The following is a 144,179-nucleotide window of genomic DNA, read 5'->3' as shown; positions in this document are numbered from 1 at the left end:
TTTTTCCTCGCTTACTGGAATTCATTGTGCAGAAAGGCAAGATAGAGGAAGAGAACGAAAGAGTGGAGGGGGGCTGAATGTGAAACAGCGGACGGAAAACTCACAGAAGCATGTGGTCATCCTTGAATTTACTGTTAACCGGTGGCGCGACCACATTTCCAAACTAGCCCTTCCTTCGGGTTTCTTTGGGAGGCACCTCCTTTCACCCTTCGTGTGCCCAATGCTGGCAGCTGGTGCATTGAAATCACCCAGCCATGCAGAGAATGGAACCGCTAAGCAATATCCGCACATGTAAGAATCAAGTGTGGCTGAAGCCTGAGCTGTAGAAGTGGTTGTGGGCTGTTGAGCACCGCCATCTTTGTGAAACAGCAGGCCCTTCAGGGATGTGGGAGTCTGTGAGGGGTGTCACAGGCAGTGCTGAGGGGGTGGAGGGGGATGGGTGGTGGGTTCATGCGGGAGCAGCAGGACCCGTTGAAACGGCCACTCATCTGAATGCCTGGGCACGGATAAGAGCAGCCCTTTTGGCAGACCTCTAGAAGGCACAGGAAATCAGTTGCACATTAGTCAAGAGAATTTATATTGTCCCCTTGAGGACGAGCCATTGGATTTTAACTCTTACACTTAGCAGCTTAGGGTGTTACACATGTACACCCGCATCAAGTGCAGGCACTCAAGATTACTACCTAGTATTTAATGGTACAAACATGAAGTATGGAACGTGCTGTGTTATATAATGTCTATGTGGATATAAAGATATTCAGGTCAGCTGGTGAACTGTTGGCTGAATGGTGAAACTGATTTTATTAGATTTTCTCATTGGTCTTTAAGCTCTGACTTCTTACCTTCATCCTGTTGCTTTTCAAATTCACAGTGTGTTCATGTAAAGAAATTCCAAATATGTTTTGCAAGATGTTACAATGTTGCAGATGGTGTAATGTTAGTTGCACAAACATGTTAAAAGAACTTGTGTCCAGTGACTGACAGAATAAACACAGACCACACTGCTGTCTGTGTTTTGCTTGGCAGCACTGAGATTGGTCATTACTGGGGGTATACTGACAAGTTACCGTTCTCAGTCCATCATGTACCACCTTGGGTATAATTCCAATTTTTGGGGGCTGCTGTTTTGCCGCTGACCTTTTGCATAAGTTCACTTTTTAAGTCAAGCGTCATGTGTCATCTGGGGAATCTGTTGCTATTTGTCCAGGTGACGCATTTCTCCATTTGACGAGGAAAGATACAATCAAATTCTCAAGCGCTTGACGTGTGAAGGCCACACGAACCACCGGAGCAATATTGTAAAGATCTTGAGCGTGAGGACAAATCAACCCGAGGCAGCGCTTGGTGTGCTGAGTACACCGTTCTCCAGAGCTTCTTTCTGGCACGTGACGAGCATGCTGACGCGTGATTGACAGGCTCCACCCTGACTCCAGGTGCCTTGGAGAAGTCTATTGAACGCAATTTTTTGAGTGCGTCATTTAGTCAATGACACATTGTAATGAAACTGACAAGACACCATTCAAAATGCAAATCTGTATAAACGACTAAAATTAGTGTCAAAAACTGCGCACAAAGGTTCGCACAAAGCGTATTGTTTTAAATATGAAGTCTCCGTTCGATCAAATCGAACTTCAAATACCTCTCTGTCTCTCTTTATTTAACATGTATCAAAACAAAGCAAACAATGTGCTCCATGACCTGAAGGATACACACTGCCAAACAGCTTTACAAGTTTTTAGCTGTCCCTTCGGGGCACGCAGAGTTCAGCCACCGGTTGAGGAGCAGGCATTACTCAGGATTCCCCTGGGGCGGAATTAACCCGTGGCCCTGTTTGGGCAGGCGAAGTGTGAGACGCGAAGCCAGGAGATTACCGTCGCTCCTCCGTCTCCTGTTAGTCTCACAATGCCAGGCCCTCACCTGTGTCAGCTGGCGGACTCAGTGAAGAATGCAGAAGGTATGCAATTAAAGCGTACTCCAGCACCTCTCGACTGCTCACACTGGGGGTGAGCGCACAAAGGGGGTCGCGGGGTCTTTTCTGAGAGAGGAGATCACTGCTCAAGGATTTATGTCAAATTAGCCCAACTTGGCGATATGAATTGGAGAGATCTACGGAGATTGCATCATCGTTACGTGGGCACCATCAAAGATCCAAAGCACCTGTTCCATGGCTCAGATTAAATGTAAATTTTCATTTATAACATTTTAAAAGGAACCCTGAAGTCTTCCAGCAGACCAAAGACAAATTAGCCCAACATCCATATTCTGTAAAACTGTTTTGTTATGTAATGATCCCATGTCACTCTTACACAGAGGTATGGAAATAGCAGCTGGAAAATGAGGTTCCTGTAAAGGAATATCCCCCCCCCCCCCGCCCCCAACACAAACACACACACACACACACACACAAGCACCCAGGCCGTTCCATGCATTAACCTCAACAGTTCATTCTGTTACAAGTTCTCGCCACTGGTTTATGTTCTGACTACCTGGAATAGCACACTTGGCTAAGCTGTTTTGTCAGATCCTGTCACGCCAGCCCACTCCTATTGGTTGAGATTTAACCTGAATTCTGTTGGCATCTGCCTGCCGGGCGTGGGAGAGCATAGAGCAGGGGAGGGCCTTCAGGGTTGCGTGCCATGAAATGCAAAGAAACGCTTCTCTTTCATTTCTCTGGTTAACAATTCCGGTGTTGAGGGAACGTATGTTAATGGACCTGTGCATGGAGCTTAATGCAAGCAACGACGGGCAGCTATTTCTAGCGCCAGCACTAGGCAGATGAGTGTTTGGGTTGTTTCCAGGTGCAATTAAACTGTCCATCTGAAAAGGCATAAGTCAATAGTTAAAGAAAAGCAGAAGACAGGTCATCCTTACATTGAATTTCACTTTTAAACCTATACATCGTCCTGTCCTGTTGGTTAGTGTTTCTGACCCTCTTTCTGTTCTTAGAGCTCATTTTCTTATTTATTACAAGTGTGTGTGCGTGTGTGTGTGTGTGTGTGTATGTGCGTATTTGTATAAGTGAGTTTGTGAGTGAGTGATTGAGTGTGGGTTTGTAAATATTCAAGCTGAAATCAAGCTGTTTCTCCCCTGGTCAAACTTTGGTTTTAAAGTGCCCCCCTTGTTAAGAATTCTATACATCTGTTAGATGCTTGGCCCTGAATCATGGTTCAAACAGATTCTTAAAATAATATTCCTTGTGAATAATTTAGCCCCTTCCCCTCTGAACATTTTACCCTGTTGCGTTGCAGGAAGTGGCTGGTGCTCCACTTGGTCTGCTCCCCAACTCACGCGAACAAGCTCCCACACAGCACATTCAACACAGCAAATTATTCAGAACATACATCAAATTACCATCCATAATTTATAGGTTTGATTTCGAGCAGTTGTGTTGCTAGGGGATGGGGAAGCGGTCTTGTCATGCCTCCTGTTCCCTGGAGTAGATAACTTCCAGGTAAACCCAAAACTTTTCAAAGATGCATACCTGATTTTTATGTTTTTCTTCATTTGGAGACTGGCAGGAAGGAAAAATCAATTTATAGAAACATATTTGTGTAATGACTTGGAGGAGCTGATAATTCAGATAAAAACTAATCAAAGTCAAAATATTATTTTTCTTTCCTGTAATGTGCAGAGGAGTGGTTAATTAGAATAATCATTGAACATTTTGCATAAGGTCACCTTGGATAAGGCTTTAATCAGTGTCTAATAGCCTACATAGGCATGAGAACATGAATAATTGTAACTTAAAACAAACTTTAAAACTGCAGATGAAAAGTAATGTAATTTTGAATATCAAGCATATTAAATATCAGAATGGGAGTTTATACTGATACTATATAGTCAGCTCCATAACATTTGCGGCAAAGACATATTTTTCCTTATTGTCTCTGTACATCAACATTTTACATGTGTAATCAAGCAATTCACATGTGGTTAAAGTGAATATTCTCAGCGTTTATAAAGGGTGTTTCTATACATTTTGGTTTCACCAGGTCGAACATTACAGCCCTTTTTATATAATACTCTCATTTCAGGGCACCATAATGTTTGGGACAAATGGCTTCACAAGTGTTTCTGATTTGTCAGGTGTGCTGAAATGCTTCCTTTGTGCATGTCAGGGTAGTGGGAGGTGGGACGCAATTGTGGACAGATGGGATCTAAAAGTTAACCCCGAGGGGTAACCACAATAATTCCAAGTGATTGAAATGGGCAGGGGAAACACCAAATAATAAAGAGCTCTAAATAGTCGCTCCCTCTACTCACTGAATCTTCTGTCAGTGGACTCAGAAAACTAAAAACTAAACACCACCGCAGCATAGCTACCTAGAAAGTAAAAACCCAATAGGAAAACAGAGTGTTGTAACCTACTAAAGAAAATGACACTCGCAGCCAGGCGGGTCGGAAAAGGTAAATTAAAGAGACGATGGCAAAATGTTCTCCACAGCGCTAAAAAAGAAAATCAGCTCAGAGAAGAAACTAAATGGTGGTCAAATCTCGCAGATAGGATCGATGCGGTAACTTCTGCGGATTCTTACACCCCTACACACCTAGGGCATGACACAGACCGATGTTCTCCCTACATCTAACAATGAGTCTGCGCTGAACCCCGGAAACCAGGGGCTACATATAGGACTCCCACACCTGACCCTCATCAGGGACAATTAACTCAAGGAGCCAATGCGTGTGAGGTGCCACCACCTCACAATAGGACTCACACACCTGCACCTCATCAGGGACAATTAACCCACAGAAACCAATGAGTGAGATGTGCTGTCACCTCACAGTGCAGGTTTTAGAGAGCTTTCAGTATCTAGTCTTGATTGTAGGCTTTTGATTGCAGTCAGTTATTGGTGTTTATTAACAGGAGCAGAAGATGGCTGTAGTACAGGCTTGGCAGGGCATCATCAGAGAAGATGTCCATTGGCCACAGATTTAAACCAGTCATTGCATGCAAAGGATATGCAACAAAGTACTAAACATGGCTACTTTCATTTCTATAACTTCAATTTGTCCAAAATTATGGTGCCCTTAAATATGGGGTTATGTATAATATGTGCTGTACATTTCTACATGGTGAAACTAAAGCGTATAAAATAACAAAAATAAAAAAGCTGAGAATGTGCAATTTACCCACATGTGAACTGTTTGATTGCAAATCTAAAATCATTGAGTAAATAGCCAAGTCATAAAAATATGTCATTATTGAGTTCACAGTATGTCCCTCAAATAGAGGCTAATTTGACGAGAGGCTCTGAAATGGTGGGTGGTGGGAATAAATAATCAATGAAATCTAATACATTTGATTTAAATTGTCCAGTGTAGTTTACCAAAGAAAAGTTAACGTGTCATGTCCAAAACTGGGCCACTGCATCTGCTTGTAATAGTTATCATTGGAAAGGAAATAGATTTCCCTCTAGAAAAGTTTTTCTGTTGCTGCCAAATTTGTAAATATTTCTGCCTCAGATACAACGTCCAGAGAGGCTTACGTACAGTCCTGTTTTGAGGAAGGTTTTGCAGAGCATCGATAATGCCCTTGAAGTGTGTGTAACAAAGCCAAATTAACACAATTAAAGGTCACCAGTGAAGGTTGTAGGAACTCAGCCACTCGTGGGCTCTTTGTTAGGGGGTCAGCGATGTAGCGTAAAAGCCATTGGCCTTTAACAGTGAGCAAACACATGGGTCACTTCTCCTGATATCTGCCGCACAGACTCAGTTAAGAAACTGAAAAGCCCGGTCTATTGGATAGCGGGGTGGAGGAAGGCTGGCTTTGAAGGAGTCATTTTCCACACAAAAGCATTGGCTTCTACACTTGCTGTAACAATATTTATTTGAAGTCTATGTAAGAAAAATTTTATTGATATTGCATTCTTGTATCTTCAGTTACGTCACAAGCCTATCTTAGGTTTTGACTTTAATCCATGTTTAGCTAAAATAAAGACTTGTTGTGTCTTGTTGTCTGCAATTAGTACTGTGGTAGCATTTTGCTAACTGGCAGAATGTGCATGACCAGCCTACTTGCATATTTTGAAGTCTGGAAAGGCATACAGGTAGAAAGTGCAATGAAGTATGCTCTGCTTTTGAGAAATCAACTTCTGGCTTAAATGTTTCAGGAAAACCACCTACACAAAAAAAAACAAAAAACTTTCCTGTCCCAGAAAGTTATCCGTAAACCGTTTATTTCTCATGCATATAAAGGGGAATGTAAAGTTATGATATCTGAATATGAAAATATTGCGAACATAAATAAAGTGTTATGCACTGGGAAAGTGGTCTTGTCTGTTTCTTTACTCTTATTAGATATAATATAGATGGAGGTTAAGGTATTCCCAGCCATAACCCACTGTTGTACATTATAAATGTGTTGGTGATGTGACAGTTCTACAGTGGTTTATTGGCCTAACCACGGTGTTCTTCTCTGTTGACAAGCTGTGGTAATATTAGGATTCATCCTTTATGACGCATCAATGTTTTTGTGAGGTACTAAGCACATATGTATTTATTTTGACAGTCCAGATTAGTGTACATTTGTCTCAAGGCATTCCAGGAATTTTCTCATTGTTCATAATCCCCTAACCAGTTTGATGTTGTTGGGCCCTATAGCTAAGCTTTTACTCTTCTGTCTACATTGTGGCATCGCTTAGAGTTCACTAACTTCCCTTTTAGCCTCTGAGACTCTAATAGCACTCATACGTCATAAAGAAGACTTTGTATTCTCCAATTAAAAGATTGTTCTGCTATAAAATCAAAGGACAACCTGGATAGTTTTATGTGACAAAACAATACATATGAGAAGAATCTTGTTGGATGCAGAAAATATGTCACTCTGCAAGAGCTGTCCAATGGTGTGAAAAAATATGTTGCACATAGACTTTCTCTACATACCAGCTTAGAACCTAAAAAACATATATATATATATATATATATATATATATATATATATATATATATATAAATATATATACACACACTGGGACAAAATTCTAGATCCACAGACAAAAGCAAACCATTGTGGTAACGGGGACCCCTTGTCATCGGTGGGGCCGGGCTAGAGGGTCTAAAGGTGGAATTTTGATCCAGCACAGAAAGTACTATGCCCTGAGGCTATTTGTGCTTGGCGTCTCCTGGCATCTGGGATAAAAATAACTTTCCCACCGCCATTTACCGTTTGAAGGGGGCTGATGGTAGCCCACTGAGGGGAAGGCAGGGGAGCTCTGTTTGTTTGGACTGCTTTTAAGCTGAAACTAGTGCAACAGAATGGAGGGTGTAAAGAGGCCAATGCCTTGGGCCCGACAGCAAACAGTAGTCCAACACAACACAAGTCAAATCTGTACATTCCAATAAAGCATTATTGAGGAATCAAATTTAATGCAGAAAAATACTGATGGTAACAATAAGCTGAAACATTTGCTGCTAACCTTTTTGTCACGCTTACTGTAAGCATGCTTGCTGTCAGATAAATAATTGATACTTGGGTCTTGGGGTGAGCAAAATAAGGATTGTATGTGGCCAGTTTTAGTCATGGAGCAATTTTCATGTGAATCATGAAGATAATCCTTTAGAGATTTCTGAAAAATTACTCTCATAATTGCTAACCCGGTTAACAAATGTTTTGAAAAGCCTTGATTAGCTGTAATGATACTCCAGGCAGCGGTGACAGGGTTTGTCACTATATTAAAGCAGAACTACAGTAAAACTGTAGAGTTTTTACCTTGTTGCTTTTGCTGTTGCCTACAGTTGCTCATTGCTAGCAATGTCATGACATAGGCTTGTGTGATAATTCTACTTAGAAATTCTGTGCTAATCATGGTTTCACAAACAGCTCTGTAGTAACCACAGTTTCAAGTAGCCTATCAATCAGTAAAATGTATACACTACTAAAAATGAATAGAATTAATCAGTATTAGCATGTGTGTATCATCACCATAGAAATCAAGTGCCTTAAAGTTTCCTGATTATCAAGATGCAAGTACCTCTGGGCATATTTGGAGTACATTAAAAATTAGCAAAAACGTTTCTTTATTTAATAATTATTCTTTCATAAAAAAAACCTGTGATAAACTTCTTATTTCACACACCCCTACTTGGGTAATTTTTTAGCTGGGTGCAGAATGCACCTTTTTCTGATATAATGTGAAATTGTCTTTTTAAAAGATATAATTAGTAGTAAGTACATTAGTACAGTGAAGTGTGTGTGTATGTGCATGTGTGTGCACGTGTGTGTGCGTGCATGCCAGTATTCCCCTAATGTTTCTCTGCATATGGATGCCACCCAGACCAGGCCTCTGTTGTTGGTGGAGATGTGCTGTACTTAAAGCTCACTGATGCTGAGTGCATTTTAAGCACTGGGTGAATTGCCTGGAAATAATTGTATCAAGGCACTGCTCACAGGCAGGAATAACACAGGAAAGGAGATACTGTACCTGACCTTTTCAGCCAATCAGCATTTTTAACAGTAAAGGGTTTCAAGGAATGAGAAAATAGATATGATCTATCTGCAGACACATTTAATGTTTTGTTGTTGCTCAACACTTTAATATTAAATACAGTATTTAAAGCTATTCCATAAAACAAATGGTATATTTTTCCCATGTATAATCCAAAATACATTAGTATTTATTTGTCTGCTTGACAGAATGTTTCTGGTAAATTCATTCGCTGATGTAGCCAGGAATTCATTTTGTTCAATTGGAATTCAATTGTGGTCAGCTGAGCACAATTATTTGTCACTATACATCATAAACTACAGTTGTTTTATCATGCTAGTAGTGAGTCCTGTTGTTATGTAGCAAGATTGCTAGCTTCAGTACTCTTGTGTCGGCAAGTAGCTATCTACCCGGCCATTTTAGCTGTTGTGTAGTTAGACAGTTAGTTTGTTTGTTACAACATTTGGAAAAAAATCTTCATTGCAGGCATTTAATACATCAATTGACATTTAAAACCCCAAAACCTCCCCCCTTTGCCACATCACTGCTTTCTGTGCATGTTCAAGCCCAACTGCACAGGTTGCAGTTAAAAATGCTCCATGAAGATGCACTTGAGCACAGATAACAAGTGTTGATGGGAAAAGAATTGACTTATTGGAGTGTATTTGCTAGAGAGAGGAAAAAGGAAAAGGACATATTGAATTTGTCAAAAAAGATTAACTCAAGAAGAAGAACTCAACGTTCTTTTTTGTGGGTATATTCATACTGGTGAAACAGTAGCCCAAAGCCTCATCAGAAACATGAACAAAAACAAAAAAGATGGCGAAATGCAGTTTTCCCAGGCTGCCTGTTGTGGCCTGTCTACGTAAATTAATTTGCCAGGAAATCAAACTTGAACCTACTGGTATGTTTTGAAAAAAATATTGACACTTCTGTCAGTTTTCCCCAGCAGCTTGCCAGTTTATTCATCAAGCTTTGCAGAAATTAATTTTACATTTCATTTTCTGAAGGGAGCTCTTGTTTGAATATCATGCTACTGTAATGCTTGAAAAAAAAAAAAAAAAACAGCTAAAAAACTAAATTATTTATTTTGATCCTGGCTTTTCATTTTTCATTTGGCAGTCATCCCTGGTGTCCTTTGTAATTGACCATTTATCATAATCTAATAGTATTGTGGTATAATTATTAAAGTAATAGGTAATAATATTATCATATTAAAGTACAAGTGGATTTATCGAAATTAATCATAATTTGTCAATTCTATATGCATAATACTATTGCTGTTTCACAATCTGCTTTCTGATTATCATTCTTGTTTTTGAATTCTTTCCAATATTCATTGGTCATTTTTTTTCCTGTTTATTGATGGTCCATGATATGATGCGGTTGGGGCTGAGATTCATCATCTAACAATGTGCATATAAGTGTCAGGTAAATTTTTTCATATTGTCAGATTTTTAATTGGTACACTCCTAACACTGGTCCTCCAATACATCTGTTTCAGTGTTGATTTGGATTTTGTTTAGAGCGGTTGATTTGCGTGAGACAATTATTGTCTTAAAACGCACACTTTTGAAATATTTGTCCATATATTGATTTATTAAAATACAGTGTATTTAAAAATATGCGCCTGCTTAAGGAAGGTTTCTCATGAAAGATGGATTAAGCCATTTATTGTTCATCAGTGATAAAATTAATATTTACAGTGTGCTGGCTTTTCAGCTGGGACCACATACTTTCAAACATTCCCTTTCTTCTGAGATGGTGTGGAAACCAGGCCCAAAACATGTAGAAACAGCATTTCACTACTTTTAATTTACAGCCAATATTAACTGAAAGTGCGATGATTTATAAAGTATGGTGTTCATAATGATGGGTAGGGGGAACCATCACTAATGCAAATCATTTATGCTCACTGTAAAAGCACATTTCTCATAACAGAAAAAATCAGCGCTAAGATCTGACATTTCCGTGTTTATAGTGTTCAAAATCCAACTGACTGAAATGCCATTGCATACAAGCCTGTCATTCGAAGCATGCGATTGGTCACTTCCCCTGACTTGATTCAACTCGCCTGGCTCTTTCACTGCGTACTTGACACTAATAGCCGCTGAGTTTTCTGTTAGTTTGCGTGCAAGATATCCCATGCAACGCTTTGGGGGCCCGCGATAAACTATCTATCATGATTGCATACAAGTAATCCGCCTCCACTGAAGCACTCTGGTGATAAAGATTGCCTGTGACACTTCCCCTCTCGCTGGCATGCCTGTTGTCCGTCGGGCTTCACTTTGTCCCCGGAAGCTCCTCCATATGTCGGGGAGGGGCAAAGGGCGGGGCCTGATGACAGAACCTCCGCCTCTTCCTTATCATCCCTTGTATTTTATTTTACTTCCTTTATTTTCTTCTCCTGCATTATTTGAGTGACACAATATCCCCTCATCTGTGAGCTTTTTGTCCAATAGACCCTTCGTGTTTGCTGGGGAGCCTGATTTGATTGGCTAATGTGCTAAAACACTGCTCGGCGACAGTTGTTAGACAGGGCCTTTAGTAGTGTAGCACATGTTCTTTTTCAGCGCCAGAACACAACCAGCTGTCCAGATCATATGCTGCCGGTTGTCGCCACGGTTACATTTTGGATGGATGGAAAGAGGGTTGTGCTTGACCCCTTTAAATGTCGTAAATATGGTTGCAGTCATTATTTCTAGGCTGACATTGTTATATTCGCTGTCTGCCCAGTGCAATGTGTTACATGTCATTCAAATGAATTGTTAATTATTGTTTGCAGTTCCGTAATTGTGACTTACAGCAGGAGAATATATGACTTTAATAATAATATACTATATATCTTTTTTGTTATCGTGCATTTTTCAGTTCAAAAGGTCGCCTTTTCAATTCTGTTATCTGAATATGTAAACCATTAGATATCTTTTCATATGTCCTAAAAGTTTTAAAACTAAATAAATAAAGTATTCCTTCAATGCCTTAAAATTGCCTTCTTAATTCAGTGAACTTTTTATTATATCCAGGAGAGAGAATAATCATAATCGTATCATGATATTTGGTGCTGTATCTATTTTTGAAGGCAAGCTGATGGGTTCAATTCCAAACTAAGATCTAATTGGTCTCTTCACTCAGCATTTCGTAATTATCCAGCATTTGTCTGTTGAATCGGGTTAATAACCTGTAAGTGAGGAATGGAGCCAATAATCTGGCCTTTGTATGCAACAGGATTTTTCCAAAGTCTCTTTAATCTGCTCGCAACAATGCGCTTCGGACGCGTTCGACGGCCCCGCGTCGTAATGCGACGCGATGCCCGCCGGTCTCGCGGGCGTCGCCCCCGCCATGCATTTTTTATCAAGCAACCAAATTTAAAAGGCTTCACGCACGCGGCCTATGGAAGCATGAGTAAATGATATATATGTTTAATATTGCGTGATATCATGCGTTCGTATTTCACACAATGAGCCCTCCACAACATTACATAATGCATGCTTTTACTTCTCGCATTATCGAGCGCGAGGCTGGGACTGTGAACGCCGTACCCCCCCCCCCCCCACCCCCCCCCCTCGTAGAGGTCGTCGCGTGCATTGTGGCCCGCTTTGACTTGTGAATAAATCTGTCCGGCGAGATTATACAGTCAGCAAATGACAAGGTTTGCGTGCTGTGGTTCGGTGGTAGACTAACTGCGCACAGCGTGTAGCGGTTAATATGAGAGCGTGTTCAAATGTGGAATTTACAATAAGCTTTTATTTTAACAGCCTTGCTCATACATCACTCATTGGGGAATTGGCCCCTCCCACACTCACACCTGACCCCACTGTTTACAGTGCGGCTTCTATACACTCCATGTCATAGGCCCTCTGACTCTAGCTCAAGCAGCTTCCAGGTTGCTCCCAGGCACATGTGGAGCTCATCCCCACTTTCTGGCACACCCCTCGCATCTGTCTCCCTCTCGCTCTCTTTCTATTCCCGTTACCCATCACTCTTTCTTTCCTTCGGTTAACCTCCAGCACCCTTCCACCTTCCCTCCTTTCCTCCATGCCTTCCTTTGTTCCACCCCCTCCACCTCCCACGGTGCTCTCTGGTCCCCGCTCCGAAGCTCCTCAGCTGAGTGGCAGTGGAAATCAGCCGCTAATTTACAAGCTATTTTGCTCATCCATATTTCTCCGTGATGCATTTTATCAGCTACTGTTGTAATTTCAGCTCAGGATAGGCTGCTTGTAGCCTCATTAATTACAATTAATTAAAGTTATTCTGTATTCATGTCATCTTTAAATGGATGCCGCTCCATTAGACTTTGGAATGGTCAAAATGTCTCTTCGCACAGCTAATATTTTAAGAATATATGACGTGTTTCTTGCGGTATTTGGCTGAATGTGTGTTTTCGGTTTCAATTGCAACATATATGCTACTTACAAGCCTTGTTCCTAGCCATATGTTCACATTCAGTGTGGCTGGATTCCTCCGTGTCAAAGCTGAAGTTGTGTCACGTGTGAGTGACTTTGTGTGACATGACAAGCAGGGCTGACTGAGCGGTCTGGCGCGGGCGGCCGGACAGGGTGATGTGTCAAACGGGGTAACCCTCGCCGTGGGAACTGGGGGGAGCGTCCCACGTTGTCCGCCCGCAGGCCCCGGTTCGGCCGGTGAAAGGCCCGCGGAGTTGTTTAAAAGCCTTCTGATTAATCACCCCGTGTGTGGGACGTTCCAGCGGGGAAGTCCCTCCCCCTGCATTGTCCCAGCCTTCCCCTTTGCTCCGTGGCACTTCCTGTTACCGTAGCTCTATGCTGGGCCCGGGATTCCACAAGTTGCCAGCCTGTGGGTGTATTGTCCCCGGCCATTGTGTCCTGTGCTCCCAGCTGTGCTCTCCAGACCTTGGGACACTCAGAGTCACGTCAGCCCTGTGGTGGGATAGCCTTCTAGTAGAGGTGAATGTGGGTATGTATGCATGCGTGTGTGGGGTGGAGGTCCTGAGGGATGTGGCCTTTAGTCCCCACCCACAAATGGTCCCATTCCTTCTGAGGAATTGGGTAACTAATGACCTATTATACCACAATTCTGGGTTTTTCTACCAATTGATTGAGTCAGAATTTTGACAGGCATTTAATAGAATCCATAGAACAGCTTTTAGCCATCCAGTGGTGAAAGAAATGTAATGCAATCACTCTGGGGGAGCTCCTCGCTCTAGTCAGCCAGGGAGGCTACTGTTTCAAGGTCTAAATAGCAGCAGGAAAAGAATGAGCTTTCTAGTTCCACAAGTTTTCAATCTCATCTGAAATCACAACCTAGATTTGGTACATCTAGGCCACATGCAAAATAGCTTGAAAAGTACTACTTTGGTTAATAATGCTTTTCCAAGTCGTCAGCCTACCTCATCGTCATCGTGAGAAGAAAAAACTGTGCAAACTGTGCAGGGACTGGACAAAGAGTGAGAATACCTGTGAGTATTAGGTCTTTTCCCTGCAAAGGACATCCGTTTCTCACCTCTCATCCACAGGAAGAGTCCACGGCACCTGCCATGTGAGGTGACTCCTAGCGAGTATCAAAACAGCAGGTACTTGCAACCCTGGGGTCACCTCAAGCAAAACCTTAAATCGTAGACAAGACTTTTGCATTTGCGTGAAAGTTTTTTTTCTTCCCTTTCCATGCAACCCAGCAGCACCTGTGAACGTACAAACAGCAGGGTGTAGCTGGGAGCAATTTGGCCCTTTTTGCACCTGCTGTCGCGGTAACCGGCCCTGAGGAGCCCGTTGCACCCCAAAAACCCAGTGGCGCCAACGGAGCTGAAACTGAGTGTCGCTGTAGCCTGCGGTGGCTCCTGGCGTTCCCGTAAAGAGTGCTCGGAAGCGTCGTCGGATGCGACGGTCCGAGAATGGAAAACACCGGAATGCGCTGCAGCATTCATCACAGAAGAATGTGCCGTCAGTAGACACTGCGGGCGCCATTCCTCTTCCTGCCACATTCATCGCCGCATATTCGGTCAATTAAATGCCTGGATTGTTTCAGAATTATACCTTTAATTGTATCCCCACTGGCACTGGGAATTGATGCTTGTTTTATGCTAGACGTCAAATCTCTTAGTGGACGCACTGTGAGGGAAATATGCCGTGTTTTAATTATCAGTAATGAAGCAGGAATAAGCTGCTCACTTAGATATAATATAGTAATGACCTTTTTGGCGGGGATAAGTGATAAAAGGTATTGGTTCTGTGAATTATGCCTCATTTAGCTTCTGGTCTTTGTGTTGGCTAATGATAGGAGGGTGAGTTTTAAAGTCGGGTATAAATGGTGTTAAGAGTATTAAACTGATTTACAGTTTCGGCTCCCGCTACATCATTTTGCTCCAGTAAATGAGTCCTTGCTCCCTGGTTATCTGTAGACTCTTATTAGGGAAGATAATGAGGGCGTGAGGTTATTCCCCAACCACGGGTTGTTTAATGACAGAGGCGAGGGCCGGGGTGGTGGGCGGCTAGCCCTGACAGGTCGTGTTCCTCCTCTTCCTCTTTCATTCCAGCTTCTCAGAGCTTCCTCCCCCCCCTTTCTCTCCCTTTTGTCTCCTTTCTTCAGAAGGACCGAGGTAGGCAGAAGATGCCTGAGCTGCCATTTGCATTCTCCGGCCACCTGACGCCCGCTGACACGTCAATGAAGCGGCCGGGCCTTTTCCCTTTTGTTTGGGCATCAGCCGCCATTGCCGAATCCTCATTCTGCTGCCATTTGCATTAGTTGACAGTAGTTTCTTAGCAGAGTCTGTCCTGGCTCCTTTGGGCTCCAGAGAGGGGGAAGAGTTCATGCTGTTGTTTTTTTTGTTTTGTTTTTTGAGGCGCTGTCCCGCCACCGCAGCGCACAGTGCGCCGGTCGGCCCTTCTCCCCGCCGCGGGCTACAGGCGGGAGACTCCAGGGAGGGTGGAGAAGGAGCCAAAATAAGCTTTTTTGACTGAGTGAGCCTGATGAAACGCGCCGCTAGCTCTATTCTCTCGACCCTCACCGCACGCAAAGGTGCAGCGGGAAGGGCCTGGCGTAGCCTGCCCGTAGCCGGAGGAGAGTCTCAGCACTCTAGGGGTGCAGAGGAAAAGCAGCATGGAAAATAAAAGCCATGCTTCATAACCCTGGTTTTAGGGCTGATTTAAGAACACAAGCAAGTCATAGCTTAATTCATTTAGAGGACGCTACAGAAGAAATGGACTTTGTTGTTAGATGTGCCAAGCACGTGCAAATACTCTTCTAAAAGCATCTACTACTACACGTGACACATGTTATGGAAGTCCAACACTTTACATTCCACCATGCAATTAAACTTCTTAATCTGTTCCTTTGTTCCAGAAAGGTGGATGTGTCTTTGTGTGCTTATGTAAATATAGATGCATAGTACACTATGATTCATATTACTGAGAAATTAGTGCTTTTATTTTTGTCAGAGAACTTATACATGGCTTGTCTTGTCTTGGGTGTAACTGGTCTGTTTGAACATAACCTACATTTCATTTAGGGCATTTTGCATGCTCTGTTTTTCAGACCTTCATATTTTGAAAATAAACTATAAATATAAAGATGTTGGTCTGCAGTCAACATTTGTCCTTAACTTTAAATCACAGCTAAATATTTCTGGTAGTATTGTCTTTCACAAACACAGTCTGGTGAGTTCAACAATCACCAAAACTAATTTGCCAAATTATTAAGAAATAAAAACATTTCACTTGCATTTACTTGTTAGTCACATTTAAGAACAAATTTTCATTGAATCCAGGTCATTATTATAGACCATTAAATGCAATATTCCTGCCCTCATCAGGTTTTCTGACCCAAGGTCCTGTGAGATATAAAGACTGTTTTTTTGTAGTTTCAGTAGCAAGATTCATCCCATTTTCTGTCTTTTTTTCTCTCTCAACCAGATCCATTTCTCTCTGGTCCTTTACCTCTGCAGTCTGCTTAAAAATCATCATTCTCCCTCTGAGAGAGTTCACCTTCACAATGTTTAGCTATGAATTTAAAATATTAGCCGATCGCATTCATCTGAGTCTTCCGTGGGCGCTATGGCGTTCTGCGAGCTCAATTTCCGGTTGAAAAAGCACAGCGGTACTTCACTTCATTACGGATGGAAAATGCTAACGGGACAATCAGGACCGTGGTGATTAAGATGTAAATTCTCTCTAATTAGAATGTAAATTCTTACATTTATATGAAGTCATCAGCTGTCACTTTGCCATATGATATCTTTTTTCCCCCGGTCCCCTGCCTCAATGAGGCCTTCGCCGTTCATTTGCGGCTTTCAAATGGCTTCGCCGGCCCCTTTGTTCTTCGATTCTTGTAATATTCTCCCTTCATGTTCCCTCTTCTTGTGACTTTTGTTTGTTTTTCTGTGCGCATCCAGTGTTGCCGTGCCTGGGGATTTTGAGGAAATTTGGAATGAAAATTGGGGCCATTTGGTGCCAGAATTTTCATGCGCATCAATTACTTCTGCTGAATTTTCCTCAATGCAAATAAGTCTAGGCTCATGAAAGGAGCGCATGTATTTGAAATAATTAATTTTCTCTTAAAAGCCAGAGGATGGGCAGACGACATTGGGCATTATTGCGAATATTAACAGTTTTAACCCCCGTCTGTGTGGTTGATTTGGGATGTGTGTTTTCTCCGTTTCAAAGAGAATTGACCCTAGTAGACTAGTAATCAGTTGAGACTGATGGCCAGATTTAACATGTGGAGAATGCTAATATCCTCTCATGTGGAGTGAAGACTTGCCTCTTTGCTTCATTCTGCTCTCATTATCTGCAGTGCAAGTGTTAGCAGAGATTGTTCCTTGTCGTTTTGTCTTTTCGAGAGACTGACAGCCAAAATGCAAAAGTTGTGTTTCCTTTTTCTCAGTGCACCAAAGTTTCCCTAAATTTAAGAGTACCTAATCCGGAGCACTATTCCACAAATAGACAAACTGCAATTCTTGAGAGCAGTCATTGAGGGATTACCATTTCTCTCTTTGAATCTTGTTTGGATAGTACCTTTTCAGTTTGGGCTATGTAGGTGCTAGCTCTCTCCATTGTGGGTATGATCACCAGTGTTGGAGCCATTTTGAGCATAATGTCCTGGGGATGTTGCTGATACTGACTTAGGGCTAACTGCAGATGGAGCTGGACTGCACTGGGCTGCCTACATCAGCCTTCATTTTAATGTTGTTCCAGCTGTAGGAAGACATTTTCATTTCTGTTATGGGGCACAATGTGTGTCTGGTTTGGACATACAGAATTATCTTGCATGTTGTAAATGCATTTCAATTATTATTAATCTTTCTCTGAATAATAGTAATGAAATATTTTATAATCTTTGATGTTCATTTTTTTTTAACATAACTTAAAAAAAAATAGAAATGCTTTGCTTTTTTACTGTAATATAAATTGCATTTAAAATTCAACGTAAAATAATTTTTAGTTAAGCGGTACATATTGATTCAAATATTATATTTATTATAATAATAATTATTATTATTATTATTATTGTTGTTCTTGTTGTTGTTGTTGATGATGGTGTTGTTGTATCTCTTGGATGCAACATTTTCTAAAAGACCTTGAATGCATTTGGATCATATTTGTTATTACTGTCCCACTACAATCTATGATGTATCCGACATGATTGGCCAGAACTCATAGGCGTAGCAGCCAATTCTCCCAATGCCGCCACGTGAAACTGACAGTGGATAGATAGTTGTGGTGAAAGGAAATTCAGCAGTTTCAGGCAAAGGAAGAAGTTGGTGCCAGAGGCACACAGTGGGGATTGGAAAGAGCAGAGCTGAAGTTGGGGCGAGTTAAGCAGTAATTGTTACACGGCCCACTATATGCACTTAGCTCTAGGCATTTCAGGGCCTAGATATTGCTGGGATTGGATTGGCTGCTTTGTCTGGTTGTAGAATTCAGCAGGCCTTTATATAAATATTAGCTGTACGTAGATCATAGGTCAGTGTGGAACAGCTTTATTATGGCAGGGAAGAATAAATGCAGCCTCTATTATGCCATGCGTTCTTGAGTGACATACTGTATCTAATGCTTCAGTCAGTTGGGCTTCAGCTAGTGGGATACGTTTTGTGTAATTGGGAATCTCCATGGCCATTGGGTGCAAGACGTTTTATGTTTAGTAGCGATGGGCTGTCAGCCTATTGCATAAATCACTAATAGACTATTTAAAATAGTGAAATAGAGCAGTGACTTTTCACTTTGCATCGCTGTTGTGAACTTACTATACAAGTGTGTTCCTGTAATGTTTGCATGTACTTTCTCATAGGCAAAGAAAGCAAATGTGCTTTTTTCAGTTCTGTGAAAATTACTATATGAGTTTTGATAAAGTATATATGATAATAACAAAAACATTGATGGGGGTTAGCATTATAGAAGTAATTTTAAATTGCACTACAAAAAGAATTAGAACCTTTTGCCCGTTTGAGTCCAAGGTCACTTCATCTTTCTGCTCACAGCAACAAATGTGATTCAAAAACCTATAGTCTACCATTTTAGATTTTTCACCATTTTCAATTAAACTTTCCAATGATATCTCTGAGACTGTTCGACATTTCAACATGAAACTGCATTTCATCAGGATCTCCTTTTAAAAATGTCTCTAAAGAAAGTTGCTGTGCATGGTTTTCCCAAAAATCCATATCATTCCCAATAAGTATAACATGATATAACATCACTCAATTCGTATTGACAGCCACATAATGAAAGTCCTACAGATATGGCCCAATCAAAACTCAAAGCGGTGTTGTAGAGTTATAAATATAAAATAAATATGTTCATATAAAATCACTTTTACATGTAAGAGATTTCAAAACATACAGCAGTGATCCATCACCTCATTAGAAATGTACCAATGTCATATAAGTCAGAACATTGTCTTACAACGTCTTCTAAAATTCTTACTGGTTTTCCACAAAATGACTCTGAATAAACATTCATGCTAAAAAGACAATTTGTCGGCTAAACAATGTAGCCACCAATCATCAATCAACATGCTGTAGTGATCTGAATTATCTAAGAGTCCTTACACATTGATCAATTATCATGAGGTTTCACATGCATGTACACATAGGCTCAGAGAAATTATGTTTAATGGGACACATAAAATGGCTATATGAGGCAATGCATGAAGAAAATTCTTATTGTGGCTGTTCAATACCTGGCCCCCGTAATTGCTGCTTGCAGCTATTTTTTTTTGTTTTGTTTTATTTTTGTTATATTGTTTCTTGCAATGCTCAGTCATTTATAGCTGAGTAATATGTATCAAACCATAATGCATGGCATATTCAGAGGCCTTCTTCCACATTTCTAAGACAAGGCACGACCAAGCATTGTATGTAATGGTAGAAATGCAATTTCATATGTCACTTTAATTACTTGGGGATCCAGAAAAGATAAAGTTATTTGTTCAATGTTATCACATGCTAAAGAAACTGTATTAACTTTGTAATTGTATACATCTTTATGCATTGTTAATCCAACATACCTGTGCTTACATTACATTTTGTGTCCCATTAGTCTTTCGTGCAGAACAATGTACTGAACTGCACTGAATTTCCCACCTACCAGAGGTACATTTGACCAGTATGTATTTACCATTTACTAAGTCTTTTGGAAAAAATTGGTGTGGTATTTAAATGACCCGTGTTTGAGGTGGAGTACATTTTTAGCACATTCACATTTTTAGAATCTCGTTCATTTTTCTCATGAATACCATGCAGGTGATCTCACAGTAGCAATGTTAAGCTGACGAAAATGTTTATTTGCAACTCTCCCGTGGGAGTTGGGTGTTCCGTTTCCCAGCGGGGCTGCTGGAATTCCGCTAATGTGTTGCACGTTTGTGACACCACCCCAAACTATGCGGAGCGTAATGGTTGCGGTGATTTCCAATTAAATCTCAATCGCCGAGGAATTCGTCAGCTGTCATATTAGTCAGCTTGTATCTGTCGCCTCAAGATCGACGGTCCGGAAAGGAACGCGTTCTGACATCCGCGGCCGTTTCACCGGGAGTGGAGCAGGCGTGTGCCCGCACGGAGGTGTTCTTGCACGGCACGCCTTGGCCGGCGAGCCTCTCCCTTGCCTGCAGTACACAGCTCCTTCCCAGCGATCAGCCGGATAGACCAGATCCTGGAAGAATTCATTGATCGGTGAGAGCCAAAAGCAGGTGAATTTATCACATTACCTAAGCACAATAAGTTCTTTTTTCAAGACTTGAATGTTCCCGTTGGATTACTGAAATGAAAAAAAGCCCTCGCCGAGTGTAGAAATTCTCAGGGCACAAGACAATGCTGCTATTTTTATGGAAACGCCCATGTAAATAAGAACACATTTCATATTTGACCTGGGATTGAATACAAAATGCTTGATATTTTGAATCAATAAAATATTCTAAAAATATTGCTTTAAAAAAATTTGCATAATTTTACACAAACTACCTCATTCTTTAGCCTGAAGTCCGTTTTTATTGAACTTTTATTTTTTTTTTCCATGTTAAACACCTAACAACAAATCTAGCGATGCTAATATATAAGCACAAAAAGGCACTCTGGCAGTTCTACTCAGGTTTCTTCTCTTTTTTTCTGCTTCTTGGAGCCGCTGAGAAAACCTAGGCTGCACGTTTTGTTCACGATTAAACAACGTTGCGACAAAATCAAGGGCTGCCTACCGTGTTTTATTTTATTTTTTTTAAGCCGTAGTTGGGCTCAGCCCCTTCAGCGCTGCTGCTGACTAACGCGTTGTGGCTCTTTCCCTCGCGGGCGGCGGTCGCGAGACGACTGCCGGAGACGAGAGAAGAGCGCTCATCTCGCGGGCCCTCGCGCGGCCACTCGAGCGGAAGGGGCCCCGGTCGAGGAGCGAGGGCCTGAGCTGTGTGCGCGCGCGATTCTCCTTTTTTTAATGAGGTTCCTCGCAAACACTCATGGCTCAGCCAGCTAAAGGGGGATTTGTCCTAATTAAGGAGGGTACGCCCGTGTCCGATAGCCCATGGTGTCCGCGTATCGCTTTTTGAAGACAAATCGCTTTTTTTTGAGAAGTTCAGAGCGAGTGGGCTGAAGAGGTGCAGAACTGAGGTGGCTCTCCTGATGCCCGGCTCATTGTCAGAGTGGACGGTATGGCCTGCGGTCATATTGGCACTCGTTTTCCCTGGGAGCACTTTGTGCCTAAATGTAAATATGCGATAGATCTAAATGTATTATGCTCAAAATGTTTCTTTTTGTGGGGTCTTGGGTTAAAGCAATTAAGCTTTGCTTTTTGAGAATCATTAATGAGTGCGTGAAGCCTCTGTGTTCCTTCCACCCATTTTTTTTTTCTAGTGAAATTGCAACTCTTGAAATTGTAACCCAAACTATAACACAAACAATGAAAAACAGAAACACATTACTAGGAGAAAATAAGCGTCTGCATTTAGTTCATAATATAGACAAACTTTTCATATAACAAATGTTTCACCTGCGTTGATACTGGCAAAGTCTTAACAGGCAACATGTTTCTCTCTGTTTTTGGTTTTTGTTTCAGTTTTATGTAGTGAATAGTCGACTGAGTGTTGACCTCCTTTCTGGTCTAATAAAGACCTCTTCTTTTTCCGGGGCACTGCTTGTTGAAAGTACAGCTACACTTTCTCACTCTCAGATAATTTATCAAGCAATGCTTACACAATCATACAAACGGTTTTAAAATGCTCCTTTCTTCACTTTTAAACAATATTTCATAGCCGTTGCCAGCGGGCTGCGTGTGTTTGTTTAGCCGTAATTGGTGAGGCAGACAAAGACGTAGTTAAGTGCTCTTCTCACATCCCCGTTCCCCTTTAGAAAGCGCCGACGCGTCCTGGTAGGTCGAACAGTATTCCCATGTCTGTTTTATCCCTAGGTGGACAAACACAATCAAGGGCCGGTTACCCATTGTCCCGGCGCCATTCGAAATGCTCCAGGAGCGGCTCGCTCGCTCGCCCCAGGCTCGCCGCCACGCACCCGAAAGGCAGCCTCCGAGAGTCCTCCCCTCCGAACCCCTGCGCAATCTAATGATTTCACTTACACCTCCCTTATTTAACACTGTCGTGGAAAGTAAGGAATCGGCCATTCATAATTTACATGTCATTTGCTGCTCCATATTGTGTGAAATTTAATTACACCGCTCAAATTGTAGCCAGCGCTCATTCGTCTCGGGGAGGGCTCACAATAAGGCATTGATGTGAGCCAGGGGCCCGCAGCCACGGCCCCTTTTTATCACATCACCTTCTGCTGCGGCCATCAAGCCGGCACTGTTGTTCTTTTCACTCCTTTGTGAGGAAAACGAGAGAAGTTGACCCCCATTTTCATTTAAAAAATCCGGGGCATCATATAAAAGATTCTGTGTGAAAAGATTTTATTCAGGGCTTTAATCACAATAGAATATACAGATATATATTATATATGTATTGTGGAAACTGATTGCTTTCCTGGCCAGTTCTTTAATACGTTTATGTGACTTGTACTGAGCTGTAAGAAACAGTGAAATGCGACAGCCTACAGGTGTTTGGTTTATAATTGCGCACGCTGTTAGTTTGTTCTTTCTCTTTATTTTCAGTCATTATTATTATGCGCTAGTCCTTTGCGGCAAATGCTTTGGTGTGCCTGAGTGGGGGAGGGTTGTGGGGGGCTCTTTTACGGTGGACATGGAATCACCAATGGTGTTTCATTCAGCGTCGTCGTCCGTTTTCTGAAACTTTTCCTTTAAATCAAACGCGCCGCCTCTCGGTAATTGCAGGCTGCTCGGCCTCCTGCGGCGAGCCTCATACAACTGTAATCCCCCTGACAACTCCGGCTCGGCTCCGACCTGGCAACCTTCCCGTCCGCCGGCAAAAACACCGAGTCTGAATTAAGAGGATGAAGAGGATAATTATTAGATTCAGAAACAGTTTCCCAGCAGAAAAATCTGTCGGCATTCAGGGCCGTGAAAAAGTGTTTACGGGTCCGAGAGCACCGGGCTCGGCCAATTGGCCGACGCGGTGCACGTCCGACACCCCCCCCCCCCCCCTCGTCACATGCCGCGAGATAAATAGATAAATTCAATAAGGGAACATCAGAGGGTGACATGGACTGGTGGAACTGACCTCTCGGATTCAAAGGAGCCATTTTGTTTCGCGGCGTGGAATGTTTTTGTTGTCGCTGGGACTTTTTTATTTTCCCTCAATGGAGTGGAGCAGAATTCCTGCACCCCGTCCATCCGTTTAGCTGGTGAACTTTTGATTATCGTTTTATCCTTTTAATTTTCTGTTTAGTTTTTTTTTTTTGTACTTTCATTATTTATTTCTCTCCACACCAGACCAAATATGAAGCAAACCTTAATGTCTGGCTTGTTGAAGGTTTGTGAAACACAAATGTAAACACAGCCTTAATGAATGGAGGTGGTGTAACGTGGGATTGTGAGCTGGTGGGATGGTTTTTCCACCATGGGCGTGAGGCTGATATGCTAAGCCCACTCCACCCAGGAGCGTGATGGGTGCGAAGCTGTGAGACTGAAGAGCTCAAGTGACACGATTGTCTCTGATTTTGAACCTGACCCTCACTGTTGCTTTCTGGGGCAGTTCAATCTACCCACCCACCTCCAACCCCCCTCCTTTCCTTGAACCCCTCCGTGGACCAGCCTGGACCCTCCTGGCCCGGCGGCAGATGGTTTTATTGAGAGGCCTGCAGGACGCTTTCAGAACAGTCGGCGGTACCCGCTAACCCCTCCTGGAGAACACCTGAATAGAGAGAAGAATCCTCACTTCAGTGTGTCGGAGAATCTCAAGTGTTCACAAACGCCGCCCGTTTCCGGCTGACTGATTCTAATGGCTCCAGTGTGCCTTGCTTCCAGAGAGGGCTTTTAATTCCATTATCACCCCAGATGGCAGCACGGCCAAAACACTGGCGTTTGTGTCTTGTTTGTAACATGAAAGGGGTTGTGCTTTCTGTTTTAATGCCACCACTCACATAGCTGCACTAGAGAGACAGAGAGACAGAGAAAGAGAGAGAGAGAGAGAGAGACTGAGAGACACACAGAGAGGGAGAGAGATACACAGTTGGTAAAGTGATACAGATGACATCATGGTTAAAATTAGACGTTGCAGCATCTGTTCTATCAGATCTGCTTGACTTCTGCCGTCCTCTCTAAGTGAAATCACCTCTGACAGTCTCTGGTTACCTTCAGAGAGTCTGGCCCTCTTTGCATTAAATGACTGATTTTTCCATGAGTGGGGTTGCAGGAATCACAACATGGTGTCACAGTCCATGACAATCTTAAAGTGCCCTTTTGAGATGTTTTACATGACAATGTTTCTGCCTGATATTATCCAAGAGATTTAAGTGATTTAGTCCATGTGCAAAGTCATATAAGGAACATATTATGAACACTCAACAGATTGTTGAGAATGTCACAGGCAAGGTTTCTAATGATAAGGCTGCCTATTACAATTTTTAGGGTATGGCTAAAGATCAGTAAACATTTTCCAGAGCTTTTTGCGTGATGTCGTAATATCTGTAATTGCAGTATGTATAATAATGAGCTCCCGTAGAAAAAAAAACAACAAAAAAAGGTTATAGGTTAAAAAAATAGCACGTAGACAACATAAAAGGCATTGGGGAGGTATAAAAAGTAAAGGCAGGTGAAGCTTTGACAAGATGGCTTTGATGCCTTGATACTCCCTAAACCCTACATGTAGCTGAGTCCACCTCAGCACTCACCGAGAACTGGATAAATATCTGAAGCTGCCTGGGAGGGACAGCTAAGCCGTGAAAAGCGCTGGAGGGGGAGAATGCGTGAATCACGATCCTCCAAAAAGGGAAAGACCTACAGAATGCAATCCTTTGACAAACCAACAGCATGAAGAACAACCTCATGGTACACAATTTCTAGGATGTTCCACTGGTTTCTTCTCAATTTTCTTTTTGATGTAGGACTTGCAGTTGACAGATTTCTTGAGTAATTCATGCAAAAGAGGGCAATGCTCTCTTCATTAACCCCCTTACTGGAAGTGGTGTTTGCTTACACTTAAGTAGGAATTACCATGAGCAGGAGTAATAAAGCTAATTAAGAGATGCTTTGGATAACGAGCCCTCCTTTGTACTCAGTAACTACTGGGAGTTTAAGAGGATTTTCAGTGCTGCAAAGGACTTCTCTAAATAATCTTATCAACAGTCCGCTAGGACTTGTGGAATCATGCAAATGTTTCATAAAAATTATTCCATTCATTGGAGGGCTGAAGACTCAGTGGAGACATAGTATTTAAGCTGAATTTGGACTTGGCTGATAGAGTATCTTTAAGACAGTTGAGGTCCTCTGCTATGTTTTGAATGTTATGGGAGATGATTGATTGAGTGAATGCAAGTGTGTGTGCATATGTGTGTGTGTGTGTGTGTACATGTGTGCGTGTGTGTGTACGTGTTTGTATGGGTGGAAAATCTCCAGTATTTGACCTGTAAACACACTTTTGTTTGAACTCTTCCTTACTGTTTACAAATATGTTCTTATGCTATACAACCCATCTGTCCTGAATGTCTCCATTTAGATCGAATGATATAAAACACTGTATCTGTGTACGCCTGGCTTGTCTGATGTTAAAAGATTCTAAGATGTGTAGACACACTCATTTGAGTGTTGCAACTGAGGATGATTTAATAAGGTAGTTTGATGGTAGCAGTGACCAACGGATGGCCAGGCTGGTTAAAGCCAGAAACAATGGATGGAAGAGCCCAGCATGCCTGCCAGGGTGAAGGGGTTACTATAGGCAACACCTTTTCAGGGGCCTCGCCTGAAGTCACCAGTATGGTGGTCTTTGTCCCCTTGAGTGCTCTCCTCTTGGCACAAGGTTTCCTTTGGTGGAGACCAGGACCTTGTGATGGATTACCCCCAATCCCACCCCGCCCCCTTCACCCTGCCTGATCCATGGCTCTTCCACATCACTGGCACAAAAAAGTGCAGACCAATTTTACAGCTGCCTCTGTCAGAAAAGAGTCTCACTTGTCCATCCCTTCCCCCGCCCCCTTTCTGCCGTCCTCCACGCCCACTCCCACCATAAAATGCACGTGTACACAAACAGAGATACACACACACACACACACACACACACACAGGCTTCCTCTTGCCCTTTTGTCTAAACAGCTGGAAATATCTGCTGGTCCACTACTGTATTACAGTAGCCTGTGGAGATGAGGTTCAGCTGAGAGACTGTCCAAGCCTTATGAACACATGGTACCTGCACACAGGGCAGCTCATTTGTGTCCATGTAACGTCACCCCCCCCCCCCCCTCTTTCCCACACACACATACACACACACACACACACACACACACACAAATGCAAACACGTGCATTTTCCATTGTTAAACATGGCAGCTTCCCACTCAAGCCTTTAGTCATCGACGTCCCGACTCAGAGAACTCACACCATCTTCCTGATGGATCAGCTCTTACTTGATCTGACATGGTAACCTCTGAACGACCTTTCAGCTTCAAAATGTGAAACGTTTAAACTGCACATGAACCTGGTTCAACTATTTAGAGATGTCTTGTCAGGGTAAGACACTAATATTACCATGTCACTCCTGGGTTCGTCTCCTAGGTTGAGGTAAGCACATAAATAAACCATTCCCCAAAGGCAGGGGATTAGGATTGACTGAAGGTCTGAAGAAAATGAAATCCTAGGTATTTGTTCTTGTGTCGTGTGAGGGCCAAAGCTCGACTCTTTCTCTGATAATGGTGTTGTTGTGGTTAAATTAGCATGTGCACTAATGTCTATGAAGCCAGAGATCGCATAGAAGGCTGTAACTCTGACCTCGGGTTAGGAAGGGAATGGACAGTGAGAAGGAGGGTGTTCTGGTACCGGGGAGGACAAACATGGGTCTGCCCAACATGACAGCCTAGTGGACAGACGTAGTTCCACTGTTTAGGTCAGCTTTCTGCTGCTCCCCTGTCATTATACCTCGCTGACCCCTTACTGACTAGCTCGCCATTGTCTAAAGCTTAATGCCCCTCTGAAGGTCTAGTAAATCTTTATTTCTGCTCATTTTCCAGCCAATTAACTCAGGACTTTCTTCTCCAGGCTATATGTATCCTGTAGCTGAGCTTGTGACACTTTGCATGGCCCTGCAAGCTTTGGACTATCAGAAGATCTCAGTATGCAGAGTTTTTTTTTTATTCTAAAGGAAAAATATTCATTAAACACAGCAGTCATGATAGGAATGTTAAATGTTTTGTGTGCTCTCTTTGATGTAGAGCTTTCCTTTGTATTTTTAGTCATTTTACCTCTCTTCGCAGTGTTGTTGAAGAACAATCCCCATTGATAAAGTTAATGAGGACAAAAAATAACAACATCATAATTTGGGAGACAAAATATTTAAGAAGACTGCTTCACCTGATCTCTGCTCAACATGACAGAATTAGTCTAAAAGCTTTTAATGTGATTTATGAGGGAACATGATGTTATAGAGGTTTATGGAAAAGTGTTGCTTAAACATGCCAGGTGACAAATACCTCAGCATTACGATAACCAAGCTAATCCTTTAAGGAAAACTCAAATTTCCCCTGTTAGATTTGCTGCAGATTTTTAAAAAATTATTATTTTAGTGTATTTTCAGCAATTAAAAGCACTTTTTTTTTTTTTTAAAGCATAGAGAGCCATCATGAAAATAATGAATTTAAATGCATTCAAAATAAAGGCATAAATGGCAAAGAGAAAAAGTGCAGAAAGATGTAATTGTCCTCCAGATACATTGTCATAATGCATGGGGCTGTAGCATCTCAGGCCAGTCTATTCAATGTGAAGGCAGCACTTACGCATATTTTTCCTCTGCGCCGCGCGCTGTCTGTAGGCCCCTCTCGGGCCCGAGGCGAGGCTTGCCGTGTTAAATATTTAGCACGAGCTGTCCAGCGAGGGCCCGCTTGCCCCCGCCGCACGCTGCCCAACGCCCACCGCCCAAATGCTCAGAAGCCAGGGTCAAAAAAGGCAAAATAAATGCAACAGTAACAATTGTCCCTAACCCCCTTCTCCCTTAAAGCACTTACCAATGGATCCTGGGATGATGATGATGATAATAATAATAATAATAATAATAATAATAATAATAATAATAATAACAACAACAACTATTCATGAAAATAAAAAACATCACATATATATGTAGAGAATGAACGCAAAGTTAATGACAGGCCGTTTTACAGATGTGACAGTTTGCAAAAGGAGACTGCCTGGGGCCCACAATAAATTTGCATCATTTGCATCATGGAAGTTTATAACTGATTCTTTAAAGAAATGTGTGGTGCTCTTCTATTTAGAGATAATTTAATTGCGACTCATCACATTTCCTGCTGAAACACATTTTATTTGATGGAATAATTGTGTGTTTAATTAAATTTCTGCTGGTACGAGACGGTTTGAGAGTAGCTATATATTTGCCAAATCCTTTGTCGTTCCCCTCTTTTCTGTCTTGCCTGTCAGTTGAATTATCCGTCAAGCATAAAAGATGTACGCTGTGCTGCCACGTATTTCAAAGGTTACTCTCGTTCAGCACAAGCACGCGGGTGACACAAATCGCAAGTGACCTTTTCCGATAGAAAAAGCCAATAGGATGGGGTTCCTTGTTACTACATTGGCCAGAAATGAGATCAGCCCAGAAACCTCTCTATCCTTAACTCCTGAAAATTAATCAGTGGATGTTTGCGAATGTGAAAGGCCCATGCACTCTGCTCTTCACTGTGAAGGAGGACAAAGATACAAACAGCGCAGTCACATGCTATAAGACTCATGTCACACCCCCATTTATTATAAACATCGACTGCACAGGACCACATACCCTGTCCCAGGATATATATGTACAATTTCAACTATGTAATGAAGGCATTGATTATATCTTGCACCAAAAACACAAAGACATGTTGCTTTTGATTTCTCTCTCTCTCCCACAGATAGAATGCTGTTACACCCCATAGACTAGGGCAGCTACTGTTAAATTCTCAGTTGTGAACTTAATTTCACATATTGCTGGCCATATCATAAATGTATTTTTTATTTCTGTGACATCACATTGATTTCCCTGACTTCACATACAAGACTTGCTGTCTACCTCTTCCCAGTTAGATGTAATTTTTAACAGATGTTAGTAGCCATCTGTTAAAAATCTGCTGTATCTGTTAAAAAACTACAAAAAATGAGTGTTGCTTGTCATCCATGTTGAGGATTCCAGAGCTCAATGGCCCTGCCATGCTATTATTATTATTAGCCTTTATTTATACAGGGTATGTTGACTACGCACGCATGCTCGTTTGCAGAAACGCCCTGTGATTGCTTTGTTGGGCGGATTTGGGGAAGTCTGTTTTAAAATTATCCTCGGAAATGCCTACTTCTGTTCTGTTTAGCATAACGGTAATACCTGTCCAGGAATATTACCTGTTTGCATTGAAACACACAATGGCATTATTGCAGCAAACTAAAAAAAACTTGCAACCTTCTCTATATACAAGAAATAGTGTTGGGATCTGTAGAACAATGCAAGGTAACCCTACACTGTCATGGGATTATGTGTTTGTTAGGTATGGGATTGCATTTCTTCTCAGTCATATATTCACCTGGATTTATCTTATCTTATACAGAAAGTATTGAAGAAATTTTGGCAAAACATTTTGCTGGTTTTGTCATCCATGCAAAAACTCAAACTTCATAGAAGCATGAGTCAATATTTACATAGAATTGACTGGTATTTTTATTCTTTTTATTTATTAATTTTTTTCAATGACTGCATCACGCATGTGTTGCTGAAGATGGGCATGGCCAGGTAACCTATCTGTCCATTGCAGAGGTTCACTACAATTTCCACCCACTAAAAATACAATAACTGAGGGCAGAAGAATTTGACCGTATTTATGCAACAAGTATACATTTCCATATTGAATACAGCACAGTAATGCTACTTACTGTAAAGAAGTATAAGATCCACAGAGATTTTGATTCAGAAAAAAAAATTTTTTATTGAGTTCTCTCTCATACTTAAACCTGACTTCCACTCCATTCTTCTACATGTCATTTTGTCCTCAGCTGTAACTACAAGTGCATTGGTCAGAGTTTTGGATATTTATTCGTGCTTAATCCTAGTTCCTGTTCCCTGTGTTTGAGTTCCTGTTTCATTGTATTGGTCTGTCCATTTCAAAGGATTCATTATTTAAATTTCTGTTCATAATATTCCGGTTATCAAATTACAAAATTACTGAGTTCATCATCTAAAACAGATTTTAAAGCATTTTTAAAAAGCATTTTTTCCACTTAGGTAACTTTCTTCAGACTGTTGCACCAAAATTATTTTAAATTCTTTGGGAAAAAAATCCCTGGAAAATTGTTATATTATTGCCAAGTACTTTGTCCTTTAACACTGAGTTGTGGTCATGAGTTGTGGAATGCCTTTGATGGTGTACTTATGGAGCAGTTCTTTTCTTAATCTGTTTTCAGGAAATAATGGTATTTAGGTCACAAATTATGTACAGGCAGAAGTGATATACATGTAGTTTAACATTAACTATTATGTCTTGAAAGTGTAACCATCTTGAATCCAAATTTTTTTTGCTGAGATGCAAATCACAATTCTTGCATCATCATAACTGTTTATGTGCTTTTACTGTTAAGGCTAGGATAGTGTATGCTCTAGCATTGTCAGATAAAAAAAGTAGCATCACAAACCGAATGAGTAGTAATTGGCCCACAACCACACAGTTGTGTGGACAGGTAAATATATAGGTCATATAAAAAAGAAGCAAGTTTATAAAGTGCTGAGTGTGCATGTTTGTGTATGAGTATGGAGTAAACACATTTTACTTTTTCTTTGTACACTTTGAGTAGCTTGTTCTCTGTCTCCCCCCTTGACACCACAGTCCACAGGTGGAGAGCAGAACAGAAGGAGCCTGTTTAGTGACTGTCCTCGTGAGCTCTTTGAGTCCCCCAGCTTGGCCCCCGGCTCCAGGGGGACGTGCAGTGCTGCCAAGCCCAGGAGAGAGGCCCTGGGTCTTGGACGCTCTCTGTCTGTCTTTCTGGGCGCCGAGTCAACAGCCCCAGTGCAGGGCCCGGCACGATGTGGCGACCTCCATGCGACCGCTCCCCTCCATCTGCTGCCAGTTGGGCCTCCCATCCCCCTCTCCCCCCTCCCCTGAGGTTTCCTGCCTCCCTCAGCTACTGCACTTGCCCAGCGCTCAGCTTTGCCAGCCAGCAGTCATCATCATGTTATGTTTTATCCCTTCAGTACGGCCAGTGGGGCCTAGAACACTACAAGTAGCAAGACTAAATATTAATTGAGAATTGTCTTTAGTTAAGTGCGCAAAACTGATATAAACGGCACTTTCTTAAAGCATCCATTTGCAGCCTCCTTAGCACAAACCCCTTCAAAGCATTCAGTGACCTTTGGCTGAGCAGGGGCCTTCACTATGCATGTCAACATTGGGCGCAACCCCCTGCCCCCATGTCATCAGTGATCGCACCGTGCAGCCCGCTGTCTTTCAGGAGAGAAGCTTCCGGGCTGCAGGCTACCCCCGACCACAGCTCCATCCCGCCTGCCCCCACATCACTCCTGGCTCCATGGCTCCTCCTCCCCCCATGCCACGCCCAATGACGTTCATCTGGCAGTGAAGAAAGCCTGGAGACTCTGGCATCAGAGGCAGCTGGATGACCTTGCTTACCTAGAGAAATTAATTGTTCTGAATGTGCAGCCAGAACACACTGCACAGATACTGTGGGTAAAGTTGGTCTACTATTTCAGAGTAAAACCCATTTTTCAGGCCAAAACACTGTTCTTATTCATACCTGGGGAAAGCTAGCCTCGGTGGACCTTGGAGATGTCTTGGGATGTACCCTGTGGAGTCCCAGCCCTGTGACCCAAGACATGAGAATTTTTCTTGCATTTGATGTTGTTCTCTTTCCCTATGCAGTATATTTATTGATCATTCTGAGGTTCTTAAGTTGAGGGGCCCTATGGCACCTTCACATGAGGGTGACCTTTCTGCTAACATTCTGAGCACGCTCCATTCGCGCCTCATGCCTTTCAATAAACTCGAGGTGCGTAACTACCTAACACTGGCGTGCTTTTTTTAATCTTCCACCGACATCTTGCATTGTATCGATTCTTTTTTTTTTTCAAACTTGCTGCTTGGATGCACTTCACCAATGGTGAAGCTCAATCAATTGTATTGTTTTTCTCTTTCTTAATTACACTTGAACGATCCGAGAACATGAAAGGTTTGTTGGTTGCATTAACATTAGCTGACTGGAAGGGGTGGCCTTAGAACCCTATGTGAGGGAAGGAGATGGTCTACAGCTGGTGAATTCTGAATGAGAAAGAGACGGAGAAGAGGGGATTATACAGACTGTAGACTGGGAAATCATATCAGTTTCATCCAAGCAGCCTCACAGGAACCAGTAATTTAAGAATATCAATTATTGGATACGTACTTGCACTCTAAGGGAGGATATGAGTGTTTGTTGTGAAATGCAGCTTACTGTATCGTGTGCATTATTGCATTTACCGCTTGAGCGTTTTAACTGTCAGATTTATTAGGATCTGCTGGACTCCAATAAATGGATGTAATTGTAACACAGCTCAGTGCATGTGCATTCCTGTTAATTATACTTCTGCTTTGGAAGAGGGAAGAATGCTCCTTTTACAGATCTGATGTCACCCACTCCCCTGAGTCTTTATAATGCGTCCTATACCTGTTTTCACTTTCCATCTTTACCACCTGTTCAGCATGCTCAGCATCTTTAACAGCCCAGCTGAAGAGCGTTAAGCAAACAGAGGCTGAGCCGCATGTGGAGTATGGTCCAAATCCAGCTGTTGAGCCAGCCACTCTCACAGAAGCCTGTGATACAGCCCAGCCCTTGGGAAAAGGGCTAAAGACTGGATTGATCTTCAAGCACCACTTGTTGTCACGGCATGGGCCTGTGCTTCTGTGAACACAGACTGTGGGGCCGTAGGAGGGGATGGGAGGGTAGAGGAGTTGGGGGTGGGGGGCAAGCACCTTTGAGGGGTGAGATAAGTGTGGACGTGTGGACAGAAGGGCTTCTCTTCCCTCCATTGGGGATGGTTGGGACTTAAGAGGTCCAGAGGCATTCACTGGCTCCATCTCCAAATTACAGGCCCTGAAGCAAACTCCAGGAAGGGCATTGTTTCTGAAGTGCCAAGGGCCACAAACCTGATCTGTGTTCAGAAATAACAGCCTCTTAACCTTGTTTAACACTTTCTACATTACCGTCGGTGGATTCACGTGAAGGGCACTCATTAAACGTTCTTTTGTCACAAGTGTTGGCACTCCTCGGCTCAGGGGAGATTAGTGCCGGCATGGAACAAGTTATCACGGTAAACCCCTTGATTTTAATGACTCTCGTATTAGACCAGTCCAGCGCTCTCCAAGCAACCAGAGCGCTAAGGTAATGCACGGTTTAGCGACATGCTAATAGGTTTTCACCACTTGTTCTTGAGAGCGGGTCCTTGAGCATGAAACGTGATTTGTGTCCACGCACTACGCATAAATAGCAGTGAGGGAAATGAGCCCAAGTTTCATTTTCAACATATTTACCTTTGCAGGATGAAGACACTTTTTTTTCCAGATACGTCTGTTTTCTTCATTGATGTCCCAATGTTTCTATAGCATTCATTCTTTTATGTGAGCCTTGGTTTTTCATTTTCCTATGGATTTATTCCATCAAGGGGCAGTGTGGGTCTTCTAACACTGCAAATTTTGCCACCACACTGGTAGCAGTGGAACCACACTGGTAGTGTTGAAGTTGAACTGATATCATGAGTCAAAAGAACCTAAATTTCAGTCTCCCATATTTCAAATGGTATGTAAATATGCCAGACTTACTATTGCCGATGAAATGGTGCTTTAAGTGCTTGCATGATAAATTGTGTGGTTTCATTGTGTGAATGCTTGTAATATCTTGGACACAGCTGCAGGACTAATATAGCAGCAGTTTGTCAGAAAGGCTCGGTGGGAAGGAGCAGTGTGGAATTACTGTCCCCAGATCCACTGAGCATCTGCACAGGCTGTTGTGCTGAGTGTAATTGTGTCCTGTCATATTTAAATACGCCTTAAAAACAAAAATTGTGACAATGTGTCTCTTTTCTCCCACCGTTCGTTACTTTCTTTGTTGCTTCATTTCCCTCCTTTTGCACTCTTCTCCCTCTCTCCCCATCTCCTTCTGTTTCTTTGTCTATTATGATCTCTTTCTTTATCACATTCTCTGACTCTCTCAGCTGTCCTGCCCTCCATACTCTCTGTATCTCTCTCCTTCTTCCATTCTTTTTCTTATTTCTTTTTCCCACTTTCGCCTCCACTGTCACCATCTTTCCCACTGCTCTCTCTCTCTCACTCTCTCTCTATCTCTCACTTTCTCTGTCTCTCTCTCGCTCTCTCTCTCTCTATCTATCTCTCTCTCGGTCTCTCTCTCTCTCTCTCTCTCACGCACACACACACACACACACACACACACTACCCTATGTTTGCACAGAAGCTTCACTTGCCTCCAGACTTGTCAGACACAGTGAGCCATTTGAGCAAACCGGATCTGGCAGAATCCGGCAAGCCGCTGAGGCCAGGGCAGCGGCGCTGCGGCCGCGGGCGACGAGCACCTGGGCTCGTAGCGCGCCCCATCCTTAACCGTTTCGCTCGCAATCTGCGTGACCTTCTAATTAGGGCCAGGCCTTCGTCCCCGCATCAGACTCGACATCTATTCTCGCTATTGTTTTGCCTGCGTTTGTCTCCGGGAAGTGTCTGTTGTTTTTTTCTAAATCAAAACAAAGAAGCCCGCTACCGCTTTGCTCCTCTCGCATCTTAAAATATTAAATTTTGCTGTCTGCGACAAGCTTTTTATGAAATCCCTTGTGAACTTGTTAGATCCTGTAACCTTTCCAAGGCAGAAAGCTGGCCAACTTTTTTTGTTGTGTTCTGAGGGCCTGTTACAATTTTATTATTTTTCAGAGTCACCCTGGTCAAGGGACTTTGGCCTGTACATTTTGTCGTCTAGGGTATATTCTTTCGGTTTCAAACATACAGTATTTTCGAATTGGAATTTACATGCTTGGCAGCTAGTGGGAGAGTATGATCTTTTAAAAATTTGACATTATTTGAGTAAAAAAAGAGGAGTGCTGTTTGTAAGTATATAGTAGCTGGTCTCCTATAAACAGACAAAGACACTCTCTGCAGCCCCTGGACACCTGAGCAGGCCCTATGACATGTGCCAAAAGTCAAAGAATGTTCACTACATCATCTTAACAATGGAAAGAACACATGTAATCAAATTCAGACAAGTATGTTCATGGGAGATGATGTTTTTGATAATATTTGGGGGTTTCGCTTATTTGGTTTGTGTTTTCCTCACTGCTCAGTGTTCAAAATTAACAAAAAGAAAATTTGTGCTGCATTGTGTTAAAGGTGAAGATGTTCAAAATCTGTACCTGACGCACTTTCATGCATGGCAAACCAGTGTACATCCCATTGTGTCTCATTGCATCCTTGAAATACTGGGTTGGTGAAGAGCCTCTCTGTCATGTCCTGTCTCTGGCTGTTACTCCTTGGGCTGGCTGCTTTGTGTTTCTCTCCCCCCAGCCTATCACATCAGACCAAGTTGTCACATGTTGCTTCACTCAAGGGCTCTGGGTTACCTGTGGTGTGCTCCAGTATTTCCGCTGCCCCAGCCCCATCCACATAAATCCACTTACCATGCAAAGGCCATTCGCATGGTAAGTGTTCACAGATGTTATAGCTGTCCTTCAAACAGTGGCATCATAAAATTAACTGTACAACAAACAGTGGGATGCAATCACGGTTTTCTCATCCATTTTGTTGGCAAGCACTTGAATGGTCATGCTCAGTCGTTGGTAAAATGTGCAATGGATGACAACGTTATCTGCTTTAGTATAGTTTTATTCACTGTATGTGTATCGATACATTTTATCGTAAAAGTGTATATTGTACAACTTCAGATAATTTATTTCCCTGCTCAAATAAACACCAGCCTTTTATTGATGTTGCAGTTTGATTTTTTTCATAAAAATGGAAATATTTTATTGTTTATCATGAAGCCAACATTCTGGGTATTTAGCTAGCTAGAGTTTGGGAGTAAGTTACTCGAAAGATAAACCCAGTATTTATATGAAGGCATCTGCTGCTATAAGCCATTCATTGACATTAATTCCTTACAAATGTATCTAATGGAATCTTCATCTGACTTGTTAAACTGCCGCTGTTCAGAGGAAATTATTGTATCTAGTCAACACATGTAGCATCTATGGTACAGCAAAACATTACTTTTTAGACATTACTGCCTTTGAATAAACAATGTATAATGACAATTTCAGAATGAACACGAAGGCGATTAATATCTCAACATAGTATCTGAACAAATTATATTTTACACAGACTTGAAATTCAGTGCTCATGTTTGCACTTACTGTACACCACACACGAGATGAACATTAGATAGGAACTGCATTTTGTTAACCTAACATTTTGTTTACCTAACATGAAACATAAAAAGTGTCTCTTTGTTGTTCACAGATGTTAATTTTTGGAGTGGGTGTCAATAAACAGTGTGGTGACTGGGCACTAATACAGTCAGTGTATAGGTGCTGTGTCAGATTACAGTTTGGGAAAACCTGGATGAAACCAGCTAAGAAATGATTTCAACATTGTGGAAAGCTAGGCCTAACAACAAAATTAGATTTGCAAAGTTCCAGTTAGAGATTCCACAGATCTTACAGGACTTTCTGAAATGTTGTTTTTCTAATAATCACAATGAAAGTGTGTGTGGCATAGCTGTCAGATCTATTGCTGCCAGTGGTACTTATGGCTAAACATGTTCCCTTTCTGTTTCTGTGAAATTTTGCTAAATGTCACATTTATCAAACAAGGTCCTCCACTGCTGCAATCAAAAACTGCTATTGTTTTAGCTCCGTTCTAAAGCATTTACTTCACTTCATCTGCTTCACAGAGCTAGACAAAAGATCAAAGTTGCTCATTCTAATTATAATTTCTTTTGTCCAACTCAGCAACCAGTCAATACATTTAACTACATTTATCTGATCTTGGTTTCTGTGATTGCTGCATTATGTTTCCATACCAGGATCCTGGCGTGCACGCAAATGATACGTTCTCTTTCTCTGTATTGTTTAGATCAGCATTCTAAAGATCAGCTAGCTAAACAACTATTCCTTTCACACAAAAAAAATGCAATGGGAAAATGGCTGCAGCGCAGTAAAACTGACTAAAATGAGTGGCAGTCTGACCATATTCAGATCTTCTGCATGTATGTTTTGTTGCGTAGTTTATGCAAACGAACAGCTGTTTAAATTAATTTGGTTACTTCAGACCAGTGGGTGAATTGCCATAGCGCTGTGCACGGGCAGTTGTGAGGACATTCACTCGGCCTGGTGTTCTGGGCGGAGCCCCGCTCGTTCCCGGCCCCCGATGCGCGCCCGGGAGCCGATGAGGATGATTGACAGTAATTCGACGTGGCCCCCAGAGCTGCAGCCGGCGGGCGGACCCCCTGCGCAGAGGTGTTCCGCCGCCGCGGGGATGGCGGTGCTTCCACGGACCGCCGGCCAAGGAAACGGGGTTGAATTCCCGGGCGAAGCGCGGCGGCGTCATTAAGGCCAGAGCTGACCCACTTTTCCCTCTCGTTTTTGAGAAGGGGTGCGGGAATGGCGCCGATGATTTTTCGGGGCACTTGCTAAACGCGCCCCCAGGGGTTCTCCTCCCTCGACCAGCGGTGCATGTCATCAGCAAGCATTCCATGGATGTGTTTCCAACGGTCTTTCTTTTTCTGGCACCCAGAACTTTCCAGAAATGATGATGGATCAGCACTTCTGTGTTCTCCAGGCATTCCCAGAGCAAAAATAAATATATAAAACATAGAATGTGCTGGATGTTCCCCTCCTCCTAGGTGTAAGATACCGGCCTTCAGTCCGAGGTGACGCTAACCTTGTCTAGAGTAATCTGGAATGCTACTTAAAATTAACCACTCCAGGCTCTGTGGTAGTGGTAACCAAATGATCTTATTTTTTCTGAAGCTAAGTGAGATGGGGATAGAGACAAGATTTGAGTAAAACAATTGATGTGAATGTAATCTGCTCTCACATGAGGGATCCATGTAAATGCATCCCTCATGTCTTTGTAAGTATTACACACACACATGCACACACGCAAACACACACACACACACACACACACTTATAAAAAAACTTGTGCATACATGCACATCTATTTTAAGCTGCATGTGTGCATACACCGTATGTTTTATATTATACATAACTTTAATGTAACCATTTTGTGTGTGAGAGAGTAAGAGAGGGAGACATGCTAATGTTCTGGAAATAAGGGGAAAGGTTTTTTTCAAGATCAGACACATTGGATTTGTCTCCAATGCAGATATACTTTTTGATATTTTAAGGCATTCAGCATTATAATCTTTCATTTATGATTTTTTTTTTGTTGAGAGGGGAGACTAAATAAAACATGACAGGTGTAAGTGTCCATCAAATAGATTTATGTTGCATCTGTCCATTTGAAATTTGTGAGTATCGTGTCTGGATATTATACTTAATTTTTAAAAGTAGCAATAGACTTCAGTATACACTTTTGAGTATACTGCCTTTCAATAAGCGCAAGTCCTTTACTTTAAATAGCATGTTTTGCACATTGTGGTTCTATACATAACCAGCTCACACTTGAAGTATTATGAAGAGAGTGGCCGACCGACTGCTTTTTTTACAGTGAAATTTACAATGAATGAAATACAGAAAGGGAGAGAGAGGGAGATAGAGAAGCAGAACAACTGTACACCCATAACTGACCGAGCTCTCTGTGGGGGACCTCTCTCTCTTCTCCACCCTGCTGAGCTAGTAAGTGGAGCAAAATAATTCCTTTAACTTAATTTGGATACAGTCTGACTTATCATTTATATGTTTTCTATTATTTTTAGCCATCAGGGCTACATAAGCAAACCCTTATTACAGTGAGTCTGTGCTACTGCAGTCTTTGTTGCATTTGGAAACGTATTTTCTTGTGATTCCTTTGACACAGAAATATGTTCTTTAGTCAGTCCATTGTTGTTTGCCTTTTATAATTATCATTTTTTTGTCACTAATCATAACCATATATAAGTATAACCATTTAAAATGCAACCAAGTACTTTTTAAGCCGCAATTGGAGACACAGTTTTTGAAAAAATAATTAGTGTGATAAAGCTCTCACTGACACACTAGTGTACTGTACAAAATGATTTTTTTTATAGTTTTCACAAAATACATTTAGAAAGCTCCATTTTAAATAAAATTAAATTGAAATATTTCAGAGACAGTAGCATAGACTTTTCATCTTCAACGCAATGCACTGACGCAGAACCCCTTTTTATGCCATGGTGTCAGTACACACCATAATATGGTCCACAGCATGGCCTACCATGCTAAAAACATATGTGGTTCTTACTCATAAATAAACAACCGCTCAATTACCCTTGTAGTTGAACATACTTGAAGCCATTGTAAAAGAACTGAAAAGGTTTACAAAATTAGCAACACAAGTCTAATAATAAAAAAGAAAAATGTGTAATAAATGAAATACAAGGCTTTGGTCTGTTCTTACAATCAACAATGGCAATTCTGATATGTAGTTGTAAACAACTTCCAAACGCTTATATATAAAATTCTGGCAAGCAATTTTTTTTAACTTAATTATAGGAATGAAATATCTCTAGTCGCACAAAAATGATCTGACTGAAAAACACTACAGTACAACTATATCTAAGAACAACAAGTTTTTACCTGACCTAAAGAAATGTTTTTATGACGCATGAAAATGTGCATGAAAAATCTATAGAATATTCTGGGAAACGTAAATGAAATTAACTTTATTATAGAAATTGTTTTGGGAGATTTCTAGGGAAGACAAATACATATTGACAAAAACAAACTGAATTATATCGAAGACACAATCTACTGTTCAGCTATCGAATGTTTGTTTGGCTTCCTATTCAGCAGGTAGAGCTCCCTCATACGTTTTCTCTGCCAACAAACTTTTGGGGGAAAAAACAAATAAAGGGGCTTACAAACAGCTAGCATCTTTCTTCCAGCTCAGCAGTGGAATGATACGAGCTTGTATTGACAGAGTCCGCAATCTGCACAAAGACTGGTAGAAGTACTTGATATAAGAAAAAACTATTAATAGCAGATTATCTTGCCCCCAGATTCTCCTTTTCAGGCGGATGAAAGAATGACTGAGTCTCATAGTCCATCCATGGTTGTTCTTGTGTTTGTCATAACGTACAAATGGCCATATACAAAAACACAAAAAAATGACGCAAGTCCAAAACCGAAAACGAAGAGTTTTGTTCCATTTAGGATATAACACCGGGCACTTTACAAAAGTCAATCTTTTCAAGTCTTCTTGTCCCAAGACTCATAGCATAGGGTACAATCCCAGTCCAAAAAAAAATCTCTTTCAGAGTCTTTCTTCTCTCTCTGTTCTTGATAGAATACTGCTGGACAGACAAGCCTCAGTGAAAAGTCACAAAGTGAAGTAGTTCTTCTCTTTACTGTAGTCTTGGCCAGTATTGAGACATGTCAGGTTCGCTGCCTGGAACTTGGACTGGGACAGATACTCCAGGGGAGATGAGACCTTAAGAAAAAACAGAAAAAGTAATGTGTCAAACAAACTGCTAAATAGGTTAATCACATAAAACAGCGCATTCATACTACAGACCATCATTTTTCAGGGATTGATTATCCCTCTTATTTATAATCTTTTAGAATTTTTTGAATAACGTTGTCACACATTTGAATTAAAAGACAAATGTATTCTGACCACATCATACTTGATTAATAATTTATACCAGAAGAAAATTTGGAGATGTATATGCAGTTTAGGTTGTATCTGCGTGGGTGAGGTGTAATTCCAAGATGCCAATATTTACTGTGTATGTGCATTATATAATACACATAATATACATTGTATAACACACACACACACACACACACACACATATATATATATATATATGCAATGGGAAGAAAGTAAGACACCAGCACTCCCTATATTTGGCTAAGGTGGAAAATTGCGAAATGATTGTATTTTTTTCCAAAGTTAGTGTTAAAGTCACCAAGCACATAAAAATTCATATTCTGCATACCTGTTGAGGTTGTACCAGAAGTGGCCATTGATTGGCTGTTCATATGTGCCTGCATATGAGGGGGCGTGTATGTTTCATAGCTCCGCCCATTCACTGAAGGACTGGTGGGCAGCATGCAGGAATAGGAGGATGTCTGGCTGGGTACAGGGGGCTAGAAAAAGAATATAAATTAGCCTTGCCAATATGTAATCCTGACATTATCATTACACTGATGTATGTGGCACTGAAGAGCATGACAGAGTTTTCAAAAAGAAGGAAAAATGATAAACACGGACAGTTTCACAACAGAGATTTAGTGCATTGTTTTTTATGTTAAATAGGCTTGGTGATGCTAAATATTTTATTCGTTATAAAATATTTCCTGTTAATAATATTTTTGGCCTATTTTTGTGGTTATTTTTGATACATTGTACAGTTGAAACAACCACCAACAGAATTATGTTTCCTGTTTGGTTTCTTTTCTGTCACTGGTATGAGTGTCTTACTTGCATAGGCAGGTTGTTGGCCATAGTGAAGCTTGGCATGGGTGGCAGGGCGCTGTATGTGTTTGTCAGAGCTGTATCTGACCTTCCCAACATTGACCCTGATGTGAAGGACACTGTAGAGAGAAGGAGAGGACATAGGACATCAGAAATGGACTACAGCATTTTGCAAATAATCAGATATTGATATTTTCCTTCCGTTCCCCTTCAGCTTTATGCCTGACTTCCCCCATCACCTCATATTAGTATCATTGTGTGTGTGGGTGTGCGCGCGTGTGAAAGCTATATATATAAAACATAACACCTCGGATATGTACGTTATTCTATATGGTTTTTATTGTTCAACAATAGTAGTAGTGTGTGGGTTTTTTACCGGGCGTCGTGGGCTGCGGAATAGGCTGATAGACGCTCGTACTGAAGCTACTGCTAATGGGAATGTGACTTGAAGAATTGCTTGCTTGTCTTCGCTGATTTCGGAGTTTTTCTTCTCTCCTCCATTTCGCTCTTCTGTTAGAAAACCACACCTGCAAACGTAGGAGGGCCCCTGACCGTTATTCAATGCTTACTATTTATGCCATTTTTAGATATGTAGGCTAGAATACAATTAACGCCTCGATAATTCCACGTGCACTTCTCTAACTCAGCAGCGAACACGTTCACTCACCTGTATTCTGGCTTCTGGGAGGTCTATTTTGGCTGCTAGTCTCTCCCTTGCGAAAACGTCTGGATAGTGAGTTCTTTCAAACTCTTAAAAATGAAATATAGATATTGAAGGAATGGTTATTCATGTAGGCTACTGTAAACATTTCAAATGCAATATTTAAATTGAATGGCTTCTTTACGCTAATCGTGGATTTTGAAATATCATTAAACAGAACAACAAGAGTAGGCCTACGATCATTAAAAATAACGGTTGTTTTTGGATGCTGTGTAACTCATTAGCATATATATATACTATTCCGTGAAAAACAGCTGTGTGTAGGTAGTAACTTACCTTTTTCCAGGGCTTCTATTTGCTCTTGCGTAAACGATGTTCGATTTCTTTGCAACTTTCTCTTCAGCTGAAGCCTCATTTGTGTCTCATCTGAATCCTCTCCGTTCGAACTGATTGAATTTGTGTTTTCACCTCCATCCTGCTGCTGACAACCATCTGGAAAACAATCATTTTTGCTATATTAATACAAATTCAATGCCAAGCTGTTTCCAAACTCAACGTGGCCTACGTCTGTTCATATAAACGTAGGCTTGAAACACGGCAAATTTTGGTCAAAAAAAAAATTCACCTAGGAGTTAGAATCAATTAAATTTGAGTGTAGGCTGCATGCGTGACAAATATATATATTCCGATATATTCTAGCCTAACACTTTTCTGGAAGTTTATATTTTACTCTCTCAAAGAGTTGGAACTGGAACTATTGTGGGAGTTAAAACATTTCCATACAGACCGGCCACACCCTCTGATTGGCGTCTCCAATTAGCTTAACTTGCGTGCCATTGGACTGGGGGAGGAAACCCACGTGGGAACAGGGAGAACATGCAAACTCCACATACATAGGCCCTGGTCGGGATTCTAGACCTTCGTGCAGTGAGGCGACAGTGCTATCCACTGCACCACCGTGCCGTTAAGCATGCTGTCCCCTTGACTCGTCGTTGGTCGCAAGTCAATAACGGTAGCCTATCCTCCTCCCAAAGTAATTCACCGGAAAGGATGCAGCCAGAACACAAGCTGGAGTCCAGGTCTGAAAATGAACTCAAGATTTCTAACACTTTTTTGTCTAACTCCAGACTCCTAAAACTTCGCTGTGAATACAGCAACGGCTGTAATCGTGTCTGAGCGTGTAGTTTAACTAGTAAATCGTGTATTTTAAATTTTAATAGGTAGGCCTACAGTTGTTTAAGACGTTGTCAAATATTTTCACGTCTTCGTTTTAATTAAATGTAGGTTCGGTTATGGCTATACGATTTGTGTTAGGAAATACGTTGAGTGAGGTAACAAATATTTCACATTTGGTAAACGATAATTATTTCGCCTGAAAAACGTGCGTAATGTGACACTCATTGCCTTACATTTTGTGATACACCCACTTGCTAAGGGGACCATAGTTGTGTCCACATTTGTATTTTAGTAGCTTATGTTTTGCTTTTCCTGCTTTAATGCGTTTATTTATATTTAAGAGATGCTTAGATGAGCGATATCCAGGCTGCAGCCTAATTGTACGAGGGTCTGTCCATTTGCGTGCACGGAAGGTAGCCTACATATAGGCTATGGCAGGCGTTATGGTTTGTATCAATAAATTCCTTGTTATACATACGCATCAGGCCAACAGCCTACTTTTTTCTAGCGACAGCAACAAATCCATCATGAGCTAGCTGTGAAATATTATGAGAAATATTCTCATTAGTTTTCTCCCTCAACTCCCATCTTTTATCACTAGGTTTAACAATAGCCGCTGCGCTGAAAGGGTGTCGAGAAATGTGACAAAATGCGGTTTTAAAAAAGCCTTTCAGGTCCTCTGAAATGTTTCAAAACCAAGAGTTTCTCTTCCTTTTAAATTCCGCGGAGCTTCAATGGCATAGTCACCATATGGGCGTTTGTAGACCTATTGAGATGACCACCAACACTTGAATAGAAAGAGCAGCTTTTCACAATGGCACAATGCGGGTAGAGTAAGGGAAACTATTAAACTCTTGGGGCTGGGAGGGTTGGCAAATTTTCGTGGGCAGAATTTTGAGAACACAATTGAAGGAGTCAACAAAAGGATTCTCTCGAGGCCCGCAGCGCTCTGCATTGTAGCACAAGGATTCCAGTCAACAGACTTTTCAGTGTAGTATGTTAACCTTTATGCCCCACTATCATTAATCACCGTCCCCTGGGTTTGCCCGTTCAACGCCCGTTAGGATTTATACCCTCTATAGGCAATGGGAGAAAAAAACTTCCCGAACACCGTGAATAGGGCATCGAGCTCGGTCCTTGCGAGCGAAGTGCGAGGCGACCGTGAAAATGACTCGTGTGCGTAAATAAGTTTAGATGTAGCACAATAATACAGCGATGCCAACTTCCTACAAAGTAAATTAAGCAAAGGCTTTGAAACATCACATGCCAGCACTGTTATAAATATGTGATGCGTGGCGCGCAAAACTAATTGCAACCTTTGATTCGTCATAGGTGCGAGTAGGATATGTGTTATTTCATTGTTGAATTACAGGAACGGATAAGAGTATTTGCATACAAGGTGCGGTTAATATGTTAATACCCCACATGTTAACGAGTACTGGAGTGGGCCTACTGCAAGCATTTGAAGTGACGTGTCATTTTCCCCATTATCATTGTCTTCACCGTGCTCGACTTTACTGCTTACCGAACCGTATGCCAGTTGTATGTTCAAACACATTTAATCGGATCGTTGCTTCCTCTGGTCATATTTTATACGGAATCAAACATTTATTTTAGAGATATTCATATTCTGAGATATTCATATATATTTAGGAAATAAAAAGACCAACGAGTTAAATGTTTAAATGTTCAAATTCACAAACCCTTTTATATTTTCCGCGTCTCATATTAGCTACTTATTTTGGTGTTATCCGTAAGTGAATAAGCATTATATTAGCCCACAGCGACACTGGCTCACACTAGACTAGGAGATGTTTTCTTTTCGAAAAAAAGGACAATGGAAATAGAATAATTCCTTAGTATAATCGGTCAGGCAGAAAACTAGCAAAAAAAAGATAGCGTCCCTAGTGCTGCACCTTTCAGCCATAGAGGACTTAGCAAAAAATTATATAGCCCTCAGAAGGAAAATGTATCTAAATTTAATAGATGGCTTCAGTCCTGTATAAAATATATGGGGATGAAAACACAGTTGCTTTGATCCTTATACCGCACTAAACGGTATAGTTTTATTTCCTTAACTGAGTGTCCTATTTTGGGTCTTGTCACTCCCCTTATTTTATTCACGGTTGTTTGGCGTTTATCAGATTGCGACCGTATTTGCCACCCTCTGAGACATAACCCCACATAATGCTTTTGTTGTAATGGATGATTAAAGTCTTCTAATTGCACTTCATGCTAAGGGGGGAAATTACAACCCCAAAGGTAACGATGCCTGTGATGGTAACAATATAAAAAAACAGCAATATAGATAAAAAAAACAATTATAATAATAATGATATCAATAATATTGCGTCATCATTAACAACAACAGCAATAATAATAATAATTATTATTATTATTATAATTATAATAATAGATTATTATTATTATTATTGTTGTTGTTGTTGTTGTTGTTATTTGATGAATATATCATATCTGTCAGTTATTGACAAAATATTTGACTCCGTGCTTGAATCTTAAAGGAGTTTCTCCACTTTTAGTAAAAATAGAAACTGTATATTAGACCTATTTTTATTTTCAATTTTAATCAACAACTCCACACAGGAAATGTAAGGCACCTGTTGTACCCAAATACGTCTAACAGCGCATTAGCTCGTGGCAAACGAATAGGCTAATGGAGCCTATTTTACTAACCTTAATCGGAGTAATGGTAAATTGAAACCATATAGTTTAGTGTGAACATGTTCGAAGACTTATTGTGGCTAATGAACCCGCAAGGCCTGAACGGACAGATTAAATAAGGTCTACTTTTATATGTAACCTCATCTTAATTAACATCACATATATTGTAAATGTTTGGACATTTGCATTAAATTCCTATTATTACAATATTCTTGAACTTTTTGGGTACTTGTGAGTTTGCATTCTTGGAGTCATTATTAACGATGAAATCTTAAACTGCTTCCATTGTGGAAGTACCGTAATCCTTTTGGTTTTCACACTTCCCCTGCTTAATCACTGTATAGCACAGTCAACGCACATTCATGTACGTGAGCTTAACATCTTTTTAATCATTGTCCAAAATCAGAAACTATTCTGAGTATTTTTACCTAGTCTATAACGTTTATTGTTTTGTGCTTTTAAAATTGACAGGTCTAATTGGCAGATTGTGCCATATCGTGTTCAGGGGTCTCCTGTGGAACATTTCTACAGCCGTCTCTTCCAACGAGGCGTTTATTCATGTTCTCTTAATGAGAAACAAAACGTTCTCTAATGAGCAATTACATAGCGACAGAATTGTTCCCATAACAAATTCTTTCGTGTGACCGCAACATCCTTTGTACAGATATCCCACACACTGTTTCTGATTTGTTTCTTCCAAGGTTGGGGGGCGGGGGAGGGACGGGGTCGCGGATAGTTGGACGGACACCTCCACTGAAAAAGACATATCCCAGTCACGCAGAGTTTTCGCCCAGACAAATGACGTATCGAAGTTACGGAAGCGTGGTGTAGATCAACCCCGTTAATGTGTCCTGGATAACTCTCACTTGATGACGCAAACCATTAGCAAACTGCAGATGTATCAAAGTGTGTTAAGGGTATACCTTCAGTCTAAATGAAAACTTTTTAAACGCAGCATTTTGACACGTGTGGCCTATATGTAACAGAACTGTTAACAATCAGAAGGTTTGTTTATGTTACGGAAATCTACTTAATTTTTAGTTGTACTACAGATGTACTGTATTTTTATATGAATAACAATAATAATAGGCTAATAATAATGGAAAGAACTGAGAAATTATTCTAGTTAATATCAGTGTTACGTGAAAACGCTATTTAAATTACGATTGATTGAACAAATGTAATAATAATAATAATAATAATAATAATAATAATAATAATAATAATAATTTCAATAATCGTTTCGTTAAATGAGAGCACGACATTTATTGAGCTATTTCAATTGTAATTCATAATAATCAGTGATCCGTTTACCTTGGTTTGGTTGCCCTGGTACCGAGGTTCCGGGGTACCAGCCCGGACGTGTCCCCCAAGTTCCAGTTTGACCGTTCAGCATTCTTAATTTATCATACATGCCATCTGCACCCATCTGTTGCTTTTCGCTAGCCAGGTTGCGAAGGACTCTGTTTATTGATGACACCTGAAAGACAAAACCAGAATGTCTGACGTTAATCAAAAGACCTCCCCGTGTTGCGGTTAGACACTTTCATTCAAGTGATCTGTTTTTGCTAAGCATGCATACACGGGCATAAAACTGATGCAGAATTGAATTGTATCGAAATGTTTCGAAAACGTTAAAATAAAGTGTTCGTGTGTGCGCGCGCGTGTCTGTTCATAATATATAATTAATTTGTTCAGACATTGTATGTAATGCAAATTTAAGAAGTAAAGGAAAAAACAAGTGATCTAATTAACTTACACTCAATGAACTTACACTGGGTATATTATCGTTGGTGCAGACCCCCTCTGATAGAAGTCTGTCTCGGATTTCCCAGGCGAAGATAGAAGGGCACTCCCTCTTGTATTGCGCAATTTTCCCGACCACTTCAGGAGTCGCTACTCTTGGTTTGCTACCCCCGATTGCCCTGGGTCTGATTGAGCCAGTTTCATAGTATCTGCCCAGGATTTTACTCACGCACCCGTTTGATACCTGAATAGAAAACAATAGACACAAATCACACACATTATTTAAGACTAGTATACAATGTGTAAGTATACTTCAAACAATGATAAGCTTACGTTTTCATTGTCCAGCACTTGGACTTTTGCATCAGCATGGGTCTATAACACAAAAAATATATACCTTAAATGGTACGAGAACTTATGCACTTTGTAAAATGCACCCATTCGTCCTAAACGGAATTTTGGTAATCGAATTAGAAATGGGCAAAATTGGGGTAATGCAATTACTTGTAAAAAACAATGCACTTCACCTTAAACATTGAAAATATAAAATGTATTTAAATATAAAATGTAAGCGTTCATCCTTCACGACGAATTTGCAGTTGACATGGATATATCAACATGGCAATGCAGGTGCTGACATGAAGAACCTCATTTAACGGTTTCAGAGGCAAATGAGCCGGCGAAGAGGCAATAATAAATAGACAGCAATGCTGCTTAACAGAATAGTAGGGTTAAGCATCTTGATTCTCGTTTGCATTTGTATTCTTTCTGAAAACATGAAACACTTAAGGTTTGCATTTTCGGTTTTTAAACGCCCAAATCAGTCTAATCACCTGCAGTATCCTGGAGATGTCGCACGGTCGCGCGCCACTGTGTGCAAGCTCAACTATTTTCTGCCTTGTTGAGTCAGGCAGTGGTCTACCGTTGACAAATACACCGCCAAGCTGATTCACACCACTGTGACCTGGGCAGAGACAGGAAGGCTAATGTTTATTCCATGCATCACCAGACAATCGTTTATTAATGACATTTCACTGGCACACTGGCACACTCGTGTGCCCAGTACTGAACTTCCACAAGTAAAATGCGTTCAGCATGAAAGAGATATTTACACGTCTAACATTCAATATGAACACATAACGAAAAATAAACTTTCAATGATATTTTAGTTATTGCTACCGTTCAAGTGTTTAAAAAAGTGATACTGCAACCCAGACATTGTGACCAGACACTATCTCTATTATTATCTCCTAATAGACCCAGAGTTAATTTACACGTTAACAGAACATTGATTTAGCATTAGCTTCAAAACATTTGGACCAAATCGCCATTGCACTAAACCAAGATTAACGCAAACACATTCCAACAAACGACATTCTAACCAAGGACGTTGACATTTACACACAGCTTTATGAGCATACAATGAAATATAATAGTTGTATCAGGTAGAGGCTAATGTGGTGAAGCGCATTAATGCATTATATTGAGGTCCACATGTGAACTCATTTAAAATAAACTACACCGGCCCTAAATATTTAAAACACATATGAAAACTATGTAACCCAAAGCTTAAAAGTCTAAAAGTAGAAGAAATCCCAAGATTACTACAGTGCTGCGCCAAACCTGAAGCCAAATCGTAAAGAATCCTCCCCGTAGTCGCTTTGTACTAGTTCTCCGCTCCCTTCCCTTCGCAGCCTCCCGTTAAATTGACTCCAAGAGCGCGAGCTCCTTAGTAATAAATAAGCTCCAAATATAGAAGACGAGGAAATATGATGAGCCTGGCTGACATTTGTCTTTAAAATAAAGCTAGCTGCACGTCAAGTTTGAGCTTAATTTCTGGAAATAGGCGGAAGTCGCCCCGGATCATGCATGGAAGGCTAATTGAAAAGATCAGTTGGAGCACTTGTGGCAGGCATGTCACTTTATGACACTGCTCTGCTTTTGAAAATCGCATCGTCACGACAAATAGTAGCATGATAAAACGACCCTTTCTGTCTGCATTTGGATATCACTCAGACTAAATTGGACCCTACTCAGATACCCTTCAAGGGTAGCTTCATTTTAAGGTAGCCAAGGGCTATGCGCGGGCACGACAATGGGGGCGCGCTTCGCCCTCAATATATTAAAAGTGACATTCCGTTTTTTTCTTGTAAGTATTAAGCAACAACCCCACACAGCCATTATTTACACCCTTATTGTGTGTCTTCAGTAGGATATCACTCTCTGTATCATGCAGCAAATGTCTCTAATAAATTCAGGAATTATGTTTTCTAATTAAGTTGCATGCATTTGGCATGCATGTGACACATTCATATAGGTCAAATTCGTCACAACAAAAATGGCAGTTTAAATCGCCACAAACATGTCGTGTTATGTCTAATAATCTCTCCCCAGGCTGGGCCAGAATAATGAAATATCCATGACCATCACTGTGTCATAGTTTCAGGATTTAATGGGGTTTTTCTTGTCCTTTTATTGATATCTATCAGAGAAAAGTATGCTGATATGTAGACATTGACCCTCGTTCTTTATGGTTGTAAAATAAATCAATTTGACCGATTAAACAGCCAGATAAGAATATTAAATCAAACTTTCACTCTAAAGGTTAAGTCTTAATCATTATACAATTCCCCACAGAGAACCGCGTCGATCTTGGCCAGTGGAAACGATTAGGCTATGCGCCTTGCATTCTATTACTTGTCAACTAATAGGAAAACATATGGTGTCAGTTTGGCTGTTCTGTACCGTATACACCAAGGAGTTATTAGCACAAAGCCTGGAGAGCCAGTCGCGACCTTTAAACAAAATAAAGGCTTAAACCGAATCATATCTGTTCAGTAATTCGCACTAGAGATCACGCTCCATAACATCGCGTCGTCCCATTAACACCCAAATGAGGAGCAAAGATTTTACACTTCTTTGATTAGGGCATGCTAACTGACAGGATCTTACATTCGAAATGAAAACAAATCAGTAAACAAACAGTTGCATCATAAGGTAAATGTGCCGTTTTTCATAAAGTTATGGAACTGCTTTTGTCCCTCAGGATATTCGAGTTATTGTACGTAATGGTATATAGGACTTCAGTTGAATATCCAGTTATCTTGAAAACGATGCCTTACTTTTGAAGACCAACATATAAGCTTTGTTGGTAAGTAGCCTATTTCATGCGCGGGCCACATGTTTTAACCTTCCTCCGACCGTGATAAGTTATACATTTCTTTAGAATGTCACTAACGTGTGTGTTCAGTAGTAACATACAGAATAAAAATTACAGCACAGTTATGTCAATGAGATGAAGAGAGTCAGAGGAAATCATTCCACAGACCTTCGTTACAGATGTCATACACCTCTTGTCCAGCAGTAAGAAAGAAAATACGTTTAACTTTAGTCATTATTTTGTTAAAAACTAAAGACAATTATAATAACCTGAACTACTGCGAAAATCCCCCGCGTAAACAATTCGTTATGCAAGATATACTGTTTATTTATGAAGTAATGCGTTTTGTTGCCTCATATATCAATTAGGCAGCATAACGTTGGTCAGATTTATCCCTGAAGCAGGTATGGCCTGGTTTATCAAAGTATAGTGTATATATTCGACATCTACACTGTGCGGAAGGCTGAAATCTACATTAAACTTTCCTATTCCTATACTGTCCATTTCCGCACAGCTACTAGCGTATGCGACTTGGCAGCCAGACCTAATATTAATTCAAACGGTTCCACAATTATTTCATATCAAGTCAAGCAGAACAGAAATCACCTCTCTCTCTCTCTCTCTCTCTCTCTCTCTCTCTCTCTCTCTCATATGAGTATGCTGCTTTTCAGTGCGTAGGCTACTCTTCATCGGGTGTTTCTATTCGAAGTAAAATGTAAAACCTGTTGTAGGCTACTTTATTTTGTAAATGTCTTCATGTAAAATGGCAAAGTATTAAATGGAATATTTTGGGCCTACACATAAATAGTCACCTGCCTTGATTCATTCATTTGATAATACATACTACCATGAGCCAAAGACCACACGCACTATGAAGTTTCAACTTCAAGATTTGCTCATTTCAGTGTAAATAATAATAGTAATAATAATAATAACCTCAAATATCATTGTCAGACAGTGGCTCAGCCAGCAAAACCAAAACACACAAACATCAAAATATTATCAAACTTTACGTTTAGCAGAAAAAAATTACTTACTGTTCTGCATCATGGAGGCTACGCCCGACTCCCACGTGGCTCGGTTATAGTATTCTATTAGTCATAAAAAAAACAATAATTTTGATCAGACTGACAATTCAGCACATTAACGACAATGTTAAGGATGAACATTTACACAACTTTTTAGCACGTGTTTCTCAAAAATATCCTATTAATCAATAATCATTCTGATTAGGATTTAATATTTCGTTTTATTTGGAACCATGTGCTTGAAAAGTTTTTTTTTCTTTTTCCCCAATATAAAACTTGCCTGGAAAACGAGTTGTTTGTCCGCTTAAAACAATTTAAAGAGCCTCATCTGCCGCTCACTAGTTATTGTATTCCTAGGACAAAGCAAAACAGTATATTAGTACACCTTTTGGTGAAAATATGTGTCTGTCTTATAAACAATATAATTATTCCATTATACGAATGAATAGCTTGCTATGTTTGTTAATGTGCTATTCCATAGACTTCACTGAAAACATACAAACAAGATACGGGTTGGATTTTCTACCTTTAAAAGTACAGCAATTGAAAGGCCTCTGTTATGTAGTCGACATCCTTTAAAAGTACTTGGTGATTTTGTTATTTTTTGAAACTCGCTCGCCCTTTCACGACAGTGTTTACCATTGTCATTACTCGTCTGTGTCTAATTCTTAGGCCGCTCTGTGATATAAACTTTTACTGCTCGGTCAAAGTCATTGTAACTGCATCCCTAGGAGAAACCTATTTAAAGCGCCCGCCTTCGCAAATAGTTTTTTTATGTATAAAAAGTGTTGCCTATTCTCAAAAGTTAAAAACATCAAATAATTTTATTTACTAGTCCTGCTCTCTTTATATCTCCCGTCTAAATTGTACAGTGACACACGCTGTCTATCTCGCCTCACTGCTCTGGAAAGTGAAGACCGGGAGGGGGTGAAGGCACTCCAACAATGCCTACTGAATTTAAACAATAGCTTCCTTTCTGTTTCTATACCGAAATCCAGAGAGCAACACGGAGGCTCCCTAACTAGCAACACAGCTTCCAACTAAACGTACCAACAACTCACTAGAATACAAAGAGCTGAAGGGACACACCACCCCCAACACACACACGCACACGCAGGCTCACACACACACACGCACACGCACACACACACCTGCTTCACTGGTGTCTGCCATGACCCCTTGCTAGTACCCCACTTACTTTTGTTTGTCTCGTTTTGGGAAGTAGAAAAGTAATTTATTGGTATAAATATCTGGAAGTAACTGTGTTACTGGTGTGAGTTGTTAGGGGTTATAAAAAAGATACAACAGCTCAGTAGGGTCCCAATTGGAAAAAGACAATCGCAATAAAAGACCCATTCAATAGCTTTGCAAAAAGAAAGGACGGAGAAGAAATAGCCCAAGCTTTCATTTTTTTCGTTTTAAGAAAAACCAGCATTACAATGTGCGCGTATACGTGTGGCCCCTACAAATAAACATAAGCACATGATACCGATTTTCACATTTGTCGTTTAATATAAACTAAAAATAAAAAATGAAAAAAGGCATTTAACATGCGCCGTAAATTCTAGGTAACTTTAAAACATATTTGTTGAAGCGCTCGAAAATATTTTTGCTTCCTAAACTGCAGAGAAACATACCGATAGATATAGGTCAATGCGATTCTTTACATTTGCAACAACAAAAACGTATTCATATAGCTGATAAGTCACATAGGCTACAGCAAGTCATCAAACTCGCATTACAACCCTGCATAGCTTGTATTTTTCGCCTGTCAGAATAACAAATTCAATTACATTTCGGTGTTCCTGTTACATTTGTCATAAACAAATAAATACATTAATAAAATTAGGCTACTTAATGCGTAATGCCCTCCTTGCTTTTGTCGTACTATGTACACAACAACGAACACAATTCTAATGATAAGGCCAATAGTTTAGCAAAAGCACATTGCAACCCATAAACACCACCCGGAAGAAACACCTAATATTATAAAATCACCATGTCTCCAGCTCGAGGCCTGCATTTGAACTGAATATACACATTGTGTGATCAGCCTACGATGTTGTTATCCATATAAAAGTTAATTATTTATTTAAAGTTGAAAACGCAGTCCTTCAATGATGAGGTCAATTTAGGCCTAATCTACATCTCTTTCCCCCTGCTAATCTGTAACTAAAATCGCCTTAATTAAATATGCTTATTCCTGGGCTGAGTAACCTATCCTGTACTTTCGACATTCACGTGTAGGAATATAAAAAATATCTACATAAGGGAATAACAGCATGAAATGGACCAATTATTATATTGTTTGTCTTCTTATATAATTGATTGTTTAATATATAAACGGGCTTGCTATGTGTTTTCGAGATGGTCACATATGTGCAACTGCAGTAATTTCTACTTTTTTAAAATAATTGAATGGGTGTTGCATTAGAACTTTCAAAATGTATGACATGTCGCTTTTGAATTATTCCGCTCCCGATAAATAGGCCATGTGTGTAGTTACAATGCATATGTGTGTTGGTCCTGTTTGTAAGTGCCGTTTTGCATTCTTTTTTAATAGGCAACAATTATTATTCAGTTAGTTAAAAATGGGTGTATGGCTGTGATATAAAAACAGCCAAATACACGAAATTATGTTAGTCTTAATTTTACAACATATAATGACAGCACCTAACGTTTCGTTGCAACTGAAATTTTTGTTATTTAAATATTGATGGGAAAAATATTTTGCCAATCGTTTTGAAAGCTCATAAATAAGCTCAAAAATTATATTTTTGTCTAGGAGCTTGGCTGAGTAGTCTGCCCGTATGATCCAACCAGACGTCGTTCCTCACCGGGTCATTCGCCTCTATTCATTCTACTGATCTCTCTCTCTTGGCCCAGTGTGACTTTCTACTCTTTCCTACCATAAATAACAACAAAATCGTCCGCAAGCATCGACAATTTCGGTCTACAAAAGCATATGGATGAGCAAGGAAACTGACACAAACGCTGTTCCAACGGATCACTCCAGTAAAACTCTAGTCTGCTCCTAGGACGAGACAGTTCCTTATATGTGCCACATGCGATGTACTTTTAAAACGTTTAATCTCGCGTGTTTCCCATTCTTTTGTAACTTTTTTTAGAAGCAATTCTATTTCAGTTGATTTTGCTTGTCTTTCATATTTAATTTCTGCTTTTATTTTAAAGTAGGCAGGTTTGAACCATTGTGTGTAGGACTAGATGGGTAGACTCCGCATTATATTCCTTAAATGCAAAACGCGTTGAAGATCACGAACTCACCTTTCTGTGGCATCCTGCGCCGACGTCAAAGTCCTTGTCAGTACGATTTTTCAATCTGAACCGGATTAAAATGCTGGCGAATATCTTGAAAGAGTTCAGCAGCAGAATAGTTTCCCAGTGATCTTGAGTACAATTGGAAATCCCTGCGAAGGAGACAGAGATTGACAATGTTGGATGTCAGACCTGCGGAGAGACTGTAAATGTGCGGTCGCGTGTGTGTATGTGGGTGAGTGAGTGAGTGAGTGAGTGAGAGAGAAGTAGGGAAAGAGAGCACACCTATGCTGATTGGTGATGGCACGAGTATTCTAATGTGTGTTCCTGCCTGGTCTGTGTCTCGCGTCTACTGCTCTTCACTGGCCCATTAGCAGAGCCTGACCTCTGTCATCATCTTCCAGCAAAACACTTCCTCCTGCGCCTTTGCCAGAGCGGGAAACGGGGCTGAGCCAGAGCTCTCTTTTCAAACCCACTAATCATTCCACACATGCAAATGCTCTTCTCTCACTCACACACTAAATATTGCCTTATGCAAAGCAATTGGATTGTCTGAAAGCCGCCTATTGGACGGCCAGGCCGTTCTCATCAGTTCAATTGGCTCCATGGTTGGAATACTGAAATGCTGTACTGCTAGTAAAGCTGAAGTTACACATGGGAGCGAACACAAGTTGTGCACCAATTCAAGCAGCCAACGTGAGCGAATTTTACCGTTTACATTCTGCCAATGTTTAATCTATTGCAAAACTTGAGATCATTTTCGAAAATAACGTACGTGCACATGTTTTGTTTAGGGTGGAATTATAGTCCGTACTCTATATCTGAATACGCGAGGTAATAATCAATTAATTATTTGTCAGCATAGTAGGAGAATGCTACAAGTCAGTATGCACAGACTATTTGTTACTAAAGTCTTTTTTTAAGTGGAAGTGCTTTGAGTTCACCTCTGGGTGAGCTGTCGACATAAACACAGAGGAAAGCATGGCATTGAAAGCTGTAGCACAAGTAGAAAGAATCATATTTACTTTGTGCATTAAGTGCAGCTGTAAATAGCTTATAAGTGCAGCTAGTGCAGCCTTTATAAAACAGCCACAAACTTCCTCCACGTGCCTTTGTTGACTCTGTTCAATACAAGATACATTGAGCTTATTCACCGTTTCAACCGAATGTCACGCGGTACACGGCAGAGCTCTGGACAAACACTCGATGGCTTGCTTAAAGCAAACTCTGTTAATTTCGATTTTGTAATTTCCAATAAGCATCACAACTTTCGGTGCTTCCGAAAAATAAGACAGAGAGTAAATAAATCAAAATAAACGAAATCATGCATACTCTCCAGCCATGATCGCGCACCAGAACCGCATTTGTTGATTGTCTGACCATTATGCAGCTCAGTACACTCCAAAGCAAGTCCACATTGCCTGCATTTTGAGGATACACTCAAAGCACCAGTTTGTACACGGGAGTCCTCCAATCACGTATTCCAATGGAGGATAGCGGGTCGGATGGAATGTGAATCGCTTGGGGGAAAAGTTTAGCAAAAAAGGGTGGGTGTTTTTTTTTTTTTTTGGGGGGGGGGGGGTGTCTGAACGCGCAGAGCATAAAATGAAGCCGTGGATGCATACACTTGACTTCTTTTGACATGAGAAAAGTGCTAAAAGTCAGAGCTCATCAATAAACTATCTTGAAAGTGAATAAGAGTCCTGACAACCATTGCATTCCTAACTAAAGTACAATGAGGAGACAAACGACACTGCCAAAGAGTTTGCATCTGAGTGAAAGACCGCCTGAATAGGAGCGGGATAATGAGCTGCCTGGACCGTCATGCACTGTCATTTTGAGTCCTGCAGCGAAGCTGCCACTTCGTCTAATATTTAAAAAAATAAAAAAATAAAAAAAAAAAAGCTCGCATAGATATTTTGTTCAGTCTCGCTTGTGCCATTTGCCCCCGATGCTGATTCGCTTTTGAACACTGCTTTGCGAGATGTGGGCTTTTAGAAGTGACCAAAATAAGCGAGTGTTTTCCTCTTCTTCTAGTTACTTGCACAGGAGTCTGCAGTCTGGGGTGCTTGGCAATGTGTACACTTTCATGGGAACTTGCCGCTGAGAGTCTACTAAAAAGAATGGATCAGAGCATTGGAATCTCGCTTCTTATTTTAATTCTCGTAGCCTATTATTTCATACGGGGAATGTGCACGTGGGAATAGCTAATAGCATCTAACTCCTAAAGGAAGAACGCTTTTATTTAAAGTTCTTAAATCCGTGATAATAGGGCTACACTGTGTGAGTATGTGTTTATGTGTAGGCAGTCCATGCTATAGCCAATAGGATTAATTATGTAGGCACATGTATTTTATAATTTAATACATGGCGATTCTACATATTTTGTCAGTTAAACAGAGAAGAGAAAAAAAATAGTTTTGATGATTAACAGCCTTCTCATTTCTCAATATAACCCAATTTAATATGTAAATAGGCGTTATGTAGCCTAGCTTATATATATATATATATATATATATATATACATATACACCTACTAAATTTAATTAAGCTACATATAGTGGGAAAAGGGTTATTAAATCCATATAACTATAATTTAATAGGCTATAATTTAGCCTATAGTGCTAATCTTTGTTCTAGACAGCAGCATTTCGGTCTTGTGCAAGTGAATACATTTTAAATCATATAGAATAATAAAAACGAATATTATGAATATAAATATATTTTTATTGTCAAGCTATTCTCAGGCTGTTGGAAAAGCCTGCAGTCACGCGTTTTAATGAGTAATTCAGATTTCACCACATTTCACGTAGTTAACGATTAGACACAAACTGGGCTAAATATTTTTTTATTATTAAGTAGGCTACAAACCGTTTCCTCGTTCGTCACCTCACTGAAAGCGGTCCAAGTTGAGCATGTAGTGAAGTTTTGAAGGAAGCAATAGCTAAAATTGATTAATTTATAAAGTTGTACATCCGACCATTTGGCTTCCGTTAGGTTGAAGATTTTTTGTAGGCTAAGTACATTTCTATGCAAATCGAAGACCGAAGAGTGGCATAAAAGCCATCTACTAAACAGGCTTGATTGAAGAGAAACTTTCTAAACGACTTTTCAACAATTAAACGTTTCTTAGTCCAATTTCGGGAAAAAAACTTCGGAAGCTTCTGCGGGTTACGTCTACGATGTAAGATTATCAATTAGTCCCATTCGGATTAGTAGCAGCTAATGTCAGGCTTTAAAAAAGAAATTGTAATCTTGTCGCTATTTTTGCTGCAGGCAGAGTGGTCTTTGTGTCCTGTCTAAAAAAGTTTTTAACAACAAAAAATCATTCGGGGAGGGAGATGGTGGTGAATACGGCTGACGTCATTCTTGGAGAGGGAAAGCTCTATTAGAAAACGTCAACAAAGGGGACTGGGTGCGTTGGCTGCCATTGATTTATCTGGATTTGAGAGGAAAGGAGGACCCAGGAACCAATGAGAGACTCCAGAGAGACCTTTATCATCTCAATAATTCTCTAATTGTAGGGCGGGCTGGTGAGTCTTGGATGGCGATGGGGGAGGGGTATCATTGTACTACTAAAATGATTTTTGTCTTGCCTGCAGACTTCACATTCACTACAGCCTACAGCCTAAACTTTGACCTATAGGTTTATTTCAGACACTCCTGTTAGAAATACTAAAGTAATGAAAAGATAAGAGCACCTGTTTCCAAATGGAGAGGGGGAATGTTGAAACTTTTCTGTTCTAGAAGTTCATATGGAGGCGCCATTTTGGCCCAACGGTACTTTCATTGGATATCGGTTTTGATGTCGGAAATTCCTATTGCTTTGCTGTTGTTTTCCTTGTAAAATTGTTCAGTGTTGTATGCAGTTATATTAATTGTTTTGCCTTATAACTGTACATTGTTGCCAAGCTTACAATTTTAGCCTACTTAGATTAACTAGCCATACAACACAGTACAGAAAGTGCATTAAAAACTTATTCATTGGAAGATTTAAGTTTTGTAACAGCACAAACAAATTCGTATATGAAGCATAAAACATTTTAGATAAATTGTGCCGGCTTTGGAGTATTTATTTAATGGGCTGTGTAAAACAGGAAGATTATTTAAAGTGTATAAAAACAGAAATTTCTGCAAAACAAACTGGGCCTAATTTGTAGCCTAATTGAAATAGGATTGGGCCTGCATGTCCTATTGGCTAACCGCATCGTGCTATGCTTGGTGTATTTGCATTTTGTTCTGTAATGTAGGCTAATGTACGGTATTCTGAAAATAAACAAGTAGACAAAACGTTGTTTTTGCTGTTTATCGCAAAATTCTTACGTGATATCTATTTTAAATTATGTTAGACTCAAGTCAGTTCCAAGACTGCACTCGTTTAATAAGCGTGAAGTACAAAATGGCATACAGGGTGTAGGCTACTTTTGAGGTCTCTTCCGGCTTACGACACACGTCTACGGATCTGCAACACTTGTCATAAAGTGATATAACTTGCTATTGTTATACCTCAGCTTCAATTTAAGCGTTTTCACAGTAACGTATTTAGGGAAAAGTTTATACCTCAACTTACGTTAACTAGTTTGGGCTAAAATGACGTGGAATGCGTGATTCTGGCGTGTTAACTTCATGACCCTCGTTGATTCGGGAAAGCGGTTTTATTTTATTTTAATTTTTTTCGGACGAAATGTCTTTTAATCTCCAAGCATAAATAACTACAAACCACATGCCTTTTGATATAGCTTAACGTACACTACATCTTTTCTATAAATATGTATTTTCTTAATATATATTCCTCCTGGCATTTGGATCTCATGGGAGGCTAATGGTTCAGAATTAAAGGGGATTTTACATTCTTATTCAAGGATAAACTTGAAGATGCTTGTTGACAATTTGATGCTTTGTATTAATTCTCGATCCCATGAATAATTTTCACATAGACTATGAAGTGCTAGGTTGACATGTGTTAGACAAAGTTTGTCTCCAGGATTGATTCAATCTAACCGCAAAGAATGAGTAAACTGTTCTGCAAGAGCTACGGTTTTTGTTTCTTACAGAAGCCTAGATTAGTTTGCAGATTGCTGAAATTAACAACAAAACCTGTATGCCTATGGCCGAAAAAAATAAATGCACTATTCAAAGTTCAAAGGCCAAAACGATTGAATGAGGTTCTTAACTCCAGCATAGTAAATTATAGTACATGTCTATTTCATAGCAGGCATATCCTGGCAAAAGGCTGTCTCATCGGAGGTAATCGTGTCACAGCTTTTTCCCCCCCGCGTGACAGCTGGATAAACACAATCTCCAATAAACATCTCTAATTAAGGAGGTGGACCTCAAAGCAGGGTGCACGATTTATTACCGCTATGTATTGTTCACTGTCTGGTTTGTCACATTGCACTTCATTTTTCAAAAGCTACTTTTGGGATTATGGTACTACTAGTAAAGGTGAGAATTGTGATTTCTACATTTATGTAATTTCTGAATACATTTTAGTTTGGGTCTGATTCCAAGTCCAGGCTTTTTTTGAAGGATTACTGTGTTCTAGTTTACTGCTGCTATAATAATAATAATAATAATAATAATAATAATAATAATAATAATAATAGTAATTTATTATTTTATAGACGATTTAAATATCATACAAACATATAAATAAGGATGTTAAATTGTTCGTTGAGTTGTATCTTGTGCTCTAGTTTGCACTGAATATTTTAACGTTTGCTTTTATCAAAAGTAAATGGAAATGAAGTTTGTAGAAGTGGCATTTCTTAGCTAACATAATGGCGCTACAGATGGGCCATTCATTTAGTGCTTCAACCCCGTATCTCGCCTGTAGAAAATGACATATAACCTACCGATGTGTCCCGACACGACATTTTGCGTTAAACGTGTTGATGTACATAACATAAAACCCTGGACATAACGAGCGACACATTTCTGCAGTGTGAGTTTCGAGCTGTACCTGTGGAAACATAGTTTCATTACTTGCTTCTCCAGTTTTGCACTGGGGTGTAAAACTACTGACACAATACGAGGCTTGAATTACTTTCACTCCAGGCTTGACGAAGGCCACGCCGAACAAATGTTTACATCTCCGCTTCTGATTTTTAGTGCAATACATTTGGTTTGGCTGTAGGCTAGCAGTTATACTTAATGCAATTACCGTACATTTAATTATATGTATTTAATTATTCCCTATCAAGTGAATCGCTATTCGAAATGTAAAGACCATTACAAAACCATAAACATGGTAATAGGTAGTGTAACTAATGAAAACACACTCGTCCAAGAGTTGAATGCGCAAAACTATGGCAAAGTCGACTTCCATAACTTCAGAAACTAAGCAGCTATGCCATTTTATATGTAAGATCAAAGAGTTTCAAACCTACCTGAAATTGCGGACGGGCGCTTTAGTGGTCCCGATACTTGTGTTATACCAGCCCAAAAGTTCCTAGAGCAAATAATGCTGAGGTTTATTGTCCAGTTTTATTCACATTTGGATGTGCCAAAGAGTTTAAATGTCAATGAGAATAAAAAATACGCTCCCTTCCTTAACAGACAACTTTGCCTATATCAGCCTCAACTTGATAGTGATTGGCTAGAGCTATGACGCCACGTCACCTTGGACAATACCTATCGTTCCCCTATCAGGGAAGTTGTGGGCAGACACATTCAGACTTTCAATAATACTATTAAAGGCATGAAAAATATAATGGGCTCAACTTAAATGCACATTTACTTGTAAATTGTTTCAGTAACGCACAAGAAAATATGTTCCAATCTACTTTGCAGCTCACCTAATCATCTAACATGGCGGAGTTATCCATAAACCAGTTTTGTGCAATACCACACCTAACTATGTTCATTATAATATTGTAATACTGATGGAAAATAATGTAAAAACAGCCATATCAGATTTTAAATATCAAATGTGTGTGTGTGTATATATATATATATATATATATATATATATCGACTGTGTGTGTGTGTGTGTGTGTGTGTGTGTGTTGATGTAAATAGACCGAAATATTTTATTTAATAATTACGACCATGGAAATTCAGAAGAACTGTGCATTGAACATAGCGTAGGCCAGCGTTTCTGAAGATAGACGTGTAGCCCTACGCGAACATGCATCAATACTGTACTGGGTAACACTAATTAATGTCTATTTGCCAGCTGTTATTGAATATGTTCGATTCCAACGTGATCATTTACAAGCTCTTGTCAGTTTTAAATATTTAACGGGAAAGACAAGCTTATACAGATCATTGTGGTAGGAACCTTAAAAAACCCTTACTGAGCGCATTCACATTGCAGTTTAGTAAGGTTTTTTCATATTTAAAAATGCTTTCTTTCTTTTTTTGACGGCGAGTAAATAAATATAAGTTTTCCAAACATACCTGGTAGACTATTTGCTATAGTAGAATGTTTTTGAATATTACGTCGACCTAATAGGCTGTTATGGGTTTGAATCTATAAGACATGTTGAACATCTACAAAACGACCCAATGTTAATGTCAATTTGCACAAGTCAAAAGGTAAATGTACAACCGCACTGCATAGGTTTCTCAGGAAGTGTGTGGTCGGCTTGTGGTTTTTAAAAGCCGAGGTAGATATAGAGCTGTCAGAGAATTGTTTGGCTCGTCGTTATTTGGAGTAACTACCATTAAGGAACCGTGAAACCGTGCAACGCAGCAGGGTTCTCGAAAACAACGCTGGAAACCTCACGGCTTCGGCCCGCTTATCAGGCTGTCAATAAAATGAGATGGGATGCTAAAGCTTGGCCAGGTGCTGTCTTTCCCTCTCCGCACCGCTCCGCTCTCCAAAACCTGATCAGGCGTGAACTGAAATCTGTATAGCCAGCCTTCCCACTGCTGCCTCTCTGCTTCCAAATGCATGTTTGCGTGTGTGTGTGTGTGTGTGTGTGTGTGTGAGAGAGAGAGAGAGAGAGAGAGAGAGTAGTAGTAGTAGTAGCAGTAGTAGTAGTAGTAAGCTATAAATTTAGCCAACGTCTATTAAGGAGAGCGAGGGGGTCTTTTAAAAGTGCTTTTATTATATTTTGTCCATTCAGAAATATTATTTTTTCCGTTACCGCAGTCTCCCTCTTTTTAAGTTTGTAGTTGTTTTGTTAACAATGATTTTACTCACATTAAAGTAGATAAAATATAGATAGGCCTCTTACTATCGGTGAATGTAATAAGTATTGGGATTCATATTTTTAAATAGTAATTTCAACGTTGAAAACGTATGGACATAGTTTACGTAAAATAAGTAAACTACATTATTAATAATAATAATAATAATAATAATAATAATAATAATAATAATAAGAAGAAGAACAATAATAGTTCTTATTATTATTATTAGTATTACTATTATTATTATTATTATTGTTGTTGTTAATGTGTTGTTATTGTTAATAATGATAATTTATTTTGTTACAATTATTGTTGTGGTGGTTGTTATTCTTTGTAGATTAGTCGGAGCAACCTACGGCTAATTAGTAGGCTATTATTTTTACTGTTGAAACGATATGGGTTAAATTTACCCAATAAAGGAAATATTAACACATTTTATCACATTTTGATGAGCTTTTGTATCATCACTTGTATCACTTTTCTTAAAATAAAATCTAAATATTATATTGGAGTCTTAAGCAGCCAGAAGCCTGCATAAGGTGGAAAACCCGGATTGTCTTCTGGTAGCCCTATCTCGTGTGCATTCAGACTGATAAAATTGAAAACAAATATTGTAATGATTAGCCTGATTCTCTAGCCACGCAAAACCACAAATGCACTACGAGAAACAGATTGCAAAGTCCAGGGACCGAACCGGTTATCAAATAACTGGCCAGGAAGAAGAAAGGTGCTACTATAATTGGTAGAGAATTTTTTTTAAATGAGCCGGTTGTGGATAGAACTTTATCATCCTAATCAGGAATGGGTGCAAAGAGGATAAGGTAAGCAACTGTAGGCTACGTGTGAGCACAACCGATTTCATGTAACAGCTTTGAAGAAACGATTAGTGTGTCCTGTAGGATGCTTTTTGAAAATAATGTTGAAGGCTTTTGCTTAATCCAAAGAACTAAGTTCCTGGACGTAAATGTAGAAGTAGCCTATGTTTTCCTAATATGCCGAATTATGTAAATAGCAGATTTTTCTCATAGGCCAACACATTATTGTCTATGTGAAACGCAGGACTGTTTTTAATCTGAGGAACTATTAAATAATACAGCGGTTATATTGTGTATTGTGTTTGAATGTAGGTGAGACATTTCTTGGATAAATATCTGAACCTGTTTTTATGATCAAACAACACTGTTATTCCATTTCTTCTGCAACGTTTGTTGTCGCAGAACTGAATAACTAAATGTAGCCTACGTCGAGATCTATGTGTTCTTACTTGTTTGATTAACACGTGCACGGGCCATTTTTGTTTTAAATAAAAATTTTAATAAAATGAAAATTCTGTAATTGTTGGGTTGAAATAGTTTGACAAGGTCACATAATGATGGCAATTGCATTTTTGATTGAAAATTTATGAGTAATCTCTCTCTCTCTCTCTCTCTCTCTCTCTCTCTCGACTGTGAAATATTTGTAATAATCCTGGCTATGTGTGCAGTGTTTGATTTGTTTTCTCCTCCTCATCCCGTCTTTGGACTGAGACATTAGCTGAATTCCCTCGGGGTGATTGGATGCAATTTGTTCAAAGCAGACAGCCACGTCCTGGATGTTAGAAATTCACTTTTGCTCAACGTGACAAGGCTGAGTTCGATCTACAATTGTATTTGAAAGCGCAACGAGCGGAACGAGTTCCATTGCTAAGCTCCCCTCTCAGTTAGACTTGTAAAATAACAAGATACTCACTTTGCACACCTACACTTACCGCCTCTCCAGCTATAAAAAGAATCCAGTACTATATTATGCTTATGGTACTTTAGGATATTTAACGGACAAAGTTATCAGTTTCACACGGGCCATGACCATTTTGCACTTCGAATTCGGAGTAAGAACTGCATTCTAAGAAGGGAGATTGGCTTTTGCTCCATGACCCTTGTAATTGGATTAAATATATAGGCTACGGGGTTGGATGAAAATACCGAGATTGACACCTGCCAACTGGACTTCTTTGTGATTGATTTTGATGCCTCGTGCTGGAAACAAGGACGAAATAAATGGCATGGATAAAACAGCACATTTATCATTCCCTTGCAACGAAAGGCGTCTGAGCTCGTGTCAAGCTGTGAGCTGACAAGGGAAAACACGAGTTAACGAGGACATCAAATGACATGACATATGAGGACTCTTATCCACTCACAAATTAATAACGGTTAACTGAAATATATTACATTATCTCAAATAATAATATGCTAAAAGGGCATGTGATAATACAGGTTACATCATTGTCCAGTAGCTATGGTAACTATTATTGACATGCATCCAAATGATGTAAGTTGAAAGATTCATGGACATATTTTGTTGAGACAAAGAATTAATTAGTTGATTGACTATAGAAAAAGATTCATTAACAGTTGCCTCTCGAGTTTCTATTGGAGCTGTATTGATGACACGGCATTGGATAACAAATGCAATGCTCCACTTAAAGCTATAATTGATGTCGTTTTTTAAAATTCCTTACACCATTTTAAACAACACAAACTCTAACATTCTGCAATTATTCATATAAGTTAGTTTTATGCTTAAAACGAAATGTGTTATGTGAAGGAAAAAAGACAGGACATTTTTTCCATTGAAGACCGCGGATGCATTAATTAGTTGAATGAGGTATCACAGTGCCGGGCTAAAATAATAACCTGCACCCACATCAGCCCATCGGACACCCCTGTCCCAGAGGGTGCTTCTATTTGCAAACATTTGTTCTGACTTATGCTGAAAATCAACAAAGAGAGAAGGAACACTGTAGCGGTTAATTAGCCTGGGCCTAGAGTGATTAATGTGAAATGGATATAAGCTGCATTAAATCTGTACTGGAGGGACCTCTGGAGGCACTGTTTTTGATAAGAATGGTGATCCACCACATTCAGAGAATACTGTGGCTTGTGATATTTTCTGGAGATATCCTGCTTATAAAATAAGCAAAAGCAACAACCCTGACTAACATAACCAGATATTATCAATCGGTTAACATAATGACATGGTAACACAATGTCACATGGCTAATGATACCATCACTCATGATCCCGGTGATGATTTACAGCAATATGGTTAAAGAAAGATACATGTGAGAACATGGGTGAGGAGTGGGGTTTGGGGGAGAGGTGTGACGATGGTATCGTGCCTAAGGAAAAAACAGCCTGCTTGAAACTACATCTCACGATGACTGATTTTCTTTGGGTAGGAACTCTTCACATGCACATACTGAGAGAATCAAGGTTCCAGCATTGGCAAGATAACCCAGTTCAACAGGGACTTGTCGAAAATACCAAGTGTAACGATTGGCACAGTGGGATTTGTGGTCAGTCAGAGGCCCTGATCTGTGCGAGTTTGGTGATCCTGACTTTGGCAATTTTTTGAGTCCGAAAAACTTTTGGAGAGGCATTGCTTAGTCAGCAGTCAGATTATTATAAAGCCATTTGCCTCAAGTGAAGTCTCAAATAACTAATTTGATTATCTCTAATATTTTTAAGCTGGACTCAAGACATTAAGTTTATGTTCGAGATGGGCCACATCATGGTTCATGAGCTTTGTGTGATTAAATCCAACAGAAATGTAAAAATTAGCCGAATCTGACTTTGATTTAGTTTTTCATCAGAGCTGTGGGAGCTGTGACTTACACCCTATTTGTTTTGAAGTGTGTCCATTGCTTTTAGATAATTTTATGCATTGAACCAACATCACATGAATATCTTCTAAACCCTACCTAGGCTTGTAAAGACACAGTAATGTGTTTCATTCTTATTGCTTTCTACCTGACTGGGAACAACTCATCTGTTCTCATATAATTCCATAATGTAATGCAGTGAGTGGGCCACTGCAAAATATATAACAGTCCATCTCTTCATCTCCTTTGTTGTAGTGACAGATAAACTCATTCCTCTAAATTACTTCTGCAAATCATGTGAATTAGAGTGTAAGATACAGATACCAAGTTAAAAAAATAAAAAATAAAATACTTTTCAGCAACTCCCTCTCACCAGTGGCCATCCCTATTAACATCATAATGTCCAAAACAGTGTTTTTGTTGTTTTATCTGGGTACACTGCGTTAGTGAATCAACTTCCCGGGGTCCCCAGAGATGGTGGCCTTGGCTGTCCTCAGACAGTGTAATTATCTTCCTGCATTTTGAAAAGATTTAAAAGATTCCATTTCAACTAAATCTATATCAATGCTAATTTTCCACCCAGCTCCAGGTGAACAGACCCGGCAGAATGCTTTGGAAACAGAATGGCGCAGTGTGCTGGAAGCAAAGCTTCGAGACATTGTTTCTTGTGAAATTATATGGTTTCAGGTAATCAGGTTTACACTTAGCAACATTAAGAAAAGGAGAAATGCAATCCTAGTTACACAAATGATCCTTTAACACTATCAACCTCGACTCTCGTTACCAGTGGGTCTAAATGTCTGTTAACTAATTGCCTTGGAAAAAATGAAACAGAATACAGCAAGTGAATGAGAAACTAATTTGATTTTTTGACTGTGTGTGTGTGTGTGTGTGTGTGTGTTGGGGGGCATTATAGCAATCTTCAGCCAAGAAGACCGTGGCATTTTTCTGAAAAATGACTTCAGACATGGACAAACAGAAAAAAAAAATGTTTTTGTATTTCAACCATAAGTAATGTAATTGTTATGTGATAATGCTGATATGACCCCATTATTAATGCAGGAGTGGTCTTGTGTAGCAGGAAACATGTGTTTCTATGTTAAATTTACTCATTTAAATTGTAATTACAAGCTACACTTTCATTGTTTAGTTTTGGTATATACAGGCTACATATAAACACAATCTGTCACGTTTTATTCAGTGTACAAAGTAAAATGTTCAGAGTTAAATCAACTCTTACAGAGTGCATATGGTCTCAACTGGACCTTATGTATTCTGTTAGAGCCGAATTAACACTGGATATTTTACTGTGCAGCATGCCCACTCACGCACGTGCAAGTGTACAATTTTGTATGTACAAATACGCACTCGTGGATATGTGTATTTTCATTGTTTAATTGTTTAACTTTAATTTTTGGAAGATTAAAAGATAATGATAATAGGGGAATGCTTCCAAATCTCAGTGAACTATTTGTGAAAAGCAGAATTGTAAAACCCGCACAGAAATAGGCGCATTTTAAAAATAAAATTTCTGCAGTTCTGAGGTTAAGCTGTCTTACATACAGCTTCAAGCGAGTCATAGACGGAATATAAAAAACACCTAATGTGACAAATCAACACAAATCTCGATGATACATTTAAATGGATACCGCAGCGATTTTGTATCTGAATAAGCAGAGATAACCAGAGTATGTGAAACAACACACACTAGATCAGGCAATAACAACGACAAACCGTCTGGAAAATACACTCATGGAACAGTGAGAACACGTTTTTATCTATAAGACACATTTTATGCCGAAGTAAATATTTTGAAGATAATTGAACTGATTACTCTTTGCAAAATCTGCGCTCCTGAAAACGAAAGGGACCACTGAAAGCTTTTATTTATTTATTTATTTATTTATGCATGCTATTGCACTATCGCAATGGCATAGCGCTGGCGGCTGGCGAGATTTTATGCATAATGCTTAGAAAATAATTACAATTCTCCAGCTAATAACATAATAACATATTGATGTAGTTCTTCAACAAATTGGTTCTCATAGACGCGAAGGTGTGAATATTAGAGATCTGGATTTGTCAACGAAATTTTATAGCATGTTTTTCTAAGAATATTCGCTGCCGTAATTGGGTCTTCTGAATAATTTCCTTAAGTTTTCTTCTTTTTTAAAAATTAATATCTTTACATACTTGATAATGCCATAGGCTACGTATGTAAAATACTGATACCCTGGATAAAATACTTCGGATAAAAGCGACTGCTAAATAAATCTGATGTAATGATATTGATAAACACTGCAATTTCTAAAGCAAATTACTCCGTCTTCTACCATTTTAGAAAAAGTAGATCTGTACCATCAAAAGTCCGTGTCTCTGTGTTGCTTATGTGTCGCTCTAGGGGTGACCACATCGTGACCGCAGCTACAATAGAAAACGGAGGTAGTATAAATATGTCAACATATTAAATTAAATCATTTTAATATTTTCAACATAATGGTATAAGTTTTACACATTAAATTATGAAAATAATGCGTTCACATAACTGTGGCTTGACGGTGAAAAGTCTCTCTCTCTCTCTCTCTCTCTCTCACACACACACACACACACACACACACACACACACTATTCTTTGTATTTTATACTTAAAGGTAATGTTTTTTTTAATGACGCAGCTGACCGTCATAGGCCATAAATACTTGTCTCTGAAGTATTCTAACTCTATCGCCAATGGGAGGTACATTCAAAGCTTTATTATGCTTAATTGTGTTTAAAGAGTATTCACAATAAGTTCGAGTCTCATTTGCTGCATTTAAATCATTCTAACTAATTGAATCCTCTCCTTTTGTTTAACGTCTACGGGAAAGTCTGTCACATTTTCACCCACATATTATTACATTGCAGAAAGCATTTGCATTATGAGACAACATAAATCAGAAAGTTTTCTTCCCATCTTGTATCTCTGATCCAACGCTCTCCACGTTGTTACCACGAATCTGGGTAGAATCAGAAGTCAGCCAATAAGCTCTCAAATCATTTATTGTTGACCATCTGGATATTGGCCTAGTCTTGCCTAAGATCTTCCTTTAATTATGTTTTTAATTAAATGCTGTTCAAGGCAGTAGACCACATGAAGAGCAGTAATTACAATTAGGGTATATTCGACAGATGCAACTCACTTTATCAACAGGGAAAACGGTAGACAAAAAAATGACAAAAGTTTAAGATTAATTTATACACGGCCAAAAAAAAAAAAACTGACAATTTTTTTATCAGACGCGGGTTAGGATTTAAATTTTCTGTCGTGATTGCCATAATATTTCTTTGACATCTATTGATTCGTGGGCAGCTGTAAAGCTTTGTCACTAGAGAGAGGAGCAGTCACAATGTATTAGGTTGATGGCATAACTCGAACATTAGAGGCTCGGAACACGCCTAGAAAACACACGACGAGCACTCCCGCCAATTAAAAAATAACACGAACATGTTAATCTGTTTTTCTTTTCTTTTCTTTTGAGAAATACATTTCACTTATGGAAAACTTAAATAGTAGCAAAAATTAGATTTTAATTTTTTTTTACAGTTGTGTCAGTAGGCTATCCGTTACTGTTTAGATTAACAACATCATATGGGCAATTGATCAGCCTACTGATTCCATGTTCACTCTTACAAAATTCACATTTATATGCTAAGAATCTTTGAAAGCCTGTCTTCGGCTTGCAGCCTATAGATTACATGGAAAATTATGTAAGACATGTAAATGTAAATTGCATAGATGGGAGTGAAGTTTTATTGTGAAGTTCATGTTGGCCAAGTGTGATGATAGAGTTCATTGTTATGATAGCTATTTATGATATCCACGTATGGTATCCAAGTTAGGCTATATGATAGCCCCATTCTATTGTCTTTTGACAGCACAGAGACTTCGTGTCCTGTTTTTCTTTTTCCCACGGCGCGCGGGAACTGGCACCGTGGGCTATACATGGCAAATTGTGGTCACTCATGCACTCACTCACTCACAGACGACCTTTGAGGGACGTTTTGTGGGACGCATGAGCAGGTGGTGCTTCGTTTAGTCGGACGCATGCGCAGGTGGTGCCAGCTAAAATGTGTCTGCGGGAGTGAGTTGTGCCGTGGGTCTGGACGGTTCCGCGCTTGTTATATAAGCTGAGACATATTTTGATGTTGGAAATGAGAATACAGAATTGCACCAACTACATAGTAAAATGTCCAGTGTTCATGCAACTCTAACGGAGTACGAAGGACCAGAATGCACTCTGTAAGAGTTTATTTAACCCTGGACATTTTACTGTGTATCAATAATGAACTGATGTGCGCGTTCTTGCATATATCTTGCGCTGGCATTTTTAGAAGACGTCTTGAAACACTTCTAAATCTTAGCGATGGCTAACATTTAATTCTATTTTGGACACCATAAATACCATACCTACATTATGTAGTCTACATTAGTCTTGACATAATATATAAACGATGATGCCTCAAGAGCCCACAAAGGTTTACACGATATTGCTGATTCGTTTGTGAGTTTGTTATGTAGGCCTAACGTAAATTCACTCAGAAATGGGACATATTTTGACTGACACATATAAATAAACTGTCTTTTGAATTTAAGTTTTAATATTGGAATTCATTCGGTCATGACGAAATCCGTTTGGATCGGTTGGGAGGAAACTACGTAGACTGACACTTTCCCTTAATTATGTTTCTCATTGTGAATGTACACATACATCAGTCGCTACTACAGCAAAGGTCTGAAATCAGACACGTTTAATGGCTGGGCCGAGCACAGAGCTGCTGCCACAAATTGTAAGTCCCTGTCACAGATGGCTTTTGGCTGTCATCTATTTTCGTCCCAAAATGCATTTATGCAGAGGACAGAGTATTTGTGTTGTAACCAGGCACAGAGAGGACAGTGGTAAGCCATGTTACTATGTATTAAGTGTGGACTGAAATTGTTTGCAAATCAGCATGTGTTTACAGTGAGGTAGAGCGAACTTCCTGTTGTCAGGCCTAATGACCGTGATTAGATCAAACTTCTTCAAATACAAGCGACCGTGCTTTAAGTAAACACGGAAATAACGCAGCCATCTGTTGAAGGTACACCTTCCAGAGATAAAAAGATCCATTCTTCATATCGAAAAAATACCTTGATTCAAGTGATCAAAATCAGCCCAGGCTAGAAACACTACGCAGTAGAAAATAAAAATATGCTCATATGCTCTTCTTTATCCACCTCTCACGTATGTTACATTTGAATTATTCTATTAAAATTGTGCAGTAGCTTCAAATAGGTTATCAAGTCAGCACGTTCATATTCATAGAGAGGGCCTAATAACCAGTGTAATCATTACCAGATAACCTGACCGACATAAAATACGTTATTAGTTGGGCCCCATGGTAAGCTTTGTCTTTATTTTGTGACACAAAGCATCAAAGCCTTGAAATCAGTTCCACTTCTTTTCGGCATACTGTTGTTGACACATAGTTTACATGGAATGGTTCATCCCTTCCTGTAATTGGCCAAACAAGGTTCGAATCGCAAAACTTAGCCTGCACATATAGAATCAGCACATAAGGGAACAAGAGATAACAAATAAATAATTCCAGTTATGGGCATGTGCTCTAATTATATTTAGTGACCACAGTGAGTCAGGACCTGAATTGAACGTGTCATCCGAAAGACGGCATCTCCTATAGCACAGTGTCCCCACCACTGCACTGGGGCATTGACCAGAGAGAAGATCACCCCTGACCTCCCTTAGATGCAGTGCCCCAACTGATGCAGTTTGTGTTCCCCTCTCCGCGAGTGCAAATGGTGACTAGGCTATATGGCTATATTTTAAATATAGAAGGAAAGAAGGTGAAAATGTGTTACAAACCATCCACTTCACAGACAAACCCAAAGGCCAAATTGAAATGTGAGATGTTCACATGTTATGTGCCATAATGAAATGCTTTAATGTATTTGTGATGCCTATATTTTGTTGGGAATACTCAAAGATTGAACTAATAGGTAATATCCAAGAAAAAATAACGCAACTCCAATTAGCGTCATTAATATATTTCATAATGTAGTAAGGCTACTTGAGTTTTATAGTCTACCACTTTATTTTCCCAAAACCCTGGTGAGGTGGGGAGTCCAGGGGTCAGAAAGTAAAAGTGCTACCGTGTGTTTCCTCCACCCATGAACTCAGCCAGCTGATTTCACTAATTAGTTCTACCTCCTAGCTGCAGAAGTGTGCTAATTAACAGATCCTGGCTATTGGAACAACATACTGGGGAGGGCTTTTACTTTCTGAACCTGGACCTCTGGTTTGTCCTTATGCTATTATTATAATTAGTACAGTGCCATGAAGAGGTATGTGCCCATTTCCTGATTGCATATTTGTCACATTGAATGATTTCAGGTGTTTAGACAAAATGCAATATTTACTAGGGAATCTCAGTAAACGCAAAACACATTTTCTAAATTAGTATTTCGTTTATTTAATGAAAAAAGTTATCAAACATCCATAACACCCATGTGAAAAAGTAATTGCCCCCATAAACTTAATGACTGGTTGCACCACCTTTAGCAGCAATAACTGCAACCAAATGCTTCCTGTGATTTCATATAAGTATTTCAGATTGATGTGGAGAAATTTTAGCCCCCTCTTCTTGCAGAACTGCCTTAACTCAGAAAAAATTGGAAGGTTTTGAGCATGAGGTCGTTTCAAGTCCTGACACATTATCTCTATTGGGTTCAAGTTGACTAGGCCACTCCAAAACTTTAATTTTGTTTCTTTTCAGCCATTCAGATTCAGTGGACTTGCTTTTGTGTTTTGGATCATAGTCTTGTTGTATAATTCAATTACGCTTCAGCTTCAGCTCATGGATAAGTAACTGGACATTCTTCTTAAGAATTTCCTGGTACAGAGCAGAATTAATGGTTCCTTCAATAATGGAAAGTCGTCCACGTTCTGAGGCAGCAAAGCATCCCCATGTCATTACACTACCCCCACCATATTTGACTGTTGGTATGCCGTTCTTATTGTGAAACGCTGTATTTGTTTTATACCAGACATAATGGCACCCGTGTCATCCAAAAAGTTCCACTTATGACTCATTTGTCTTGGGGATCATCCAAGAGCTTTTTTTTGCAAATGTGATACAAGCATTGGTGTTCCTCTTCGTTAGCAGTGATTTCTGCCTTGCTACTCTGCCATTAATCCCATTTTTGCCCAATCTTGAAGAAATTTCGGCAGGCCAGAGATAATGGCTCTCACTGCAGTTCAGTGGAGTCCTAGAACCTTAGAAATGGCTATGCAGCACTTTCCAGTCAGATATATTTCTCATATCTTCTGGAATTTCCTTTGATTGGGGAACATAGAACTTTTATAAACTTTGTGGTGACTACTTCACTCAAATGGTAAGGTTCAATATGAGTGATGTTTAGATTCAACAGGGCTGGCTGCAGTCAAGCCTGGCTGTGTTCAATCAGCTGAATCTAATTATCAATTGAATTTGGTTAATTGCATTTGGCCCTACGTCACATCACTGGAGATGGGTACCGTTCTCATCCTTGTGTGTGTGTATCAAAAAGTAGGCTGGCCCTCCCTGTCTCAGAGAAGAGATCAACATTGGTTCCGATTTTTATATAAAGCACTCATCCAAAAGCTACTTCCTTATATTTCATCTCTAATTGAATGTAGAGTTGCAGCCTATCAGACTCGTTCTCAGGACTGGGTGATTTTTCCAGGTGCCTGCAGGTCTCATCTGAACTGAGTACAACTGCATTTAGATATAGTGCTCCGCATGACTGGAATGAGTTACAGTGCACATTAAAGCTGAACTCTTTGATTACCATGGGCTAATTCAGGTCCCTGATAAAAAAATTTTTAAAAACTGGCTACCTTTGAATGTAATTGTTCTGACTGAATTGAACTGTTTTATTATTATTATTATTGTTGTTGTTGTTACTGTTGTTTTTAATTAATTTATTCATTTTTTTAAAGTATTCATTAATTTCTTCAACATAATTCCCATGCATAAATAAAGGTTCAAAATGGATTAATTGAGTAACTAAGGGGGCAGTTGTTTTTTCACAAAGGTGACATGGGTGTTTGATGACCTTTTCCTTAAATAAATGAAATAATTTTACAAATGTGTTTTGTGTTTACTCAATTACCTTTGTCTAATATTACATTTTGTCTAAAGATCTGAAACCATTCATTGTGGCAAATATGCAATAGAGGTAATCAAGAAGGGGGCAAATACTTTTTCACAGCACAGTATATTATTGTTGTATTTGCTGCTGCAACCACAGCACTAACAACAAAAATGTTAAAGTAGTAGTAATAATGATAATAATAATAATAATAATAATAAATTACATATAATATCATTATCGTTATTGTTTCTGTTGTTGCTTTTATTTTACTCATGTTGTATTAATCCAGTTGTTACCACAGTAGTGCCTGTTTTTTTTATATTTGTTTTTGAAAGAAATAAGCTTCCACCTATTAAATACCGAATTTACTACCCCCTATTCTCGCTCACCACTGGCCTGACCTACAATGTCCCGAATGCGTGCTAAATAGTGCTTGACCACCCTCTAGCGGCCGGAAGACAGCAAGGTGCATGGTAAGGCAAAAGTCAAATTGGCCAATATTCCATCTGATAGTATTCTGCTTTGTTTTTCAAGCGATCGATTTGATGAAATGTGGACTTTGTCATTATTCACAGCCCACCATGGGTTCAGTTCAAACTGACATGGGTGGAAACGGTTTAATGAGTTCTCTTGTAACTTAACATTTGCTGAACTTCGTTACTCACGTGTCAAAAATACAAATTCACATCTGTTTAAATGAACAGAGGACATTGGGCAATTAAGATGCATGTGGTAGTCAAGTGATTCATTAGGTCTGTTGTAAATTACCAGCATCCCTTCCAAGCGAAATATTTCTTGATGAAAATCTCATGATTTTCATATTGCGTTCTTTCATTGGCGCAGTCACAAAATCAAGTGAGGTATTAATGGGTTTTCTTAAAATGACTTGCCTAATTTTTACCCATTTCAAAGAAGATACGACAAGAAACGTGACTGACTTCATGAACACACATGCGTCTTCAACTTAACGATTAATATAAATATAATTAATACACACATTAAAAAAAAAAATATATATTTATTAATGTCATGTGTGAAACAAAATGCAACCATCTGCCTACGTATTACTCGAAACTAAGGGCAAAGGGCATGCTTACAGGTTGAATTTGCTATAGTTTCTCCAACTGTGCCGGGACATTTCATTCGACTCGTATTCAATGTAGCAGCCTATTTTAGTTCGAATTTCCGCACGATAACCTTCATTTAACTTCTATCGTTTGTGATCGCAAGTAGCCTATACCTTGACTTAAAAGCCGTGCTCATTCCCACGTTAAAAGCTGTACGTGCGGGCATATTGAGTGAAGGCCAGATTCAGATGCTTTAGCTTTTAGTGACGCATACAATTTGCGCTACTTCAGGGCTATCTGGATTGTTGTCTGTGGAACAGTGCGATTTTGTGGAAACCATTAGTTATCCAAACAAGCAAACAGAAGTGATGTTAGTCTACTTGGATGTGGGGTGCTGAAAGGACAGCTCCACGTCGGCGCTTTTTAAATCCGTTGAGTAGAAAGTTTTCCCCTTCCAAATAATACGGGATTTCGGGTAGGTCTGATTATAGTCAAAATAGTATCGCCCGGGCAGTTTCGGTGTGAATGGACTCAGTGGTTCAAATGCGTGGAGTGGAATTTGTGAATTCGAATTCCTTGATTCATGCAGTGGCTTTCCTTGGATACATTTGAAATTTATATACGTTTAAGTTCTACCACCTTAAATGATTATTACCAAAAAATCGAAATGGTTTGATTTTAATCTAATACAGATACCCGAGTGGGTATGCGTAATGTCTGTATTTAATGCCTTGCTATATTAGTATTAGAATCTGATTGATTATAGCCTACCGCTATATTTCCCCAAATCCCATAGCCTACTGCTGGCGGACTGGAGCGCTATAATGCTATAATACTAATCTGACTGATTATAGCCTACCGCTTTATTATCCTAAATCCCTGGTACTCCTGGCAGAGGTGCGCAGGCATGGACAAGTGTTAAACAGATATAGGAAACACGGCATATAGACACGCTTAAAGAATATTTGTGTGGCAATGGCATTTACGTTTCTTTCGAGATCATTAAACGCTTTTGTTTCAACAAGGACGCCCAATGTATTTAATGAGGGAGAGAAAACGGTAGGCTGCTTTGTCTTCACTCTGCATTTACTGATGAGAATGACAGGTTGTTATATTATGTGAGTCAAACAAGATTTATTTATTTATTTATTTATTTATTTATTTATTTATTTATGCATATTTTGTTCAGCGATTAATGTTTGTAATAGGTTTCTATTAATAGCGTAAATGGTACTGTAAATTAATACGGTGAATATTACATTATATTACATTACAAGAATTTAGCAGACGCTCTTATCCAGAGCGGCTTACATTGTATCCAATTATACAGTTGGATATATACTGGAGCAATGCAGGCTGAGTACCTTGCTCAAGGGTACAACGGCAGTGTCCTACCGAGGAATCAAACCTACGACCTTTAGGTTACAAGACCAACTCCTTAGCCGTTATACTACACTGCCGCCCATGTGTACACAGCTACATGTTACAGCGACATATTCTTCTATGACAAAAATGCAGGAGGGAATGCTTTTTTGAAAGTGGAGAGAGTGAAAAGTTGCAGAGATAGAAGTATAGGCCAAGTGCAGGATATGAATGGTATTGGTTAGATGGAGTTCTGAGCTTTGCTGTAGTTCAGTGTCCCTGAGGTCTGGGCTGTGCTTACACTGGTTAACCTCAGGTGAGGATTCTGCCCTGGCTAATGTGAGTGGCACCCTCTCCACGTAAATTTGACCTCTGGCATACCAGCAAGATTAATGCCCGTGTAATGTAATGGCCGGGGAACCGTGTGGCTTGACCTGTAAAGTAAATAATTGTATCGCCTGAGAACAAATGCGGCTTTACACTACGAGTAAACAACAAACAAACATTCAGTGTGACAGCACTTCAGACTTGTGCTCAGAAGGTGGCGGGTTGTAATTCTGCATGAAACACAGTGCTTATGCCCTTGCGGAAATTGCCAGAAGACCCCAGCTATAAAGTAGCACGCAGTGGCACAAACAGGGTATGTGTAAAAAAACAATTGCTAACAAGTGATAAGGGAAATGAAGGCAAACACGTACATTTTAGATAGAAAAAAAGGTGTGACACGTGCTCACAAGAAGAAGAAAAAAACATATGTTAACTCTGTTCTCTTTCTTCTCTCCTCTGCAGTCTATCTGCAGTCTGAATGAGATCTTCATGAAGCGTGTCAGGTAAGTGAGCTGTTCAGACTTGAATTGTGTTATCAATGAACACTCCCTCCTCTAACAGCTGAAATAGTGATATTTCACATAGTTATGGCAGCACATTACTTTTTTGCGCATGCCCATATTTAAGTGGATAACTGGTCACTTGTACTCCCCTGAATATTTTCTTCTTGGTCATAATTTTTTGCAAATCATAACAGAAACACGGTTAAATTTATGCATTATAACAGAAAAGAATTCCACATGGCTGCTCAGCTGTCTGAAATTTGATTGTATTGTTTTTGACAACAAGCGGATCAAGTGTTTCATCTTGTGGAAGAAACTATTAAGTAGATAGTGCGGATTAGCACAGCCATTAGTCAAGGACAGAGAGATATGTTGTCCTTCCTGTGAAAACAGGAAGCCATCAGTTTAACATAATGGAAGGTGCGCATTAAAGGTTGGAAGCCTGCCATTTTTTGTACAGTTAAAACATAAATACTTTTTAATCCAATACACACAATTTGGTGGTACTTTGCTTACCGGAATCTACTAATTGCCGATGGTACACTTCTGAGCTATACATTTTCTCCACTGTTAAAAAGTTTGATTGCCTGTAAAGCACACATAAGGGAAAGATCACCGATGCTAAATGAGGGCTCCACGCTTGGATAATAATTCTTGATGAATTATTCAGAAAATAATGCTTCAATGAAGCAAACAATTTGAAGGGCTAGAAACAGCCGCAACAGTTCAGCAGCCACCTGGATGAAAGTATCATCCTGAAAATTAAACGCGATAATGAATATGTATTAATTTCACATTCTGGAATAAAGAGGGATATGTCTGTTGGATTCGAAAGGTTAATAATCATTTTCTTATCTGATTAATGCAATGCAAAAAATGAAAAGACCACAATTTCTTGTGGGGCTCATGCAACAATGGATTTGTTATGTATTTGAATGTATTTGTTCTTTAAAGTCATTTTAACAATTTTAGAATATTTAAGCCTCTCGTAGTACCTCTGTATCACTTATAAAGAGCACTGGGGCTGCCACTTGCAAATTCCTGTAATTCACTTGAATGCAAACTAGGAAGTATCATTCATGCACAAGGCCCCACAATAATAGATGTAATCAAGTGCCACATTTGAGAAGAGAACATTCACCACACTTTGAGATTCTGGCTCATATGAAGCATTATGAAGTATTTGAACAACTCTAAAAGCATTGTAAAACCTTTGCTCGTAGAGAATGCACTTACCTACTGAACTGCCTGAGAGACCCAGTTAAATCTTTTTGTGTCTAATTGCGTAATGCGATGTCACGTATCCAGCTCATATTCCAAAGCTACAGGAAATGGGTCGATGAAGACAAATCCCTGCAACTTGACTTTTGAACCCTACAATGATATACTGTTATCTAAATGTATGAGTTTGGACATGATGGTAGATGAAATGCAAATGGGACTCCCATCGCATAGCATAGGACGGAGTGTAGCACAGTGGGTAAGGAACTGGGCTTGTAACCGAAAGGTCGCAGGTTCGATTCCCGGGTAGGACACTGCCGTTGTACCCTTGAGCAAGGTACTTAACCTGCATTGCTTCAGTATATATCCAGCTGTATAAATGGACACAATGTAAAATGCTATGTAAATGCTATGTAAGTCGCTCTGGATAAGAGCGTCTGCTAAATGCCTGTAATGTAATGTAATATTCTGAGGCATTCCAGGTGGAATCAGAAGCAGGTGGAATCAGAGCTGGGTGGAAGTCAATAACAAGCAGCTTCCACATTCCATGCCCACTCGCTTTTAGTACAAATCAGGAATAGGGAATTTGAACTTTCAAAGTCTCAGTCACAAGCCCAGGGTCTACACTGCTATACTGCACTGCTACCCAACGGGGTAGTGTGTAGCAGGGTAATAATGAAGACAGCAGCACTGCACCCCATCATCTGACAGCTCCTGCCCAACATGCCAGCAGTGCTAAGGACTGACCCCAGTACAGTGCTGCTGACCATCTGCTTCAGCGCCTCCACTCACTCCCTCACTGATGCTAGAGTTCCCCGCCCCTCCCTTAGAACCTCACTGCATGTCTCCCTGAGGTCACAAAATGAGGCTGATTAGCAGGCCCTAATTTTCACGAGTAGGAAAGCATCCCCAGCGGTCAGCGGTGGTGATCTTAATGGATGCCAGCAGTTCTCTGGAATGCCGGCCTGCTTCTGTTCAACATCGTGACCAGTGGACACTCACTGTGTGTGTGTGTGTGTGTGTGTGCATGCGTGGAAGCTGTAACCACTCTTTAAAAGGCCTAACATCAAAGGCTTCTCTGTCTCCTCCTGTATCTACCCCCTTCCTGATGAGGGGAGTTAATGCAGCCTCTTCACACTGATTGCACTTACTGCATTACTCTTTAAGTGCTGGAAACTGCAGAACTGACACCACTGAAGAATTAAAGGCAGAATCAGAGGAGAAGTCTTCCCTGCCTGAGGTATTTCCGCTAAAGGACTCATCTGGCGGATAGATAATGGAGAAACAAAACGTGAGTTTTGATGTAATAGTTTTGCTGCCTTTAATTTAATAAACTCTGCATCATCAGTTAAATGAAGCATTCTTCCACTCTCAGTTACATTTAGTGTTCAGACCATATTTACAATTAGAAAAAATTAATGTGATTTTTATGTATATTATAAGCATTTAATTTAGTCTGTTTTTCCCATGGGCATCTCAGTTTCCTACATGGATAAAGCCATGATTTAAAGAAGAATATAATGGCTGGAAATACAGCTGTACCCCTCTGTTTTAGCTGTAACCGAGTTTTATTTGACCTTTATGCAGTTACTCCTGCTAAACATGAGTGAAAGTGGTGTTTTTTTTGCCTAGATTTTATTTTCATAAAATGATGTTCTGCAAGTGTGCTTGAATGTCCAGATTAGGCTTGTAGTCCTATTGTGACCTCTGCAAAAGTATTTTCTAGGTTATGAGCTGAGGTCATCGAGTTGTTGCGGTGCACGCCAGGGCCGTGCGCATCGTGGAAATGTAACCTGGAACAAAAGCCAATTCACCTGCCAGGCGGCATATGCCATGCTGCTGCCAGCCTCAGCTGGCCTGGTACAGGAACCGCGGGCAGATGTGCAACCAGACCGCTGCCGATACTCCCAAAATCCCCCTCGCGCCCCCCTCGCGACCCACTTCATGCAGGAAACGGGCGACGTGCGCCCAGGGGAAAGCCGCACCGTAACCGTGCGTGCTCGTTCTTTTTGGCGATTCGTTTGCCGCGGCTCGACGTTCGCCGGCCCGGTCGGTGGGATCTTTTTGGGCGGAAGCGTCGCGCGCCGCCAAGCTCTCGGGAGACGCGGAGGCGGCGGGGTGGGGAGGCCGCGTCTGGGATGGCGGAGTCGGGTAATGAGCTGAACCGAGCGTCGACGCCGTTGTTGTGGTCTCACATGACTGCTCTTCATGTCTGAGCGGAGCCCAGGCGGGGACCCCTACCCTTCGTCCTGCTCTCTCTTCACCTTGTTCATGTGAGAGGGGCCTGCAGCTGGGAGGAGTAATGACTGCTACAGAACTGCAGGGCTGAGGACATGTTGGATGTGTTGGCTAATACGATGAGCAACATTAGCTTGTAACTGGATTAATTTTATGGCCTGAATTCTCTGAAGCACTATGTACATGAGCTGGCAGGAGTAATATACAGCTTTATATATAAAACAATGGATTTATTTACAAATGAAGTTCTATCGAATGCCGTATAAATGGCCCACAGGCCACAGGTTGCCTACAACTTTCAAGCATAGTTGAGCAGGAAGTTCAGGAGCAGCACTGTCTCCTCCAAACTAAAGTCTTTCTGTTCCAATGCTGTTGATGTAAGTAGTGCTTGGGGCAGTTTTTCATCAGAGATGATGTTTTTGGTCAAGGTTTAGCCTCAGATCATGCAATCAACTCGAAAACTTCTGCTCCCCCTTTATTAGCTGCGACCGGCAGCTCTATAGCTCTGTCTGTCGGTCGGTCAGTTGGTCGGTCGGTTAGCCGGTTAGTCCACAAAAAGTGTCCCACCCCATAGCGACCACAGTTCCCCAGGAGGGTGAAATTTGGCATGGACGTTGGTCATGACAGGAAGGTACAGCTGAGTAACTTTCAGGCCGATTGACCAAGAGGGGGCATGGCGATGGGCGTGGCCTATCATAAAAAGGCGCATAACTCCCGAATGGATTCACAGATTTGCACAAGATTTTGTGGAAAGGTTGGTCATGAGCCAAAGAAGAGGTCACATGTTTGTGTGAGGGTGTGTGCGTGGATGCATGCACACATGGATGCATGCGCGTGTGCGGTCGCAGCTATTGCGGATTCGCACTTGTTTTCAAGAGGTTTTGCGGAGAGAAAAGTCAGGACTGAAACTTTGCCGAAATAGATAGCAAAAATGTGTTTAGATGTACAAAGCGCTGACCCAGAAAATAACCCCTATTAGGCAGATTTCAGAACGTCTGATATGTCCAACCAAACACCCTCCCCTGGGTTTCATCATTATCTCACAGAACAAGTCTGGGAGCTGTATAATTGGTATTCTTACTGTGGAAATAATGGCAGGATTATTTGTATGCCGTTGACGGGTGTGGGGACGAGCCATCGTGCGGGGCCTTTGTGTGCGTCGGGGTACGTGTGTGGCGTGGGGTCCCGTGAGTGACGGCGGGCACGGGTTGTGCCTGGCAGGCTGCCGCCATGGTAGGTGGGCACGGCGGTGGGCGCCGAGGGCAGCGCCCACCACAGCTGTACCCGCTCTCGTCAGCGAGCCTGGCAGCCCAGAGCCAGCCCACTCCCCTCTCATGCACCCGCGCCGTGCCCATCTGCCCCCAGCCCCTCTCTCTCTCACGTGCGCGTGCCCACCAAAGGAAGAACAAAGGCAACACGTTTCCTCCTATCCGGTGCACTAAAGGCCACAAACAGATTCAGAAAAGGGGGAAGCGTGTAGTCTACCGGAATCCATCAGCGTTACGCAGCCGCACCTTCGCCGTCCGTCTCTTCCTGCCGTGCGTTTCCTGGACGCGGGCCGGCGGGCGGCCGTGCGCGCGGAGCATCTGTTTCCGAAGTCTCCAGCCGCATGGCGCAGCAAACGACGGTCTGGCCCGGGGGGAAAGTTCCGGAACTGCCAGCCAAGTCGACACCAGCCTGCCCTGAAACTGAGGGAAGAGAAGCAGCGTTGGAAGACCTGCTCTGGGTCCCAGTGAATACGCTGCTGTATGAACAAATGCCAGGGCTGCAGAACTGCTCCATGGGATTTTCACAAAGACTTTTACTCGATAGTCACACAGTGGACAGCTGTTTAGCATTACCGTGATGAACAACCTCACAATACTGAAAGCACAGTAATGCAGTTGTTTGAATTAAGGTTGGTTTATTTTCCTTCATCTGTCTCAATGCTTAGCTGGTCTATTGCATTAGATGAACCCTGAACCGTTCCCTGAGGACAATGAGGTAGAAACACACAGCATTTATTTCTGATGAGTGGAAAATGTCAAGATACAACCCCCCTTCAGCTTACCAATGAGAAAATAACAATGTGGTCGAGCCTCACTGGCCACACGCTATGGAAGAGAGCCTCCTGGGACAATCGCCGTGCTTCGATCACTGATTAATTCTGAAAATATGCAAGCAGCCTTCTATGTCTCCTGCACACTCACCGCTCCCCATCCAGCCAAACAGGCATGACCCCTCAGCATTGATAAAGTGCACTCGTGCAGTAGACCTTACTTTTCAGAATTAGTCTCCAGACTGTGTTGACTATCACAGTCTCCCTGTTCCACTGACTTCCAGTGACTTCACTTCACCACTGTTTTCTTGACTTGCAACATCTGCAGCACGACTGCAAGCGGAATAAATTGAATGTTTCATAACATTAGTTTCCTTGTGAAAAATGTCCAAGTGTGCTTAAACGTGGAGTGACATTTTTCATTGAATTATGACAGGATATTTGTGTTTGGAAAGGCCAAATGGTAGTTTGTTCTATTAATGTAAGTAATTAAGTGTCAGGTGTGCAAGATATTGGCTGAGGCCCAATCACGTGGCAGCTGTTTGAGAAGGCAGCATTTTAAGTCGGAATTCGCCCATCTGTTCTTTCAAAGCACATCCCATACAGACATCTTCCAAAATGCAAGGCCTCATATTTTAATTTCAATGCAGCATTAATGTTTCCATCGACAGTATCTCATAAATATTTTGGATGGCATCTCAAAAAATGCAGTTCTATTCCATCTGTTTATAGTGACATCAGAGGCTGCATAAAGTTGTAGTAAATCAGTTAGCTAGAGATGTCAACAAGAGATGTTCAACTCAAAAGCAGGTACAGACAAAATACCAAATTATAAACGAGAGGCCAATATTTTTGGGATCAAAAATTAAAACTGCTTTGAGAAACTTATGAGCTGGTTTACCAACCATTATTTTTCTTTTTAGCCAATCTGGGAGATATTGGGTTACATAGTGAGAATGCAATGGTTCTAAGAAACTTCATTTTAATTTTATTTTTATAACCAGAATATAAATGCAGAATAATTTCTGCGTGGGAAAAAAATACAAGAACTATAAGGAAAAAGGACTATTCCTCCTTTAAAACTGGTAATGCACAGGTCTGTGTTGTTTCTCCAGTCATTTCTGAGGTAGGAGCGTCCACAGTGACACATTCAGGGTCCAGGGCTGAAACACTGGTCACATGCCTCGCAGTTCACACGGTCAGGAATGTTTCCGAGCCCTAATTACGAAGCGGGATGTTCTTGACCTCATTAGTTCGGTGGCTTTCTCCGCAGCCCGCACGCCAACAGACTGTCCACCTATATCAACCCAAGGGAGAGGATTGCCCTCATTGCATCTGAAAACAACAGCATGGCACCATCTGTGAACGTACGCAGGAGTGCAGGTGCGTGGGTCCCCTTCGCTGCGCGCTGCTGGCTCTTCCCCATCACGGTGCGCCGCGGTGGCACCCCTGTACGTTTTATTCCCTAAAACTATCCTTACTGTTCTCACCATCATATTCTACAATGAGGACACTTTGGTTTATTACCATTGGTATGCTTAAAATGATTCTCGGTAAAGAGTGGCTTATTGGAGAACCCTGAAATGGTATTGATTTGAACTGAGAAACTTTGAACTGATGAACCCACACAAGTAAAAACACCTACAAAAAGACTGCAACTTCAACTGTCATGGCACCTTTTGTTATTGTCATCGCACCTTTTGTAGCATTAAATATTAGCACTCGACAGCGAAGCCAGAGCCAGCAAACATGTATGAAGGCGCTGCGCTAGGGTACACATCGCATGTGGCGTAAGCAGTGACTGTAAAGAACAAAGCGCTGTTGATAGCGCAGCCATGCCGAAAGCGGGGCGAGGCTGCCGGAGCCCTTCTGGTGCGCCGCACCGCTGTGCCAGTCAGCATATGGGGCTTCCGATGCTATCATTCAAGTTCGCCTAAAATACCGTCAGCACAGCTGCTCCCGCCATATTGGATCTACATTTTTTTTTAGCCAAGCATTCCAGGCCCAGATGTGCCAGGATGGCGGGCCCCCCGTCTGTGAAAATGTAAGGCATCACTGTGCACGGAAACAAAAAAGAACAAAAACGCATCAGACCTGAGGAAATGCAACGTCTGTAGAGGAGTCAGTGGTAGAGTATCGCTTTCTAATGCAGTTTTCTGTGTCAGGAAGTCAGAGATCCGATCACAAAAACCTGTGGGGCTTTTTCTTCAGAAATCTTCCTCCCAAGCAACCCAGGTCTCGCAGGCAACACCCCGGTCGGACCATAACCACCACAGTACAGGGCTGACGCTACCTCAAACGCCGTCTATGATTGAGTACTAAGCCATCCCACAGTTTGACACACAAAGAGAATTTTGTGAATGTGAAATAACCTTTGGTGTCACACAGTTGTCGAGGATATGATCGCTCTGCCAGTCCGCAGCATGTGCACTGTTGCTCTGGAAACCGGCTCCAGGGCCCCGCCTCAGAAACTCCGCTCTGCTCAGCGGCCGCACTTTGTCTTGGCACAGTGGCCCAGTTTGGAGGCGCTTATGCGTGGCAGGGACCTAGAGAGCCACCCTGCATGCGAAGCCCTGAAACCATGAATTTGGGCCAACCAGCTCTGCTGCGTGTCACCCCTGGTGGAAAAACGACTTTCAGAAAGGGCTGCCTGTATTTCAGTTCTTCCAAAATAGTGTTCACGCATAGTCATCAGCAATGCAAGCATCAACCAGGGCCTTCCGACTAAAATTCAAAAGTCAATCAATGTAAATATGAGCAAAGATACGAGTGGGATACCTGATAAATGTGTATGTGTGTGCTTGTGGGAGATGCCATGTGTATTTGCTAAAATGAGGAAGTATAGTTTATGAGGATGCGCCATTCATTCTCAAAAGGACGATGGAACAAGTAAAAGGACTATTAAGGAGCAGTGTGAAAAGTTAACTGCACCACAGCCAGGGGGCAGTATGAAAACAACTAAATGAATGTCCTCATTGTGTCAGTTACAAGCAGATTACACTCATGGTGCAGAGCCTTCTCACTCATTTTTTGAGCCAAGGCATATTTTGTTTTAGGGAGTTACTACTGTATTAATATCCACAGCTAGAAATCCGTCTTCAATGATAAACATTGATGTTAAACAGGAATCTGACCACTGAGTCCAATATCTTGGTTAAGTATATAACCCTGGTTCCCTGGGTGAAGTAAGACATCACAGCTATGGGGATATGCCCACACAGGAGCAGGTGGACCTGAAGCTGCCACATTACAGCACCAAATGGACAGAAAGCATGTCAATCTAGACTCTACCCCTCCCAGGGGATAAATACTTCAGATTAACTATGAAACTGGCATTAAAACCCTAACTTAAATACTCTGGATGGGAGCTCAACAAGGTGTGGTGTCTTCTTTCCCTCTGAGGGAGCTCAACACACAACCAAGGTTTTCCCTTTCACTCTGTAAGTCCAATGTCTCAGCTATGGGAAGGAGCATTCAGTTGCACCATATAGAGTCACCAGCAGGAACACATCATACAAGAACATGATGTATGAAAATAAGGTAGGGCAAAAGCCCATCCCCAAATGGATAGCATTAAACATATGAAACACTGAAACGGTGCCGGGTTGGGGGGAACCTCTTGCGCACATCACTCACTGCAGGCTGTGTGAAGAAGGCCAGAGTGGCACACCTGTTGAAGAAACAGTCTCTAAATGCATCTGCCATCCAGAATTATTGGCCTGTCTCTCCGCTCCTCTCCCTCTCTTCCGCCTTCAGCCTACTGGAACTTTCTGCAACTTTTGTAAACCATCCGCTCCTCTCCATCGTGACTACAGTCCCGATCTCAGGCAGAGCTCTAAACTGGATTGAATCCAATATCTCTGGACAGAAAAAAATAATAGTCTTGGCATGCATAAGTTGCTAGCCAGCTGACTACCATGGTAAGCAATTTGTGATCCCTTTCTAAACTGGTCAACTTTTCATGCATTGTTTTCAATCAATATACAAAATGTTAATATTTTGTAAATTGGTTTAAATACTAGAAACACTTAAAAATCACTCCCAATCCTGCAGCACTGTTTTCCTTTATAACTTATCTATGTCATATCTGTTTGCAACTGCTGCACAAAGGAACAATTTAAGCAATTTTCTGAAACAGTGATAAACTGGACAGAGTCATATTAGACTACTTACTAATGTGTTTTAACACTGTGGGTGCCATATGTTTTTGTGATTGTGAGCAAGCTTATTTCAAATCAACACTTCACATACAGTAGCATTTGAAATTAGATTCCTGCCGTTAGTACCACCCATCACAAACACCCTTCTAATTCCTCTAATGAAGTGTCTGAATATGCCATGTTTTATTACACAAATTTGTTCTGGAACCATATTTATGTAGTCTAATTTATGTCATATTCCCAGGGGCCACCAAAATGTAGAATTAACACGCTTCCAAATGGACAAATATGTAGTTCTTGAACTGCATTACACGGAAGGAAAATAACGCCTGGGGAACACTTTGAAAATTATCATTCACAGAGCGACCCCATAATCCAATAATAAATGTGCAACATGGGCCACCGAGGTTAGTTAAATAAAATGTGAAGGCTGTATCAGTGTACCCTCTCCACTCTCCAAAACCTGCATTTTAATCTTGTTGTCATGGGCCACATAACTCAGCAGAGAGGAATAAATTACAGATGAAACTCCATCATATGTTTATAAATACACCGGCATTAGCATTTTAGCTCCTCATAAATCTGTGACCAAAAACAGTTAAGTGCAGGAAATAAAGCCACCAAAGAACAATGATATATCTCCAACCCCCCCCTCGCCCCATCATCCCCCCCCCCCCCCCCCCCGCACTGCCCTCCCCCCCCCCCCCATTCCCCAACCAACCCTGACCGCCAGCGCATTCGTTTACCGGTGCAGTTCTTCAAACATTATTTCCCCACTTGATGCCCCTCATTTAAAATCCATTTTAATTTAAAGACGGGCGACGCAGACGCAGCGGCACGCGGACCCACCCCGGTAATACATCACGGAGGGGAGGGGGGGAGGGGGGAACGCGGTTTAATCTGGAGGCTGGGGTTCAGCGCTGGTCACCGCTCAACAGCAGAGTAATTACCAGATCAGCTCTACTAAAAGTGCACTCAGAGTGTTCTGTGACCTATCAGCCGCTAATCTGCATAGTGAAGTATGGCTTCATAACTATAAATTGCTGACTTAATTAAAACCAGGACCTTTCTGTCATTTAATTACAGGGAGAAAAGGTTATTGCTTAAATGCAATTTTCCAAATGTGATTTCTTAACAGTTATTAACTGCTTCGCCATCATTTATTGTTTCAGATTTTTCAATTTGGAAATGGTCCTGGTGACAGAAGTAATGACTTTATGAAAAAAACTCAATCTAGATTTGCGCCCGGCACCGCCATTTGTTTCTCACAAGTGGAGCAGACAGGAGCTCGGAAATGTCACCGGAAGGATTCTGTGATTGCTTCCATTTTACAGTAGTAATTAAAAAAGAACCAAGTTTTTTTCTCTCCCTCTAATTCCAGGGTGACGAGAAGTTTATTGAAATTTTTCAGAAGCGTGGTGGAGAGTTACCTGCTCATCATACGGCGTGTAAGAGAGAGAGGGTACAGAATCGGTGTGGGGTAACAACTGAGGTGCGTCTGTGCCACCATCATCCAACCTGCATTCATTTGTTAATGTTATTAGAGCTAATAGCATTTTTTCTGGGAACCTTATTTGAAGTGCCTCTACAGAGCTTCACTTTACTTTACCTAGATAGTAATCCTTTGTGGCCAAGACATCCAGGTATCCAAGGCAGTGAGGGGGATCAGGTTCAGAGGAGCTTGTAGACCAGGACAATGCAGGTCTTTGACTGGCTAAGGGCAGCATGCCCACTGGTTTGGTGTGGATTTATATTAGGCCATAAACTCACCAGCTCACTCTGGCCTTTGTACACCACTGCATAGCTTAACCTTCTTTATGGACTTTTATATTAATTGCACAGATAATATTGAATGAGTTTCATTTAATCTTTGGGAACTACTCTGAAAATATTAACATCAGAGGTCACGGAGGATTCATTTGGTTACAGAGTAAATTAAGTGGAGGCTTCCCAGGAGACATTTCCAGGTAAATCACTAATCCTTTGTGCATCGATGTGTCTCGTGGCACTGAATCCCAACTGGAACTGAATTTTGATTGTGCTAGTGTCTGCTACAGCCAGAGTCCTGCAGGGGGACACAATATTGGCCAATGTGAGGGAAGGAGGGGTTAAGTGGGCAGGATGTCTCCTGCCTCATTGTGCCATTACGACTCTTCAGATCAGTTATTTATTTTATTTATTTTTTTACAAAGTGACAGGGTGGGTCAAATTGTAGTAGTGTGGTTCAGATACTGGTATATTGGTCAAAAGATTTCACTGCTTAAGTATGAGGTGGGTTATGAGGACGGGCCAGGGCTGTGGCAGAATCAGCACACTTGCCTACTATTGAGTATGGTTGTTGAGTACACTGAATGGGAAAGTCGTCAAGTAGATGAAATGTTCTCTAAACTTAGTGTGCTTAATATCCCAGGATGACATATTTATTTCAGGGATTTTGCTAAGTATATTTGGGAGCATACTTTTCAGGAAGTAAACAACCATTTTAGTATCAATAAATATAAATATTGATGCCCAGCTTCACTTTAAAAACAAGGTGCAGCTTCGCTGACATTTTCCTTCAACAACAACAACAAGGACGTGTGAGCATGTCTTACAACACTTCCACACTATAGTTGGAAAATAGTACGGATGATTTGTTTTGCATACTGCCCATCACATATTAAAAATATGTACTAAACAGTATATGATATGTGTAGTAGACAGCACATACTTTGAGGACACAGTAGTTAGGTTTGTCTTGGACACAGCCCTCCTCTCATTCAGAAACTATAGAAAGGGGGACCAGGAGTCTTTGAATTAGAAGACCACCTTTCAGGGTTGCATGCAAAAAAGTCATTGCCCCCTTAAACTTAACTGGTTGCACCTAACAGCAACAAAATGTTTCCTATAATTTAATATCAGTCTTAGACTGTTTTTTTAGCCCACTCTTGCAACTCTCGTTACTGAACTGCTTTAATTCAGAGAAATTGGTAGGTTTTTGAGCATGAACTGCTCACTTCAGGTCCTGCCATGGCATCTCTATTGGGTTCAGGTCAGGACTTTGACTAGGCCACTCCAAAACTTTAATTTTGTCTCTTTTCAGCCATTCAGATGTGTCTTGCTGCATAACCCAATTAGGCTTCAGCTCACAAACAGATGACCACATATTCCTTAAGAATTTTCTGGTACAGAGCAGAATTCATCGTCCAGGTTCCGGGGCAGCAAAGCATCCCCATACCATCGCACTCACACAACCATATTTGACTGTTGGTATGCCGTTCGATGTAATTTGCTTTATGCCAGACACAATCGGACCAAAAAGTTGCAATTTTGACTCATTTGTCCATTGAACATTATCCCAGAAGACTGGGTTATCCCCAAGTGTTTTTTTTGCAAATGTGAGACTAGCATTGATGTTTCTCTTGGCTAGCAATGGTTTCTGCCTTGCTACTCTCCAACGAATCCCTTTTTTGCCAATCTCTTTTTTATTGTGGATTCATAAGCACTGACCTTAGCCTTATCCCTTTTGCCTTTTGCTCTGCATGTGTCTATGAGTAAAAAGTCACTCACACACACCTTGAAAAAAAAACAAAAACAAGACAAATTATCCACAGGAATAAATATTTGGCTGTTTTTCACGGTCACTTTCCCTAGTGACTGAACAGTTTGCGGCTGGTGTCTGAGCAATTCCATTAGCTCCATTATCTGACTATCACTGACCTCCTGAGCTCAGGGTGATTATCTGCGGTTCCTAAAGTAAAGCACTGCATCAAACTAATTTTACAAACATATATACATTCATTATATTGATTAACAACAGATGTAATTTAACATACGTCCTCTTTAAACTAATCAGTTGCTGCTGCAGTCGGCCCCTACTATGAAATCAGTGTTGAAAAGAACATGATTCACCAGCCTGCAAGCATAACAGCAGTGCTGCCATGGACTCATGTCAAACTGTTAATTATAGGTTCTGATAGAAATATTTGCCTCATATATCTGCTCGCTGTGCTATTTCTGAAACATGTTTCTCTGCTGAAGTGATTAGCGACGTTCAGTGTCACATCGTATGCTTGTTTGACAGAAAGTGTGGGCGAGTAGAATTAAAGAGAAAAAATAGACGGGCTCAGGCTAAATTAAAACAATTTGAATTACACAATGCTCTAATTACTGCACAATCTGATGGAAAGTAAGAGATGCATTAAATGTAAATTGTGTTTTTAGTCCCCCTTCAACACACTGATTCAAATGGGCTGTCTAAATCATATTTAAACACATAATAAATACAATAGTGAAATAAAAGTCCTGTGGCTCCAGGCACATTTCATTATAAAACCATGGCACATATTTTAAGCAGGAAAAGTTTTTATAGCCTATATGACACTCTAGATTATAACAATATATGACAAATAAAATCCACGTTATTACACAATGAGCAGAAAAGATAAATAGATCTTGCTAATTAAACCTTTGGCAACATTTTTGTCAGACCGCGCAACGTGTTTATTACATCTTAAAAGTAGAAAAGTGGAAGTCTGAAAGTCTGATATTTGTTTATTGTTAAATAAAACAGTTTTATTAAACTAAATGTCTAAGTTAACCTCCGCTGAGGGGTGTTTATTTTCTTCCCAACCCACATAATCTGGGGCTTTATGCTTTTAATAGAAAGCTATCATTAGATCTTTGCTGGATATTTAAACCTCCAGGCGCAATTCATAACAGCAACCATCCCAAACCTGTTTACGTAGATGGGCTGCCGGCTCCCTGCGTGTCAGCGTGCAACGTGGCGTTTATGGCCATCTCGTATTTCACACATCCCGGGAGCCAATAGTGGAGAGCATAACATAGTTGGTGGGAAATGTTCAGTGTTATCGCAGAACTGAGTGGCTTACATGAACTTCCTAGAGATTTCTGCCTGGTTGTCCTCTCCAGAGTGTGATAGCAATGAACCGGGTACGTTTGAAACAGAAATGAATACGCTAGGCACCTGAGAAACGTGTACGAAATCCTGTAAATGTGGTATAGCGAAGACACTTTTGCAAAGCTACATTTAGTTGCACAGCCTGATTGCGTTCTCAGTTCTGGTTCTACGATATTATCAGTCTCGTTTCTTAACGTTTGTAGATAATTAGCAACTAGCCATTTTTTGCGAACGAAGATAACTAGATAGCTATGGACTTACCCAGCGGTGTGGGCTGGTTGTTGCTGTGTGCGTGTTTGGTGTTAAGTAAGCCCACTTTGCGGAAAGATCGTGTTTACCATGAACCCGAGTTAAGTCCTAGACCGGCAGCCGAGGAGGATGGGAGCCACAAATACGACCACGAGGCCTTTTTGGGCAAGGAAGAGGCAACTACATTTGATCAGTTAACCCCAGACGACAGCAAGGAAAGGCTTGGGTAAGACAAACGAAAGTCTAGTAGCCTACGAGTAAAAGGAATCCTCACGCGACTATGCTATTTATGCTTAGGCTGTGTCGCGAGCAGTCTGGTTTGAAATGAGCAACTAGTGCAGGAATGCATCTAAATGCCTTACCCTACACGCCTTCATTAGTTTATTTACAGTGATTAACGAAATGCATCACCCTTTTTGATTTGGTCACGCTGCGATTTGCGAGATGAACATGGTAGCTTTTCAAACCAGGTTGAAGAAATAAAATGAACAGAATTCACCAAACTAGGATTGTTTAATGCTAATCAGCATTGCTATTTTTTTTACAGAGGTATCAAGCTTAACTTAATAAAACCTATTTGCGTTAAATAGGCTAAATGGCGAATGCAATTTACAGCATTTTTTAAAGAGTGAGAAGAAAGCATGGCTCATCACAAGACATTTGTTCGCAGCTCATACCTGCCATTAATTGTGTTCCACGGCCACCACATTGCAACAAATCACATGTATCAGCTAAAACTACACAGTTGCTATTTCTCACTGCACAACCTTTTCTCAGCAGTTGTGGCATGGTGTCACGTTGGCTTTAATGGGCGTGGTCATCGGGCATGGCCGACACAGAATTTTGTTCCGGATGATTTTAGTAGGAGGGCCCTTGTGACGATCCCAACGTGGCATCGAAGATACGATTGTGAGCTTCCATGTTCCCAGTAACGGGTTTTAAACAACACTTGTAATACGTAATTAGAATAGAAGGCTACTATCTACATCTTACAATGTCTCTCTTAACCATAAAACTTTCAGTCTACCCATTTGAATGTGAGTGAATGTGTACTCTCTACAGTTAATGGTTTAGGAGTGCTTTTTGTTTGTGTGTTTGTGTGAAAACCTCTGAATGTGCAATGTGTTGTCTTGCAGGAAAATTGTAGACCGGATAGATGGTGACAAGGATGGATTTGTATCTCTGAATGAGCTAAAAAGCTGGATAAAACGGGTTCAGAAACGCTACGTTTATGAAAATGTGGCTAAGGTCTGGTCTGATTATGACACCAACAAAGACAACATGATTTCATGGGATGAGTACAAACAAGCAACATATGGCTACTATCTCGGTAGGATATTGACCTCTGATTTATTTTTCCACTTTTTCTAATTTATACTGTTCAATATATAGCGTGGACCTTGTCAAAAATATTGTGAACTTTGATTTACACATGCTACTTATTTCTGTAAACATAACCCCTTCTTTGAAGGTGAAGTACATTAGACTGAAAAAAGGCAGTCTCTCCCTGAGGGGCTCAGTGGGTTAAGACACTCCCATGTGCGCAGAGTAGGCCCTGTACAAGCAGGTTCAAGCTGAGCCGCAGCTGTGCCAGTAGCTGAGTACAATTGGTAGTCTTCAGCAGGAGGAAAATTAGCATTCATCCTGACTAGAGTAGAGCAGCTTTAAGTTGACTAGAGTTCCATGAATTAGCATGATAGTTCCTCTCCCTGGAGTGACTCTAAACTGGGAAATAAATCCTCAAAATTCTTCAAAACTCAATTGCCTATCAATCTTAAATCATCCATTTCCATTACTGGTAGCATGTTTGGCTTGAGGTCACCAGCCTACGAATGTGTGAAAATATTGCTGTTGATGTAATGAGATTGAAACGATGAGTGAGGTTTCGTTAGACTCACATTGGAGTCCAGAAACCATTCCACCTTTGCCCTCTTCCCACCCCTCCACCCTCCCTCACAACCAACCACAGATAGTCCAGGGGACTTTGAGCAGTTCACCTTCAAAAAGATGTTGCCTCGCGATGAGCGGAGGTTCAAAGCCGCCAACGCTGACGGTGACCTGGTAGCCAACCGTGAAGAATTCACGTCTTTCCTCCACCCCGAGGACTTTGAGCATATGAAAGACATTGTGGTTCTTGTAAGTTAAACCATTTATCAGTTGTTTTTCAGCAATGGTTCAGCCCAAAACGGAAGCTGTACCTGTGGGACTGATTGTGTTGAGTCACTTGGCGTGGGTTCCCAGTAATGTGCAAGTGATCCTTTGTGCCTCTTTACCAAAGTTTGTCCTTGTTGGATAGTATTACACTGGAGTCCAGGGAACTGAATCTTCTCTATTGCATCCAAATGTTGAGTTCTTCAATAACCCCTTTAGATCATTTTTCTAGTTATATTTTGTTACAAAGTATCCTGGTAAGATGTGTACAAATATCTGAATCAAAATTAGGTATTTGTGTAGTTACTAATTCAATTTTAAAAATTAGTTTGACATAACAGTGATACAAAGCTATTGTATATTCAACTGATCATGACTTGCACGTATAAATTTAAAGATTGTTAGAACGTTATTTTTACTTAAATTGTAAAGTCATCTATACATAAGTTTTTTGAACATGCCTTGTGGGAAATCCTCCCACTCTACTTAAGGATTTGAAATATACAGGGGCCGTGCACTGTTGTGTGGCAAACTGTAGATGTAATGCACTTGGCCTCAATTCATGAAAGTTGTAATACCCTTTTTTACCATTTTAATTATTCATGTTTACAAAAATGTTACTGTGAAAACGTAGCTTGGACATTGTCACATTTTATTTTCATGATGGCACACTTCCACTCATTAAACCCTGAGTGGCTCGACAGTAATGAAAATCAAATGAGTGAAATGAAATTGCTTTGAATGGTCAGTGCTTGCATCTAAGTTCAACTTACTGAGCATAGAATTTCTTTAAATGTAACACTTTTTAATATCTGGGTGATATCTGTGTTTCTAAACATTTGAATCCTTCTACACATTTCTGCACCAGATCAGAGATTACACGTATTTAGTAAACCAAAGTTTTTGCAAGAATATGCAAATGTATTAATGTGAACTGGAACTGATTGGCTGAATATCATTTGTTCACCTTATGGCCCACCACTTGCACACTGCTTTTAGGAAACCCTGGAGGACATTGACAAGAATGGTGATGGCTTTGTGGATGAGGATGAGTACATAGGTAAGTTCACACAGGTAGTCCTTTGAAGTATCACTAATGTTATTTTATTTTATTGTGGAATGATGTATAACTCCATACTGACTGAAAATTGTGCAGGAGGCAGGAAGATGGAAACGAGGGAGTGTCAGTTTTTAGCTCTCCATTGTTCTCTGCGTTTGTTTGTTAGCGCATGTAAGGGTTTGTCTGTAATTTGTGCCGTAGGGGCCTTGTGAAAGACTGTAAACTTGCTGTCCTGAAGCATCCTATGTTAATTCTTCTCACAAGTTCCCAGAACAAGACCTATAAATTCAAGAGATATTTACTCAGCAGGAAATAATTAGGATTTATTTTAATGTGCAGGGATAAAATTAATAGCTTATTGCAGGTCACTAATTAAGAAATACTTGACAATGAACCCTTAGTAACCAACTGTAGGAGGAGGGAAACAAAAGCTCCCTTTCAGAGTTAGATTTTTATGTACAGTACCCAATTGCAGTTCACAACCTGTGGCAGCAACACAGTGGAACAGTGAAAATTCCCCTGTAATTAAAACCCATTCAGTGAAATTACCACCATATGATTTATAGTTTTTTGTCGGCATTCATTATACCCATAAATACATGTTCTCTCCTCGCTGGAAGCCGGGACATGTTGGTTGTTGTTTGGAGCCCGCTATGTTGAAGCTTGCTTTGAAATGGGCTGCCGCAAGGTCGGGTCCCGTCACTTTTTGTGGCGGCTCCTGGATAGGTTCGCTGAACACGTCAAATCTGCAGCTGGGTTGAAGAGAACACAGCCATGTGTTTCATTGAATGAAATTTCCATGCATGCTGCCCTTTAACTTTGGGCAAGGTGAGAAATTGCATGCTTTGCCTATGCAGGTCAATCAAGCTGCCTTGACAGCAAATGGCTGTCTCCATTGAAGCCATTTAGCTTATGTACATTCTTGACCTATTGCTTCCTTATGGAACAATTGAATGCTGTGTTGTTTGACGCAATACTTGTTTAATCCAGACGTAAATGTTTTTCTTCTCTTTCTGAGAAATATTTTTTCAGCGTAAAATTTTTGTTGTGCATTATGAGTCATCTCTCCGCTTGGAATTTTTTTCTGAAGGGAGGACACCTTGTAATATGCTTGTAATAAAATTACTTATAATACAATTGTAATATTTTTCTCCCATATCTTCTATGTCTTGATATTAGAATTTTTGACGCCAACGTGTGTGTGTGTGTGTGTGTGTGTGTACATTAGTGTGCATGCATATGTGCAGTTTGTTAATGGTCATGAACTCATGCCCATTTGTTTCTCGGTTGCAGCGGACATGTTTACAAATCCAGACGGGGGAGTAGAACCGGACTGGGTGAAGACTGAGCGGGACCAGTTCTCTGACTTCCGGGATATGAACAAAGACGGAAAGATGGACAAGGAGGAGATCCGCCGCTGGATCCTCCCTCAGGACTATGACCACGCCCTGGCCGAGGCCAAACACCTGGTGTACGAATCAGATGCGAACAAGGTATGACACCAGCAGCTTCTATCATCCATTGTCCTGTAGAGGCACGAAACCGCAAAAATTTACGTAGGCAAACGGATTCTGTTGAAAATTATATCTCTAGCGGACACCTGAGTGGCACGCTGAGTGGTTGTCTGCACTCTGTGTCATTATTTTATGCAGCTGGATTCTACTGTAGTACTGTGATTTAGCGTGTCTAAGGTTGCACGAGCACTTGATAGCAGACAAAACTTTACAAACTTGTAAAGTTTGCATGCATTATCATTCACAAAAAATTGTACCTATACATTCACGGACCAATTTGAATATTTTTTTTTGTGTGTCATTTCTCCTATCAGCGGCTTGAAAAAACACTTAAACGGCCCACCTAAGACATTTCATTGCAGGGAAAACCCTGTTTATGTTGGTCTGTAAATCATGTAAATTAGTTTTGCCTATAATAGGATGCCTAGTAAAATGCTTATAAGGAGAAGGAGGCCTCATGGGTCTTTAGCAAAATGGAACAAAATATTTTCAATTTACTTTCCTAAAGGGTGGCTAATTTATAGGGAAAAGTTTGGGAATCCCCAAGTCTATTGATTTGACCCTTGCCTTTAGTCATCTTGTTTGCGGGTTCCAGGATGAGATGCTGACCAAAGAGGAGATCTTGGACAACTGGAACCTTTTCGTGGGGAGCCAAGCCACCAACTACGGAGAGGACCTGACCAGGAGGCACGACGAGCTGTGATGTTTCCTCAGAGCCGCAGAACCGTTGGCTGCCGGGCCGAGAAGAACCGCACCGACGGCAGTGACGCACAGCGGCCTGCGGGCCCACGGACTAGCTGCAGAACCACACCACGGTCCACAGAACTTCCCTGCACCGCCCTGAAGGCCACAGCTATCCTCGCGTTTCTGTGAGAGTGGCAGTCACCACGAGGGAAATGTTGTGGTCTCAGTGTAGTCATATGTGAGAAGCACAGAGACTTTTGTCCACCACTGAGCCTCGTTTAAAAGCCATCAAAAATGTGATGCACGTCTGCCTTCTTAGTTTTTTTAAAGTTTAGTTTTTTTCATTTCTGTATGTCAAAACATTTATAGATTTCTGAAAATTTTGTTGCCTTAATTTTATTTAGTTATTGTCTTTTTAAAAAAATTTTGTTACTCATTTCTTGGAAAACTTCACAGGGACTAGCCTGAAATAAGAAAGGCTGGAGCACACTGAGCTCAGATCAAAAGACGCTGTTTAATGACTGACATTTGGGAAGGGAAGACTGACATTTGGACATCTATGACAGTGGTCTCCAACCCTGGTCCTGGAGAGCTACAGGGTCTGCTGGTTTTCATAGTGACTCTGCACTTCATGAATCAATTAGAGCAGTTGATTACACAGTTAACTCACCTGGTGTCTTGGGTCTCAATTGGGTGCTGATTTTAAGGTGAAAACAAAAACCAGCAAACCCCGCAGCTCTCCAGGACCAGGGTTGGAGACCACTGGTCTATGACGTCTTACTTAGAGTCAAAAAGGCTTTTGCTCTGAGCTCAGTGCTAGTCCCCATGAAGTTGTCTGGGTAAGGAGTTCTTGACTGTTGAGCACCTACTTAAGCCCTCTTTTATTTGTCTGGCTTGAAGCGCATTGGCCACCTCCCCTTTGATCCAGAGACTTGTATATTCCATTTAGCTTGAGATGGCATTTTCTGTCGCACAGGAGCTCTAGATCAATTTGTCTGGTCTTTGTAGGGTGATTGAAGTGTTTTACTTGTTACAAACACGTTTCGTATAACTGGGGCCAGCAGTGTGTCTCCCCTTGTTTTCTTGCTCGGTACTTCCGTCCACCGTCAGCTAGAGTTTGCGATGAAGCCCCTTCTCAAACAATTATCCCATTTGCAGCACCTCAAGAATCTAAGTTTATAAAGTAATTGCTGCTAATTAAGAACAGACGGTGACTGACAGCGAGGTTTGCAAGTGACACTCATGCTAAATTCAGCTTGATTACTAACTACCGTGGACATGCTGAGGTATTTTTAAATTGTACAGTGGCATGTAGCAGTTATATAACATTTAACTTGCACAAAAAAGTTAAGTAAAAATAAGTTGATGATTCAACTAATTAACGAATCATGGTCTTCAATCAAGACCTTAAGTAGAATCAGGTCTCTCAGTGCTGGGCAATGACAAAAACCTGAAAACAACACACCGCACTTTTCAGATAAGATTGGACACTCCTACGTTATACGGATGCATTTTTCTTTTTTACTGCAGTGATACTCAATCCTGGTCCTGGAGAAGCATAGAGTCTGCTGGTTTTTGTTTTTTCCTTAAGATCAGCAACCAATTTAGACCCAAGAAACCAGGTTACCTGAGCTAACTGTAATCAAGTGCTTTTACTGATCGATTTCTGTGCTCAAGTTCTGAGTAACAACAAAAGCCAGCAGATCTTGTGGTTCTTCCACATGAACTTCCATTTATGTCCACTTTCGTCCCTGACTCTCCCCTTATTAGATAAACTAATTGTTCATAAAGGTCCCAATTAGAAACTCAATTCTATGCTTCGTCACTTAACTGTGCCGTTGGAGTGCCTATGAGGACCCCTTGAGGATAACTATCAAAATACAAGTTTAAATCCCTGCAGGTCACATGGTGGAGACAAACCGGTGGCCCTATATATATATATATATATATAACTGAATGTGCAATTAACTTTTTGGTCATGCCTTTTTACACAGGATTGCATTTGTAAATGATGAAAGTGTCATTTATGTAAATATCAAGCCTTTTATATGCTTACAATGTCTTCATTGATGCCTTTTGTTAGGATTGTGTGAACAAGCATTGTCAGGTTTTTGTGAAATTACGCAAAATGTGGGGTGAACATTTCCTTTTTTTTCATTACCTCAAGGCCAGGCCATTTACAGGTTCTACTGATTACAACCTACGTGGCAGGCCTCATTTCACTCTTGAAATCGCTATCTTTTACTTCATGTGCTTAAGTACTGTGCTGTACTATAGAAATTGTTTATTTATCATAACACTTCTCTATGACATTATGAACAAAGTTGGCAGCAATACTTGTAACTTTCCACTCCAGAGAATAAAACTTTTTTGACTTTTCTATGGGTACAAGGTCAAAGATGTTCAATGCTTGGTGCTCTCTGTACTACCGTGTAGTCTACTTGCCTGACTGAGTTTTCAGAGCTGCTGGAGATCCACCTCTGCCAAACTAAAGTGAGAATTCATTATATTTATAATCCTGTGAAGTAGAAGGCTGGTTTCTGCAGAGCTTTACAAATCTGTGGGTGGCCAAACCTCTACAGTGTGGATACTTAAATCTGGGCCACGATGCCAGTTGGTTTTCTTTTCTCCCTGATAGTTAATCCATTGATTAATGATTGGCTAGAGATTTAACTCCCCTGGTGTCACAGGTTTAAAACAGTCCTGATTAGGGGGGGAGAATAAAAATTAGCAATACTATTGGCCTCAAGGGCCAGATTTGAATATCATTTCACTTTTGGACGCAAGAATGTAATGTCAATATCACAGATAGCATGTAACCAGTGTTTGGAAATACTGTATGTGCTTCATGCAACAAATGGAATTCTGGCTTCTACAGCCAGTATTGATAAACTTGATTTTAAAATGTCAAGGACAATTTTTAGCTTTAGAGATATTTTTTAAAATATTTTTGACGACTGCCATTTTTATAGCACGCAATAAACACATTTAGTGATTTTCAAGTCTGACGAATGAACCGAGTCCAAAAATGGGAAGCATTTAAAGAGTTCCTCCAGACAGCATATGCGGTTTGTCATGTGTCTGAGGAGATCTGTGTGTCGTGATTATGTTTGACTCTAACAGTTTGAGGCTAGAGAGGAGAAGAATGTGTGGCTCTCGCGTGGCTATTTATACATATTGGGTCCCAGTTTAAGATGAGTCTCCAATTATTCAGGCAAGGTTAATTTAATGACCGTGGACAGGTCTTATATGAATGTCTGTATAAATCAAGCAATTGCTCCCATAAAAATTAAAGAGTCCGTCTGAGGGGTAAGATAATGCTATAAATTACACTTTATTTGAATATTAATATTTGAATGTTCCAGGCTGTTTCTGTTGTAATCAGAATATTAGGATAATTTTGTTGATGAGATTTTAAACCTGGAGGTGTGTTCGTGCGTGCGTGCGTGCCTGCATGTGCACAAGCACGTGCCCGCGCGCGTGTGTCTGTGTGTGACAAAAATGCTTTCCATGCACACAACTGATTTGAAACTATTCATAAAAGCCATTGTTCTGAGCAAGTGCAGTTGTATCTTCATGCTGTTGCTTTAATTCTGAGGGTATTGATCATAAACTACGATCTCTTTAAACAGCTTACATTGCATACATTTTGGCAAGTACATAACCGCCACCTAGACCACTGTCGATGCTCTTCTTCTTCAGTGTCCCTACACGTACACATGCCCAAGCCAAGAAGTAAAAAAGAGTAAAGGGGGTGATTAAGGAAAATATGTATTTGTGTTGAAAATTATGTGCAACCTACATATTGGGTTTCTGTTGTGTATATAATATACGACAGGGACTCAAATACAGTTGTACAGGTTGTATGCTGGCTAAATGTTCAAATAAAGATCCGATAAACCTGTGGCATTCGTTACTCTCTGTTTGAAGATAAGATTCAATGCACATTATTGTGTAGCCTACATTTTCAAATGGACCAGAACCATTTGATTTATTTCTGTTGTGGTAGTGCTGAGCTGATTTTGAATGGGGGCACTGAATTTTGTCGCGCTTCCCTTGCTTGAGTTCCTCCGAGTTGCACAGCTTCTAATTTCGGATCAGTGTCTACGGTTACTAAAGGAGTTGTGACAAGTGCAGACTCCTCCATATTGTCACTGTTCCTCCGTATCACGTTCACACTCAGCTGGCATATTGAGAGGTCAGAGTGGCGCAGGCGGACGTCTCCTTGGTGATTCCCCGGTGCCCATCACGTCTGAATCTGGAGGGCACGCGCTGGACCCTCGCCTGCTACCATGCCAACACTGCCGCTGAGGGTCCGCACGGTGCGCTTGTTTGTCTGTACCTGCATGCTTCTGTGGGCGTGAAAAAGATTCCACAACAACTTGTGCTACATCTGCATGCAATTTTTTAAGAACGTGTGTGCACTCGTATGTTTGTCCAATTAATGTAATCCAATAATTACATAATAAAACACAACACCCCCAAACCTTAAGCAATGCTGAAGTCTTCTTTGTTAAAAAGGAAATTACACGCATATAATAATACCCTGGAATATATGTATGGCATATACATCATGTTCCCGTTCCCAAAACTGAAACACAGCGGGGCTATTTTTAAGACAGCAGGACGTTTCCAGCCAAGCTCACTCCTATAATTTGGTTTCTTCCTGTGCTGCCGCTTGCAATGCTTATTAATGAAGGGTCACCAGGACTAACAGGGGTCTCTTAGAAGCTGAGATATGTTTAGATGCCTCTCATATGTTGTTCCAAATTAGCTTCTTAAATCACGGCAAACGTTGCTTAAATTAATGGCACGATACCACATGATCACAGTCTGCATATTAAAACATTAATAACACTAGTAAAAACGTAGGGGTTATTAAGACATGCATTCAATGCAGGAATGACCTGGTGAGACAATGGCCCATTGGATTGATTTGCATTTCTTAAAGCCTATAAAAATGACCACTTAGGAATGATTCATTTTTATTGTTTTTTTTTTTTTTTAATTACATAAATGATTATTTAACCAGGCTATTCTGTGTCTCTGGAAAATATAACACTACGTCTTTAAAGGAAAGAAAATTACACGTGGAAATTAGTACAAAGAAATGAGATTACACACTCATATTTTACATTTCCAGTGCGTTAAATGCCTTTGCTTGAAAGCCTTTACAAAACATTTTAGTGTGATTAGCTCTGACTGCTGCTGGTAAGTTGCTTTTGTCTGTGAAATATATTTACCATTGGCAAAAAGTACTTAAAGACAAAAACAATTGCACAGAAAGGTTTATTTCTGATCATCTTTTTACCCTCTGGTGAACAGAAATTGCAGGCCTGGTATTTTCAAGCTAAATATTTACGTTTTTAGCGTACTTGAAGTTATACTTCAATAAATAAATATTTAAATCTCAAAATGTACCGTTTAATTTTTCTATGTCCTTTTATGCACTGGGCTACATTTGACACGAACATGACACAATTGTCCTATTTGCAAAATCTCAGTGGAAGAAAAATGAATGTGACAGGTTTGGATTTGAGGAGTTTTTTTCACTGGAGTCATACCAGTTCAAGCCCCTCAAATCCTTCTTCTCCCATTTGAAGCAACATACCATGAAAGTTGAGCACTTTTTGTGACCATCAGACCACTTAGGTCACTTACATCCATCACATTGGGGAAAGTTTGAGCCACTTAAGTGGATCATGTTTCAAAGGTGTGTGTGTGTGTACTTGACAGACGCGTGGAGACATGGTTGCATCAAAATTTCATGAAGCATCTGGTGAAGTCACAGCAGCGAAAAAGGCTGAGTGGGCCAGTCTTGAACAGCACTCTACTCCCCCTGCTGGCCAAGATAGGGAAGTGTGCTCCTCCACCAATTTCTCTGCCAAAGTCCACTCTGTCTTTTCAGATGAGGTTCACATCGCCAACTGTAAATTCTTCTTGTATCTGATCTTTTATTTATATACGTCCATTGGCTAACTATGCAGTCAAGAGGGACCACTACTCTCACAATGTCTTCCTAATGTGGGGTTTATTATTTTAATTTAAACACCACAATTCTACTGAGTTCTTAATTAAATATACATGTTGTGCTAGGAATTATGCCATGTCGGAGTGCACCACACAGAATTGAGTAAATATCAAACACTTTTACACTGAAAGTCAGTTCACTTGACTTTCAGGAACTTATAAACAGGCTGAAATATTGGTTTAAGAAAAGTAAGTCACGTTTGCCTCGAGTATGATATCAATATGCACACGTGAAGAGAAAGATTTAGCACTTCTATTTTTTTTTTTACTTCAGCAAGATTGTAATGTTGTTTATCTACAAAATACAAAAATAGAGGACTAAGAGTTCCATCTATATTTACATATATATTTACGCAAATTATCCAGGATGAGTTACAAAAGTACATACATCAAGGCTTAGCTTAAGAGCAAAGATACCAAGTCAACCATGTCTCAACCTATTGTAGTAGTCAACGCATAAAACTACAACATAATGTTAAACACCATAGTAGACGTAAGAGGATGAATGAGGATTAATCTTTTATCCAGAGCGTTTTGCAGTGCAGGAAAAGCTCAGGGATGAAAGTGCAGTAATTCCCGAAGAGGAAAAGAACAGTCCCAAGAGGAACAGCAAGTGCAGGAAATGCAGACTCGGTTGACAACTTGTCAGCTGCACTATTGAACATTAAACTAAGTTATACAAACAAGAGCAAGACTACCATGATGAGCATTAAACAATATTAAACAAACAGCAGCAAAGAATCCCAGGCTTTGAAAACAACAACATAAAATAACTTGCACTCAGGTGATAGTGCTAGGTAAATGTGCAATTAATTCATTAATAAATCAATGAATATTAATATTTGTCTCAAATGGCATTTATAGTGATATTTCAATCAAGAAATTGACGTCAGATTAATCCTTTGAAGAGTAGGTTTTTTTTATTTTTTTTTATTCCCCATTGTTTTCAAATACCACTAATGATGGTTATATCAACATTAGAATGCTCAATTAAGAACATTCTAATCACATAAATGTGATTTAATTCCTTGAAATATTAACACAGTAATATTTTTTTAATCTCCTAGTTATTCCATTAAAAATGAAACACTGAATTGTGGGTAATTAACATCACTGACTACCCTAAATCACTTCATGCTAGTATTCTAAACCTATTTTCGACCATTTTGAGAAATGTATAAATGAAAAAAATGTTAATTAAAAAACCAAACATTTCCATTTGCTCTGCACTGAAGCAGAGTCTGGGAATTGGATTGGTCCCAGGAGAGATCTCACTACCCCGAGACAGAGCTTCTGGAGCAAATGAGGCTACTGCCTGAAGGCTCCATCTCTCTCTCTGTCTTTCTGTCTCTGTCCTTCACTCCTCCCTCCCACTCTCTGTCCACATCTGGTTCCCGTCGGGATGGAGGGAGGCGATCTGGCATTCTCCAGCCTCCCCGTCTCTCAGCCCCAGTCCCCAGGAGGCTGCCCAGACGAACATCTCATCTATCACATGATGCTAACAGATGTAATCCTATTAGGGCTTAGATCCTCTCACCGGAGAGCCCTCGCCGCTCGCGCACACCCTGCGCGAGGCGGGCATCAAGCACACCCCAGCGCCCCACATCACAGAACGCGGGGCTGCCTGTTAGCGGGCGGCAATAAGATGACCTTCGGTCAGTGCTTCAGAGTGAGCTCACGCTAGGTCATGTGTCTGCTGGCCTGGGAGTCCCCCACGGCCCTCTCTCTGGGCCAATGTGAAATGTAGGTCACCACCACAACACAGATAGAGAATGAGAAGTGTTTGTGTGTGAGAGAGAGAGAGACAGAGAGAGAGGAGAGAATATACGTATTACCTCAGGACAGAGGGTGATTAACAGCACTTTGAGTGATCTTTCTCTCAGACTGTCTTTACTCCAGGTGTTCCATCCCTTCATCCCTCCCTCCTTCCTGTACCTTCCCTGGGTGCAGGGGGAAGGATAGCCTGAGCAATCCCATCTGAGACCTGCATGCTGCAGCCTTATAGCTTCGTACTGTAGGCTTTTCCCAGCTTCTCATCAGCAGCACTAAGGAGAATCAAGTTCCCACTGTAGGAAAATGCATAGTGGCTCAGCACTGAGGAACAAGCTCTGGAAGAAGCAGACTGAGGGGGCCTGTCTGACATATTAACATTACTCTAGGCTATGTTATACACACACACACACACACATGCAAGCACACACATGCACACACACACACACACACACACACATGTTTGGGACAAAGGGATATTTTTTTCACACACACACACACACACACACACACAAGCACACACATGCACACACACACACACACACACACACGTTTGGGACAAAGGGATATTTTTTTCTCGATTTGCTCTGTACTCCACAATTTCTTTATTTGCTATCACGCAATTCTCAGCTTTTATTTAAGGGTATTTTTATACACATTTTATACACATTTACATCTACCCCACCCCCCCCCCACCCCCTTTCAGGCTACCATAATATTTGGGACATATTAATGTTATATATATGAAAGACGTCATATTTAGCACTTTGTCGCATGTCCAGGTGCTGAGTATCTTTTCTGGTGATGCTCTTGAGGTCTGCATTGCAGCCATCTTATTGTCAGCTCCTGCTTGCACCCATGTGTAGCATTCTCAAAGATATAATTTACAGTACATAAAATTATTCTTATTTTAAAGAAATAACTTTGGCTTACAACTAAAAGAAGTTGCAAGTCACGTCTCACTCCCTGTTGTTCCCAATGCCAGAGTTAACAGTCGCCTTTTGTGGGCAAATAGAAGAGACTCAGCATTCACCTCACAGTAGATAATGCGCAAATTAGGATGAGACCGACAGCCAGCTCTCTGCTGGAGGTGTAAAATCACAGGCTCCATGTGGTGGAAAGATCACACAAGAAACATCAAGCTTATTCACACTGGTAAATATTGAGTGGGACATTCCTGACTGGATTTGGTGTTCCTCTGGTTAATATTACTGCATATTCCCCTCTATCTTTGACATTGTTAAGCCTTTGGCCCTTCATATTAATGTAAAAAGGGGCAATGAGTCAGATGGTCATGTTTGTTTTGTATTTCCTAAGCTAGATCTTACTGGAAAAAACTCAAACAAGAGCACTTAATATGACTAATCTAACCTAGAAACATTTTGATCATTGTTTATAAACCAAGCTGTCAGACTAGTAGAAATAAACCTGACTCATTTGCATTTGTAATATTTAAAAACTAAAAAAGGGTTTCCTGCTATGTAAGATTTGAAAATAACCCAATGAAAAATGTTTCAGGATTACCCTGATAAGTCTGTGACAAGCTACCCTGACTCTCAACCTCTTTCCACTGAGCGTGAAATATGTATTGTTGCACACAATGGCACGCCTATAAAAGACACGTTCATCGTCAGCTAAACCCAGCTAACACATTAACTTGCTAAGTATCTCCCTGGGGTTCATACATGTGTGTATGTGTTTGTGTCCTTTAAGCCCTTTTAACAACTAAGACAGAGCTGTCAGTCCATGTGGCTAAGGCATACACAGATTACCCTGTGAGTAAAGTCTATGTTTAATTTCTTTGTTTCTCAGGATAAAAAGGATAGCTATCTGGAAGGGTTGCTATCTGAAAACTGTCTTGCGTGAGGAAACGTTTGGCTGATTATACTGTAGGTCGACCTTTGCCTGATTTAATATGCACTGGTGGAACAGTGTAAAAGGATTCTGTAGTCCGAGGGACGCGATACAAACGGAAGATGCAGTATATGGTGACAGCCTTTCTAAAGCCTTCAAAGGCACATTGCTCACTGCCAGGCAAACAAAACTGAAGGTCTCATAACCTCAACATACAGCCGGTGAGGTGCAATGCACTTATTGTCTCAGAAGCTCAAGGTTACCACAGTGCTTGTCACATATCACAAAAGCTCATGTCTTGCCCTTGTATGCCGCTCCTATAATGTCATAATGATAAGCACCGCATACAGAAACCAGACATGTACATATATTTGTGTTCACGAGGTGAGCTTATCCCACCGCACAATAGAACGTCCTAGAATAATGAGAGATATTCCAACCTGCTCGCCTCCCTTTCTCATCTTTTCATCTGTAACACAGGCATGAAACAACAGGGGCGCCCATGAGCCTTGTCTACTCTTTGAAAGAGAATGGAGTGCCATGCAGACATGCCATAGGCATGTTTGTGTGTCAGCATGTATGTGCTGCTGGCCCTGTTTACTCCGTCATCGATGAAGCACGCACATCCTCTGTTGGCCTACTCCAGATGGCAGCCTGAAGAAGAAGCAACATGTGTGTTTGGTTGCGGCTACAGGCTACGCTACACCCTGTGTGGCATGACTGCCATTCAGAAACAATAGGAATGGGAGAGAGGGAGAGAGGGAGAGAGATCCTGAGGCATCCCTGTGTTGCGTCAATGGGGACTTGGCATGTTTGCACGCTCAAGTGTGAGATCAACAGAAAGGTTCTGGGCACAGCTCAGGGAGTAGCTTTTTTTTTATTGACAGAAGGTACAAAAGAAGATAAATACAAGTACTGTGAGATTCACTGCTCTGAGCTCTTTTCATGATCATGTGTTAATGTGTCCAGTACCCGATTCCCATTTTTATTTTGTTTAAACCCTCAATCTATCGCTTCAGATATGCACTAAATGTTATTTTATATGCACTAAATATCTAAATGTTACTGGGAATAAATGTTGAGAAGAACAAGCTTATGGAAATCATTGCACATACATACAGATGAATAAGGTCTCAACCCGCAAAGTAATCAAAAATGTATTTTCCATACCTTGGTAATTGAATTGTGTACAAGCTGCAAGTTAATGAGGTTATCTACCCTTTAGCGATGACAGGAAGGAATGAATAATTATCTTTTAATTATGTAGGAATTAATTGAACCACTGGCCTGCAGCCCTCTCCTCTCTACCCTCCCCCTCCTCCTCCCCCCCCCCCCTTCCCTTCTCTCCCTAGCAAACAGAATGGAGTCCCCAGCTTGATTCACTGACTGAATCCTCTCACACTGGACCCTAATGGCATGGATACAGTAGCAGCAGCACTGCCATAGCTGAGCCAGGCAATGCAGCCATGAGGTTTCAGCTATTTTGGTTTCATGCTTCCAGGTGACTGTTCTCACTCACTGCCAATCAGAGCTTCCAGTGTGCTAGCAAATGGCAAACAAGTGCTTCTGTTTCCAGGTGTGTCGCTGTCCCAGTGAGGCAAAGGGCAGAAGGAGAGAGGAGAAGTGGCAGAGGCGGGGGGGACAGGACCATCCCATTGGCCCCGCGCCAGCTCTACCAGCCGTCCACTACAACATGCAGGAACAAGCCCGCGGTGCCAGGCAGCAAAGTGCTACTACAGGACAACAGGAGTGAGACATGTCATGACACAAACCACTGCAACCGTTATCAGTGTGAAACCAACAGAGCAGCTACACGACAGATAGCGATGAGCGATATCTTGCCACCAGGTGGCACTGTCTGTTATGTTCAAAACAGCTATTTTTATTTTTATGCTAAATAGATGTGAACCAGATTATCTACTTTAAACAATCACATATTGAGGAGGAAATTAAACAGGTCATTATACGAACAATAGGTGACAATTAAATATGGCTTATACGGCATTAAACACAACCTGAAAGAGTTGGATAAAAATGATTTGGTGATGTAGCCCAAGCCTCGATTATCTATCAGTTTAACTGCAGTAGAAAAATTAGGTGTGCCATGAAGTGGAAAAATAAGGGCACATATATTGGGGTAATATGTGTGCCCTTATATGTTACAGGCCCTTAACTCCCATCCTGTTTTCATGTTGCCAGGTTAATAAGGACATCCTCCTCGACTGTGAGGTAAGGTTCTCAAATCCTGCTGGCTGGACAGGCCGTGCGCAACTGCCAACCAAAGACAGACAGTCTGTGCCGAGACGGTAAGGAGTTAATGAGCTAGGTAGTCCTGGGATACGTGCAATGAAATAATCCAGTTTTCAGTCAAATAGCCGCCTGCCTCAATTACATCCCCGCTTTTGTGGAAGCGAGCCTCCTTAACATAACAGACGCCTGACCTCCGACCCTCGTTTTCACGCGCTGTGTGATATCACATCCGCGCTGTAACACGTACGTATCCCTGTAAATTAGGTACGCACGGCCTCTGGTGTTACACTGGAAGCCCTGACATGCTCCTCGTAACGGTACCTTCGCCCTCGCTGTGTCAGCTGAGAGGCTACAGGGTGAAACGCGTCACATTGGGCCCACACTCCGTGGCGTTCGCGGCGGTCTTTCGCCACCTCCCCTCTTTTCACCGCAACGCCGAACGCAAGGCCCCCGTAAATTATTCATCAGCTACCTAACCTCATCAATGAGGCCAATTTAAAAAAACGGCTCTCGTTCCGCATTGAATTAGGGTAGAAATGGGATTAACGCTCCGCTCACAATTACGTTCTAATGCAATTCCCGAAGATTTACCTGCTTACCAAAAAACATGGGGGGGGGAAAGCTGGCATTATGCAAAGAGCGTGCGGAGACGCATTGCAGACGAATGCAAAACAGACTGCTCCGCACGATTCGTCTGGCCACGTAAACGGAGGACCCTTTTCGCTAGTGTTAATTTGGACATGGTACGTTTAATTTGAATGGACAGGCTCCAGCCAACTCTTGGCAATAGACACAATTTATTTATCACTAATCACACCCGCTGTCCCATTACTGCCTTCCTCCATGTCCATAAAAGAGCCTGTGTCTCTCGGCCATGCAAATTGGGATCTCGGTCATAAAAATAGAGCAGTGTGCACAAATGGCATCACCATCCTGTACAATATGCACGAGTGTGTTGCCAAATTTAATATGAGCAAATGTACTCCTTTTTGAGCTTATCTAGTACCACTCTTTGCAAAAACTCACACTTTGTCGCATGAAAACAAGTTCTTATGTCCAAAAATGATATATTTATTTTGATGTTCGCAGTATTATTTATAAAATATCATTTTTAACAGATCTCTGTGTAAATTAAAATGTGTCTACAATATTACTCATAATCAAGTGAAAAAAGCATCTAAAAATAGTGATAAATAGTGCTGTAAAATGTAATTTACTGGTATTTAATGGTGCATTACTGCACATATTCATATAATTACATAAAAATCTTTGATCTCCAGCAACTGGTATTATAAACTATTTTTATCAAAAAACTTTTCAATGATGCTATAAATCTGCAAATATCTATGATATAACACAGAGACAAACAGTATGAGGACAGTATACTCTCAATTCACTTAGGACATAGTCAGAGTGGTGGGACAAATTAGCTCACAGATTGGTCATATCCTATGTTTCCTGTAATGCATTTGCCCCTTTTGTGACAAGGCCTCCTGTCATGTTGAACAGTTTGGTTGTGATGACATCGCTATGTAGGTCAGAGAGGCACAGAGATTGATCTGGTCTGGATGGGCTGAGAGTTCCTGGCCGTGTCATTGCCTGCCAGGGCCCTTCCTTTCCTGTGGGAAGGTTACAGGCGTGACTTCCTCTAATCCTGACAGGCGGGCATCACTCAAGTGACATCTGCTCACTATTCCCCCTAATCTGGAGCAATCAGTGTGCAATGGGGGGGTTGGGGGATGGGGGGGTGTACGTTTCCATTCACAAAAGTGATGATTAGATAAAAAACCTTAGGGAATTAAGGAAATTAAGCAAACAGCTGGCAATAACGAGCTAGCCATGGGAAACAGACACTGCAAAATAAGCACTAGTATCCAGCAAGAGGAGGAGAAGGAGACGACTTGTCTTCATTCACTTCAGAGACAGGCTGAGGGCAGTTTGAAACTATGAAAAAAACAGTCAAAACGAAAAATCTAACTTCAGCAAAAGGCACATTTCACAGATGCTTCTTTAATAGTCATTTATAGATTCTTTATTTACAAGCATCTCAATAAATTTTCCTTAAGATTTCCACACCACATTTGGACGTGATGTAAGGGAGATCTGGGACACTGTTGCACCTCAACATGTAGTCATGTGAAAAAAAAATATGCAAAATTTATGAATTTAATGGTCCTAATGTGTGTAGCATTCTCTATCACACACAGCTTTGTATATGGAGAGTATGTCCAAGTTCTGTGATTGGTTGGTGAGGACCACCTATCATAAGCTTTCACTAAAAAGCTTGAGTGCAAATCAGTGAAGATTAGTTTTCTAAAAAAAAAATTTTTTAAATCTTATTTTCATCAAGTACACATTCTCCCATGAAATCTGATATAAACATCAAGCTGTTATTTTAAAATGAAAAATAAACAACTTTCTGTCAGATTCTTTTGGTGATTCGTTTCAAGGTCAGGAGTGCTGACTGAGCATAACATTCATATGGTTCACATAATGTGGCATTGTGATTCTCCATATGAATTACTGGAAATCTACATGCAGTAGAACAATGTAAAACATGGCCTGAAATATTAATGTGAATTTTACATTCAGACAGAAAAAATGCTCTACATACATATTGTATTGATGTAAATTGTGATGACTCATTCTAATATTGGTGCTTGTTTTGCAGGCTAAGACGAGCACATGAGAGAGTCACATTGTTTTTAAATAGGAGGGCTGGGACAGACTGTCACATTAATTTTAGGTCTCTTGTCACCTAATGACAGCTGAAGCTCTACAAAGGCTTTTATTTACATACATATTTAGCTCTTCCCTGTGGGCAAAAAACTGGTTGGAAATATAACCAAAACAGAAGCACAGTACAACCAGATTATGTTATGTTCTTAGCCCATGCCCTTATTGAGAACAAACTGCACACTTTTAAAGTTTTAAACCAGAAGGTCAAACAGTGGGTTTCAATTAGGCCTTGGAAACCTTGGAAACAAGGTTTCTGGGCTCTTTTTGAACCAGTGACCTAGAGTAAACTAAGCACTTGCCTTCACTAGAAGGTCAATGCTAAGGATATAAATGAGTGAAATGAACATGCATTCACCCATCCATTATCTATACTCGCTGATTCCTGGTTAGGGTCACAGGGGGTACTGGAGCCTATCCCAATATGCATTGGGCAAGAGGCAGGAATACACCCTGGACAGGTTGTACACTCACTATTTACACACCATCCACTCACCCTATGGGCAATTTAGAGTCTCCAATTAGCCTACCAGCATGTCTTACGTCTGTGAGAGGAAACTAGAGTACCCGGAGGAAACCCACACAGACTCCACACAGAAAGGCCCAGGCCGTGATTCAAACCCAGGACCTTCTTGCTTTGAGGCAACAGTGTACCCCACTGCACCATCTTACCACCTTAGCATGCATCCATATTAGAGGTAATTCATAAAAGTGTATATTGCTACCACGATTTAGATGTTTAGTGAAAATCTTACCAGATTTGCAAGACATAACTTGCATTAATTGGAGACCCAAATCACCAGTAAAATACTTTATCACTTCAATGACGTTGAGTAATGAGGCTATACATGGCTTAGTCAATTCACTGGGTTATAAGAAATACCTTTAATTATAAATGTACAGTCACAAGGGATGTTAAAATATTAGAAAAACATACTGTACGGCAGGAAATTCCTGTTTCTTCTATAAAAAACCTCAAAATAAACAGTTAAATCCAGATTGATTGATAACTGCTCAGGGTAAGCTCTGTGTGTGTGCGTGTGTGTGTGTGTGTGTGTGTGCGTGCGTGTGTGCGTGTGCGTGTATTTAGCTGTGTACATATCATTCATGAAAAATGGTTTACTACTTACATGCACACATATTCCTGTTATAACGGAACACAACCAATAAAAATAAAGAGGAAAGCCATTCTACCTGAACATAATCTAGAGGGTGACAGATGTTCTGTGGCATTCTCTTAAAACAGTGCCCACTGCTGCCAGATGCTGAAGGAAGCTTGGCCATATTCCCCATGTAACTCCCAGGCTCAGTAAAACCCCACAGAGACCAAAGAGAAACATAATGAACTGTTTTCATCTGTTCAAACTTTTTAAAAAATTGTTCAATGGGTTTTTAAAAAAAGAACTACATCACAGGAATATTTTTACAAGAGAGGAAAAACACTGTACTTCAAATGAATGTACCAAGTGACCCAGACCGAAAGGGTGAGGTTTAATCTTCATTAATTTCGACTCGTGTCAATTTTCAATCTGGAAAGGAGCAGATCTGAGTCAGGCGGTGCAGCCGGTGTGAAAAATACCTGGCTCATCAGATGTTTCCTGCGTTTGACCACATTTTATGTCTTATATACCTAACCCTCTCAGACACCACTTGCTTTCATCTGGGCTCAGAGCTGTCGTAACAAGTCTGTTTTGCCTTAGTGTTGACTGTTCTCTGTGTTTGCTAAATGGTTTCTCTATGATTTCAGCTGGAGTGAAGTGTATCATTTCTTTAATGCTATCACTAGCATAAAAGTGCTATAACCGAGTAGCACTGGAAAATACTATAAAAAAGGATGGAAGAACTTCATAATAGATGCAAAACCCAACCATTGCCTGATCAAGAAAACATAAAGAAACAAATATTAACATCCAAGAATTGGTATGGTGGTATGTTCTATCTCATGTTGTTAACTTGATGTGAACCCTGATTTGACAAAGGCTTTTCAAATTTGCTTTGAACCTGACATCTGAAAAGCTTCCTGACAATGCAAGCCAACAGTATGGCTTCTGAGCCTTCTGTCTAGTTCTATATTCATTCATAAATAAAAAAATCCTTTCATCTTCTCTACTTGACAATGCCACTCAAGTTGGCAATGAAAGGCTCACATGGACTCAGCTGAAACTGAAACAGACACTTCTTAGGCCTTCCCAGAAGCAGGAAACCAATGCTGGAAATCACAACTGACTTAAAATACAACAGTTTTCAGAAATATAAGAATATGTATACACAGTGCAGTCTGCGGTCTGTTAGGCTGTACTGCAGCTATTTTCAGTTACTGTCTGTTTCAGGGGACTTTTGCTGTCAGTTTTGTCTTCAGCAAGTGAGACGCATGTTCATTTGGATTCAGGATGAGTGATTTACTTGGCAAGTCAAAAACATTCTACTTTTTGACCCTGAAAAACTCCTTGGTTGTTTTAGCAGCATGTTTGAGGTCATTGTCCTGCTGCAAGGTGAAGCACTGTCCAATGAGTTTTGAAGCAGTTGGTTGGATCTGAGAACATGTTTCGGTACGCTTCCAAATTCATCCTGCTGCTGCCATCAGCCATCACGTCATCAATAAAGACAGGTGAGCCAGTTCCAGAGGCAGCCATACCTGTACAGGCTATACACTACGTCCACCATGTTTCACAGATGAGTGGGGTGCTTTGGATCATGACCAGTTACTTTCTTTCTCCACATTTTCCTCTTAAATCACATTGGTACAGGTTAATACTCATCTCATCTGTTTATAATACTTTGTTCCAGAACTCAACAGCTTTTAATGCACTTTTTTTGCAAACTAACCTGGTCGGTGTATTCTTGAGGCTTACCCGTGGTTTGCATCTTGCAGTGAACCCTTTGAGGTTATGCTGTAGTCTTCTCTTCTCTTTATGGTTGTCTTTGACACATCCATGCCTGCATCCTAGAAGACACAACACTCTTGATCTTTTTGGTGGTTGAAAAGGGGTTTGCCTTCACAATTGAAAGTATTCTATGGTCTTCCGCTACAGCAATCTTCCAAGGTCTACCAGGTCATTTGGTAATGCTGAGCTCACCGCAGCATTTTAGCTTCTTAACACTGTACCAAACAGTTGATTTTGAAATACCCAATGTGTGGGCTGTCACAATCAATTTATTATGATTTCAACACAACTACAAACTGCCCACCTAAAAAACTCTCCCATAAAAAAGAATGAAAACGGCCCATGTAACTTCATTAATAGTGCTCGGCAGTGGCAGTGAAAATTACATCACCAGCATCCCGGAAGTGACTGAAGTTCTGTTCATAATGCTAAGTTCAGTTCCCAGAACCATCATTTCTCTTTACGATTAGCTTTGCTCCAGCATGCAGCACAGTCTTCTCCAGTCCAGGCTTCAGAGCTCAGGCTCCAGGCCCAGTCGGAAGCATAATTGCCCCATTAACCTCTGCCTCTGTCCCTGGTCCCTCTCCAGCAGGCTGCCTGGACAGGAGACAGCAAGCCCTAGGGCCTCTCTTTCACTGGCCACTCGAGGAGAAGTGTCTTCACCCGACCAACAGTGTCAGTGGTGAACCTTCACTGGATGGTTCCCTTATGTAAATGGTAAATGGACTGCATTTATATAGCGCTTTTACCCAAAGCACTTTACAATTGATGCATCTCATTCACCAGAGCAGTTAGGGGTTAGTTGTCTTGCTCAGGGACACTTCGACACGCCCAGGGCGGGGATCGAACCCGCAACCCTCCGACTGCCAGACAACTTACCTCCTGAGCTATGTCGTAGTGTAAAGTCACAGTTGGTGACTGGTGATTTTGGAGAGACATGTAGCACACCTTAGGACAGTGGGGATGTGGGAACTGTCAGTGTTGCAGCCACATTGCCTGATTACTTTCTCAGGTATTCACTCTTACATGGAAGAAAGCATAGGGTGTAGTAGCTATTTTCCACAGAATAAGCCTCATTCTAAAGTATGCATGAGAATCCCTATTAATTCTGACAGAATTGTATCTAACCTGATCAAAATTCTATGACCCCTGAAACTCGTGTTACCTGCAATAACCTTCTTTCACCACATTCTAGCAACAGGTTTGTTTTATCAGAATAACAGACAACTTTCAGCAAAATGCCTTTGAGTCTAAACATAATCTGGACCAAACAATGGATCAGTATGTATATACTTCTGCCAACAATGGATCAGCATGTATATCCTTCTGTATTTGATAATGCATACACAAATACACTACATTGGACTATAATTAAATATCCTCTTGAGGAAAATTAAACCTTATGGAAGAGTGCATAATTCTCTGCTGTCAGATGCAAAGGCTTGGGGACAGAGAGGTATTTGGGAGGGGTCAAAGCCAAGGAGATTACATTTGACTAATTATCATCTGATTGAGGTTTGTAATAAAGATGCAGAGTGGCTACAACTCCCTGATCTACAGGAATCAATCAGACTTAAGCATCACTTGGATAAACAGATCAGACAAAGAAAAGGTCTCTCTCTCTCCCTCCTTCCTTCCCTCCCTCCCTCCCTCCCTTTCTCTCTCTCTCTTTCTCCCTCCCTCCCCCCCTCTCTCTCTCTCTCTGTTGTGGGGGTGAAAGGGGCCTTGAGGCACGGAAAAGCTGTTGGACCGCCACCAAATCTCGCTCCTCGGGAACTGGGAAGCCATCTGCTCCTCACCGTTTCTGAACTTTAACCACTGCTCTGCTGAACCCTCCACAGAAACAGAAACGAGTCCCCACAAACAGCAGATGGCCCCTGTTCCTGTGCTTTGCTGTTTACCCAATACATTTAATTAATATCCTAAATTGAGTAAGGATGAGAAGGACCTCTCTCTCTCTCTGGTCCTCCTCTTGTGATAATCCCTTCCCTTGCCTTACACCACCTTATGATGTAGGGAGGTTGTACACAAAGGACCGGGAAACCCAGGAGTCCTCTATAAATTAAATGTGCTTCTCCTAATACCGGAGCTGTCAATCACATACAAGGTCTCAGGCCACTTAGCATGACTCTGGAGGTTACAGTCCAATCCAATGAATATTCTGCAGCTTTTTGATGTTACAGTTTTAGTGTTTTTTACTGGCCCACACAGTTCTTGTGTGCGATGAAGTATATTTTACACACAGCCCCCCTCATTTCAGGGCACCATAATGTTTGGGACACATTAATGTTATGTAAATTCAAGTATTCAAGTTTAGTACTTTGTTGTATATCCTTTGCATGCAATGATTGCTTGAAGTCTCATCACCAAGTATCTTCTCTGGTGATGCTCTGCCAGGCCTGTATTGAAGCTGTCTTCAGCTCCTGCTTGTTTCAGGGGCTAGTTCCCTTAAGTTTCCTCTTCAGCATATGAAACACATGTTCAGTTGGATAGAGATCAAGAATTTTTCCATTTTTTGGCTTTGAAAAAGTCCTTTGTTAGTTAAGCAGAATGTTTGGGATCATTATCTATTATGAGTTTGGAGGCCTTTGCATTTGATTTGATACTTCTGTATACTTCAGAATTCATTCTGCTGCTATCAGCAGTTACATCATCACTGAAGACAAATGCGCCAGTAACTATAGCAGCCATACATGCCCAAAGCATAACACCCCCACTGCCATGTTTCACAGATTAGTTTAACCACATGTGAATTGTTTTTTAGCCAAAACAAAATATTGTGAATATGGTGGCATGTGATTACAGATTCCTGCAGTCCACAGAGAGAGCTCAAATAACTGGAAACGTAAATTGCACACTACTCAGCACTGTAATCCTATTACATGAAACGTTCCATACCCCAGTAACCCTTGAGACTGTTACTGTTGCCAATAACACCACACCTTATTACGGCTCAACTTCTTAATATGCGAGCTGAGATTAAAAGACATCAAACACATGCAGAGCCCCAAACTGGGTTTGCAGTCTTCAAGACTGAATACTTAAAGCAACATTTTCTCCATTTTTACAGTTAGCAAAGGGCCAGTGGTATTCACCCTTGCCCTCGCTGAACAGCAGGGTAGCTGTTTTTTTGTTTTCACAAAGTCAATGATCAGTTCACACTCAAGAAGCCAGGTGAGGCAAGTTAACTGTAATCGGCTGCTTTAATTGATCAATTAGTTGCCGGGTAACAATAACCTGCACACCCTTTGGCTACCCAAAATGTTAGAGTAAATATTGCTCGCACATGCAGGCAAAAGAAAGAGATGAGATGGACAGGGTTGGAGGAATAACACGTGTATGTGCAGTCATCAATGGCAACCTCTCAACTGTGTAACTTGTTTTACTTCTTCATCTCTGTTACCATGGAAACAGTTCTATACTTTACCTCACACTACTCTGTTCGTATAGCGTCCTCCACTTCTGAGGAAATGTCTTTCACCCCCGGTACTTCGTAAACAGCTAAGCCCCTATATACTGGCCCATTCCTTGCCCCCAAGCAGCACCCACACACCCAGACACCAAAAATTTTGAGATGAGATCTCCACAACTGTTGCCATGAGAATAACGCATGGATTGATTTGTGCAAAACCTGGCTTTTTCTATACACATTGAATTCGATTTAAATTCCATTCCACTTAGAGTGGGTCCACCATGAGAGAACCATACCATGACTCTGCTCTTACATTGCAAGTTTCTCTGGACAAGAGCAGCAGCTAAGTCAATGCAATGCAATGTTCAGACCAGGTTCTTTGGTCCAACTTACTGCACAGGCTCAGTCACGGTTTCAAACCAGCGTCTCTGGCTCAGCCCCACAGCCCCGGTCATTATCTCTGTTTCTCGTGATCTGTCGGGTAAGTAGTCTGAGTCCATCAAAGCCAGTGCCCCTCACTGCACGCAGATGCGATTGGCTGCCCACGTGTGTGCTTGGCGTACATTTAATTCCATTCCCTCTGAGCAGCACTCCGAAAGACGGAGCTAACTATTTACACCGCTCTCGGTAAACATCACATTTATTCCTGGGCGGGGAGAAAAATGGTCCCGACGCTGAATATCACATTTCAGTAATGAGGGTCCAAACTTAGACAAGCAGCGTAAAAAAGGGGGAGAAGAGCATTCATTATTCCAATGGGCAGGGCACACTTCAAGCCATAAATAGCAGGCTTCACCAATTACTGGGCATCAGGGGGAGAGAGAGCGTAACGTTCATGGTAGGGCTGGATTTGGCGGCCCTCGCTAATCACTCACTCGCCGCATCCAAACTCAAGACGGTAAAGCTCTTTAAGGAGGAGCTTCGGAGCTGTTGCACTGGCCTTGCCACATCTGTGCCCTTAATTTTCAGAGAATAGAAAATCTCAAATAAACCACAAATGGTGAAATGATGCACCTTTTAATGGGTGATCATGAAAACGCAGAGTTGTCAATTTTGCTTTTGTCAAGCCATGAAGAGCAGTTCATAAATAGGTGCGTTGCATTAGAATGCATGATATCACACAGTTATGAGCCAAATATACAGTAACTGTCACATCCAAGAGCTTCATGTTTGTCTTATTATAACTTAACAAATGTTCAGTTAGCGGTCGACACCAGGGCTCAAACCCCTTGGCAGCCTCTACTATGTCCCCAGCGGATAAAAACAGTGTCGCGTGTTTTTCTGCAGGGCACAGAATTACGTAAATGTTTTGAAGAAAAAAAGGAACACTGCCAAAAAATCTTTAAATCCCTAGATACGGACTCAAAATTGAGATATTAATCTGAAAAAGACAAAAGCCGGAAAATTGATAATACAGCAATTGTCTGAGATTGGAATATTTCCATTTTGTAATTAAACAAATTTTCAAATATTTGCCTGTTATTATTATTCGTATTAGTATGTGAGAAGCAGTGTTATCCAAAGTAAAAAATGTCTGTAAACACACTAATGTGCAAATTTAATTTAACACTGCAATAAATACTGCATTTTATTGAACATACTAAAGAACATTTTTTCAGAGCAACAGAATGTAAAGCCATCTGCCACTTAGTCAATATTTTATCTCTGTGTACAATTTAATCCCTTATGATCTGACCTAAGTCATGAGTAAAGGCTTAGAGGACAGTGAATTTTTCACTTAAATAAATATTTTAACATGACTAAAAAAATGCCTAAGGTCAAGAAGGCAGCCACGACATACACGGCATACATTGTTAAGTCATATAGGGCAAATGCAGCAATGTGAGACCGCTGCATTGTATTTAATCTTACAAAAACCACCTGTTTGTGGCAGTAGGCAGGTAAAGTACATGGCTAAAAAAAATTCAATTCACTGAGTTTCTACTGCAATGTTTTAGCTACATCTGGTCGGTATCAAATGTCTGGATCATTTAAGCTCATTAGCATTTGAGTTATTATAATCGAATGTCCTTTACCTACACTGAGCCTACCTACATTACCTACATTGTCTGGTGTTGTACTTAGGACTTTCTTCCTATTGCATGCCACGTTAGTGGCCAAAACCATCACACAAACTGCACATTTGATCAATATTTCAAGAATATTCATTACTATTAACTACTATTAATTAAATATGTCTTCGTGTAGTCTAGCATATGTTTATCACCACCACTGGCGTGTGATCTGTTAGAGCATGCCGTTTGAAAGCTTCTCACAGTGTTAAAAGGGCAAAAATACTGAGAGAAAAACTGCAGTGATCAGTTCGCTCTGCCACACAATTCACCCTAGTCCTATATGCACAAACAAAAACTGCTGCACTACGAACGAGAATACACTGCCATGCTATTTAACATTGCGTACGTATTCTACTGCTAATGAGAAGATATGCTATCGTGCTGAACACGTCTGTACACCTCCACACTTTCTGTCTCAGCTATGGATGATGCTAACAGAACAGTGCAAGTGTACAAATCCCCTTCCTTTTTTAAGACTCGCAACAGATATGACCATTACCATTAATCCAAAGAGTTACGTGAGGCCATTACCGTACGTGGCCAGAGCTCATTTTGCTTGCAAAAAGGGGATGGTGAATGCTCGCACTTCATATATTGTATCTCCGGCGATGTACGCGGAAGATGCGTAACACATTTTCTTATATTTCGCTAAAATATTCTAATGGTTTGTGCCTTCTGGCTGACGACATTCAGCTATTAAATAAACACGTCAATTTTGTTGAATTTATAATAGACACGGGAATAGCTCAAAAGTGGATAAACTCATACATCATACTTTTAGGATTGTGGCATGGGAATTATAAACGAGTAATTTCCCCGGCCTATGTAATCTAAATGTTCCCATTTTTATAGGTCGATTGGTTAATTTGGTCCGTAAACGTAATGCTACAGGCTATAAGTAGGCTATTTGGTCGTATGTGACAGATTTCACGGGCAGACTTGAACTGCCAGGGAATCCATGAATATTAGCATTCCTGATTGGAAGCATGGGAAAAATTCTTCTCCCTGCCTCTTGCCCTAGCTGAGGCGGACTGTGTGAGATCGGCCTCCTGTGTTGTAATTTGCGTGAGAGTCACCGGTCGTTTATTTTAGGTTCTTATGTAGCCTATTGTAAGTTCGAAAGAGTCAAGCCGAGCAGCAGTCTTTCAGGCAAAACTCTGTCATATTTTATTCACACACTTATGTCTGAATTATTCATCCATTTATTGAACTGCACACAAACTGACACACAATTCCATCCACATCATGCATTTTTTAAATAGCCTACCACTCTCTCGCTTCTTGCTCGCATTATAGATGCAGTATAGAGCAGTGCTGCATAGACATATAATGAACGAAGCATCCATTCTTTGCTGCACTTTCTTTTTCAGCTCTCCGTCTTCTTTTCTACACGGCTAGCGTGACCTAACGCAGTGATAACCAACCCTGTCCCAGTATCCTGTTGGTTTTCATTTAACCCTAATTTGGCACTCCTGACTCTACTAATTAGCAGCTCAATTAGATCTCTATGAGGTGTACTTTGTTAGGGTTAGAGCGAAAACCTACTGGACGGTAGATCTCTGGGAACAGGTTGGTTACCACAGACCTAACGGGATTCACAGGGGTTCGCATAAAAAGATAATGAGCTCCCCCGCATGGGGAAAATGTATAACTGCAACCTCGATTCCTCCAAGTGAAGAATGAAGTCTGGATTTGTGGGGAATGCTGGCACCTCCAAAGAGCGCAAGTGCTCCATTAGAGTGTAGCTTGTGTGTATGTGCACATGTGTGCGTGCGAGTGCAAGAGTGTATATCCATGCCAGTCGCTTGTTCATGCGTGTGCGTATATGAAATGTGTTTCACAAGGGGAGTCTCTGCCTGCCCTAAGTGCCAAGCCACATCTGGCCCTGCTGCTTGTCCCCTCGCCCCCTGCTCCAGTACCAATCCAGTACCCCTACTACGTACCAATGCTTTCATACAACGGACTGCAGATTGTCTGAAAATTGGCCCATACTCAGTTAAAATGCCCAGTGTTAATTTACCATTTTACTGTGTGAGAATCCACTTCCTAAGCCAGCGAAAGGAGAATGGGCTTCCCTATTGATAGTCTCCTCTGGTTCCTCCCAAGGTTTCTTCCTATTAATCAACCAATCAATCAATCAATCAATCTTTTATTTATATAGCACTTTCCATACAAGTAAATGCACTAAAAGGGGTCTCTTGCTTGATCTCTTAGTCTTGCCTCAAGGAGTGTTCTATCACAGGACATATATCGCATATAGTCATACATACATGCACAAACACTTAGCAACTCCAAACAGCTATTCCAAAAAGAGCATCTGGAAACATTGTTACTAACTACAGCACTTTGAAGAGCATTATCATTTCTTCCCTTTAAATTAGTGTGGGCGTGCCTACTCCAGAGACTACATTAAAACCATCGTAAAACCTTTTGCCTGTACTGGGATTTCTTCTGAAGTAAGAAACAGGCGCTTCCACATCTTCTAGAGAAAGGTTTTATTAAGTAAAGCTGCAAAATGATTATTGGAGGTAGCCTAACCAACGCAGCAATTAACACGGCCTTGCTGTGGAATTATAATAGAAACAGAGCAGTAGAAACGTAACTCAAGATGTTTCGTATCAGCGAAACAATCATTACCGCGTAGGCACAATAGATCCGTCTGCTTGTTTGGGGAAATCTCACCTTAATATCCGCTTTGACAAAAATAAATTGCACAAGCACCCAGGCCACTGACATTTGACTCCTGGGACAAGGGCAAACGGCTGTGGCCGCTGTGCTTCTGACGCGCTGTTTGGTCAGGGCTGATGGATGCCCGTTTGTAACGGGAAACGGCTGCTGCGGGTTTCGCAGCTCCAACTTTCTCAGAGCCACGCAAGCAAAGCGAACATTTCCGGTGAGACACAGGCGTGTTACGTTAAATATCAACCAGATCTGACGAACTTTTCTCTGCTGTTGCGAGGGGGAAAAAACGTGCAAGCCACTCCTTATAAGGGCATAAGCTTAATGAATGAATAATAAAGTTGGAACCCTCCCCCAGACACACAGTCAGTGCACAAAACATCCAGAGCTATAGAAAGCAGCTCTATGGTGATAGAGTGGAGCCCTGCCAAGCTCGGCCGGTGCACATCATCAATCTGAACCCTGTGTGACCGAACCCCTCCCATTGCATTCCAAAGAATTAGCCACTGGAAAGTGAAACCCGACCGACCTTACTACTCCTCACTTGGGCCGGTCGCCGATCCATCAGAGCGCCCCCGCCCCCCATTGGGAGTAGCATAGCAATTAGCAAATGCTAGCCATGCATGTGCACATGACATCGGAGACTTCGGGAGATCCTTTTACTAGTGCTACACAAGTCACTACAAACATAAGACAGTAGGTTGCTGCAGCACTGTGGCCTCCCACAATGCACTACAATCGGATGTGGCATTGCTGCCAGGGGAATGGGTATTGGCATGCTATCTATAATGCACAATTCTGAAGCTGTATTGCGTAGTACTGTTAGCTTTCACATACAGCTATATTATACATGAGCTCATATAAAGTCTATTGTTAAATTGTTTACTGTCTTTTACAGGAAGCTGACAAAACATAAAAGACTTACGTTTAAAATAGCAGGTATATGGCTTTACCTCAAAAATGATGTGTTAATATCAAACACGATTTTTGTGTTGCTTTCAACGCATTTTGTGTTACTACTAGTGTTACAAATACTTTTGTGTTACAAATATACAGTGTCTGCCATACAAAGGGAGAATGTTGAACAAAACACGAAATGTGTGGACCTTAACTAGAGATGGAGGTTTGTTAAAAATGAGTCAATGACACATTGTGTTATCCGTTTTGAGAGCTTAGAATGCCAGAGGTTTCATACAATACTTGTTTTATATCAAAACATTATAGCGTCTTATAATTGGTAGGGTTGCTCAGGTCCAATGCAGGTTATATAATTCATTTGTTAGTCTATTGTAGACAGCACATTCAATAGCAATGACATGACATGATTAGAGCATCTAACATTGCACTATCTGAAACAATTTGCAGCAAGCAGCCTGTAAATGAAATTGATTTTAACCACTAGAGGGAGACACTGTCAACATTTTTAACTTGCTGATTAAAAATTATATCAAGAGAATTTTTTCTGTGAATCATGGAGCTGTTCTGCAAGACTGTACATTCCCAGAAACACCCGCAGAATATTCAGAGTAAAGGAATGATCTTCATGCAACCATGGCCAGAGTGCTTTACGTAAATTGCTACTGGAAACTATCCTTCTCAGCACAATGTCTGTGGTTATTGGGAAACAAAATTCCCCTTTGCATACTCACTTTCATTGCTGACCACAATGGCTGAAACACAGAAGGGTAACTAGCTTACACCTTGGACAGCTCTAAATAAATCAATTACTTGGGATAGAACTCCAGTTGAGTAATAAACATCTTTATGAGAACACACCGTTACTTCCCTTTGGCTCAGTAGAAATACTGGTTTTGATGGACAGACCAGCAACATCTGAAAACAAATGTTCCCAAATTAAATACAGCTGGTTTATGCAGATCTAGTCAGATACCACCACTGAGGTTATTTTTAAGTTTTATGAAATATGAAATGGGGCTACTGTACAATGAATAAAAATAAATTTATCGGCGTACTCATACGCATTCTGTTTTTAAGAGCAAATTTATTTATTAGCCTTCCACATTAATTCAGATATGAATGATGCAAATGTTTTGAAAAGATTTTATCACTCATGGGAACACATTTTGTTCCTGTTTTTCTAATTGATAGCAAAATAATTTTTCCAATACATGGAAGTATTTTGAGAGCCAGGACAGACTGAAACCCTGCTAAAGACCTAAACTTCTCTTTCAGATATCTCGTTTTAGAAAACCAAACCATGCAAATAAGACACAGTGATCACAGTTGACTAATGATACCATGGAACCTAAGGAAATGGGATAAACAAACTCCCACTCCAGGAGATAAAATCCAGCTTCTTCTTTGGAACATGAGTATTATGCAAACTAATAGAAATAAGTATAGCTTCCTACTTACTGATGGGTACTCAGTATATATCACGTTTTACTGTAAAAATGAACACATGGTCACATGGACAACCATAAGATGAGCTGGAGGAAATGCGGACCAAAGAGAAGGAAACCACAGTGAAGGATTTCAGCATATTTCTTGAATAATATTGCATTAAGCAATATTTACATATATGGACTTTGTGGTACGCAATCCCCCAAGAAATTCACCAGATTCCTCAGGTGAATTTACTTAACCGAGCATCGATGGTCCACAATCAATCAGGTTAACTCATTAATCGACAATTAATGAACCTGTTGATTTCACAGTCAGAGAGGACTGAAATGGGGGCAAATAGGAAAGAAAAAGGAAAGAGTTGCACCAAACCAAAGGGGAAAAATCTAAACAAAGTGATAAATATAATGGACCATGGCAAAGAACAATAAGGAGAATGAGGTTAAAGAGAACCCCCTTTTGTCATCTAAAATATCAGACATAGAAAACCAAAACAGGACATAGCATGTATGAATTCAATGCCTCTGGAAAACAAATGACATAAACAACGGCCACCAACATTGTTTTACTGAGGAGAAGGAACACCTAAAACACACCAACACTAATCAAAGCCCCACCTGCAACAACATAAAACCTGAAGTGCTTATATAATGGATGTGATGAATATCTGCAGGCATATAACACAGGTTTATATGTTGTCACTCCTACGTGGACAGATGGGAATTCCTGAATCAGTTAATGACTTGCCGATCTTAAATCTTTCAATTTTCCACAGAAGACATTCAACACCACCCTGGGCCTGACTTCCCAAGAGCTCTTTAGTCTGAGGAAGACAAAAGGTGAACAGGCCAGACAGATTATTACTGGGCCAAGCCACTCCTGAAATTTCCGGTGAATGCCTATATTCCAGTGTCAAAATAATGCCATATTAACATCAGAGATGGATTTTTATTGTATTGATGTCCATGTTCTCTCACTTTCTTTACATTTACATTCTCTCTCTCTCTCTCTCTCTCTCTCTCTCACACACACACAAACACATACACACAGCAAAATCAGTGATTTATTCTAAATGTTTGAGACCCCCATTGGAAGCATGACCCAACACCCTTTCAAAAATGTATTGCCATTTCATAGTAGCCTACTGGCCTGGGTTCAGTTCAGCTTTTCAAAATATATGGATTTTTGCTAATATTACTAGTAATATTAGTATTGCTAATATTACTAGTAATATAATTATTACTGTCTCCAACATGTCCAGGAAGACTTGACTCAGATCTGGTTTCTCCCAAGCAGTACAAGTCTCATCGCTGGTCAAACTCCTCTAATCCTACCACAAACTGCGGTGAAAAATCCCAATCTGGGACTGTGAAACGTCAGCCCTCAGATCAAAATGAAGAACTCACTACCCATTTTAAGGCAGGAATTTTTTTTAAAGCACATTATAATCAGAATCATTCCATTCAACTGCAATAATTCCAATAACTTGTTTCCCGCTTAACCTGGGCTGGTGAATTATTTAGCCTTGTGTGCTCAGATAAAATAAACACATAAAGCTGTAGAGAGATGAGTGATGTCTCTGTTCAATGGAAGCTTTTTCTCCCACTGTTGAAAGCTAAACAACTTATCTTCAAGGGGCTTGTGTCCATGTGCGCAGAACACCTTCCACCCTGTCTTTTCAAGGGCAACCACTGCCTGACTTCCAAGCACTTACTCATTCTGTTTGCTTTCTTATGTCCCTCGCAGTACACAGAGAGGAATTTCTGTTTACAAGAGAGTTCTGCCACATTTCCAGAATTTACAAAGGTAGGCCTACTGCACTCACAAAACAAGCAAGTAGCCTAAACATCCCATTAATACAGCCTACCATAACTAAGTACTAGGCTTATATAAGCCTGAGAGAGTTATGATGAGCATTACAATCGCCACCATTGTAATGTAACATTTTGACGTGCTCAGGAAACTGTTATGTTTTAGGTAACACTTTCTACCACCTTACCTGTAAGAAGAGGTGATGTTTGCACGTTATTTTGTGATCATTATCACCTACTGAAATTTCCAATTGCTATAGCTATATCTAGGCGTTTGATGACTTACCGATTTTATAATTGGAGGTATTTTATAAGGCATTCGAGGGATAGCACCCTACTGACAATTCGCTCTTAACTGGTCAAACTGGTTTAAGCTGTGCATTTGACACTCAAACATCTTAAAGGGGAATTACACTTTAAAACACACATGGGCTTATTTTATTTCAAATTTTCTTCTAATGAATGTGTTGACTTTCATTTTTCGATTAGTTATTTCGTTTTGTTAATATTTTACGATATTTTGTTGCTTACCTTTACAAATTCAGGGAGTAGACCTAGGCAGCATATCATTGCGTGACTTCAACGCTATGCTTTTCTTCCACGAAGAAGAAAAAACCGGAAACCGTACTACTATGTGGACTTGCGCTAAAAGAAAAAAAAAAGGTTCTTGTTTTTCAAACGTTAGGCATTTAAAACGAAATAACTAATCGAAAAATTAAGGTCGACACATTCATTAGAATGACAATATAAACAAAATAATCCCATATGTGTTTGAAATTGCAATTACCCTTTAACTAGCTTTGACTAGCTTTGTCCGGGTAGAGGTAAGCTTTGACCAGCCACAGGCCAACTATGACCAGTTAGAAGTGTCGAAAACACACATTAAACCATCTTAAACCGGCTTAGAATCCTAGCTGGTTTTAGCTGGAAATTTCAGCAGGGTAGACTAAAGCATTAACAGGCATTAAACCAGTAAATTCCCATGGAGGGAGCGTTGATGCCCGACACAGAAATGTTAAGCCTTTTGTATCGCACAGCTCAAAATTAAAGCCAAGGTGCGATCCTTAAAGATCAAATCATTTGAATTTTGGCCTTTTTTGAAGCTCACCTTTCGTAGCGCATCCAATCACATCACAGACTTGTATGAAACAGGCAGATGTTAACATGGAAGAATATTTTGTGATAAACCCAGGATTTTCAGTTTCACAATGTGAGTTCACAATTTAGCCTTATCCCACAGACTATTACTGCTTTTTACAGTTTTTTGAACCAACAACTTTTCCGAATGGATGACATCAAGTTTCAACAGCTGGCACCTGATTTTTCTCTTGTGTAGTCACCGCCCTTCTTGACGTTGAACACTCTTGTCAAGTGAAAGTGGCTTTGGGGCCTGATTTGCTAATACATTCAGCATGTGAAAAACTTTTTAGCTCACAAAACCAATAACATGACCAATGATTGGTCATTGTAGGCCTATTTGTTTTGCATCAATCATTGGTTATGTTATTGGTTTTGTGTGTGCTAAAATGTTTTGCTCATGCAAAGGGTCTTAGTAAGTCAATTCACAATCCAGGCCCTTAAAGTTACTCAAAAGCTGCTTGTACTGCGATGATATGTTTCCAGAGGCTGTAGATATCGAACACATTAGTCATGTAGAGTACAATTATAGACATAAATATCAGTGTTAGGCTATATCATGCAGGTGTTAAGCATAGCATTGTCAGGTGGCAAGCAGCAATAGTTTCAAAATAATATGCCCACTCAAAACTGGGCTGTTTAATAGTACATTTAATAGTGCTTTAAATGTACTTTTTAAGAGATAATCAGGTAACACACACACGTATGATCTTATATAATGTTGATGTACATTTTAAGGTAGTCTCTAAAATTTATCTTTTTTCAAACTTTCTGGCCCAAATTTCAGCCTACAATAAAACTGAAATAATATCAAAAACCCCAGAAAGCCATTCCTTTAAATTTGCCACCACCTCAAGTCACCACTAGAGTTTCACAATAGCACCTTAATTGCCAAAGTAGGAGCCAAAAAGCATTTGCAATCCCTATACTTGTCAGAGCTTAATTACTCATCTGTAGAAACTGGGGAAAATCATTTTCAGTTAAGGAAAATAATTTCTTTGGTCCCTGGGGACAGTATAAGCTACTGCATGCCCTGTGTGTCCTTATCACTGCACTGACTTTTTCAGTTTTACAATTTCCAGTAGAATTCACAATGGCCAGTTTACATGGGGGCGAAAAGACAAGTAGATTTTTCTCATCATCAGGAAGATTTAGCTTGTTTTGTTTCTTCATCACAATGGTATGGATTCCATCAGATGTTGCCCACTAAAATAATACCTATTAAAAGGGCTACAGAACTTATCACTAAGACCATTATACAGTACATCCAGACCAACACAGAAAAGCAATTGCTTCTGCCAGTTTCCCTTGACAAACCTTTCTGATGGATCCATTTTAAAATGTCCTTTTTTACCTCAAGATGTGTACATTACAACTAACAAGTAGTACAAAATATGTCTAATTGGTTTACATGATATTTGAGCACTGAATCTTCTACAGCACTCTATGAGCAATCCCTCTTTATCCTTCTTGACAGCACTGATTAGGACATGATGCATGCCTGTAGCCAGAAACGCAGCTGCCTCATCACTGCTCTCCTGGGAAATGTTATCAGCTTCATGCCTCTGTGTGCGGACAGTATTTATCACACACGGCTGTGGCGGTTATCAAAATGAGCACATGCTGGCTCTTTTCTCCTCTGTGTATGAATACCAGCGGATTATCACGAGCTTTATGCAGATTTGAAACAGTTCTTTTTTTTTTCAACTGGCCTTGTGGTTCAAGTCCTGGACACCTGATTAACAGGGATAATCAACAGCTTGCCGAATGAAACCCTCAGCTGTCCGGCAAGCCTTTCGGTGCCCAGGCCTTGACAACAAAAAAAAAACGTTGCACTTGAAATAAGATGTGTATCCCGGACAAGACGTGTTGTGGTGTCACAGCATAAGGATACATTGTTTTTTTTTGTTTTTTTATAGGGATTCGAAATTCATTGCTCCATACACTCTGCTAATGTACCCACAAGGGCCTGGGCTGGGGAGAGGGAGCGGGAGCTGGGTTGTGTGTAAATTGTGATGGACCTGAAGTAATGCCCTCTTGTCCTCTGAAAGAATTTCAAGGAATGCAGTTTCCAGGGATACAAAATCTAGACTTACTCTCAGTCCCAGCGCCCTAAATCTTATGACAGTTTCTCCACAATATGAAACTTCTTCAGGATTATTTGCAGGTACATAAAAAGGTCATGTGTCTTCTGTTGTTATGCTTACCTGAAATTGTAAAAAGTTCATGACCTGATTGATTTGCTTCAGTTTATTGTAACAATTGACTTTTAAAGGGACAGTTAACTGAATTTTCAAAATACTGTTTCATAGGTATTACAGTATGTTTTAATGTATGTTTTTGATTTGCCCAAACTGTCTTTGTGTGCCATGATGCTTTGTTTCTTGAGGCTAATCACATGTGTATATTCATTTTGCAGAATTTATTCGCAAGTATAAACAAAAAATCAGTTGTCATATTGTTGCCAGTACTTCTCTCCTCAGTTCTCAAGCAGCAGCTTCTTACTCCAAAGGACTCATGTAGTAAGGTTGATATAAGAAACTGTATGACAATGTCCTTGATCAAAGTTTGTATGGCCATAGGTAATAGCTCCAAACAAAAATAGGATTAAACAACCTTTCTGAAGAAAAATCAGGTATTATAGATTAATGTAGCCCCTGGAGGCATGATGTAGCTGTACAAGCTGTTTTGGAGTTACTTGAAGTACCCTGAACTCCCAATTGCCCTGGTGGTTACTATAATAAAGCTAGGCTCAGAATTAATGGAGCTGCATTACATTCTTCACTTAGCTATAAAAGTGATATTAAACAAGTAGAATTCTTTTTGTTAACGTAAATGCCCCAGTTCTGCACAGATGTCTGCTACTTACCTTCAAGCCTGTCCACAACCCATAAGCAGTTGGATATGCTCTTTTAAATGTACCTGCTGATACTACAAGCACTCCCCACTTCTATCTGGTATTTGCTCAGGCTGTCAGCCGTACATGGTTTCACATGACAGGCCAGATGCTATCGAGAGGGAAACATATGTAGACAATTTGAGAGTGCAAGCCCTGTGCCATGTCAGTATTAAAGGGGAATGCTGTTTTAGAGACTGACCCTCGGCAAGGTTAAGTTCTCTGCCACACACACTGGCCCTAACTGATGTTGTTACTCTTCCCCTGTTGCGAGGGGGTTCCGTCCTCAACCCTCCGTGATTTACACCACCCGACACCTCTCAATGAAGCTCCGTTTCTGGGGTGCATCTAATCCTTTTATGGTTTTCTGTTAGCTTATCTTTAGATTTAGCCCCACAAATCACCTGGTGGGCTTGATGTAATTGAAACCAAGCGGCAGGACTATAAATGTGTTACTGGGAGGAGCAGCTTTGACCAGTGACACATTTTACGGAAAGTCAAAGGGGATTTAGTATCTATTGGCATTACCCTCCTAGCACCATCCATATTTTCTTGCATGTCACTCAGGTGACATATATGCATGTTTGAATGTATGTCATGCAGGACTAGATCATTCACAAAATGGACATGCAGTATTGGTGACCACTGAAATGTTAAATGGTGAATTTCAAATAATATAGCTAAATTCTGAGTGATGTTATTCTCTGTATGTGTTCTGGATTAAACAACGAAAGTTTGAAACTGCACTTTGAGAGCTATCAGATTAAGTGGGGTTGCTTTGTATATTAGCTATAGCATGACCATCTGACTTTATGTGAAAATATCTTTCTGATCGTTGGTGAGACTGACCCTTGAGCCAGGTACTTAACCTGCATTGCTTCAGTATATATCCAGCTGTATGAATGGATGCAAATGTTATGTAAAAAGTTATGTAAGTCGATCTGGATAAGAGCGTCTACTAAATGCCTGTAAAGTAACGTAATATAATGAGACTGAAAATTAGTCACAAGCTGGTCTACAAGTGGAGGAACAGTCATTGGAGTACAGTCATTCATCGGTGAATGTATTTACACTGATACTTAACATAAGCTATTCCACATATAAGACCTTAGTGTCTATAAGTATGGGCACAAGGCCATGAACCATCAGTGATTTAAGTGGTGTTATTTAAACTCATTAATGGGCAAATATGAAAATTATGCAAGTGATTTTGAATATATGTTGGGTAGCGAAAGTGAGGGAAGTAGGGGAAGTAGATGTCAATACATACAGAAGGTACCTGGCACACAAACACCAGCTTCTGTATTTCCTCCATTGGTGGACTGTTTAGACGAGGAATGACCTTCGACCCTGAACAACATTTATAACTCACCCCATGTGCCCCCATCTCTCCAGGAAGTATTGGCCCAGTTCTGATAAATGATCTGGTGGAATGGGCCCAAGGAAAGGCCCCTCCGCTCAAACAAAAGACTCTCACTTTTTGATTGGCTGTAACATTCAGAGACAGATGGTTGCCAGAGAATTCAGGCCTCTGTTTTGGCCCTGTCTCTGGAACACTGCTAATGAATTTCATGCTGATAAACTTGTTTATATACGTGGCTTGCATGGCAAGCCAGGGAAAGTTCAGGGAGACGCTGAGAGACGTTACATTGCATTAACGAAGGTGAGAGTGAAGCAACATTACTCAGAATCCACTGCATACAATTCAGTGTCCATTTGCACGGCTCATTTTTAATGGAACGCTGTCCGGCAGTCTGCACACCCATTACAGGACCAAATTAGTCAAGAGAAATTAAATTCTAATACACAGAGGATTTATGTGCTTTTGCATTGCTTTGTCACAAAGATTCCGATCATCGTAAACAACTGATTCTTTTATCAGCTCTTGATACAAGCAGAGTAGTTACAAAAAGCAGCCACCTCACTTCAAAGGCAGTGGAATGGGTCTGTGGAAGAGAGGAGTCCAGGGTAGAGATTAAGGGCTGTCATTTGGACATGTTGCGAGGTTTTCACATGAGTAATTGGGTGGGGAGGCAAACAGATTTACACAACGCTGGTGCAAGGCTCTGCAGTATATCTGCCGAGAAAGGTTCCTCGCGCATGATAAAGTACCAGAGCCTGTAGATATTTTACAAAGAAAACAATTGTGAAATACGTTTTCTTCATTTAAACCTTTATAAATTTGAATATTGAACATACGTCGCTCTCTCTCACCGTTCACATAAACACCGAATTCATTTTTTCGGCCGAGACGCGGAATAGGGTGCACTTGCGCAACATAGAAAGTTTCCGAAGGTTTCTGACCCTGTGGAAATTCACTCAGGGTCAGGTCCGGGGAATACAGTTTTTTTGTTCTGGTCAGCTGAAATGGGACATGGTTGAGACAGAGTGAGAACACATGTTTCAACCCCCCCCCCCCCCCCAAAAAAAAAAAAAAAAACCCACACCCCCCTTCGCGGCTTTCAGGGCGGCCCAAGAATCCGAGAGGAATCCGCGCAGAAATTTGTAGAGATAACAAAGCGTTCGGAGGGAGCCGCTTCTTTTTTTTTTACATTTTGAAATCTAACCAGAGTGAACTCTCCTCCGATGGCTGTTGTCAGGTGAATTGAGTGTGGTCAGGACCTGGATGGGTCACCCCGTGGTCAGCGGCTCTCGGCGGCTCTCAGAGGCTACGTGCCCTGCCCCTGTTAGCGGAGGCCGGGGAAATCCGACACCGCCCGTGAGCCAACGCGACTGCTGAGCGCACGGCTCGCTTCCAGTCTTCTTTAATTAAAAGCTGTCTGGAAAAAATAACAAACACAGCCCAATGGCTGTAAAACTATGCTATCAACGTATTCGAGAGGGGGAGGAGGTGTGACTCCAGTTTCTACTTTACTGTATTGTATTAAAAGGCTTTTTAATGATTGGTACTTGTATACACAGTGAGGAACACATGAAAAATATGCTTTTAAAACAGCTTAACCATTTCTGCCAGCTATTAAAAAAAATACCTCAGTTTCTGACCCCACTGCTTTTGAAATATCACAAAAAGCAAAGCATACTTAAGGCTGGATAGTATAAAACTGTACCTATAAAACAGACCAGTTTATGGAATTTTTAAAAAATTGTTAACTCCATAATCACAAATCTATAGTGAACAAATCCACAACTCAAAGAGCCTTATAAATATTTGATGTCATTACAGAAGATAAAATGGAGATAACTATTGAGATTTATGTAAACCCATGTACGATTTAGCCATGTCATGTGAAGTAATATCTTGTCTCCATGTAAGGATGTCAATTAAGAATCTAATTTTGACAGACCAGTATATGGTTCTGATTTTACAGAATAGACCATAAAAACCCATGGGAAAAAATGAAGGAAACAAGGATCTCTTTAAGCAGACTGATATAGAAGCTGACATTTTTATTAAAAAAATAAATATGTTTGTCGCAGACAGCACACGGTCTATTCAATTTTTTTTCAAAAAGGCACACACAAGACTGCATTTTAACAATAACTACAGAAAGTGAAAGGAGTTATTAACCTCCGTATGTAATGGAGGTGCACGCTTTAACACAAAACACATTGGTTTCTGCTAGCCGATGTCCGTGCCTTGGCAAGTATGGGAAGGCACTTTAGGGTAACCAGCACCAGTGCCGTCAGCCTAGATGCGCTCCTACCCATCAGCGCTAGGTGACGGCCTCTGTCACGGTTTGAGCCCTTGTTCAGCAAAAACGTTCGTTCCAGGACAGTCATTGGTCAGCCACGTCACATGGCCAGCTGCAGCTTTGTCAGGTTCCTCTGGTGCATGCTATGATGACGCACCAGCTCATCAGACCTGGCAAACTTCTTCTGACAGTTTGGCCACCTGCAGGTGAATGGCTTCTCACCTGCAAAGACAGGGTAAGGTTTTAAAATGGAGGGAAGCAACAAACAAGACAAGAACACTTGTAAGAGTACCTGAAGGGGAAAATCAATGGAAAAATAGTCAATATAATTGTGACTGAATTCTGGAAGCACATTAAAAGTGAAGACTCATTTTAATCTGTTTTATTATTAAAAATAAGGTCATGCTATTGTATTTTACCAAACCAGACATAATTTGAGACATTGATTTAACTGAGATAATTTTCAGATGACTGTGATTCATTTAGCCTAGCAATGAACAGCTAAAGGTAATATCTGCATGCTTGGGTACTGCAAAGAGCACGGCGATAAATGGCGATAAGCAATAGGGAAATATAAATTTATACGCACTTGTTTTACCTGTATGAGTCCTGGTGTGGGTCTTCAGATGGTCAGATCGTGAGAACTTTCTCTGACAGGTCTCACATTGGAAAGGTTTTACACCTGGGTACACATACGAGGGGGGAGAGGAATATACGCAAAGTTGGGGTGCCAGCATGTAAGAGGAGGGTAATAAGGCACTTATTACTGCACCTCAACCTCCTCATAGTTTTAGGCCACAGGGGATAATCTTTCATTTTTGCGATTATTATGTTGTCGTTTTGCTTTATCGTTTCTAAGAGACACACTAAGTGCCTCTCAGACAGTATCATCGTATCATGAAAATGTCAATGCAAGGTCTGCTACAATGCATTTAATCTAATTGACAATTTCATTTGCATTGACAGAAGCGAAGCAAAGCATTTTGGGCAACCATAGACTGAATTCAGCGCTGTCAAAAGAAACTTGTTAGTGACGATGTGAAATTCTCTGACATGTATTGAAAAGCTGATGGACAGGTGGACATCGTCATCTCGGGATGACCCACAGTATGGTGGGTAAAGGGTTCAATGTGGTGAGTCAGCCAGCATGGGAAGTGGAGAGACATAGTCACTGTGGCCGATGCTTACATAGAAATTGCGTGAGGGAGGTAGAATGAGAGAAAGGGTGGAGAAAGGGGATAGAGAGGGATTCAGAGTAAGCGGCTGACCTGTATGTCTCCTCTGATGCCGTTTCAGTTGGTCAGATCTTGAGAACCTCCGGCCGCAGTCTGTGAAGTCGCACAGGTAGGGTTTCTCTCCTACGTGGGGAAACAGCAAACCTGTGAATTCAACACCCCGTCCTGCTCCCCTGGCCAGCAAAACCGTACAGATCCTAAAAAGTACCACTCAACTTTTTATACACACACACATTTTTATCAAGTTGGTTCTTTATGGGTTTTTTAGGTAGAACTGAGTCCACCTCAGCCAAACCCTTACCTAGTAGAGCAATGGAATTTGTTTTAGTGCTAATTCAAGTACAGCTGTCTGAGAAAAAACTACTGGTGGACAGTAAAAAATATCTATGCAAGCCAAGGAGATACCATATGAGTTGTGGTTTCTTATAAGTGCCTGTTCACAGTAAATCATTCTTAATCTTTGAGTGATTGCATGTTATACCTATTCACTACCTCACAAAAGACAAGGTTAAACCCCTCAACACTACATCTGCAGTCGATGAGTGCCAAAAAGGCATTAACGAACCTTTTCGCAATATCCCTGCAACTGTGTTATATGATAGGAACACCCTTTATCAAAGTGAACCAAAATATTTACCTGGGTAATGTCTTCATCAGAGCTAAATGTTTCACAATTTATAAGTACTATAACTAACTATAATATAGTATTCTATAAATAAATAACTGGTGGGTCAGATACTAATAAAAAATTCTGCTACATCTATGCTGAGCCAGACTTGTCCACTAGCTTGTAAAAAGTTTCGTAGAGTGATACACATTGGTTGTGTGCGGCCCATCGAAGCTCAGTATAAACACTCAGTGGAGTTCTTCCTAGTTGTTTTACTCGCCGTTAAGCAATAGGCAACAGTGCTAGATGAATCATTATACTCACCCTTCTCCCCAGCTGCCACAAACAACCCATATTCAGGCCACAATAATCAATGGCAGAACAACAATCCAAACAGGGAGTAGTATTAACGGCTGGGTGAACACTGTGCTCACATTTTCTGATCTCACCTGTGTGCTTACGGCTGTGCATTTGGAGATGGGACAGTTTGAAGTATCTCTTGTTGCAGCCAGGGTATGCGCACATGAATGGCCGTTTCTCATTGGTCTCTGATGACCTCATGATGGAGGGGGTTATGGCAGGCATCCGCCGGACGTCCTGTGCCGAGATTTGGGAAGGGGGACGTCAGACACGGAATTAAAATTCTCAATATTCACCAAATTCACAGACATGAAGAAATAAATGGACCATGGTATCACTCTCTCATAGAGCTACATACATACCGATTTACAACAACATTACCACACCACAAGAACTATGTACGCAGTAATAATGTTAATAAAAAATATAAATGCACGGTTGATGTGTTCTGTCTATTTTCACCTTAGTTGTGAATGTTGTAAAGCTATGTGTTATTTTTATCTATATGGGGACTGAAAGCAACCATGTTTTAATGGGATACCAGAATGTTGTAAAACTTTCAGTGCTGTAAGATTTAATGTCATACAAAAATGTATATGCAATCTCTAAATCTTTGGCTGAGAAGATAATGGGGCATTTCTCCCTTGTACAGTATTCATAGCTATTCAGTTTAATGTGATTGTATGCAAGGCTGACTGAATTACACAATGACAAACTAGCGTTGTACAGCCCAAACGATGCTAAAATAAACTTGCTTTGATATCCCCTGCTTCTGCAATAAAACTTGGTGGCCTAACAGCAAAGGCTCAAGATTAGAGGGAACAAGTGATTTATCTTGTTTAATGGCCACATTGTTGCAGTTTTGCTGTAAAATGATCGCCCAAATTGTCTCATGTTACTGATTTGTTATTTAAATGTTGACCCTTAGTCATGGAGGCCAGGCATACAATCTCAGAACTCAATCTCCCAAGCTCCTCACTCCAACTCAGCAGTTCATCCCATCTGCTCTCAATTAGTAACAGCTTTGCATAACGGCCATTTAATTCCCCCCAGGAGTAATTAATGCAGCATTACAAGTCATCGAAAAGTAAAGTATGAAAGGGCTTTTTGACTTGCCCAGTAACCCTGGTGACATCCAATAGCTGAGTCAGGGTAGGGTCACTGACTCCTCAAATGAAAGCAATATTGTCAACAAATACATTAAACTAATTAGTAAAACCATACACCTGACTGGGTCTATAAAAAAGAATGGGACCATACTGGTTCAGTAAAAAATTGTGCGCTATATGTATCCTTTCAGAGGAAAAGCTATGAAAAATTAGTGAATGGTCAAAGTGGATTTTAGACTAGGACAGTGTGGGCTTTAGTATGAAAACAGTCACTGGCTGGAAGTGTCTCAGCTACAGCACTCTCTGTGTTTGTGTAACTGACTCTGCAATAGCTTGAATGGAAAAAATCAGTTATTCCAAATTGATAGAGAAGAAAATGGTATGGGAAATTATTTTTTAAAAACAAGGCAGTATTAAGTGCATTTTCTCTTAGAATGCCCCCAGTGCTTTCTTTCAGAGGCTTTCTTCTCAGTCAACAGGAATGAATTAAGATACTCATCTATGATCACTGGAAACCAAGTAGAACTAATACCTTTTTCTGAAAATCATTGCTAGACTATTACTCAGATGTTTTTTGAGTATCTCCTCTGTTCAGGTAACTAGCAGTCAGACTTTAACTGCATATCTTGCTCAAGCTGCTATTCTCGTGAAGCAACACCCATCCAACAAAGTATCTACTTCGGTTCGCACTGGAGCTTTGCGTACTCTGTGTCCTGACCTTGGACCCAAAGTGCATAACAAAGCGCTGGCAGGGAGGAGACGTCGGGAGTTTGTGACCTCTGAGTGACCGCTGGAACACTAACCTGGAGGCCTCGGAACATTCCGTGGGTGTGGATGTGGTACTGGGTGCTGCAGCTGTACACCATGGGCGTGCTGGGCTCGCTCTCGTAGCCCGTGGCATGGCTGCGGAGGAGAGAAGAATTCGAGGCAGGTTTGCAGCAGCTCGTTTTAAATTAGCAAAGAGAAAGGCTGAAACTTCAACAGTAGAATGCCAGATGTGTGTTATGCCTCGTAACATTTCTGCATAAAAAAGATCTCATATCAAGAAGTACTATTTCCCATTCCTGGTCTGATTTTTGAATGCGAGAACGTAAGACTCTGAGAGACGCTGCCAATAGTATGCTGAAATTGTCTTTCACAAGCATAAACATACAAGCCAAAAGGTTTTTTTGTTTGTTTTTTTTATTCAGAAACTCTGGGATATTCATTTCAGTATTTATTGAAACAACACAAAAATTATACAACAGTAAATCCCCACTAAAATATTCCAAAAAATAAAAACATTGTCCCTGTTTGTAAATATCTCTATGTAATGTTGACAATAGGCCTATATTAAAAGGTATTTCTTTTTACTCTGGGAGGTAAATTGATCTTTGCTCCACAAGACACTAAATTTGCCTCTCAGGTCTGAGGTACGACTCCCAGAAAGATAAATGGGCAACTTCCCCACATCCCAAAATTTATACCTATTGCCCGGCAGTTAGCTGGCCTAGTCTTTGACCCCAGATTAGGGCAAATCAGTTTTGCTTTATGGCTCCTTTTTTTCTATTAGCACTTTCCTATGTGACCACATGGCTGGTTGACCATCTAATCTTCAGGCATTCCAAGGTTTTATACAATCATCAGTTCATCAGAAACTTGCGGAGAGCCTGAACATCTGCTCATTACACAATCCGAGGAGGCAGTGAGGAGGCTCCCATAAAATGGCCAAATATAGCTGATGACAGTGAAGTGTAACGGTCAAGTGTCAAAAGGTTGCAGGTTCACTTCCAAGGTAGAGCTTTGCCCTTGTATCCTTACAATTAAACTGCCGAAAATGCTATGCATTAAAATTCAGCAGTTTAACTGGAGTACATGGTGTCTAACAATACAATCTATGTTAAGTTAACCTGTATAAGGCAATCTGATTAAAAAATAAACATCTGAAGTATTTTTCTTCTCATTGTTGCACATTGTTGGAACTCCAGCCGCCAGCTTGGAACAACCAACCCACTCCAAAGCTATTCATAGTTGGCTAATGACATAGTCCAGGCAGCTACCTGCAATTCCTAAATCAAAAGCCCAAAACTGTCTTAATGAGAGGCACTTTTAATGAACCAGCCCTTAAACTGAAATATTTATCGCATATATTGGTATCAATATTTTGTCAGAAATATAAGTAATTATACTACAGAAAGTGAATATGCCATCCCCTTGCTCTGTTATTCATTAAATGTATATTTGGCTTCAGAAATCAATATTCTTTTAAGGTTTTAGTAAACTGGCTACACATAGACTTTGATATATCAGTATAAGCAATTCATTTGATTTATTCACACACTTACAGTAGCCAGTCACACAACCTGCTTCACATAACCCTAATAAGTTATTTTTGTGCTTTATTATGATTGCTGTTTCCTCCTGACGAAAAACAAATTTCATACAATTAATTCATTCATTGATTTTGGAGATTAACATTTTATACCTTGGGCTCATGCCATCTGTAACTTCAGAGATAAAGGTCTGTAGAGTTGTCTGGACGGGACACATAAATCCCTTGGCTTGCATTAGCAGAGATGAGCCCAAGCATCTGTGAGCTCAGCCTCCGTTTACTAGAGCAGTAGACATTAGCAGATGTATACCATCCTTGCCTCTTTGCTTTTTGCAGTGGTGGAGGGGTCAATCCCTCCCCCTAACCTCAGCGTGGATCTGGGCGGGCTCTGGGACCTCAGAGAGAAGCGCTGTCCCATTGTGCCCCCGGTCCATTTCCCCAGCTCCCTCAGACCGACCCCCTCCCCGCTAGCGCATCTTGGAGCACGGTCAAGGCTGCCCTTCTGCTCAGGAAACGTTCCACAGGATATATTCCTTGGGAACAGACAAAACAATGTCTAACACCGCATGCTGGAAGATTTAGAAGGCGTGTTGAGGCCATAAAGCAGCAAAGTCGAGAGCTGAAGCACAGCATGCCTGCCCCTTCATTAGTGTCTACGGGGAACCGGCGAGGCCTCCACCTGGAGATAATCCTCAGGGAGGACCCATCGACGAGCTATCTGCATATGTCAGCAGGCAGGGGTCCATGAAACCTTCAAGGAGATTAAGCCTTCAAGATCCTTCAAGGCAGGAGATCAACGGCCATGGAGTAAGATGCCTTTCAGGTATGGAGAACGTCCCAGATCTCCACGGATGGCAGGTCTGGACACATGCATTGCCAGGGTGTGCCATGATGGATTAGGGGAAATAAAAAAAATCTGGGACTCAAGCGTTCAAGCGAGAAAGAGTTTCAGATGAGATGTTCAATCAAAACCATATGAAACAGACTTGATAACCACTTGATAGATTTTACTGGCCCCTTTAGGCCGATCTGACAGCATCATTTTTGGCCTGTTAGGAAAGGCCAAACATGTGATTTAGTGCTGGGTCAAGGATAATCAGAGACTGCGAAATGACCCTTGTGCTGTGGCTTGGGCTGGTATCAATAGGTGCAAATCCCGATAGAAATTTGTAATTTTTTTGTAGCTGACAGGAGGAGGACCAACTGACATACCCCTTCATGATGAATGCCAGTATGCTAGCAGGGCTCCATGTTGTGAATTCCAAACATGCCATTTGGCATTACTGCAGGGACCAAAATGAATAGAAAAGAACAAAAAACTTCAGCTTTTTTTGAAAACGCAGGGGGGATACTAGATCTGGAGAAAAAAAACAGACGAAAATCCAAGTGCAGAGCAAGCTACCTTCTAATTGAAAAATTTCCCCTCTGAGGCATCCTGGGTAACATGGAATGAATGCACTGCACAAAGAAGCGAACCCACACCTCCAGGGTGATGAATTAATCCAATCCCACACACTCTCGGGACTCAAATACCGATCCATTATTAAAAATCTAAACAGTGGGATCATTCATTATCCTGGCAGATGCTTACACAAACACATATTTTCCGTGACTTATCAGAACCAGTGAAACATTTCGGCGTTTCATGTTCTACACAGAACTGTGATTTGGTGCCTGGTGCGTAGCACACAAGGTTCTTACGGTATCAACCTGAAAGGGTTTTGAGGATGGATCTTTGAGTTGAGCAAAGTGTATTGGGGGGAATATTAACTCTAGGCTTCTAAATAT

General features: G+C 40.7%; 3 protein-coding genes across 23 annotated transcripts in view; 1 reads left to right on the top strand and 2 right to left on the bottom strand.

Annotated features, from left to right (window-relative positions):
• Positions 1 to 39,663: 39,663 nt before the first annotated feature.
• LOC118227620 (paired box protein Pax-6-like) lies at positions 39,664 to 62,363 on the bottom strand. Of its 14 annotated transcripts, none has more exons than XM_035418274.1 (15): positions 62,181 to 62,362; positions 55,801 to 55,943; positions 52,796 to 52,868; positions 52,525 to 52,578; positions 51,656 to 51,685; positions 49,161 to 49,291; positions 48,661 to 48,702; positions 48,341 to 48,571; positions 47,896 to 48,061; positions 43,060 to 43,215; positions 42,730 to 42,812; positions 42,439 to 42,589; positions 42,069 to 42,181; positions 41,584 to 41,734; positions 39,664 to 41,072 (listed from the first exon to the last, which is right to left on the bottom strand). In XM_035418274.1, the coding sequence occupies exons 4-15, from the start codon at positions 52,535 to 52,537 to the stop codon at positions 40,987 to 40,989; spliced, it is 1,353 nt and encodes a 450-aa protein (XP_035274165.1). In that variant the 5' UTR covers positions 52,538 to 52,578; positions 52,796 to 52,868; positions 55,801 to 55,943; positions 62,181 to 62,362; the 3' UTR covers positions 39,664 to 40,986. The 14 variants fall into 14 exon arrangements, with proteins under 14 accessions (XP_035274165.1, XP_035274167.1, XP_035274155.1 ...); XM_035418276.1 differs by having other exon boundaries at positions 51,656 to 51,679; XM_035418264.1 differs by lacking the exon at positions 52,796 to 52,868 and having other exon boundaries at positions 62,181 to 62,363.
• Positions 56,308 to 102,385, top strand: LOC118227622 (reticulocalbin-1-like). Of its 3 annotated transcripts, none has more exons than XM_035418281.1 (7): positions 56,308 to 56,487; positions 78,962 to 79,002; positions 94,945 to 95,138; positions 95,778 to 95,944; positions 96,959 to 97,019; positions 98,313 to 98,512; positions 99,129 to 99,262. In XM_035418281.1, exons 1-7 carry the CDS (start codon positions 56,446 to 56,448, stop codon positions 99,234 to 99,236), a joined length of 813 nt encoding a protein of 270 aa, XP_035274172.1. In that variant the 5' UTR covers positions 56,308 to 56,445; the 3' UTR covers positions 99,237 to 99,262. The 3 variants fall into 3 exon arrangements, with proteins under 3 accessions (XP_035274172.1, XP_035274173.1, XP_035274171.1); XM_035418282.1 differs by lacking the exon at positions 56,308 to 56,487 and adding an exon at positions 61,204 to 61,236; XM_035418280.1 differs by lacking the exons at positions 56,308 to 56,487; positions 78,962 to 79,002 and adding an exon at positions 90,248 to 94,034 and having other exon boundaries at positions 99,129 to 102,385.
• A 34,104-nt stretch (positions 102,386 to 136,489) lies between these two features.
• Positions 136,490 to 144,179, bottom strand: part of wt1a (WT1 transcription factor a) — an 18,444-nt gene continuing 10,754 nt past the window's right edge. For 2 of the 6 annotated variants that reach the window (XM_035420101.1, XM_035420103.1), the window contains exons 4-8: positions 140,884 to 140,983; positions 139,061 to 139,208; positions 138,038 to 138,127; positions 137,368 to 137,451; positions 136,490 to 136,991 (exon numbers count right to left, since the gene is read on the bottom strand). In XM_035420101.1, coding sequence (XP_035275992.1) covers positions 136,870 to 136,991; positions 137,368 to 137,451; positions 138,038 to 138,127; positions 139,061 to 139,208; positions 140,884 to 140,983 — 544 coding nt within the window. In that variant the 3' untranslated portion in view covers positions 136,490 to 136,869. Of the gene's footprint in view, positions 136,992 to 137,358; positions 137,452 to 138,037; positions 138,128 to 139,060; positions 139,209 to 140,883; positions 140,984 to 142,055; positions 142,081 to 143,580; positions 143,659 to 144,179 lie in introns of all 6 variants that reach the window. The other 4 variants (XM_035420100.1, XM_035420102.1, XM_035420105.1 and 1 more) reach the window with 3 other exon arrangements.

Source organism: Anguilla anguilla, chromosome 5 (genome assembly GCF_013347855.1).
Source record: "Anguilla anguilla isolate fAngAng1 chromosome 5, fAngAng1.pri, whole genome shotgun sequence".
Taxonomy (NCBI): Eukaryota; Metazoa; Chordata; class Actinopteri; order Anguilliformes; family Anguillidae; genus Anguilla; species Anguilla anguilla.
The sequence above is the reverse complement of the archived record's forward strand: the minus strand, read 5'-3'. Positions and strand labels throughout refer to the sequence as shown.

What these genes read in the sequence shown, in the direction of transcription:
- LOC118227620 (XM_035418264.1), bottom strand. An exon ending in TCCCAGAAGCCAGAATACAG is followed by an intron (nt 42,590 to 42,729) that starts GTGAGTGAACGT and finishes CTACGTTTGCAG; the next exon opens with GTGTGGTTTTCTAACAGAAG. An exon ending in TCCGCAGCCCACGACGCCCG is followed by an intron (nt 42,182 to 42,438) that starts GTAAAAAACCCA and finishes TTCTCTCTACAG; the next exon opens with TGTCCTTCACATCAGGGTCA.
- LOC118227622 (XM_035418280.1), top strand. Translation starts at nt 93,811, where the DNA reads ATGGACTTACCCAGCGGTGTGGGCTGGTTGTTGCTGTGTGCGTGTTTG. An exon ending in GGATGAGGATGAGTACATAG is followed by an intron (nt 97,020 to 98,312) that starts GTAAGTTCACAC and finishes TCTCGGTTGCAG; the next exon opens with CGGACATGTTTACAAATCCA. An exon ending in ACGAATCAGATGCGAACAAG is followed by an intron (nt 98,513 to 99,128) that starts GTATGACACCAG and finishes TGCGGGTTCCAG; the next exon opens with GATGAGATGCTGACCAAAGA.